The following is a 144,179-nucleotide window of genomic DNA, read 5'->3' as shown; positions in this document are numbered from 1 at the left end:
TACACTTGAAAATGTTTTCTTAACACCTTAAAAACTCTCTTACTGTTGGATTATAAATGTATAGAGAAATGAAGAAAATAGAAAAATTAATATTTATTTAGCACATAGTACTTTTAGACAATAGAAACATTGAGAATTTAAGGGTGTTCTTTTAAAAAATAAACTATCAAGGATCGTTTGAACAGTATTTGCTTTCTTGTTAAAAAAATTACAAAACTTAACACACATCTTTTCTATGACATAGTAAATTGCCTTGCTTCTTCCTAAGTTGGGATCAGCTTCTAACATTTTACTCATTGTGTATTCGACATGATGAAATGTCTCTGAGAGTTCTTTTATTGCAAAGATTTTTGTTCCTTTTACTTCCTCTGGGATATCTACATTCTTCTCATCACAAATATGTTTCTTATTTGTGTCGATAAGTCTATATTCACTAGTTTCTCTGGCTATATTAGAACAATGGTTGTGTGATATCTGTAGTCTTTTTTCTCTAAATCCATTTGTATTCTATTTAAAAGTAAATTTCAGAATTATTTTTTATTTATTTTTTGCACTTTTATCTTTGTGACCAATGCTCTCTTTGGCCCATTTTTGTAAAGTGTTATGTGGGTTTATCACGAAGAGACAAGAAGACAATACAACTACACATTTTTCTGTCTGTGAGCAAACTGAGTAACATAAAAATGTGCAATGAACAATAGCTGACAGGTTTTGAAAGAACGGACTCTCTGGTCATGATGTGCATCTGTCACTCACATGATATCTGATGGACCAAAGAGCTAGCAGAGATGTTTGCACTCCTTGTAACTACTAATAGTTAACATATGGTGGTAAGTGAAATTTGGACCATATTGTTGAGAGACTGGTGTTATTTCACTAAACTATGATAACTGAAATACATGCATATCAAAATGTGCACAGCAAGAACTGACTGTATAGTTTTATATATGAATATGCATGTATTTATGCATGAAGGATTTCTTTATATATGACAAAACTTGTTCAGAAATAATTTAAGGCAGATGGTCCCAAAAATTAGTTTTGATCTTTAAGATTTCTTTTTAATTTCTCCTGAAAATTGCCATAACAGGCATGGTTCCAATTTGAAGTTCCAGGCAATCTGGAACTTCAAAGCATATGACAGGAACTGCCTTTGCTGGCCAACTGCTCCTTGGCTACCATCAGCATCAAATAAAGATGTTTTATGTAAACTGAGGCTAGGGTATCTCTTTTCTTCTATAAATGATAGATGTCAGTGTCCTTTAAACGTACAAAATTCTATTTGGCCTGTTAAACGTATTTAATCCAAAAATGCAGTTAGTGGCTATCAATGCACGTTACACAATTGTCATTAAAATAGTAAAATTCTATTATAGGACATTGAACTGTATGTTCGTTTGACAGCAATACAACATACAATGGCATAATACAACAGCAAAATGCAACATAATAATTATAAACAATCATAATAATAATGATGGCTTGCTTTTCAGTAGTACCTTCACAACTCTTTCTAATTAATTGGAGCAACTACAGAATATTGGAGAAAACTCCAAGACAGCCTGCCAAAAAAGTAAGAGGGCTCTCCGTTCATGAATACGTAATGTTTAGCAGTCCTGAAAGTGCTGCTGTTTGTTCATGTTCATTTCATTTTTGTCCTCTTCCTTTTGATATCTCTGAAGCACCTCTGGATCACAAAGCAATTACCTGCTAGCTAAGTGTCAACAACATATTCCGATGAGCAGATCATCTGTGTCAGATAGTAGTAATATGGGCCCTTCTGGGAAAGGTATATCCAAGCTAGGAGTTTGGCAGGAAGTGAATGTTTGGAAATAAATCTAAGACCTACCCAAATTCTGCCAAGTGATTGGCATAAGATACAATGATAGATAAAATATTGTTGCCACAGGCTCAAGTCATACAAAGACTGAGGCTGAAGATACTAAGTGAAGACTTCTAACATCAACAAAAGTGGTCTAATGGAGAAGGAAGGCAAATCGCAGGTTTTAAGAACAGGTTAAGAGAGAGAGAGACAGAGAGAGAGAGTGTGTGTATGTGTGTGTGTGTGTGTGGGTGTGGGTGTGTAATCAACAGCAGATTCAAAATGGGAGATGACTTTAGCACCAGTAATATGTAGCAATAGGAGAATTCAGAGACCCCCAAAAATGTAATTTGAAACTACCTACGATCTTCAGTTGCCAGCACTGTTGACAATAGCAAAGACTTGGAACCAACCCAAATACCCATCAATGATAGACTGAATTTAAAAAATGTGGCACACCATGGAATACTATGCAGCCATAAAAAAGGATGAGTTCATGTCCTTTGCAGACATGGATGAAGCTGGAAACCATCATTTTCAGCAAACTAACACAAGAACAGAAAACCAAACACCACATGTTCTCACTCATAAGTGGGAGTTGAACAATGAGAACACATGGACACAGGAAGGGCAACATCACACACCGGGGCCTGTTGCAGGGAGGTTGGGGGGCTGGTGGCTAGGGGAGGAATAGCATTAGGAGAAATACCTAATGTAGATGACAGGTTGATGGGTGCAGCAAACCACCATGGCATTTATATACCTATGTAACAAACCTGCACGATCTGCCCATGTACCTCAGAACTTAGAAGTATAATAATAATAAAATTCAATTAAAATTAAAACTTAAACACAAAAGCTATCTTTGAAATAGACAGAAAAACAAAGTTACCTTACAACAGACATAAAAGTAGGTTTTACCTGAGAACAACTGACACGTAGTTTCCCATTCCCTAAAGTTGTGGATCCATGTTAGTTATGAAGGTGGAAGGACACCTACTAAGGAAAATAGGCTACATCTGTTATGGGAATTATGAGAAAATGGTAATAGCTGTCTAGTTTGCTGTAATAAAAATTGTGAGGCTGCACTCCACTTCAGTGGAAAATTGAACTGTGATAGATTCTGAAAGAAACTGCACTTTGATTGATTTGGAATATTCGTCATAGGCATAACAAGCATGAGTTGTAGCACATGTAGAGTGTCTTTCTCAATCCAACCCTGTAGTGGGGGTTGGAAAGAAAGCCTGTCTGGCTTCTGACCCTCAACGTCTGGAAGTGCAGAAGTCAGACAGGCTTTTATAATTAATCTTGCTCAGGGGATCTCGCCCTCTGCCTTTTGTTGCTTATGTCCTTTCTCTTTTACTGTCTAGTGGATATCATTACAAGTACTTTAGCCATAAGTAGAGAACTTCAGAAATGCTTACGTCTGGGGTGAGTTAGAAGCTTTTCATAGGCTATGGCCAGATTATAGAAAAATCAGCATTTCTTTATAATAAGATCCTATTTTCTTTTCTCTGTGCATGTAGAAAAACACGGTTCCATTGCCCTGGATATATTTAATTATTTATAAGGGGTTGCTAATGTGTAGTTAGTGACTTCTTAATGAAAGTTATAGATGCCAGCAACCTGCAGTGAAGCTATGTAAGTGTTTTCGCTAAATTATTAAGATATAAAATGAGTAATGAAGGGCATCGTAATGGAAACTTATCTAAAAAAATTCGCTATTTAAGGTAGGAAAAGAAAAGTAAGAGAGTAGAGGTAATGAGTCATTCTGTTCCTTAAAGGAAAGCAAAGGCATCTATCTTATAAATTAGTGTATGATGGATGTATATCCAAGCAGATGACACAAAAAGCAGCAATATTTAGACAATGTATCCTGAATCTTTAAAAATGGCATTGTGGAGGGCACTGATATTCTTCTTCAAAGTACTCCAATGTGTTATTGAACTATAGTGTAATTTTGCCTCTCTTCCATACCTATCACCTTACCTCCATTCAGATGTATCTACTGACTTAGCCTTGTCCTGTCCACAAAAAGGAAAAATGTAGGCAGTTCTTACCACAAATATATGGACAGGCCATTTTCTATTGATTTTTCCTTGGACTTACTGTCCCAACCCTGTACCTATATCATTATCTTCTTATTATCTCTATGGTAGATGTGTGAATTATTTATTTTAATAGATTTTTTTAATGTTATTGATATAATTATACATATGTTGGGGATACATGCAATATTTTGATACATGTATACTATGTGTAATGATCAAATCAGGGTAATTGTTATATCTATTACCTCAAAAATTGATATTTTCTTGGTGTTTGGAATATTACAATTCTTTTCTAGCTGTTTTGAAATATACAGTTATTCTTAACTATAATTTTCCTACGTTACTATTGAATACTATAACTTATTATTTTTATCTAACTATATATTTTTACCCACTAACCAACTCCTTCTCACCTCCCCCTACCTTCCTGTTCCTGCCTCTTGTAACCATAACTCTACTCTCTATTTCCATGAGGTTCCATTTTTTTAGCTTCCACATATATAGTGAGACATACAACATTTATCTTTCTCTACCTGACTTATTTCACTTAACATAGTTCCATCCATGTTGCTGCAGAAGACAGGATTTCAGTCATTTTTAATGGCTGAATAATATTCCATTGTGTATATATATACATTTTCTTTATTCATCCATTGGTAGACACTGATTTCATATCTTGCCTATTTCAAATAGTGCTGCAATAAACATCATTGTGCGGGTATCTTTTAAAAATATTAATTTCCTTTATTTTGATTATATCCCCAGCAGCAAATTTCTGGATCATATGGTATTTTTGAGTTTTTTTGAGCAACATTTATACTGTTTTTCATAACAGCTGCAGTGATTTACATTCCCACTACCAGGGTATGTGAATTTTAACTTTTAAGTTGCCTTTCCTTGCCTGTGTTTCTAACTTGTGCCATCCCATTCCTATTGTATTTGTTCCTCATTTTTGCTATAATAAATTACCACAAACTCGGTATGGTAAAGCAACACAAGTTTGTGATCTTGCTATTGTAAAGATCACACATTTAAAATAGTTTGGTAGGGCTAAGTTGCTTCTGGAAGTGCTAGGGAAAAGCTGTTTACTTGTCTCTTCCAGCTTCTAGAGGCTTCCATATTCCTCAACTGTGGCCCTGCATCATTCTAACTCCTGCTTCTGTCATCACGTATCCTTCTGTCTCTCTTATTCCATAGTCACATCACTTTCTCTGACTCTGACCTGTATGCCTCTTTCTTATAAGGACCCTAGTGACTACATTGAATTCACTCAGATAACCCAGAATAATCTCCCTACCTCTTGAGCCTTGATTTAGTCACATCTTGAAAGACCCATTGGCCCTGTAAGGTAACAGATAGACAGATTCTGGGAATTAGGACTGGGACATTTTGCAGGGCCATTGTTCAACCTACTATACCTATATGAACCTATCTGTTTTATCTTGTCATTTAACATATTTTAGTCTATGTGTTGGACCTTGTTACTTCAAGTAGCTCTTACGCCTGAATTTCCTGGCTCTGTAATTTGATACCTCATGTTGCCCTCACTTGAGTTTGGTTTACCAGATTGGATCCTCTCCACCTGCATTGTTTCAATTGGGATTCTTAAATCCAATCATTCAGTTGAAAACTGACATTTCCTTCTTTCTTGCATTGAACTTGGAGCCCTTAGATTCAGCCAGTCTAGTAACTTGGTAGGATAACCAAGCATCCTTCTAATAGGGAAATGTAGAAATCCTTCATCAACTTGGAGTTTCTAAGTCCATGTTCTCCCCCAGCCTCCCCATTTACAGCCCTCCGTATTCCTACAGAAAGAACATATTTTTGTCCCATAATCATTAACTTAGTCCAAGATTAGTACCCCTGGGTCCAACACTTGTATTGATGACCTGTCCCATAGCTGAAAGCCTGTCTGAGACACTTTGGGTTAGCATCTTAGACAAGCTGAATTTCTCAGATGCTTTCGTTGTCATGTAAACCAGACAACCAGGAAAGAGGAGGTAGCGAGGGAGCGGGGGGAATGGGAGAGGGGACGGGGAAACAAACAAACAAACAAACTCTGCCTTACTTGAGTTTATTGTTGACACTGTTTGGCTGTGTCCCCACCCAAATCTCAACTTCAATTATATATTCTAGAATTCCCATGTGTTTTGGAAAGGACCCGGGGGGGTGGTAATTGAATCATGGAGGCTGGTCTTTCCCATGCTATTCTCATGATAGTGAATCAGTCTCACGAGATCTGATGTGTTTATCAGGGGTTTCCGCTTTTGCTTCTTCCTCATTTTCTCTTGCTGCCATCATGTAAGAAGTGCCTTTCACCTCCACCATGATTCTGAGGCTCCCCAGCCATGTGAAACTGTGTAAGATCAATTAAAAGTCTTTTTCTTCCCAGTCTCAGGTGTTTATCAGCAGCATGAAAATGGACTAATACAATTGTTTTTGAGTTTATTTCACATTTTTATCCTTACCTATTCTTTTTGCACTTGCAAAGCAGCAGAGTCACAGGCACTACAGTGAGTTCCTAGTCAATAAAGTTCCCAGCCCATAAATTATGGTTTGCTATTTGTCCCTACGGATTTCAAAGGATTAATATGAGCTTGTGATTATTAATCTACTTGGTTACAGATATGGCTTCAGTTTGCACAATTTAAAGAAATCCTCCTACGGATCTAATGTTTTCATTGACAGCATTTAGATTTCCCTTTCAAATGTTTGTCCCATATTTTCACAAGGGGATTTCTAAACTGTAATGCAGAGACCTAAATATGGAAAAAGAATTCTTTGTTCAATTGCTTGTAAAATTTGGTAAAGTGCTTGTCTAGTGGGGGAAAGCATCAAGAATAACAAATCATATTGAGGAAAAATTTGAAGGAGGGTTTGGATAGTTAGAAAAAAACCTATTCAATATAAAAATTTGTTTCATTTAAACCACATGAAATGTACCTTGAAATTTTAAATAACACTAAAGAAAGGCTTATGGTTTTATGCATATTTAAAAGGGCACATGAATTTTTTTTTTTTTTTCGAGATGAAGTCTCACTCTGTTGCACAGGCTGGAGTGTAGTGGTGCGATCTCAGCTCACTGCAACCTCTGCCTCCTGGCTTCAAGTGATTCTTCTGCCTCAGCCTCCCTAGTAGCTGGGATTATAGGCACCTGCCACCATGCCTGGCTAAATTTTGTATTTTTAGTAGAGATGGTATCCACCATGTTGGTCAGGCTGGTCTTAAACTCCTAACCTCAAGCGATCCACCTGCCTTGACCTCTCAAAGTGCTGGTATTACAGGCTTGAGGCACCACGCCTGCCTGGGCACGTGAATTAAAGAGGCTAAGACATACTGTTCTTTCTAAAATTTTGAATTTTTAACTTATTTTATTTACCTGTATTGTCTCGATTTTTAATGGTTTCCATGTTAGAGGATGTGGGCAGAGTTAGAAAGTCACAAAAAGAAAGACAGTAAAAATAATATTGTAGAAGACATATGGAAACTTGGGACAGAGAGATTTGAGAAAGATGTAACAGCCATTGGAAGGAAGAAGTAGATTTTGGCAATCTCAAAATAGAGAATAGCATACTCAGAGGGGAGATTTGTTCTTTTACATTTAAATGTAGAGAAATTTCCCTATTTTAAAGTGAGTAGTTCAGCATGAATCAAATATACCTTAAATTCTCACGTTTCTGTTGTCCTCCGCTGCCAGACTTCCTGTACTTTGTATGATTCAAAATCATCAGATGGCAATTAGACAATAAAAGTATTAGAAAATATTATTTTCCTAAAATACATTAAATATGAAAACTCAACAATTTAATTTTGTTCTGTTTTTAAAAATTACTATATTCAAATTAGTTCAGATTCATGACAAGAAAAAGTTGAGAAGAGAAAACTGATTTACTGGTATTTAATTTTGTTCTGTTTTCCTATTGACGTAGATGTACAAAAATTTATACCTCTGGGACTAATTCACTTTTCAGGAGTCTAGGTGTTGAGTATTATTTAGACAGGTAGTATTATTAAATAATCATTATAATTTTCATTTAAAAACATATTTCTAGCTGCACATGATGACTCATGCCTGTAATCCCAGCAATCTGGGATGCCAAGGCGGGCAGATCATTTGAGTTCAGGAGTTTGAGACCAGCCTGACCAACATAGTGAAACCCTGTCCCTACTAAAAAATACAAAAATTAGCTATATGTGGTGGCACATGCCTCTAATCTTAGCTACCTGGGAGGCTGAGGAAGGGAAATTGCTTGAACCCATGAGGCAGAGGTTGCAGTGAGCCCAGATCCTACCGCTGGGTAATAGAGTGAGACTCTGTTTCAAAAAAAAAAAAATTCTATGAGTATTCATTGCATTTCTGAATGGTCTCATATAGAATATTAAATAGAAAATCATGAAGAATGGCTATTTCGTCTAGAATTTTAATCAAATATATTAGAGATGAAATTGTTATGGTTTAGTCTATCTCAGCAAGGGGTTCCTCAACATTCTCTAGAATAGGCGGTCATCTGGAGCCAAATCATATTTTCTCCATGGAAGCCAGCACTTTCCCACCAACCCAGAGCTCTTTTCAATCTTTTCCGGAAGTTACACATCTGACAAGAGGTTACAAAGCTGTGACTTTACAGAGAAGCCATTTGAAATAACTAGCTTTCCCTCAGACAAGTCCTCCTAGACATTTTCCACCGATTGTATAGAATACACAGACATTTTAGATTACTTCCCCACTGGCATTTGCCTCTTTTGTCACTAAAATTAATTATCTGAATGGTGGTAGAGTCTGATCTGTCATCAGTCAGTGACTGTCAACTACATATAGCTCATATTTAAATATTTGCTTATTAAATTGCTTTCTACAATTAAAAAGAATTTAAAAAAAGACAATGAAACAATTGAAGGTTATTCTAATGTGTTTGATTTACTAAAGTATACTGAAAAAGTGCCAGAATCTGGTTAAGAAAACTTAATTTACTATAATTAACTGATCTTAGGCATCAATCAACAAATACGTACAGTGATTACTTTTAGTTCTAGCAACTAATGTTCCTTTTCATTCTATTTTTGCTGTCATCAATAATGTTTGTTATCTTCATCCTTTAAAATGTATAAGCTTTTATTCAAACTTAGGTATTATCTCTAATCCCAATCTAATGAATACAGTGAAAAAGACCAAAGACTAATTATAATGATTCCAGTGTCTATGGTATTTATGATTGACTTACTGCAGTATTGAGAGTAGTGCTATCACCCTGAAACAGAGTCAAAGCCATTATTCCATAAAATAATGAACCTTAGATAACAACATCTCCCCATTTAAGTTGAATTGAGTAGTCATACTGTATTCTTTCATTTGTTGATTCAGCAAATATATAACAATTGCCAAACTTGTGCCAGATATACTATACTCTGGGAGTTGTGTGTATGGGGGATTAGGATGAATTTGAGCATCTCCTTTCCAACCCATGAATCATTAATTTGGAATGTGGAATTTAATTTGTACCAAACATCATTAATGAGTTAGTTACTTAAACATACTTCTTCAAATTTAGTAAAGTAAGGCAAGGTACAATGTAATAGGCAAGAAAATGAGCTCTAAAAGCCTATAGTTGAGATTCAAAGATCATCCCTATCCTTTACTAACTGTGTGGCCTTAGCAAGTTATTCTATGCCTCAGTTTTTTCACGGATCAAATATTTTTAAATTGTGTTGTTATGAAAGAAGATAACATTTTAAAAGCATTGAGCAAAACTCCTGACATATGGCATAGTTTTACATATGTAAAAAGAAAGATTATAATAAAAGGAAATAAATTCTTGGCGAGGTATTTACTGACATAATTGTTTAAATGGTTTCCTCAAACAGATGATAAAGTGATGGAGAGCTTTATCTTTTTGTGACCCTGCCTTTATATCTCAGAACTTACTGTTTATGCCTTCAGAAGTTTATGACTTTTGAAATTAGAATTTTTATAATAAAGTGCACATGTTGTAGATAGGGATCTATATGTTTACTTGGTTTGGAAAATCTTAGGGTACCAAAGTTTACTTAGGCCATGACTTGAAAGAGATCAGAATGATCGTCCCACAAAAATAAACATAGTATTGCATTTATTTAATTGGAATAAAATTATGTCTCTTCAACATAATGGATTCAATTTACCACAGTCATCCATCATAGAGATTTTTATATGAGAGGATATTAAGAAAGTGTATGTCATTCTGAATAAACATATATGGAATTAATGTCTCTGTGGGAGTGTGTGCCTGTGTGTGTTTGTGCATGCATGCATCTGTGTATAATTTCAATATTAATAAAAATATTATCTTCTTTGGAAACACCAATGCTGACTCCATCCAGCCTCTCTCCACAAGGTATAAGGGTATGGAATTTACTCTTGCTCACATGTTGCACATCTAGTTGCTATTTCCATTATGGAGAACTAGAACTATATAATTTAGTTTAATTGCCCCCGTTTCCCCAAAGTTCATGTGTATTTGTTGTCTGCTTGGCCTTGTTTATTTTGTTATTACAGATAACATAGGAGTTAAAATCTGAATTAATGTGCCTATATGTTCCATGGTGATAAAATATAATTGCTTATATACATATATATATATATATATATATATATATATATATATATATGCAGGTATTTAGTTTATAGCGCACGTGCATGTGTGTGTGTCTGTGTATGTTTGTGTGTGTTTGTGTGTGTGTAACTTAAACTTATGGCCCTGTGGACATTGTTCTGTGGTTATTTTTTGGAATGTATAATTGAATTGGACAGACATACAGGTTCACAGCTTATGATTCACTTAGACCTTATGTATATTGTTCTTAGACATTTAAAAGTTTTTTAGTGATATGTCAATTTTTCTGTAAGCTTGCACTCGACCTTCTGACCTATGATGCTTTCCTTATGGCTCCCCATAAGCTTAATGTGCTCCTGAGTTACATCCAGTTAAGTAAAGTTACACATCTTTTTCCAGGTGATGTATTGTGGAGTAAATAAGCAAACAAGGTGAATAAATTGTTTACATCCATTGTGTTTGAGCTAGAATGGATATTAATAGAAGTCATTTTCTCCTGCCCTAAATAAAACAAGTCTATGTCTTCCTAGGGAGAAACAAATTTATGTTACTTCTAAAATGTGGTTTTCCTGTGCTTCATTTAATTGAATGCAATATCAATATAGTGTTTTAAAATGGCTCAAATAATGCCAAAATATAAATCATTATTTTCTATCCAACTATTATTTTCTTACATTTTTATGCACTTTGATTTACCTATTTTTGGCTTGATATTTTAACATGCATCCATGAACATCAGAAAATTTGTGGGTAGTCACAATCATCAATATGAGATTGAACAGCCTAGAAATTAAATACAAATAGATGTAGAGATTTGCTGAAGACTACTGTAAAAGAATTGCTGAAGCTTCCCTTTTTAAAATGACCATTCTATATGGCTTATATTATTTCCTATACAATAGATAGGCAATTATTTCTTTTCTAATTTCATTTCCTTCAAGAGATGTTTTCTCCACCATTGTTTTTTCTTGACTTTCCTCACTTTGTATTCATAGGGTAGTATATTTCCATTACCCTCACGGTCTTCTTTCATTCCCCTTAAAATTGAGTTAAACATAGTCTGCTGTTATAGACGTGTTGACCCAACTGAGTTATTTAAGCTAAAAAGAAGTATAAGATTATTATTATTCCAATTGAAACTTTATATAAGTTTGTCAAAGATGGAAAGTTTTTAAAAAGGATATAATCTTCTTGTTCTTGTGACTTTGAAAATGTACGTAGTGAAAGTGATAACCACCTTGATCCTGGCCTCTGAATTTTTAGACCACCTTTCAGCTGATATCAATTGATTTTGATATCAACGGTATAAGAAATTTAATGTCCATATTTTCTCTTGTCTTAACCTTGCATTGAATGTTCTCTGCAATTGTACATATTGGAATTATTAAAATAAGCAGTATTAAAATTTTGATGATACATAAGCTATTTTAGCACAGAAAGGATGGTTTTTGCCTCCATACATGTAACCAACATGATTCTCTACTCCAACCTCGGCAGCCAAATTGGTTAGTAGTTTATAGTTTGGTTGTAAGTGAGTTGTAACATTCTTATCAGGTTTAGCTTTGCTATCTAGGAAATTCAGAGTTGGATCAGTGTTGATTGAAATTTTGACTTAAAAAAATAAATTATAATAAAATACTATCTGCAAAGTGAATCCAGTAAGTTCAAATTTCTGTGACCTTGGACTTACTCACTGGAGTATTAAAAGACACAAGAGAACCAGCAATTGTCATTCAGAAGTTAGAAAAATACTGTTGTTATATTTTATAGGTATTAACTAAATTTTATTTATTTTTATGTAATTGTAAACATAAAATTTATTTTTAGCATAGTTTGAATACGTGTCCATAATTCTAAAAATATAAAATACTTAAAATTAGAGTAAAAAGAGAATGGAAAGTTTGACAATACTCAGATAAAGTCATGTAAATGTTTAATTTATTTAATACTAACCCCCTTTTAATGCATATTTTGCTTAATTATAACATACTTACACATGAAAGATAATTCCAATTCCTGAATGCTTTACTTTCAGAGCAAAGACATTTCTCATGACATAAACTTAGAGAAAATATTATTTTATTGGCTGCATCAATGCCTGGTCATTGCCTAACTATTACATTGTTTGCTTCCTGAGTTTTTATGTTTGCCACCACAACACTAATTTGAAGATCACTTGTGTAAATCTATTTATTTTAATATACTCCAGGTGCTTTCCTTAGGAAAACCTCCAAAAGTGAAATTACTCATTCAATAGTTAGGACCAGATCTTGTAACTCCTAATTATTCTGACTTTAAAGTGTATTAATTTGCAGATAATCTATTAGAAACTATTTCATTACATTTATTTATTGTTATAAGAAATTTCATGTCACTTTAACAATATAATATTTTCTATTATAAAGTGGCTATTTGTTATCTACAGTACTTAAAGCAATCCTTGAGTATTACAAACCAAATACTAGAACTTGTCTAATAACCAAGTTTTCATAAGACTCAGAAATAAAAATTGAGTACAGGTGTTCCTGAGTGAACAATATACCTAAAGACCAGATACTTCGACATTTAGCTTATTTTAGTCTGTGTCTGCATATCTTCCCTTCCTCTGCCCCACACCCCTAAAAATGTCAAAATTCTTTAGTACAGAATTCATGCCTTACAATTTTGGTGCTTCCTCCAGTTCTCTCTCTCTCTGCCTGTATGTGTATATATATATATATATATATATATATATATACACACACATACACACACACACACACATATATACATACACACACACATATATAATGTCCAAATATATGTATATATGAACATTGGCACATCTTTCCAGAAATTTGCAATTAGATTTGTAAATTAACAAAATAATGTTGGTGAATTAATATAACATTCACAAATGAACTTTACAGATTTCAGAGAGCATTGGTAAAACTAGTAATAATCATAACTCCAGAAAGGACTATTGCCTTTCACCAAAAAGAAAGTCTAAATGGTATCATAGCTATTTCCATGAGCTGCACAATATAAAAGAAAAAAAATAATAGAAAGAAGATGCTCAGAGCACCTCTTAGAAAAGTGACAGTAGCTTTCTATCCTCCTAATGAGGCTGTATGCAACTCGTTTTCTAATTCCCCTGTTGCAAAAGTAGGAAACATATTCTCTTCTAGAAATTGTAATCCGTATGAATGTTCTTAACTTTATTCCCCTGGGAACCTAGCTGTGTCCTGAGCTATTTAAATGAATGCCTCCTGAGAAGGTCTAACTCGACAGATGTTCTTCAAGAAATTATGTAATTTTAAATATCTAGCTATTCAGAGAATTAAAGACTACTCTTAAAAAATATTATTATTTTTTAGGGATAAGTCTTGCTTTATAAGAAAAATTGGAAATAGGTGATAGTAGAAATGGGAAGGGGATAATAAAAAGTAATCACCTCTCCCAAGAAAGATAAAATAGAAATTTTTTCTGTGTATTTCTTGTAATTATATCTTTACTTAATAAATATTTGTTTAACACTTAAAATTTACTAGACTCAGTAATAAATTCTAGGGATTTAAAATTAAATAAAGCAGGGCTCCTGCCCTCAAAGAGCTTACACCATAAAGGGAACAGACAAGTGAATTATTGAGCACATTGAAGTGTGATAACCATTATGTAAGAAGAGTATGCAGAATCCTCTGAAAGCACAGATTAAGGGCTGTGGACATTTGGCTGTGGCTTAAGAAATATTTTTGAAGGCTATGTTTGATCAATTTTTAATAAAAATGAAAGATGAAAAAGATGAGGAAGAGAGAATCACATTTCTCTGTATATGTATATGTATAATGCACAGACATAAGACATGAGAAGGAAGCTGTGGCAGTTGGCAGGTTCCAGATCTTGAATGGATATCATAAAAATTCTATGCTGAAGAAAATCATGAAGGAGTTTTAAAATTATTTTAATGGAAATGATATGATCAGATTTGCAGCAGTGTGGAACGTGGGCAACTTTTATGTCTGTTTGGCAAAGGATGTGAGGATAAGATCACAGCCAGGGAAAATAAGAGATTCCTTATTTTGTATGAAAAAATTACAGGAGTCTGAACTAAGTGGATGGCAAAAGAATTCTAGAAAACAGACGTGATAAGATGTCAAAGCTGTAGAATCAATAAAATTTGATGGCCATCAGACGGGGCAAGGTAGGGGACAGTGATGTTAAAAAACAAAAGTGAATTTGTCTTAGGTGACTTGGTGGCTAATGATGTCATTTTACAAACTGACAAATGTGAAAATGTGAAGGTTCTTGCTTTATTTTGTTAGTTTGTTTTAATTATTTCCATTTTAGCATGAATTGTTTCATTTTAACATGAAAGCAAAGATGTCCGACAGAACACTGGAGACAGGTCTGGATTATATGAGAAATAGGTCAGTTGTTATTTGATTAGCAAACATACAGTAGTTGAAGACTGAATAAAGGTGTTTTGAAGAAATTGTGAACTCAAAAGAGAGGAGAAATTGAAAAATATCGATAAATGTTAAATTTTAAAAAATGAAAGGTAAAGGAAATCAGGCAAGGGACAAAAAGGTAAGGGAAAAGTAAGGTCCCGCAAAAACTAAAGAAAGAAAGAAACATAAAGCAAGCTCTACAGAAGAAAGGCGGAATTGGATTAAAGAGTTTAGTAGTAACTTCTTTGTGATTAAGTTGATAGAATTGCCATAACCTAATCTGCAACAGTATCTTAATCTAGTGAGAATGGAATGAAATCACTAAGGAGGGCCAGATGATACTTTTGGATATGTTTAAGCTACGTGGATAGTCTTTAAAATCTTTAGAAATGAAGCCAGAGGAAAGTAGTATGTGTCATAGCCAAAGGAAAAAAAAAAAAAAAGGAAAAATATTCTATGTTTATGGATTGGAAGAAGCAATACAGTTAAAATATCCATACTGCACAAAGTAATCTAGAGATTCAAATCAATATCTATTAAAATACAAATGATTATTCACAGAAATAGAAAAAATAATTATAAAATTTACATGGGACCACAAAAGCACAGAATAGCCAAAGCCATCCTGAGCAAAAAGAATAAAACTAGAAGAATTACATTATCTGACTTCAAATTATCCTACAGAGCTACACTAAACCAAACAGCATTACGCTGGCATAAAAGCAGACTTACAGACCAATGGATCAGAATAGAAAACCCAGAATAAATCCATGCATCTACAGTGAACTCATTTTTTACAAAGGTGCCAAGAACACACTTTGAGGAAAGGACAGTCTTCAGTAAATAGGGCTGAAATAACTGGATATTCATATGCAAAATAATGACACTAGACCACTACCTCTTGCCATAGACAAAAATCAAATCAAAATGGATTAAATAATCAAATCTGAGAGTTCAAGCCATGAAACCACTACAAAAAATGTTGGAGAATCTTTCCAGAACGTTAGACTGGGCAGATTTTTTTTTTAGTAATACCCCATAAGCATAAGAAACCAAAGCAAAAATGGACAAATGGGATCACCTCAAGTTAAAAAGCTTATGCACAGCAAATAAAGCAATTAACAAAGTGGAGAGACAACCGACAGAATGGGAGAGAAATATTTACAAACTATCCATCTAACAAGGAATTAACCAGAATATATAAGAAGCTCAGACAACTCAGTAAGAAAAAAATCTTATATTCTCATTTTAAATAGGGCAAAATTTCTGACTAGGTATTTCTAAAAAGAAGGTATACAAATGGCAAGCATGTTTATAATAAGGTGCTCAACATCATCGATCATTAGAGAAATTCAAATAAAAACTGATGAGATATCAATTTATCCCAGTTAAAATGGCTTATATCCAAAAGACAGGCAACAACAAATGCTGTGAGGATGTGGAGAAAAGAGTACCTTCCTGTACTGTTTGTAGGAATGCAAATTAGTACAACCACTATTGAAAACAGTTTGGAGGTTCTTCAAGAAACTAAAATTAGAACTACCACTATGATGCAGCAATCCCACTGCTAGTTATATAGAAAGGAAATCAGTAATCTGGAAATCAAAGAAATATTTGCACCCCCATGTTTACTGCAGCACTATTCAGATTAGCTGAGATTTGGAAGCAACCTAATTATTCATAAAAAGACTCATGGATAATAAAAATTTGGTACATATACACAATGGAGTATTATTCAGCCATAAGAATGAGAGCCAATGGTTTGCAACAACATGGATAAAACTGGAGATAATGACATTAAATGAAATAAGCCAGGCACAGAAAGACAAACTTTGCATGTTGTCACTTATTTGTGGGAGTTAAAGTTTTAAACAATTGAACTCATGGGGATAAAGAGTAGAATGATGATTACCAGAGGCTGGGAAAGCTAGTGAAGATGGGAGAATAGAGATGGTTGATATAAAAATATAATTAGAATGAATAAAAACTAGTATGTGATAGAGTAACAGGGTAACTACAGTCAGTTGTTCATTGTACATTTTAAAATAACTAAAAGTATAATCAGATTGTTGGTAACACAAAAAAGGATAAATGATTGAGGTGATGGATATCCCATTTACCCTGATGTAATTATTATGCGTTCTGTGCCTATAGCAAAATATGTCATGTACCCCATGAATATGTACACCTACTATGTGCCCAGAAAAATAAAAATAAAGTGTTTAATATTATATATATATGTGTGTGTGTGTGTGTATGTGTGTGTATGAATTTTCTGCCTGTGTGTGTATGTGTACACACATATATATATTTGTGTGTGTCTGTATATGTGTATAAATAATAGGTATATATATGCATGTGTAGATATGCACATACATAATAAGTGTATATGTTTATGGGATACATTAGATATACACATATATATATATGTATGTGCATACATACACACACATGCAGGCAGAAAATTCACACTTTCTATGTAAGAGAGGGTTATAGTAGCAATCCAGTTGAAACACAAAGTTAAATAACATTTTGGGGGTTGTATTTCTATTAATATAAGCATTTGATTTTTATTTGGAGACTGTGTTTTATCAGAAGTAACAAACAGAGGCTTGGCTAATGGAGTTTTGAATGTGATATTTATCTTACCTCATTTCTAGCTCTTGGTACCTATTACACATGTGAAATCATGTTACTTTACATGTTTTTCCTGAATAAATTGACACTGACTTTAATAAGGGACCCAAAACAGGTAATTGTGTATTTCTATTTGTTACAGGTACAATTACCCATTTAAATGAAGTCTTCCTTAGAAGGTGAATACTAGTATGATAGTCTTTCGAAATGTCTTACAATACTGCCTGCTGTAGTTTCTATAATCAAAGCTCCAATGTATATATATATTTTAAAAAGATGATTTAAAAAAAATCAAAAAACAACAGATGCTAGTGAGGCTACAGAGAAAAGGAAATGCTTATACCTTTAGCGGGAATGTAAATTAGCTGAGCCACTGTGGAAAGGAGTTTGGAGGTTTCTCAAACAACTTAAAACAGAGCTACCATTTGACGCAGAAAACCCATTACTGAATACATAAAAACGTTGTTCAACTAAAAGAAATCATTCAACCAAAAAGACACATGCACTTATATATTCATCACAGCATTATTCAAAATCTCAAAGGCATGGAATCAACCTAGGTTCCCATCAATAGTAGATTGAATAAAGAAACTATGGTACATAAATACCATGGAATACTACACAGCCATAAAAAATAACAAATCATGTCCTTGGCAGCAACATGGATGCAGCTGAAGGCTATTATCTTAAGTGAATTAGCACAGAAGAGAAACCCAAATACCACTTGTTATCACTTGCAAGTGGGAGCTAGACGTTGCATACTCATGGACATAAAGATAACAAAAATCAACACTGGGGACAACCAGAGGATGGAAGGAGAGAGAGGGGCAAAGGTTGAAAACTAACTACTGGGGACTATTCTTACTACCAGGGCAATAGGATCAACCTACCCTACACTTCACAATCAGGCAATGTAGCTGTGTAGCAAACCTGCATATATACCCCCAGAATCTAAAATAAAAATTGAAATTTCAGAACTCTTTCAATTAAACAATGTTATTTATTCCACTCATTCCTCAGATCCTAACATAGTTGATGATGTTGGAGGTATTTCAAAGTTGGCATAGCTAGTATAATTTCTGTGAAAGTTTCAGTGAATGATTAAAACATGAGGATCCTTAGAAAAGCCATTCTCCCTTCTCTTAAAAAAATTGTTTATATCCACAAAGGACTTCTCAAAAGAAGACTTCTCAAACATTACCGTTTTATGAGTAAAGATAAGTAAAATCACTACATTCAAGTGTAAGTAACATGCATAAGAAAATTCTCATTAAAAATTTTCTAGGGCCTTTTCATTTAGTTCAATAACACTCAAAAGGCAATAGCGATAAACTTGAAAGTTGGCAGTAGTGGAATATTCCTCCATATAACATGCAGCCAATACTGAAGAAAACTGCTGCCATATTTCTAAGTTGTTAACCTTTACAATGAGATATATATTTTTATGCATAAATAAAAATGTTCTCTACTTTAATGTGAACTTAAGTCGGAAATGCTAATCAAATAAAGAAATCCAAATTAAGTTATATTGGTCAAAGCTGCTTCATTTTAGCCTTTGTGCATTTGCCTTTAAGTTACATTCTGGAAAAATAATCATAGGAAATGTTTGAATCTCTTGTATTGATCGTAATAATGGAATTCTATTACATGAAAACAGGTGAAGGTATTAGTTAAGGCAGAAACCTTTTTCTTAGAAGCGTGCTATAGAACCCTAATGCTCTTAAACACCTTCAAAAATCTCAATCTATATCTGGATTCCTTCATTAAAGTTTCCCATTTTTCACTGTGGTTCTAGAAAATTCCTTTATCCAAAGTAATCCCCATTTTTTTTTTAAGTTGTGGAATACATGTGCTGAATGTGCAGGTTTATTACATAGGTATACATGTGCCATGGTGATTTGCTGCACCCACTGACCCATCATCTAGGTTTTATGCTCTGCATGCATTAGGTATTTGTCCTAATGCTCTCCTTCCCCTTTCCCCTCACCCCCCAGTAGGCCCTGGTGTGTGATGTTCCCCTCCCTGTGTCCATGTGTTCTCATTGCTCAGTTCCCACTTATGAGTGAGAACATGCAGTGTTTGGTTTTCTGTTTCTGTGTTATTTTGCTTAGGATGATGGATTCCAGCTTCATCCATGTCTCTGCAAACAACATGAACTCATTATTTTTATGGCTGCATAGTATTCTATGGTGTATATGTGCCACATTTGCCTTATATAGTCTATCATTAATGGGCATTTAGGTTGGTTTCATGTGTTTGCTATTGTAAATAGTACTACAATAAACATATATGTGCATATGTCTTTGTAGTAGAATGATTTATAATCCTTTGGGTATATACCCAGTAATGAGATTGCTGGGTCAAATGGTATTTGTGGTTCTAGATCCTTGAAGAATTGCCACACTGTCTTCTGCAATGGTTGAACTAATTTACATTCCCACCAACAGTGTAAAAGCAATTCTATTTCTTGCATCCTTGCCCAGCATCTGTTGTTTCCAGACTTCTTAATGATTGCCATTCTATCTGGCGTGAGACGGTATCTCATTGTGGTTTTGATTTGCATTTCTTTAATGATCAGTGATGATGAGCTTTTTTCATATGTTTGTTGGCCACATACATGTTTTCTTATGAAAAGTGCCTGTTCATTTCCTTTGCCCACTTTTTGATGGGATTGTTTGTTTTTCTCTTTTAAATTCATTTAAGTTCCTTGTAGATTCTACAACCATCTGATCTTCAACAAATTTTACAAAAACAAGTAACAGGAAAATGATTCCTTATTTAACAAATGGTGCTGGAAAAACTGGCTAGTCATATGCAGAAAACAGAAATTAAACCCCTTCCTTACACCATATACAAAAATTAATTCAAGATGAATTAAAGACTTAAATGTAAACCTAAATATATAAAAAACCTGGAAGAAAGCCTAGGCAATACCATTCAGGACCTAGGCATGGGCAAAGACTTCATGACTAAAACACCAAAAGTAATTGCAACAAAAGCCAAAATTGACAAATCAGATCTAGTTAAACTAAAGAGCTTCTGCACAGCAAAAGAAACTAGCATCAGAGTGAATAGGCAACCTACAGAATGGGAGGAAATTTTTACAATTTATCTATCTGACAAAGGTCAAATATCCCAAATGCTTTTATCCACTCATTTCTGTGTAAGAGCATTTACATATAATTGGTTACATAAGTTGACCCAATTCCCTCCCAAGAGTTAGATTTTCATAAATGATTTCAAAATGTAATCTCCCCTTAAGAAAACCTCTCCCATATTTATCAAGATAGGATGGAGTACTTCTCATCATATATAGATACAGCACATTTGTAGCTAAACTCTATGAACTTTCTCAGTTTATGTACTTACCTTGATTAAAATCTTCCCTTGTAAATAATTCATCTCCAGTTTTATTTTGATAGTCTTTTGTCCCATTCATATTACCCCTATGGTTAAACATGTGAGTTTGAGGGCAGCCAGGGGATATAATTTAGTTTTGTCACTAATGTTTTCTGAGCATATGACTTGATTCTTTGAGGCTTAACTTATGCATGTGTATTAAATAAACAATAATAATATTAATTACAAGGTATTCTTATAAATATTATATAACATAAATAATGTAAAACAGATACATTAGAATAATACATTGAAAGAATTTAATATGTGTTAACTATTCTCATTCTCAATAATGTTATTATTCTGCTGTTTTTGCATCTCTTTAAGCAACGTAAAATGAAATGAAATAGAGCAAAATAAGCATGGGGTTTTAAGTTAAACAGTCCTGAAATATTGACCTGCCTCATACCTTATTCGCTGTGTGACTTTAGGTTAGTGTTCTAACCTCTTTAAGTCACATAGTAGTGATTCAATGACATGATGTGTATATAGCAGCTGACATGAATTGTGTCCTTATCAAATGCCTGTTGAATAAATATATGACTTATATGATGATGTACATTTCAATGTTGGCCTTAACAGTTTCGAAATGATCTTTATTAAATAGCATAGGTTTATTTATTACATACAAACAGTATACTATGGAAGGCACTAAGAATGATTTCAAACAGGGCTGGTAAAGAACATTATCTACCCATGTGGTATGTAATATAACACTGCATGCTATTGAGTTGGTTAATAATTCTCTGGAAACAGTAACATGTGTCTTTGCTCAGGTCTAAATTATAATTCATATATATATGAGTATTCCTAGAAAACTGATGGGGCAGGCTCTCTCAAAATCAATCTCCATAATGTCTTGTCTTTTCCTCTATAAGCCTATCAAGACACTGAGAGCAGGGATGGTGTGGCCACAAGAGCAAAAAGTCAAGACTAAGATACTAAGAGAAAGCATTCAGGGTCAGCAATGAGAATACACGCAAGGTGGACTTTGAAATAAGCACTATGGAAACTGAGACTTTGTAAGTGGCAAGGCTAAAAAGGATCCATGTGTCCAGGTTGAGGGCCAGGATATAGTCACTGGACAAAGATTTGCAGTGTCATCTGAAGAAAACTTAATTTGGTGTTTACATATTAGTTACTCAACCGCAATAATCAAAACAATGATAGTTAATTCTAATGTTTACCAGATAAAATACACGTTTCTATAATCAAGTTCTCATTACTTATTGGCTTCTCAGGGGCTGGTCTTTAAGTTAATTTTATAAAGGCATTAGAATATGCATTATGACACTAAATGCATTAATAAATTATTTCTGTTTTTAGGCATATGATTTCTCCAGTGGTTTCTATTATTTTCCAAAATCATGTAGTAATAAAAATAACCCATAAATAAAAAGTGAAACAACACTTTTGATTGTACATGTGTGATTTTGAAACTCGATTATAAGAGTTAATGGTCCATAGATCTTTTTTTTTAGTTCATAAAATGTGCTTATTTAACCCAGTCTTGGAATCTCTGACAATTGCAAGCATGAAGTTATTATATTGGATTAAAATCCAATTAAACTACATCTCTTCCTCCAGAAACTCTCAGAGAAACAAGAAACAGCTCTTGAATAGAGGTTATTTCCAGATTTGATTTTAAACAATATATTTGCAATAGAATTATGTAGAGAATATGATGGAAAATAATTAATTGATAAACAAAATTTAAACACAGTAGTGTTATTTCCAGAAATAGATAAGATGATTCACACATGCCCAACAGCTTTTCAAATGAAAGTAGATGGAATTCTCTTGCCACTTGACATTAACATTTCAATAGCAAATGTATCTGGCTATATTCCAAACTGATGCCTCAAAATACTCCAATCTAACTTTGTGGCAGGCAGGGGGATCAAAAACCTAGGTCCAGGACATTCTAGCATACTTTTGGTTCTTGGAATTGGTTATCAGGTATGAAGCTTAATAACTCCAGAAGCTCCTTTAGATATCTTGCTAATTCAGCATCAAGGGAAAGTATGTCTGAATTGTTTTCAATCACTCAATCAATTTTGGCATGTTTACTTGTTTAATATACAGTATTGAAGAAAGATTAATAGAATTGGGGGCTAAGATTAAGAAATGAGAATTAGAAAAAATAAACCTCTAAAAGGATGTGCCAGAGAAAGTGAAGAAGTAATTCATCCACCTCAAGCCTTGGTCACATACTCAATTAAGAGAAAATGGCCACCATTTTCTATTATACATACAGCAGCTATCATTGCTACAGCTTGCCGTATTATAAGCTGGACAGAGGGTGGCTAAGGAGCAAATTCTGCCTGAGTTGCTCTGCACAGAGTGGCAGCCCACTAACAAGCTCTTTCGGAAAGCTCAGTGAGCAGGGAAAAGGCAGGCTCCTGGGTCCTATTGTATTATTGTGAGTTCATTACACATTCTGGAAGTATGAGGGAACAATGTAATTTGTGAGGTGATGCCCCTTTGCCCTCATATATGTGGGTTCCTGCACTAAGCCTCCACTGCAGAAGATAATCTATGTAACTCCTAGAAACATTAATGTGCTTGATCTCTTATAAGAGACCAGCACAGCAATATAAGCATCCAGATTCAGAAACTGTTGTATTATGAAACGCCATTGTAAAATCAGGCTGAATTTAAAACAGAGTTTTTAAAATTAAGGACTGTTTCAGTAAAAATATAGTTCAGTTTTGAAGAGAAATTTACACTTTATAGAACACTACATATAGATGTTATCTTATTTAAACTTCAAAATAGCCCCAATAAAAAATAGATATTATATTTAATTTAAAGACAAAGAAATTTAACCCCATAAAGACTGAGAGGTAGGTGGTTTTTTTCTATTTATTAGAAGGGAAGAGTTAGATTGGCAAACAGGTGTATTGACTTTGATTCCAGTTGTATGCACATGGGCATACCATATACTCTTCTTTGAAACAGGCCTCATTATGTGGTGTTATTCAATTGAATGTCTACTACTCATAAATGATTCACCATTACAATAAACATTGTTATGTAATTGATAAGGGTTAGAAGCCCAGGTAAAATTATTTTAGCTTAAAGAGATTTTGTATTTTAATTTTTGGATCAAATCTGCAAGGCTATTATGGGAAGACTGAAATTCCATTTGATTTGCAGAATTCCATTTAAAACAAGAACTGGACTACTTTGTGAACAGTAGTAAAAAGACATATTTGATGCAATCAAACCATGTCTATATATGAGGTGATTTTAATCTCATGGCTCTCTTTTAAAAAAAAAAACATTTTTATATATTTAGAGGGTACAAGTGCAGGTTTCTTATAGGCATATATAGCCTAGCGGTGAAGTCTAGACTTTTAGTGTACCCATCACCTGAATAGTGAACATTGTCACCAATTGGACTCTCTTTTTCAAATAAGAATAAAGTTAAGAATAATACTAGTGAATAACACTGAAGGAATGCTTTTATATCAGGCATTATTATAAGCAACTTATGTATATTAATTTTCTGAAACCTTACAATAACCGTATGAAGAAGAAACAATTATTTTCCTTTTATACCATAAAACTGAGAAACTGAGACACAGGGCCTAGACTAGAATAACTTCTTAAGGATTGCATAGCAAGACAGGCTTTCTCCAGGCAGGCTGTCTCCAGAATACATGCATTTAAGGAAGAAACTATACTATCTCCTACAAGAGTAGGATTATATCATGAAGAGGAGCTGGAGTCACACAGTCAGGTGGATTCCTGGCTCCATTGCTGCCCAGCTGTGTTACCCTGAACAAGATGTTTACCTCATTTCTGCCATGGTTTATTCATCTGTAAAATGAAGATGCTGGTAAAGCCTTTTCCCTAGGATCATTAGAAGGCTCAAGTGAGACGGTGCAAGTAAAGTCTACTTTCTTGCATATTAAGTAATGAACAAGTAATAACTGTAGAAGAACAGCATAAATTGTACTTTAAAAGTAATCTACTCTAAGCCCTTAATTTTAAAAGGAAGATGAGAAAACTGAATTCTAAAAGGGCTAAGTGACTGATTTTATATCATTTTGTCAGTGTCAGAATGGCGAGTGGAAGCCAGGCCTCTCAATCCTTCTAGGGTTCTTAGAACCAAAAAGTAGTAAAAAATTTTATCTCATGTGTCATTTCTTCCATTAAAAAGAAATTATTATCAAAATATTTTAATCATTTTCCTCTGTTTAAAGATGCGTTTACTGATGGTGACTGTCACTGGAATATCTTTTTCGTCTTGTCTGTATAACTATTTGCAAGTAAACTGTAATAATGTTTCTTCTATCAAATGTTGATAATAAATAAATTGCCTTGAAAAAAATAAATAGCAAGCAAAATACCAAATTTTGTGTTTTTGAGGCAATAAATTCAAGGAGGAATCATTTTTCTTGCTTTGCAGAGTTAAGATGTCTGCTTATTTATATGTTTGACAGCAGTCATGGCTTGAAGTAAATTCAAGAACTACTAACAGGTCAGGAGATCCACGAAATGTTATAAAATATAAAAACAAGCCCAAGCAAATACAAAGTAAACTCTGAAAGCAAGAAAACCTTCAACTTTGGCTTACTTGTCCATCAGAAAAATCCCTAAGCCAATCACATGGCCCATTTGACCAAGACAATGAGCATACAAGCTGTCAAACTGATCGTGCTGTCTTAACTTATGGCTTTCGAATAAAGCAGTCCCTGATGCCAGAGCTGCTACTGGTAGGGCAAGGATTGTAATGAACTTTGTCATATTTGATAGTTTTATATGGGTACCATAAGTAATCCAAAAAATACAAGTTATCTAAAGGCAGGAGTCTTAAAAATCATAAAAATCTTCTCATATTCTCTAGCATAGAATTAAGTAAAGAGATTTTTTAAAAAGAAGAAAAATAACATAGCTTAATTGAATTGAAATATGGTTCCTAAGACTATTAACATCAAGCAAGTGTAAATGTATTTGTTCATTTGATATTATAGCATCACTACCTTTCAGTAGTAAAATCTACAGATAGACTAACAAAAGGTACAAGCATAAATGAAGATTAAATGCAATGATGAGCCAGCTTTATGCAAAATGACAGCCAAATTCTCCCTGCACTCAGCCTATGATGGAGGTACTTTAAGTTTTCATTCTTTCATTTTTTTAAATCTGAATAATAGATGCCACTTAAAAATGAGCCTCAACCATATTTTTAATCTTTTTCAAGCTGACTCAGTTGTAAAGTTGCAGCAGCAGAAACTCTGAACTTTAGCCTAGAAAGAAAAGAATCAGTTTAGCAGTCTAAGATACCAGCAGTGTTTTGATGAGGTTTTTCTTAATAGCACATTATTTTAAACTCATGGTAGTATAACAAATTGACAAGTAGAAGAAATCTAGTAAAAAGTTTAAGGAGATACTTTAGATTTTACTTGGGCAAATACAAAATAGGCAAAATTCTAACAGTGAAGAGACTACGTACAGATGCTCCCTTTATTTTCCTAGTTATTAAGTATCTATACACTGAGCTGAAGAAAAGAAAGACTTAATAATACATACAAAAAAAGACAAAAGCTGGTAAAAAAATGCAAATAATATATAAAAACCAGTAATAGCTATGATCAATATGGTTCTATTTTCTATCTCTCCTTTTCTTTATTTTCATCTATCTTGCTATAATTTTGTTTATCCACTGAAATGCACCAGTCTCTTCCAGAATACAGTATATTACACAATTAAAATAAGAAAACAAAAAAAAACACATATAATCAAATTGAAAAACACACTTAATATGTGTTGGTTTCTTAAGCTTAATGTAATTCAGAAAACTTTTACAAAGCATCTATTAGCATCTACTGGTAATACTTTCATTGATGTAAGTATATATGCAGACACATATACCTAAGTGTATAGCTCAATAACTTTTTATGAAATAGACATCTCTGTAACATCATCAATATCAAGAGAAAAAGACATTACCAGCACCATGGAAAGCACTTCTGTTCTGTCTTCAGTTTCTATCCTACCAACAGAGCGAGCTGCCTTGACTTCTATCATAGTACATCAAGTTAGCCTGTTTTCATACATTATAAAGTGAAATCATAACATATGTATTCTTTTGTGACTTATTTCATTCAAATGTTTATTTATGTGACTATATTTAAACCTCCTTCAGTATGTAAACTGATAATAATATTCATAAATTCCTTGAAAAAAATTACTATGTAGCTAATTTGTCTATTTTTAAATTGGGTTATTTGTCTTTTTGGTTTTGGATTTTTTTTTTGAATTCTTTGTATATTCTAGATATAATTTTCTAAAAAGCAGTAAAGAATTTTCTCATGTGTCATTTTTTCCATTAAAAAGATTTGGAAATATTATCTCCCATAATGTAAGTTGTCTTTTAACTTTTTTGATGGTATTCTTTGGATAAAAAATTTAAATTTTGATGACGTCAATTTATGTATTTTAATTTTCTGTCTTTTTTGTTGTTGCTCAAGTTTTTGGAGTCATATTTCAGAGCCTTTTGCTAAATCCAAGGACACAATGATTTACTCCTATATTTTATTATCATATTTTTATAATTTTGGTTCCTACATTTATGTCTTTGACTATTTTCAGTTAATATGTATATATGGTGTGAGGTAAGGTCCAACTTCATTTATTTGCATATGGCTACCCAGTTGTATTAGTACTATTTGTTGAAAATACTATTTTTCTCTCCAATGAATTGTCTTGGCACAGCTGTTAAAAATTATTTGAATAGATGCATGTATGGGTTTATATCTGGACTCAATTTTATTCCATTAATCTATATGTCTATTCTTCATCAAGTACTCCACTCTCTTGCCTACCATGGCTTTGTAGTGAAATCAATAAGTTTAAGTCCTTCTAACTTTTTCTTTTTCAAGTTTATTTTGACAATTTTGGATTTTTTGTAATTCCATATGAAATTTACAATCATCTTATCAATTGGCACAAAGAAGTCATCTAGAATTCTGACAGGGATTATACTGACTTTATAGATTAATTTGGTGAGTATTATCTCAACAATGTTTAAGTCTTCAAATTCATGCACATAGATTATTTTCCATTTATTTAGATCTTCTTTCATGTAGTTCAACAATGGCTTGTAATCTTCAGAGTATAAGCTTTGTACTTCTTTTGTTATATTTATTTCTATGTTATTTTTAAATTGCTATAGTAAATAGAATTGTTTTCTCATTTTATTTTTAGATTGTTTCTTGTAAGTATGAAAGTACAACTGAATTTTGTATAATAATTTTGTATTCTGATACCATGCAAAACCTATTTATTAGTTTAATAGCTACTTACTGGATCTTTCAGGATTTTGTATATACAAATTTATGTTATTTGCAAATAGAATTTTTTTTCTTTTCAATCCAGATACCTTTTATTTATTTCTCTTGTCTATTTGCTCAAGCTAAAATTTCCTGTACTAATAGAAGCATTTAGAGTGCACATTCTTGTCTTGTTCTTAATCTTAGGAGGAAAGCATAAAATCTCTCACCATTAAATATGTTAGCTGTGGAATGTTAGTTTTAGGCACCTTTTATGAAATCGAGAATGTTTCCTTCTCTTCCTAGTTTATTCAGTATGCATTATCATGAAAGCATTGTAGATTTGTTAAATTCTCTATTTAGATGATCATGTAAATGCTGTCTTTTATTCTATAGAGATAACGTATTATGTTAATTGATTTTCAGATGTTAAACCAATATTACCTTCCTGGAATAAATAACAATTGGTCATGATGTGTAATTATTATATGTTGCTGGTTTGGGTTTGTAGTATTTTGTTGAGTATTTTTACATGTATATTCATAAAAAAAGTATCAGTCTATAGTCTTCCTATCTTGTGATACCTTTGTCTGGTTTTCAAATCAAGGTAACACTGGCCCTATAAAATGAGTTAGAAAGTGCCTCCACTCATATATTTTGCAGGAGTTTGTGAAGAATCATTATTAATTTATAATTAATTGAGAATCAATATTTTATGAAATAGAGTTTGGGAAATTGTTTTTGACAAGCTTCTCTCTCAATAGAATAAAAATACCAACATTTTAATTTTTTATCTTGGTCTCTTTTTTGATTTCTTTTTAACAGTTTTAGAAAGTAGTTTTGAAGACTATAACTAGAATTACTTTTTGCTTTCAACTTCAATTTTCTGGTCCCCAAATATATAGAATGCTGAAGTATGCTAGAAACAATTCACGGATTGAGACTCAAGATAATAGCTAGGTATGAGCTCTTGATAAATTTATTAAGAGATATAATCATTTCTTGATAGACATTATATCTTGATATGTAATTGGTAAATAATTATATCTTGATAGATTTTATTAAGTTATTTTTCTGTGTGTGTGTGTGTGTGTGTGTGCACATGTGTGTGCTTTATGAACATAAACCAAAGTTACAGTGAATGGGTCAGAATATCTTCTAGAAAGCGATAAGCAGAAACACGTCAGTAAAACAAATTAAACTTATTGGGCACTACAGGGAAAGAGAATGTACACCATGGGGGATAATGGGGTGTGTTGGTAAAAGGGTATCAGAAATGACTTACACATTCTGCCTTTTGTTAGGTGATTTGGGGGAGGGTTCAAACATGTAAGGCTTTTGTATGCATTGAATGTTATCAGGAAATGTACATGATTTTAAGATCAAGTAACAATAAACCTTATTGGAAGAAGAGAAGATTAGAGCAACTTTAAAGCTGTAATTGGTAAAGAGCAGTCACTCATTTTAGTTGGAAAGGGACGATGTTTGATATTTTAGGGTTTGTACAATAATGTGGTCTTTCACTTTCCTTAGTCAACATCATGGATTGCTGTTGGGTTTTGTCCCACTTCGTCACAGTCACAGAGTGACGTTGTCTGAAACAGACATTTTGTGAAATTGCTCATGTTTAACAGGGGCAAACCATGACTTACTGAAGGTGCTGGCAGAGCTCTTAAAAATACCAAAAAAGGCCTCTCTATTAAAGTCAAGCAAGTGGATTTTATCAGATGATTTTTTTCTTTCTTGTCAATGAACTATATTTTAAAAAAGCACATTTGACATAAAATCTAGAGAGGGTAATTAAAATGGAAACAAAAAGCCATGATAATGTAATTAAACTTAAAATGTTACATTCTGTATATCAAAACAAAGAAACTCTATGTGACTGTTTTTCCCTTGCAATTGTCAAAAATAAAAGATATGTAAAGCACCATAGAATCTAGCAGAAGAGGTTGGGAAAAAAATGTATAATAAAACTCTGACTAGATCTCATGTTTACACAACCAATCAATACAATAAAACATGTGGTCTAATGATTACAATCCCACATGACAAATAATTTGTCATCGAAAAAGCAATCACTTTCTAATAATATGACAAATATTTCCAAATCTCAAAGTCAGCAGTAAAGTTTGAGGACCTCTATTTATATTCAAATCATTCACTAGGTTCTACACTATCAATTTACCAAGTTTCATGTTAACCTCAGAGATTTAAAGGACACTCTTTGGAGTAAATCAGCTGTTTGTCCTTCAGAGCAGTGAATTCAACTTAAATGCACACTCAGGGTGAGATCCACTTTTATAACAGAGCCAGTGTTTTATAAGTTGCATGTTCCTTTACTCACAAAGATTCCCTTTTTTAAAGGTATTTTATTATTTCTATTCATCTTATACTATTAAAATAACCTGGCACTGGCATCGCTGATTAAATGGAAATATAATAAATTCATTGAGGTTCCTTGTGCTGTTTCTGAATTTTATTATATCCGTAAAATTGTCAGTGAATTTTTGTTTATCTATTATTTTAACTTATTAATGTAAACCAATGTTTTTAGAGTTATTTGGCATACAAAAAATAATGTTGTCTACTGCAACTTTAACCAGAGCAAAAAGGGCCAGATTATTCTCACACCATTTCAAAAACATGGGTCTGCCTCATAAAACACACTGATCAATAACTTGTGAGTAGAATTTCTCCATCCAGTGAACATGAACAGACAAACCTAAAATAAGGTTAATTGGGGCAAAATATATTGTGAAGTTTCTGGTGAGCAGGATTCATATGAAAAAGGATGAAGCTCAGAGGGAAGTAAATTACTCATTCTCTTCTCCGTGTTAAATTCGATTTCTGAAATGACAAAAATCAGTCAAGTATCTAAGACCCATCTCAGAATCCTAAAACAGAGATGATCCTAAAACTGAGTCTGGCTAGAGGATTTTTTGCACCAATTAAAGCTTTCATCATTTCAGATTTAGAACTAAAATTACAATCTTGCTCACACACATGAGCTTAGGTAGGTAAGATAGATGCGCGACTTTATACAAGAATGTATGAAGTGGTAGGGTTGTTGTGAACATTCTCTCTCTAATGAAATTCCCCTTCACAAGTTTCTTAAATTCTGGACCAGACAAATTATATAGATATAATTCAACTCATGGAAGACTAGTTTGCCACTCATGTTTAGACAGACCAGTGGACACTAAAATACAATATGAAAAATGATTATTACAAATTTATAAAGTTTAGCATAGGCACAGCAATTTGAAAGTTAACTGTGTTTACCTCAATTGTGTTCAGACTGATTCATAGGCTTCCCTTTGTCAGTCCTTGAAAGTTTTCCACAATACCTTTCTACCTAGCTTAAGCTATTAAACCTTAAGCCTGCTTTATCAACTCTGGATTGGGAAACACTCCAATCAAAAATAAATCCAAGAGCACTTCTGTTAAATTTTGCTTTAAGTTTAATCTGCTGGGAAAATTTTGAATGTTTTAGATAAAACTTATGATCTAATGTTTTACAGGAACACTAAACTTCAATTTTTAGGATGAGATTATATCTCTGAGTATTCTATTCTGCTCCATAGAATATACATAGGTATTATATCATATATATATTTGCCAACATGTTTGAGTTAATGTTATTAAGTCAATATCACACAGTATGTATATTTTCTTATATTTCTTAGTTCTATTAGGCCAAATACCTCTGCTTTACTCCTATTATTTAAAATGAGTTTATTCATGAATTGTTCTTCCATATAAGTTGTAGATTAAGTTTTTAAACTTTTCTAAATATAAAATTTGAAATGTCATTGGATTGCATCAAGGTTATAGATTAATTTAAGAACAACTGATTCATTTATAATAGTAAATCATTCCTTCTAAAAACATGAAATGCCTCTTAAAAATTAAGATCTTCTTTTATACTCTTAATTTTATAGCTTTTCCCCCATAATGTATGTATGATAAGCTAAGTTATTGTAAGAGTTAAAGTTTTAGTTGCTAGTGCGGTAGTGTCCTATTTTGTATTATATTTTCTAGGTGATGTCAAGAACTGTGCAGGGTCTGAGATTCTTACCTGACATGCAAGCTAATAAGTTAGCCTATCACAGTTTCATGGATGCTTGCAGAAGACACATGACTCTCAGTTCAGAGACAAAAAACAATTCATTACACACAGGGATAACATTAGCCAGAATAACAGTTTTTTTCACTCATTTTTTGAAGCCTAGTTTCCGTGAGGAAATGTGAAGAAGGCTAGATGCTCCCTGCACATGCAGTGGGGGAAAAGGGAGCTTTCAGGAGATAAAACCTCAGCTTAGAGACATCGAACCTTTTATAATCAAAAGCTGGCAAATCATTTTCTTATTCTGAACACCAACATCCTCGATAAGTGTATGAAAGTGTTGTAGGCAATGATATCCCTTCAGTTGGTAATTGTTTGGAAAAAGTGTACAGAAATGCTGTTGCCTTTTATAGTCATGTCTTGTGTCCAGACAACTCACAGGACTCTCATTTATTCTTTTTGTTTGAATGTTTCTTTTTGTTTTGTTTTCCTTAGGTAGATAAATAAATATCTGCATATAATGATATTTATATATTTTCATTTCTAATCCTTGCACTTGTTAATTATTTTTCTTTCTGTGACGATTAGGCAGGACTTCCAGTACTATGTTAAATATTTCTTTGTTCCCAATATTAAAAGAAGTATGTCTAAAATTTCCTTGTCAAGTATACTGTTTACTATTGGCTTTAGTGTACAATTTTTATCAAGTTAAAGAAGTTTTCTTCTAGTCTTCATTTATGAAGAGTGGTTTTTTAGAGATAACTAAAATATATTTTTTATAGAGATAACTAGAAAATATTTATTTCTTTTAACGGGTTGACTGTCATGGATGAATTTTTCTGATACTGAATCAGTCTTATATTTACATCTAACTTAAGATTTGGTAAGTTTATATATTAAGATTTAATGCTACATGTATATATTTTGAGATCTAATCCTATATATATTTTAATATTTAATGTTACACATATATTCCTAAATGTTTGTGTGTGTGTGTGTGTGTGTGTGTGTGTGTGTATCCATATGTAATATAAGTCTATACTTTCCTTATATTGTCATTATCTTTATGGTAATCAAAAGCACACTATATTCATAAAATGAACTAGGCATCTCTGTCTTTTATTGCATTTTGTCAGACAATTTGTATAAAATAGGAATTTAATATTATTTGAAAACTTGCATCAACTAACTTCAAAATCTTTTGTCCCTGGCTTTTTTTGTTGTTGTTGTTGTTAAATTCTGGCTATAATTTTAATTTTGTTTATAACATAGTTACTGAAGAAACATTGGCATTATCTATTTTTAGGAAATTACAATTTTTCTTTAGGTTTTCAAATTTGTTAGTTTGTATGGGAACCTACATATGATAATGGGAGAGTCAAAAGTAATGGGAAAAGAACAAATTAGTTTATGGGCATAGGTAAATTATTCAAAAAATAAAATAAAAGTGGATGCCTACTTAACAGCACATTCAAATGTAGCTTGATGAGTTACAGATTTAAATGTGAAAGATAAACTATAAGATAATAGGCGAAAAAGAAATCAAGTGTCATATATAGGCAGAAAGCTGCTTGTAAAACAAAAACTTCAAAATCAAAGACAAAAAATTAATGAATGCAATTACATGAAAATAGTGACTGCTTGTCAATAAAAGACACAGAAGACAATGTAGATATGGAGGGCTGACAGAGTGAGAGAAGGTATATTAAAGAAAGAAACGCTTAATATGTAAAAAACAAGACCTGAATCCCAATATAAACAAAGGAAAGCTTCTAGAAACCTCCAGCAAACATGAAGTGTACTGTGAAGATTTAGAAGCGTCCTCTTTTTGAAGTGAGAGATAAGCAATGATGCCCCAAGGTTCTGTTTGGGACGGTAGGCATACAACATAGAAACCAACAGACTAAAACAGTAGTCCCCATGGGGGTTTTGTCATGGTGGAACGTTTGAGATAATCAGTCTCATCTCTTGAATCTGTAAGTATTGTTTTTTAAGTTTGTTTAGTCTGGATGTGGTGGCTCATTCCTGTAATAGCAGCATTTTGGGAGGCCAAGGCAGAAGAATCATTTGAGGCCAAGCATTACCAGCCTGGGCGACATAGCAAGACCCTGTCTCTGCAAATAATAATAATAATTGGCCAGATATGGTGGTACACTCTTTTGGTCCCAGCTACTTGGGAAGCTGAAGTGGAAGGATTGCTTGAGCTATGAATTTGAGGCTGCAGTGGACAATGATCACGCCATTGCACTCCAGCCTGGATGAGAGAGCAAGACCCTGTCTCTAAATAAATAAAAAGTTTATTTAGATTAAATACTTCTAGAAACCCTACAATATTATTCTTTTTTTTTTTTTTTTTTTTTTTTGAGACAGAGTTTCACTCTTGTTACCCAGGCTGGAGTGCAATGGCGTGATCTCGGCTCACCACAACCTCAGCCTCCTAGGTTCAGGCAATTCTCCTGCCTCAGCCTCCTAAGTAGCTGGGATTACAGGCACGCGCCACCATGCCCAGCTAATTTTTTGTATTTTTAGTAGAGACGGGGTTTCACCATGTTGACCAGGATGGTCTCAATCTCTTGACCTCGTGATCCACCCGCCTCGGCCTCCCAAAGTGCTGGGATTACAGGCTTGAGCCACCGCGCCCGGCCTATTCTTTTTATCTAGAAAGCTTCAGGGAGTTTTTAATTCAAAATTAATCATGATTCTAATAAACTGTCATACAAGAAGATAATTAAACAAGCACACATGATGGAACCTAAAGGTAAAGAATCCACTTAACTAATTTATATTTAATACCTAGAGACTTGAAAGCAAAGTAATATTATGGAACTTATTACAACTATTTTCTTTTTCTTTACTATTATTTTAGGTTCAGAGATACCTGTGCATGTTTTTGCATAGGTAAACAGCATGTTGCAGTGGTTTAGCATACAGATTTTGTCACCCAGGTAGTCCGTACCTGATACACAGTTTTTGTTCCTCACCCATATCCCACCCTTCACCTTCAAGTAGGCCTGGATGTCTGTTGTTCACTTCTTTGTGTTCATATGTACTCATTGTTTAGCTCCTACTTACAAGTAAGAAGTATTATATACAGTATTTAGTTTTCTGTCCCTGCATTAGTTTGTGTACAATAACAGCCTCCAGCTTCATCCATGTTTCCACAAAGGACGTGATCTTATTTTCTCATTTTTTATGGCTGTATAGTATTCCATGGTATATATGTACCACATTATTTTCTTTGTCCAGTCTATTATTGATAGACATTTAGGTTAATTCCATGATTTTGTTATCATGAATAGTGCTATGATGAATGTATACATGCATGTGACTTTATGGTAGAAAGATTTATATGTCTCTATAATGGGATTGCTGGGTCAAATGGTAATTCTGTTTTAGTTTTTTGAGAAATTGCTAACCTGCTTTCCAAAGTGACTGAACTAATTTACATTTCAATCTATTTTTGTGTCAGTTAGAAGTCACAGTTTTTTATTACTCATTCCTTTTTAATTTTTTAAATTTTTTTAAAAAGCAGTATGTAAAGCATTCCCTTGTCTCCCAACCTCTCCAGCATCTGTTCTTTTGTGACTTTTTAATAATAGCCATTGTGACTAGTATGAGACAGTATCTCCTTGTGGTTTTGATTTGCATTTCTCTAATGAAAAGTGATATTGAGCTCCTCTTTTCATATGTTTGTTGGCTACTTTTAAAAAGTTCCTATGCAACAATTTTGAATGTTCTTCACATGTACCCCAAAACCTAAAATGCAATAAAATAAATAAACGGGGGGGAAAAAAAAAGTCTTCATTTGAAAAGTGTCTTCTTTTGAAAAGTGTCTTCTTTTGAAAAGTGTCTGTTCATGTCCTTGCTCACTTTTTATGGAGGTTGTTTTTGCTTGCAGATTTAAGTTCCTTATAGATCCTGTATATTAGTCATTTGTTAAATGCATAGTTTGAAAATATTTTTTCCCATTCTGTAGGTTGCCTGTTTACTCTCTTAATAGTTACCTTTATGGTGCAGAAGCTCTCTAATTAGGTCCCATTTGTCAATTTTTTGTTTCTGTTGCAGCTGCTTTTGGCACCTTCATCATGAAATGTTTGCCAGGTCCTACGTCCAGAATATCCTAGGTTATCATCCAGGGTTTTTACAGCTTAGGCTGTACATTTAAGTCTTAAATCCATCTTGAGTTGATTTTTGTATATGATGTAAGAAACAATTACATTTTTGGACTTTTTATCATTGAATTTATCATCTCTTATTACTTTTGAGTTTTAGGCTTACAATAATGAAGATGAGGCCAAAGTAAAAAAAAAAAAAATTAAAAAGGAATGAGTCATCAAAAATGGTGACTTCTAACTGACACAAAACCAGAAAACCAAACACTTCATGTTCTCACTCATAAGTGGGTGTTGAACAGTGAGAACACATGGACACAGGAAGGGGAACATCACACACCACCAGGGCCTGCTGAGAGTTGGGAGAGCTAGGGGAGGGATAGTAGGGGGTGGAGGAATTGGGGAGGGATAACATTAGGAGAAATACCTAATGTAAATGGTGGGGTGATGGATGCAGCAAATCACCATGGCATGTGTATACCTACGGAACAATCCTGCACGATCTGCACATGTACCTCAGAACTTAAAGTATAATTTTAAAAGATTTTAAAAATAAATAAAAATTAAAATAATAACAAATTTTTAAAAATTGTGACTTCATAGACTAATTAATGTGCCATGTTACTTTTAGTATACTTATAACAAGCTCAGGTGCAAATATTCTGTTATTGTGGGAAAACATTGTTTTGAGCTTCGTTTGGTTTTGGCTTAGTTTTGATCCTTAAAAAGCAAGACTGCATCAACTGAATCACTGTTCACAGGTGGCGTTTCTGTTGTCTATTTATGGAAAGAAAATAATGTATTCTACTTAAGAGAAAATAATCCAATAGGTTTCTGATTCAGTTGCTTAGATATTTTTGACAAGTCTTCCTACAAATCTGGTTTTTATGCTACACTAAATTTTTAAGGAATTTCAAGTCTAAATAGTGGTAAGTCTCAACAACTTAAGAGCTTTAATTTAGTATTCCCAATGTTCATGCTAGTTTTGTACCACAATCTTGTACAGATTCACCTGCCTATTTTTTAGTGGAAGATTTCTGGTATGTATTCTCTGGTAAATAGATATACAGAACTTTTCCTGTATATCTATTTACCAGAGATATACAGATATACAGAACTTTTTCTGTATATCTATTTCTTTATAGTTCATTGGAATGGTTGGCAATGATTTCTCCTACCACAGTTACGAAAGAATAGGAAGTAATATGAACATAGATTATATAAGGTGCTACTATATATCAAATTGTCACTTAAAGATCAACTATAAAATGGGATCTAGAGAAACAGAGTGCAATTTTAAACCTAGAATCAATACCAGAAATTCATTGTATCGGGATTTGAAAACTAGTTGTTATCTTTTGTAAGTTCTGTGATTTAATACAAGAAGAGAAATTTGAATGATTAAGGACTCAGATAACACTTTCTAGACTCAATAAGGGGACATTAACAAGCAAGGTCAAGCTGAGGTGTGGTGATAGTTTCTGGTAGTCCAAAATAGATTATTTTATGATTCTATGCAGAAACTGACAGTTCTAATTGGGAAGAGAGGGTGTGGAAGTGAGACATTGTATAATACATGACAAACTGCAAAAAGATTCCTTTCCCCTGTACATTCATCTGGCTCCTATTGGAGATATTGTGATCTTATATGATCACATTATCTTAGCTAAAACTGATAGGCCCAAGGGACCAGACCAAATTTTTCCCTAGAATAATATTTTTTTCTTTAGGATTGTGGGCTCAGAAGATTAAAAGATCCAAGGTTGTCTCAGGCGATAGAACCTGGCTATCATATCTCTAAGTTCAGAGCTATTAGAGGCTATGTGGAGAAAGTAGGTCTGTATTGACAGAGAAATAATGCCAACAGGCATGGTGGAAAAGCCTTTACTCCCTGGGAGCAATTTTCTTGGCAAAAGGAGCATAGATCAACTTCTGCTCCCAGAGAATAGAAGTTATACTGTTCCTCTACTGGTATACAAAATTACCAATGACAAAGGCTTTTAATGAGTCATATCTTTTTCCATGAAGCCAACAGGAGTGCCTCTGAATATACCTTTAGTTTAATAAAAAATAAAATTCTATCCCTTTCATTTTCCTCCACCAAAGGTTTTTGAACAATTCAGGATAAGCTAAGGTATAAGAATAAATGTGGAAAGTCTCATGTGGTCCTTTCTTTTTTTGTTAAGCAATATTGCTATTACTTGAATTAGAGTCAGCAGGGAGTTAGTGCTGATTTGGAGCTAAAAATCATCATCCTTACTGGATAATCAGTGGGTATTGGATCAAGTCATGGTCCTGAGCTGTTTCACTGGCTGGAACTGCTGTCAGGAAAAAGAAATACAGGACAGCCCAGTTATGAATTGCACTTTATATAATACACAGATAAAGAAAAGTCTTGTAAGGAGACTTCAGAAATGGCTGGCTTTTCCCAGTGCAATTCTCAAAGACGCTTAGAAGCCATGTCGACAATCAAAAAGATGCCACTGAAATGAACTCAATGCTTAAGGTTTCAAATTAAACTGTATCAAATCTAGTCAGTACTTTGATTAAAACAGTATGCTAATAAAAAGAAGGGATAGTTTAGGTGACTTTCAGATTAAAATCTAGAAAACATATAAACAATTGGTAGGAAGTAAAACAATTTCTTACCAGGCAATTTTATCCCCATATGCAGAACTGCATTTGGCACTTCCATCTAAATTTCCACTGTATTTAAGGAAGGAAAAGTCAAAAGAGGGAAAAAAATGTGTCCTGGAATTAAACGTCTTTCTCACTTAATTTAGGTTTCCAAGATTTACCTGTATTGAATCTAACCATTCAACCTATAAAAATGCTAACCTAACACTCTGTCATACTTATCCAGTTATTAAAAAAACAATTATATTCTGGCTGGGCACAGTGGCTCACACCTGTAATCCCAGCACCTTGGGAGGCCGAGGCAGGCAAATCACAAGGGCAGGAGTTGGAGACCAGCCTGGCAAATATAGTGAAACTCCCTCTTTGGGGAAACCAAAAAATATAAAAATTAGCTAGACATGGTGGCAGGTGTGCTACTCAGGAGGCTGAGGCAGGAGAATGGCTTGAACCTGAGAGGTGGAGGTTGCAGTGAGTTGAGATCGCACCACTGCACTCCCACCTGTGCAAGAGAGTGAGACTCCATCTCAAAAAATATATGTATGTATTTTCCTAATGGATATCAAAATAATTGACAAATATGTTTATAAATAAAATAGTAAATTATATTAATTAATGTCAGTCCTGATGTTTAAAGCAGTAATAGTTCTCTCAGTATAAAAACAAAAATCTTGTCATATAGTTGAATATTTTTATTATTATTTTAATTTTTAACAGTTTTTTTAATACTTTTTACGGGATACAATATGAAGAACGTGCAGGTTTATTACATAGATATACATGTGCCATGGTGGTTTCCTGCACTCATCAACCCGTCATCTACATTTGGTATTTCTCCTAATACTATCCCTCCCCCTACCTCCCACCCCCGCCAACAGGCCTGGGTGTGTGATGTTCCCCTCCCTGTTTCCATCAGTTCTCATTGTTCAACTCCCAGTTGTGATTGACAACATGCATGTGTCATGTGTAGGAATTAAACCTGTTTGTCTATAATGTGTATTCTTGATCTCTGTGAATGTTACAGCATGCTTCTCCCACTCCCCCTACTAAAAACAAAATTAAAACACAATATGCTATATAGAATAATTAAAAACAGTTCTACCTGGGAAAGACGTTTTCTCATTTTGCAATACCAACATGTAGGATTCTTTAGTTTCAATGGAATGAAAAGTCAGGAGTAAGGCCAATAAATTGAAAATCTTCTTTCCGATTAGACAAGCAATGTGAACTAAGACCTCTGATAGTATAGGAACAAATAGAAGCACTAGATCACTTGTTGTCTGCATATTCCAAAACATCTTTCTCATAAGTTGTTAACCTGGTGTTTCCAATTCGAAAGACATAATGATCTTACCGACCTTCTCCAATTATAGATTTCACTTTTAGTCCCTGAATCATAAAAGCATCCCTTTTTATTTCCCAGCTGACTCTTCTCCATCTCCAAACTCCCTGTAAGGTGCTATGTCATCTAAAAGTCTATATCCTTTTTGAAGTGAATTTTCTTTGAGGTCTCCTGTTAATTTTCTTCCCTTAGCCAAAACCCCATTTATTAAAAGTGCTCCAACAGTGCAAAAGCTTTCCTGAAAGATCTCGAAGAGGATAAACTTCATAGACAAACTGCTAAAGAAAAGAGAAACAGACGACTAGTTCCCCTGCCTCTTTGATTAGATTAGTACATTCTACTTAGTTGTAATCTATTTAACAGCTTGCAAAGCTGTTATAAACCCAAACACCATAAAATGAAACAAAAAGTTACATAATTGTGTTCTGCATCTAAAAATATCTTTAATGGGGGCTATATCAAAAATGTCAAAGCACAGGTAACAATTTAAAATGTACTAGTTTCCATTTATTGAAAGCTTTAGTCTGTGTCAGTGTTCTATCTTATATATTATTTGATTCAATCTTTAACAAAATACTAGATGAGTATTGTCATTATCTTTATTTCATAAGTGAGGAAAATGAGATGAAAGAAAGGTGTAATAGATAACTTGCCTACTTCTCAAAAAGTTATACAATTAATATTTAGTCTGCACAAATATTCATCATGTGATAATAACGTTTTGAATAAAAATAATATGGTAAGCTTTGTGACTCAGTATATGACCACAAAAATAAAGTCTTTGGGGGTCATTTCTGAATTTCCATCTGCTTTGATTACTTTAGTTGAAATCACTGCCAGACTCTGATATACTAGACCACCAAGATATTTCCTTTCCCAGTTCAGAAAATGGACTAATTTTAATTAAACTACTCTTTCAGCCACTTATTTCCTAATTTATTCATGCTATAAATATGATTTATTCTACAAGTTTGGTATTTCAGAAAGCATTGCCTTGTATTATTAAATTAAATGTAATAGTGCTAAATCTGTCTCCTGTATATTAGATTTTTAATCGACTGAATACTATTTTTTAAATTTTATTTCATCAAAAATAAAATCATTCCTTTGAACATAAAAAATCAGCTCATAATTTGTTATCTCTGCCTGCAAGTGCTTTGATTTATGGCATTAGTTTGTTACCTAAGTGGATCTGGATCACTTGATTCCATTTTTTTATTTTAGTGTTTAGACAATATCTTAAAATACAGAAATTTCTTACAAATTTTATTTTCTAGATTTAGAAAATACCATCACAGCTCTCTTTAAAAAACTACCGATATCAAGAGAGATAAGATTTTTATGGCTAACTATTCTACAGACAATAGCTTTTTAAATAATAATGTGAAAGTTTACTCTGGTGACTGCCTTAGTCTAAAGGTGTATTATTGGTGTAATATATTTTTCAGAAGAGTCATTCAAATAGTTTTTAGATTAAAAAATGTTAAGGGAAATAATAAATGGCCACGCCAATCCTTTCTATTTTCAAATAGCTGTATTGTGATTTGGGACAGTTTTGTTGACTCATAGTTAAAAGTTCCTATTTCTTTATTTCTAGCTATACCTACATGCGCGCGCACACACACACACACACACATATGCAAAGACACACATAAACACACACAAATGCAACAATATATATTCAGAGATAGCTTTTTCCCACTCTATGTATGCCTGTATATATACAAGCATATATACATATATGTAAAAAACTAAAACTAAATTTAAAAGAAGCATGAATATACATTATTGAACAAAGGAGTCAGGATGGTGGAATTAAAAAGGGTTTCATCTCAGTGCTTTCCTAAGCATAAAATGCATATATTTACAATGTTTACTTATTGCAGGGTAAATATAAAACTGATTCATTAAAAAGTTATCTTTTTTAAGAATTCAAAGGAGATAGAATTTGGTGAAATGTAGTAGTTTTACTTAAGTGCCTTCTTTCTTTCTAATTCCACCTCCCAATCTGTTATTTTATAAACCAGTTGATACTTAAGTAGTTACTTGGGAGATGATAGATCACTTATATATTTTCTATGTAGTAAACATTCATATATATTATATATAAATATATAAATATAAATTCATCCAACTTCTTTGTTGGAACGATTCCTATGGATTGAAACTACCAGGCCAAAGAATACACAAAATCTACATTTTGAATAAATTTCTCATGACAGGAGTAAGTTTTCCCAGTATATGAGAATTCTTCATTTCCTAAATCTGTACAAGCATTAGATATCAACATTTGTGAGCACTGATAATATAATTTATAATGAAACTGCCTTTTTATCTATTAATATTAAGCTATATCATTTTTATGTAGCCTTACAAGTCATTTGTGCTATTTTATCTTCTTCTTTCCTTTTTATTTTCACTTCCCTTGTAATGTTAATCTCTTTGTTACTGATTTCTAAGAGTTCATTTATGATTAAAGATGTTAACATTTTGTCAAGCATTTTAAATACGATGTTTTCCCCATTTATCTTACTGTGGTGTTTTATTTCTTGGCAGTACAGAAATCATATATTGAAGTATGATCTTGTTCTGTTTTTAAAAAACATGAATATACTTCAAATGGTAATCAATGGATTAAAAAAAATCTCACAATTTGAATATTATAAGCCATATCCAATTACTCAGGCAATGTTTCTTGGGTTTATTTCTTCCCTTTCTCTAGCTCTGCAAATCGTGTTTTTTCTATATTTGAACTTCCTCTGAAGATATCAGTCGTAAAGTTACATTCCAACTCTGCAGGCACATAGAATGAGAGAAGTAGAGCCTACACAACTGCAATCACTGTAATTTTATAATTTTGGCTGTCATGATCCTGTCTTGGAACCATAATTAATGCAATACATTTGTTAGCTTCTCTCAGGGGTAAAAAGAAAGATCTAATTGAAACCTTGCAAAGCAACTTCACAAGTGAAATGGAAAGGGTATTGCCTTTTATCTCCCAGCCCCACCTTGACATAGTCACAGATTATTAATGTTTCATAAAAATGTTGTAAATCTTTATGCTAATATCACTACAACTGGTGAATTGAGGTCAATAACGACAACTGCATCTTTAATTGCTAATGTTTAATAGCATTTCATTTCTGGAATTGGAAGCTATAGGTTCTGCAAATGACACTACTATTGGTCATAGTCATTTTATAACTCTGAAGAAGTTTTGTACCAGCAGATATAAATTTAAGACAAAAGAAATATTTCATATTCTAATAAAGTAGAGAGTTGAGTCATAAAAAATAGCAATTACATCTAGATAAAATAATAAGCACACTCTTCCTTCTCCCACACTTACTGTGTTTGGTAACACCCTTTGAACACTGTGAATAAGGTATGTTGAAATCTTAGTTTTAGGTAAGAAAAATAGTATCGTCTCCTCTTCCTCTTTCTCCTTTTTCTATTCTTCCTCCTTTCCTTCTCTTAATCTGGTGCTGCTGCAAAATAGGACAGCCTGAATTCTGAGGTATGCTTATATTGTCTAAATGAAAAATTATTACCTGTTATTGACTGACTTATGGTACTGATTTAAACCTCTGATTATCAAAGGAATTCAATGAAGTTATTCTAGGATGTATCTACTCAATAAACATTTACTGAACACATACTATGTGCCTAACTTTAATATTCATGACGACCAGGCTTAGTGTATGAGACAGACTTAGCCTTTCTCTTTATGGAGCTTATCTTCATAATCACAGTTTTAAAAAAATTGACGGGAAGTATTTGGTTATCTCACAGCTTTCAACAAGCCTGATGATAGAAAATTCCCAGAAACAGCACTACATACTATGGTGTATAGTTGGGAGTACATTTATTTTTTATTTTTCCTAAATATTTACCCTACTATAATATTTTTTATGGCTAAAGACAACAGCGTATTGCAGCAGATGCTGCTGTTGCCCAGCTCTTATCCTCTCTTCTTCATCATGTTGGTGCATTTTTTCAGACTTCCAACAGCTAACATCTCAGTCTCTTTGCCTGAGAGTGAGTCTCTGACTCTTGAAGATCAAATAACATTTGTGCATGGCAGACTGGGTGTCACAGAGAATTAATGACTCACCAAACCAATATTTTACCAGTAATTGATCTTAATTGATGTATGAATACCCCAACTCTCTTACCCCTTGGGAAAATGACTTTGAAATTTCTTTAGGTAGTTTAAGCTCCAATTGCCCACAAAGATAACTTGCTTGATAATGCACCCTTCATTAGTCCTTTCCTCTCCCTGTCTCAATGTGCTACTTCATTACTCATATTTCCTTAAATAACTTACAAATCAACTATTGGCATTTGAATTATTTTCTCAGTAGTGGCTTATGAAAGAATCTAAATTAAATCAGTTAGTACTAGAAGAAATTTTAAAAAGCATATACTTAGGATAAAATTCTAAAATTATATTACTCAATAGCCAGATAATTCTTAGTTTCCATTATTGCTAATAAGTAGGATAATTATTATTCTTAAAATTCCATAAAAACACAATAAACAATATTCTTATTTGTGGTGAATTAAAATACAAATGGAATGAAATGCAGTCACTTATGCAATATCTCTAGTGATATGGAGATAATAATTATTATATGAGCTGTGGAATTGCATGGTCATTAAGTACTAAAGAAAAAAAAACTGCATATCAAGTCAATTTATGACATTCTTAACTTAGAGTATGACCATGTAAGCCACAAGTCTCTACGGCAGTATTAAAGGTACACTTATTTCTTGCAACCAGAGAGCACAATGTGTTGAATATCAGACCTAGAATCTGAGTGTGAAAATAATAAGGTTATAAAGAAGGCTAAATTCATATCCTGGCAAGTCTTCTCGACAAAAGTCAGAGTACTGAAAAGAAAAGAGGGGACTTTAAGACCTTAGATGAAATATCTGGGTAAAGTGTTTGAGAACCTTGAACCCCAGGAGCTCCCAGAACTCTCTGTGATAGCAAAAGTGGCAGGGAAGTTCACAGCAGCTGGGCAGAGCCCATGGCGGCTCAGCAATGACTCTGCTGGCAGACTGTGAATAGGCTACCTCCTTGCTGGGCAGGGCATCTCTGAAAAAAGGCAGCAGCACATCAGGAACTTATAAATAAAGTCCCACCTTCCCAGGACAGAGCACCTGGGAAAGAAGGTGGTTATGAGTTCTGCTGCAGCAGACTTAAACGTAGCTGACCAGCAGCTCTGAAGGGAACAACAGAGCTCACAGGTCAGCACTTGAGCTCCTGTAAGGGACAGACTGTCTCCTCAAGCAGCTCCCCCACCCCCATATATCAAAAGGGACACCTCATAAAGGAGAGCTCAGGCTGATATCTGGCAGGTATCCTTCTGGGATGAAGATAACAGAAGAAGAAACTGGCAGAAACTCTTACTGTTTTGCAGCCACCACAGGTGATCCCCAGGCAAGCAGGGTATGGAGTGGACCTCCAGCAGTCCTACAGCAGAAGGGCCTGACTGTTAGAAGGAAAACTAAAAAACAGAAAGAAACAACTTCATCTTCAGCAAAAAGGACATCAACTCAAGAGACCCCATCCAAAAGTCACCAACTACAAAGACCACAGTTAGATAAATCCACAAAAATGGGAGGAAACCAGCACAAAAAGGACAAAAACACCCCAAACCAGAATGCCTCTCCTCCTCCAAGGGATCACAGCTTCTCACCAGCAAGGGAACAAAGCTGGATGGAGAATTAGTCTGATGAATTGACAGAAACAGGCTTCAGAAGGTAGGTAATAACAAACTTCTCTGAGCTAAAAGAACATGTTCTAACCCAATACAAAGAAACTAAGAACCTGAAAGAAAGGGTTGATGAAATGCTAACGTGAATAACCAGCTTAGAGAAAAATATAAATGACCTGATGGAGCTGAAAAACACAACACAAGAACTTCACAATGCATATACAAGTTTCAATAACCAAATCAACCAAACAGAAGAAAGGATAACAGAGACTGAAGATCAACTCAATGAAATAAAATGAGAAGGCAAGATCAGATAAAAAAGAGTGAAAAGAAATGAACAAAGCCTCCATGAAATATGGGATTATGTCAAAAGACCTAACCTAAGTTTGATAGGTGTACCTGAATGTGACAGAGAGAATGAATCCAAGTTGCAAAACACTCTTCATGATATTATCCAGGAGAACTTCCCCAACCTAGCAAGGCAGGCCAGTATTCAAGTCCAGGAAATACAGAGAATACCACAAAGGTATTCCTTAAGAAGAGCAACCCAAGGTACATAATCATCAGATTTACCATGGTTGAAATGAAGGAAGAAATGCTAAGGGCAGCCAGAGAGAAAGGTCTGGGTTACCCACAAAGGGAAGACCATCAGACTCACAGCAGATCTCCTGGCATAAACCCTACAAGCCAGAAGAGAGTGGGGACCAATATTCAACATCCTTAAAGAAAATAACTTTAAACCCAGAATTTTATATCCAGCCAAACAAGGCTTCATAAGCAAAGGAGAAATAAACTCCCTTACGAACATGCAATTGCTGAGAGATTTTGTAACCACCAGGCCTGCCTTACAAGAGCTCCTAAAAGAAGCACTAAACATAGAAAGAAACAACCAGTACCAGCCACTCCAAAAACATACTAACTGGTAAAGAGCATCAACACAATGAAGAAACCGCATCAACTAATGAGCAAAACAGCCAGCTAGCATCAAAATGGCAGGATCAAATTCACACCTAACAATATTAACTTTAAATGTAAATGGGCTAAATGGCCCAATCAAAAGACACAGACTGGCAAGTTGGAAAAAAAAGTAAAACCCATCGATGTGCTGTATCCAGGAAACCCATCTCACCTCCAAGGACACACATAGGCTCAAAATAAAGGGATGGAGGCAGATTTACCAAGCAAATGGAGAGTAAAAAAAAAGCGAGAGTTACAATCCTAGTCTCTGATAAAATAGACCTTAAACCAACAAAGATCAAAAGAGATAAAGAAGGGCATAGCATAATGGTAAAAGAATCAATACAAGAACAGCTAACGATCCTAAATATATATGGACCCAATACAGGAGTACCCAGATACATAAAGCAAGTTCTTAATGACCTACAAAGAGACTTAGACTCCCATATAATAATAGTGGGAAACTTTAACACTCTACTGTCAATAGTCAATATTAGACAGATCAACAAGACAAAAAATTAACAAGTATATCCAGGACTTGAACTCAGATCTGGACCAAGCAAAACTAGTAGACATCTACAGAACACTCCTCCCCAAATCCACATAATATAGGTTCTTCTCAGCACCACATCGCACCTACTCTAAAACTGACCATATGACTGGAAGTAAATCACTCCTCAGCAAATGCAAAAGGACGTAATCATAACAAACAGTTTCTCAGACCACAGTGCAATCAAATTAGAACTCAGGATTAAGAAGCTAACTCAGAACCGCACAACTTCATGGAAACTGAACAACTGGCTCTTGAATGCAGACTGGATAAACAATGAAACGAAAGCAGAAATAAAGACGTTCTTTGAAATTAACAAGTACAAAGACACACGTACCAGAATCTCTGGGACACATTTAAAGCAATGTCTAGAAGGAAATTTATAGCAATAAATGCCCATATGAAAAGCAAGGAAAGATCTAAAATCAACACCCTATCATCAATATTGAAAGAGCTAGAGGAACAAGATCAAAAAAACTCAAAACTAGCAGAAGACAAGAAATAACTAAGATCAGAGCAGAACTGAAGGAGATAGAGACAGAAGAAACCATTCAAAAAATCCAGGAGCTGGTTTTTTGAAAAGATCAGCAAAATAGACCACTAGTCAGATTAATAAAAAAGAAAAGAGAGAAGAATCAAATAGATGCAATAAAGAACAATAAAGGGGATATTACCCCAGATTCCACAGAAATTACCATCAGAGATTACTACAAACAACTCTTTGCATATAAACCAGTAAACCTGGAAGAAATGAATACATTCCTGGACACTTGCATCCTCCCAAGCCTAAACCAGGAAGAAGTCAAAACCTCGAATAGACCAATAACAAGGGCTGAAGCTGAGGCAGCAATTAATAGCCTATAAACTAAAAAAAGGCCAGGTCCAGATGAGTTCATAGCCAAATTCTACCAGACATACAAAGAGGAGCTGATACCTCTCCTTCTGAAACTATTCCAAACAATCCAAAAAGAAGGAATCCTTCCCAAATCATTTTACAAGACCAACATCATCCTTATACCAAAACCCTGCAGAGGCTCACAAAAAAAGAAAACTTCAGGCCAATATTCATGATGAACATAGATGCAAAAATCTTCAATAAAATACTGGAAAACCCATTACAACAGCAATGGGTTATCCAGTGGATAAAAAGCTTATCCACCATGATCAAGTAGGATTCATCCCGGGGATGCAAGGCTGGTTCAGCATACACAAGTCTATAAACGTAATCCACCACATAAACAGAACCAAAGACAAAAACCACATGATTATCTCAATAGATGCAGAGAAGGCCTTCAACAAAATTTAACAGCATTTATGCTAAAAACGTTCAATAAACTAAGTATTGACGGAACGTATCTCAAAATAATAAAAGCTATTTATGACAAACCCACAGCCAATATCATACTGAATGGGCAAAAACTGCAAGCATTCCCTTTGAAATCTGGCACTAGACAAGGATACCCTCTTCTCACCACTCCTATTCAATATAGTATTGGAAGTTCTAGCCAGAGCAACCAGGGAAGAAAAAGAAATAAAGGGTATTCAATTAGGAAGGGAGGAAGTCAAATTGTCTCTATTTGCAGAAGACATGATTGTATACTTAGAAGACCCTATCATCTCAGCCCATAGTCTCCTGAAACTGATAAGCAACTTCAGCAAAGTCTCAGGATACAAAATCAATATGCAGAAATCACAAGCATTCCTAAACACCAATAACAGACCTAAAGAGAGCCAAATCAAGAACGAACTGCCATTCACAATTGCTACTGACTGTGTGACCAGTCATAAATTTAGACCAACACTGACCCCTTGATATCACACTGGTTATTAATTTATTGTCTATAAGCTCCTAGTTCACCTTTCTTTACCCTGATCTATGATACTGGACCTTAAACCCAGGAACATTTCTCCTTTGTCAGCTGTGTAACGTGAAGCTTTGGCAATAGGGGGAATGGAAGGACATGGCAAGGTTATAGTAAGAGGAAGGGGCTTCTCTCTTTGGTACTGGTGTACTTTTGCTTTTCTGTAATGTAGCTGGCACACCAGGAAATCAGTGTGCCAGATACCTAGTGGCAAATACTCTGTAGTAAGTTTTTTGACCACCAACAGCCATTTTCTACCCAAAAATCCAAGCCCACATTTTCCAGCAAATTTCTTCTCCACTGATCTTTTGTATATTTTTGTGGTAGCCACACTTTTTCTAATAAGACCTGAATCTCAGTCTGGGAGATGGTATCTTTTTTAAGTTCTTATTCCTTCCTTGTTCTTTCTTTCTCGGTCTTACATGTACAACCCTCTTTCACTCCTGTTAGTAGTTAATAATACCTTAATTTTTCTTGTTTAAATTGCTGGTATGATTTCTACATCCCAACTGGATTCTGATTAATACACATACCATCCCCTCAAGGAAACCAACCAGGTACTTTTTGGCTAATTGACTACATTAGTTGCCTTCCATGGTGACAGAACAATGATTTATCTTTACGAGAATTCTTACATTTCCTAGCTGAAGATTTATGTTTCCATTTTTCAGTGCCTTGAACAATAACACTCTCTGAAGGCTGTCAGAGAAAAATTTCACATGACAAGTTAGGTAAGGAAGACTTTATTCAACACTTTTGCAGTAGATGAAAGAGATTGGACTCAATTCTACTAAAACAAAAGACAGGAGGGTTTTTAAGCACTGTGATGAGCTGGTGAAAAGTACTAGACAATATAGTGGGAAAGTGGGGTAATGTGATCAGGCCTTCTGTGTTGGCTAATTTGTACTTCGTTTATTGAAGGTAGGTTCCCACCCTCCCACTGAGACTAGGAGATTGGAACACTATTTTCTTTAATGATTGCATTTCAATGAGATGACTCCCAGGACCTCAAAGTCCTAGACTGTAAAACTTGGACAAGGCTGGAGAAAATCTTCATCTGTTTTCTAAGGTAAATTTTCTAAGAAAAGAAAGGTGAGGGGTGTGTCATCAAGAAGAAACCTAACTATCAAAAATTTAGTCAAGTTTTGATTAGGGTTCACAGAATAACTGATTTATTGTTATTGGATCCCATATCACATCACCTTGGATCAAGGAACTCATTTTACAGAAAAGGAAGTGAGCACAGGATCCTCCAGCCCCCCATATACCTCATTGCTCTAGGCTGCCAGACTAACAGAATATTAAAATGGTCTCTTAAATGTATAGCAGGATGCCAGCTTGTACTTGATGCCATTCCTTGAGTTCTGTGATTCAAGGTGTGGAGTCTAGTTGAACACATGGCCATTACATTATTTTATAGGCCTGATAAATAGAATAAATAGATCTTGGAAACAGTGGTTCTTCTTACCACACTTCCAGGGTTCACACAGGGAATTTGTACTTCTTGTGACTATAACTTTAAGCTCTGCTGGAGGCGGTCCTGGTTTTCAGGGGGAATTCCGATAATACATGACACAGTAAAACTTCCACAAAACCTAATTGTTGGACTTCTGTCTAATTATCTGAGACTTCTGCCAGAAGATCAATAAGCACAACAAATAAAAAAAAGTGACTGTATTAACAAGAATAATAGAACTTGATTATCATGAAGAGCTAGGAATGCTGTTATGTGATGGGGTTAGGGAGAATTATGTCTAAACTTTAAGATAGTCCTTGGGGAATCTCCTGGTGTTACCATGTTGACTAATATCTGTTAATAAGTAATAATAGCAAGCACGGTCTTATAAGGACATGCTATCCTTACCCTATCCATGGCACAGACATCTGAATGATTAAATTCTATATTTATCGACTGGGCAAGCAATCCATAACAGTGAGAGTGAAGGGAATGTAAAATTGAAGATAGAAGTAGAGAAATAATAAATTTCAGCTTCAGAATCAATGAAGCGGTGCTGACTATTATCCCACTTCCTCTAATGTGTTTTTTCAATGAAACAGTGACCCACTGCCACATGAAGAAACAGTGACAGTATAGATCAAACTTAACAGCAGACAAGTGAGGATCTGGTTAGGACAAGGGGTAAACTGTAGCAGAAGCTCTTGGTGCTCCTTCCATTGTCCATTTCTCTACATCCCTTATCATTTAAGTTCATAATAATTAGTAATTACTTTGGAGGGCAGGTAGAGTTAAGAAAAAGGAATAATGAGGGCCTTTGGTAGGTTGACAATGTTTCTTTTTAGATCTGAGTATTGGTTGCACAGGGATATTTAGTTTGTGAAAATTTAATAAACTTTACACTTATGTGCACGTGTGTGTGTGTGTGTGTGTGTGTATGTGTGTGTGTGTGTATAAAATGAACAAAAGCAGAATGGAGTTAAAATCAGAAATATGGTTATAGAAGTTATCGGGCATAACCAGGTTTTACAAACAGCAGATTTTGTTATTTAAATGTGTCAGAATATTTCCTTTAACATTTCTCGTTATTTCAACTGAAATACTTTATTACAGCCAGGAAACTGATTTCTATTGTGTCATTACTTCTTAGGTAGTTCTGTTGTATTTAAAACTCTAATATCCATACAATAAGCATCAGAATACTTTTTTTAAAAACTCAGTTAAAATGCATGCCAGGCTTGACACATTCTGATTCAAAACATTAAATGTGTCCTTCAAATTAATTTCTGTGATATTACTTTGAAATGCTTTAAAATTGACTTTCAACTTTTTAATTTCGTTACATAAATCAAAACAGACAGTCAATATTTCTTGGATACTTATATACTCATTATATTCCCTTTCTTCTTTCTCCTTTTGACTATTTCTTTTAATTCAGGGGGAAAAAAATCTTACCTTTATACCTTAACATCACCTGGTAAACCCTCTTATTTAATATTCTGCCTGGTTAGAGACATGAATGGCTAGAATAGTGAGGGAGAGGTGGTAATAGTAGAGATTAAAAGATGACTTTTTTCAGTTTAATATCAAGGTTATGTTGGTATTATCAAACTTGGTTGCTTAAGGCAATTTTTTATGTTCACAAACTATTTTGATAATTCACTCATTCAACATTTATAGAATTAAAAAAAAACTACCTTATTACAGCCAAATAGGTGGATCCTGCTCTCAGGGAACTCATTGTCTAGCTATATTCTGGGACAGTGTGTCCTGAACCCCATCAGGCTGTAGCATAAGCTTGACAAAGGTAATCTAACAAGCTTTTTTTTTATATTATCAGTCAATACTCTGTCAATATACACAGACAAAGATAAGTATGGAATGAGAGCTCCTACATATAGGTTATATGGTAAAATTTGTAGAATATCCAAAGAGATAAATAAGATGTATTTGCTTTACAGCATTCACTAGGGCTTAGAAGACTCCTGTGGCACCTGAAAGTGAATGTGCAATTGGATTGGAGTCATACTACAACAATTAGCTGTTCAATTGTGTGTTTATTACAAATACCATGATCACTTAAATAACATTACAGGTAAGACTTGAAGATTTAACCTTAAATACTTTCTCTCACAGCAATTTGTAAACTGACTAGTTAAGAAAGGGTAGAAGTCAAGAGAGTTGGAAACAAATTTCATTCTTCCATTTCAATATCCTAAATAAGTGTTTCTCAATTGCTGGTGAATGCCCCAGTGTGAATGCTTCCAGGAGAATTACCTTCAGACTGCCAAACTGAGTCATTATTGTGAAAAGCTTTAGCTTCCTAAAATGTTTAAATTTGCATCTAGAATTTTCCTACTACTGAAGTTGCCCCAAGGCTAGTCAGAACAGGGGCTGTAAGAGTTTCAGAAGCAAAGTGTTTTTCAAAAACATCACAAGCCCAAACTTGAAAACTATAGAAAATATATAATGCCTTTTTACGCAAAATTCATCTCAGAGAATTTTTACAGGATTGAAATTCACCAGAAAATTGTTTCTTTTTCAACAATGAATGAAAACAGAATTGAAATGGCTAAAGAATAACTAAGCTATATCACTGCTGTTTTTTATTGTGTTCTCCCCCAAATTTATGTCAAAACACTAAGAAATTATAGAATTATTGATCCAATTTGATCTATCAAGATAACTTGTTGACTCCTTGGTAACTAAATTGGCTCAAGCGTACCAAAAACATATTAGTTTCTCTGTCATTATGAAACCTAAAACCACTGAATTAGCCCAGAGTCTTATTCAGCATAGACTTGCCTAAAGCCCATATTGATTAACAGTTACATAACATGTAAACAATTTTGCCCTGTGGATGGTCAATTACTCTAAGGAGGACTGTGATGTTTTATCAAAAGTTAAGAGCATACAATAGACTATTTGCAATATATGCTCAATGGTTCTCAACTGGTACTTTACCCCTTCTATGCCCTCACTCATGGACATCTGACAATATCTGGAGACATTTTTGGTTGTTCCAACTGGGTAGCATCTAGTGAATAGAAGCCAGGAGTCTTCCTAAATATCTTGCAGTATAAGGACAGTCCACAACAAAGAATTATCTGATACTATCTGATACAAAAGGCAATAATGCTAAGGTTTTAAAAAACTCTGTTATAAACTTCTTGTTAAAAATGTTTTATTTGGATGATAAACATACAAGTAATAGTTTATATATTTGCTCCAATGCTTTCAATTTTTAGATGACATATTTTATTTTATTTAAGGAAATGCAGAATATGTAATGCATTTGTATAAAATTGTTTCTTAAAATAGAGAATATTAAATCACTGAAGATCAAACAGGCAATTAAAAAACATAGCAGTTTAGGCAAATAGAAATGAGTGATATTTATGTCTGAAGCTTTCTTTGAAAAGCAACCAGGCATAAGCTTACTGAAAGGATATTGAGAAGATTAATTTGATATGCTTTGTAAAACAGTTTTTAACTCCTCTTGGAAAAGCTACCCCATGTAAGGAGATATAAAGGTGATGATCTCCAGTACTATTCCATAGAAGCAGAGAGTGTAGCTTAGGTGAAAGCAAGTGCTTCGCCTCCACTTTTATCATTTCAACCAGTGAATTAAGAATCTACTCGAAAAACAATCTAAAGATTTGGAACAGAACAGAGGCCTCAGAGGCAATGCCACACATCTACAACCACCTGATCTTTGACAAACCTGACAAAAACAAGCAATGGGGAAAGGATTCCCTGTTTAATTAATGGTGTTGGGAAAACTGGCTAGCCATGTGCAGAAAGCAGAAACTGGACCCCTTCCAGACATCTTACACTAAAATTAACTCCAGATGGATTAAAGACTTAAACATAAGACCTAACACCATAAAGACCCTAGAAGAAAATCTAGGCAAAACCATTCAGGGCATAGGCATAGGAAAGGACTTCATGACTAAAACACCAAAAGCATTGGCAACAAAAGCCAAAATGGACAAATGGGACCTAATCAAACTCCACAGCTTCTTTATGGCAAAAGAAACAATCATTGGAGTGAATCGGCAACCAACAGAATGGGGAAAAATTTTTGCAATCTACCCATCTGACAAAGGGCTAATATCCAGAATCTACAAAGAACTAAAACAGATTTACAAGGAAAAAACAACAAGCCCATTCAAAAGTGGGCAAAAGATATGAACAGACACTTTACAAAAAAAGACACATATGAGGCCAACAAACATGAAAAATGCTCATCATCACTGGTCACTAGAGAAATGTAAATCAAAACTACATTGAGATACCATCTCACGCCAGTTAGAATGGCAATCATTAAACAATCTGGAGACAGATGCTGGAGAGGATATGGAGATAGGAACACTTTTACACCATTGTTGGGAGTGTAAATTAGTTCAACCATTGTGGAAGACAGTGTGACGATTCCTCAAGGACCTAGAAATAGAAATTCCATTTGACCCAGCAATCCCATTACTGGGTATATATCCCAAGGATTATAAATCGTTCTATTATAAGGACACATGTACATGAATGTTCATTGCAGCACTTTTTACAATAGCAAAGACTTGGAACCAACCCAAATGCCCATCAATGATAGACTGGACAGGAAAAATGTGGCACATATACACCATGGAATACTATGCAGCCATAAAAAACGATGAGTTTGTGTCCTTTGTAGGGATATGGATAAACCTGGAAACCATCATTTTCAGCAAACTGACACAAGAACAGAAAATCAAACACCATATGTTCTCACTCATGGGTGGGTGTTGAACAATGAGAACACATGGACACCACGAAGGGAGCATCTCACACTGGGGTCTGTACGGGGGAAATAGGGGAGGAAAAGCAGGGGGTGGGGGGTTAGGGAGGAATATCATGGGGAGAAATGCCAGATATAGGTGATAGGGAGGAAGGCAGCAAACCACACTGCCATCTGTGTACCTATGCAACAATCTTACATGTTCTTTACATGTACCCCAAAATCTAAAATGCAATAAAAAAAATGCAATTCTATTTAAAATAAAAGCAGCTGTCTGTTAAATACCATGACATCAAAATTAGGCTATCACTGCATGTAATTACTTTTAAAATGAAAATTAAAGTTTCAATTATTTTCTTTAAAAAAAAAAAGAAAAAACAGAAGGAGGAAGGAAGGGAGAGAAGGAGGGAGGGAGGGAAAATTTTTTTTAAAAAAAAAGGAAAGGAAAAGAGCGAGAGAAACCAGGAAGACCCAACTGTTAATGTTAAGTCTCTGTTAGGGACAGTACTTGAGAAATCTGCATTATGGCTGTGGCTCTGTGTTATATTTTGTACTTGCTTCTCTCTCCCTTATGACTTAAATGAACTAACCTTAAGACAGATGAGTCTTTTGTTTAGAAGACTAGAAAATGGGTTGGAAGAGAAAGTTGTAAATACATTCCTAATTGTAAAAGAGCAGTTAGTTTACCTTTTTACAATAATGCAAAAATGATTCTTTTTAAATTCCAAGAATTTTGAATTTGGAGAAAGCTCATTTTATAATTTCAGGTAAACAATATAGCTCTATATTTTAAATGTAATTTTAATAGTATTGATAAATCCTATATAATTATTCCATTAACCTCTGTAAATATTTTGACTTTCTCCTGTAACTCAGTAGCTGAATAGAAACATACCCTCAGGACCTCATTTACTTACTATACCTGTCTCATTTACAAGCCAATTAATTTACATTTTCAGCATTTCAATTACAAGGTTCCATTAATGACCCAAATAATCTACAGTAATAGCTTTCTAAATTCAAATTATTAGGAAACTCTAAAATTCTGTAAGTTGATATAAACCAAAAGTACATGTTAATAAAACATATGACATGAGCCCAAATAGGTACTATTGTATATTTTTATGATCCAAATGGAACAACTTATTGTTATAAAAACTATATAATTAGTCTTCTATTTTTGGATTCTCAAAAAAACATAATACTCAAATGTGTATGTTTTACTTTCTGGATCACTGCCTTGCCCACAGTAAAGCTCAATGAACATGCTCTATGCTAACGGGGCAAATTGCTATCTGTTCTCAAAATCATACTTTTCTTCTTCCTGGGCACATGGCTATATTACGAGTTGCCAAATAATGGAGGTCTACTTACTGGAATGTGAGGAAAAGAGAAACACGCATTTCCAGTCCTGGCCCGTGAAAACCTCCCCAGGCATGCCTGTCTCTGTAGTTTCCTTTTCAGTTGGAAGGAATGGAGATGATACCTGGGTAACTAGATTCTTTAAACTCTTCCTGCAGGATGGCTGTGACTGTGATCACCTACTTGGGTCTATTACATTGAATGAGAAATCAATTTGCTAGAATGCAAGTCATGAAGAGTAAGGGCTTTTCTGCTTTTATCTGTAAAAGCAGCCAGTATTATCCTAGGACCTTCTGACATACAGGGAAATCATCAAAATAAGCTTTTTGGGGAATATATTTGTATGTGTTCACACATACATATATATATACATGCACATATAACAAAACACACTCATATGCACACACATATATTTTGATAACTTTCTTCAACAGATATTCTATTCACATAATTTTTTATTGCTCACTGTGAGAAGTTTAACAAATTTCAAAACAAATCTAAAATCAATGAGCTAAGGCTTAAAATCCTTTTCAAACTTTTTCTCCTTTCCATCATGAGTTCTCAAGAACTCTTGTTCACATAAATCTTGGACTGACATAGGAAGCAAAGATTCCTATTAAATCATTATACTGTTTGGTTCTTCCGCTCTGATTTTCCTTCATTCCTAATATCCCAAATCCTAGCAATTTCACTTGGTTTCACTTTTTATTTCAACTTTATCTTTGCAGTGCTTGACTTTTCTGCCATTAGTATTCAAGAATCAGAAAACTTTAACCACAAAAGTACTAAGCATTTGGCTTGTTCTAAATATTACATAAACCTGGACTATATTCATGTTGAATGTTCTCTTTTGATTAGATAAATAGGCAATATTTCAGACTACTAATCTGATATTCACTTTTATAGAGCCTTTTTTTTTTTTTTACATTTCAAGCAACTGAACTACACATAATGATTGTGTTTTTCTTTTATTGTCTCAGAACTGTTAACCCAAGTAGTGTGTTTAAAAATACAGGTAGGAATTTCAAAATTATATGCATCTGGTGACATTTCTCTTCATGATGTGAACATTGCTGCATGTTCTTTTCCACTATGATAGCTTTTACAAGGTACGCCATGCCATTGGCCTTTTATTTCACTGAGAGGCTTGCCTTGTTCACAAAAGGCTGACAGCTCCACTCCAACCAGTGAGATTTTAAAGGAGCTTGTGACAGTGTGGCTACGCCAGGCTTCACAATGGATAGTCTTTGCAGTGTTAACATGAAAAGTCAGAGAGTGAAAGGAAGACTGAATAGAGTCCCAGATAAAAGGAAAATAAAGGCCTAAGGACCTGTCACATAATACTCATTTTTCTGAGTAAAAATAACTGAGATATAATAAAAAAAAATAATAGCTTTGAAGTCAGAAAGACCTAGATTCACATATTTTACCCTCTATCTGTTTCAGTATCCTCATCTTAAAACAGGGGGATACAGATATCTGCATAATAAAGCTATTAGGAAGATAAAGTGAAAAAAATATGTGTAAATAGTTCAATACTACATCTGTCTCCCAGAAGTACTAATATTTATGGAATCTTCCTATGTGCCAAGCACTGCTCTAGACACATAGGCAAAAATCCCTGACCCATAGGACATTCATTCTAGTGGGAGAAATTGAGATCAATAAAAAAGATAAATAAATAAAATGTATAGTAAATTAGATAATGAGAGTGGAAAGGGGAGAAAGAATGAAAGGAAGAGGGAAAGGAAGGATCATATTTAGAATAATAGATGGGATGGCCCAAAGAATCAGCACAATTTCATGAAAAGGTGACATTCCATAAAGTGAATGAGTGAGCCAGGGAGACTCTTGAAGGCAAGCATTCTAAAGATAAGAAAAAAGCAAATTCATGAAAACTAAGGCAGACACAAATGACTCATTCCTGGAACAACAAGGAAATGCTAGCTCATGCACAGTGAGTGAAGGTAAAACTAGTGAAAAATGAATGTTAGAAATATCATATATGGCCCTGTAGGTCTTCGTCAGTGGTGATTTTTATTCTGATGGTGAAGACAAGCCTGAAGTGTATTGAGCAGAGAAGAGACAAGATCTGTCTAACTGTTAAGATTACTCTGGCTGTTGTTTTGAGAATACATGGAGCAGAGATAAGAAACAAAGCTGGTAGACCAGTTTTTAAGCTTTTTATTAATCCAGCTAAGAGATGAAGGTAGTTTGACCTGTAGTGGTGGCAGTATAGATGAGAAGTGGTTAAATTTTGTTTATAACTTAAAGACAAAGTGAGCAGGATGATCTGGGTGACTAAACTGGGAGTGTGAGAGGCAGAAAGGGGTCAATGATGACTCCAGAGTTTTATATGAACAACTGGAAAAATACCACGCTCTTTTTTTCTTTTTCTCTGTTTCCTTTTTCTTTCATACATTTTGAGGCTTATTGTTTGAAATAACAAATGATCGGTTTATCTTCCAGAAAGTAGATTCTCAACAATTTAATGAAGACTCTGCTAGTCAGTGATAACCAAAGGACTCTGTGTGGGAACTGGAGGAAAAAAATACCCTCAATCATGTTCTAAGGCCAATATTTAAGAAATATTCATAAATATATTTTTCAGAATTTTCCAGGAGTCAAATGATACAATGTTAATGAAAGGTATTCATTCTTTGTTCAAAAATCCATTTTATAATACTTCTGTCTATACTCAGGCTCCATTTTTATGTAGATTAAATTATAAAATCATTTGTTGACATACTCGTTCTCCAAATACCATTCTTAGGTACAGTATTAAGCATACTAGATCACCCAGGGACTTCAGCTTGCAGACAGACCACCATGGAACTTTCTAGCCTCCATAGCTGATGTAAGCCAATTTCTCTAATTAATCTCCTCTCAAATATTTATCCAACTCTCTGTATACAACCTATTGTTTCTGTCTTGCTGAAGAACCCTAATGCATGTTCCTTGTGAATTAATATGTATTAGTATGTATTATGATAAATACATGCTCTAGGTTTAGTAGGATTTTTTATTTTAAAAAATTTGTAAGATTGACTGCTGCATTATTGATTTGCCATCTTTCCTCTTTTTAAAAATAGGCCTTTAAAAGTCTCCTTCTGAGCACTGCTTCAGAGGCATTTTATAAATTTTGATTTTTTTTTTCATTTTCATTTCTCTTTTCACTGAAAATAAAACAAAACACATCATATTAGTATAACCACACTAACTCTTTTGGGCCTTTTATGAATATTATATCTTTTTTAATCCTTTTATTTTGACTTGTGTCTTTGAAAGTAAATTTTATCTCATTTATACAATATATAGTTGGATATGTTTTTTAAGCTAATTTTCCAATCTCTGTGTTTTGATTGAAATGTTTGGTTCATTCACTCTTCAATTACTTTATTTTGTTTTAGATAGACATATTCTACTATACCATTTTTATTTCCTTGTTTACTTTCTATTTTTAGATTATTTCACAGTGATTGCCCTGGGAATTACATTTGCAGCTTAACTTAAAACAATCTACTTCATATTAATATCAACTTAGTTTCAATAGTATACAATTTTTTCCTCATTAACTCTATAACTTTCTTTCTTCCATGTGTTATTATTACAATATAAATTATATCTTTATACACTGTAAAACCTATCCTTTAAATAAAATCTATATAAGTACTTATTTATAGTAAAGTTAACTTCAGGAAATGTTTTGACCTCCAAAGCCGTGAAGAATGTAATGAACTCTCTGAAACTAATTTCGTTCTTGTCTAATATGTCCCAAAGAAGACAATGGATTTTAGTTTGACTCAAAGTACATTAAACATCACCACATAACCTAAAAGCTATCATCAAAGTCCAGAAAATTCCACAGGAGGTTAGGGAAAGGATGTTAAATTGAAACCATGCAAGAAATTTCCAGCCTTTGGTCCACTCTAATAAGTGGGCAATTCTTTCTCTGAAACAAACAACAATTTTAAGTTAAAACAATTTTACCACAAAACAGACTTGTGGTAAACTCCATAAGCCATCCATACAATAAATGTTTACTATGTGTCTACTTACTGTCTACAGGGAAGTAAGAATGGAGTTTCTCTTCTCAAAAGAAGTCACAGGTAAGTGTAGTAAATGCTGAGAAAAATCAAGTTCATAAGGATGATATATGTAGGTGCTGGGAAAAAGGATAGCACAGGACACAGGGTGTAAAAAGAATCCTTCCCTAACTCCTTGAGCTCGGTGAGGGCAGGCAGGGATCACTGCTATTAAGAAGTAACATAGAAGCCAAATCTTTAAGGATAAACAGGAAAAGGAGAAAAGCAGAAAAATGCATTATTATCATAAAGCAGTCCTATATTCAAGGAGTCATGAAATAAAATGAAATGCTTAGGGAAACGTTGAGAAAGTGAGTTTGAATGAACAGAGGAGAACTAGGACTTCTTAAAGAGCCATGACTAAGAGTCCAAACCACACAATATCCAAGGATGATCCACTATCTGACAGACTCAACTTTTTAAGTGTGTTTTTCTCTCACAATCCACAAGCAGAAGTACAAACAATAAAAATAAGGTTGCAACTGAATAATAATAGAACATTTTAAAATCCAGTCTTTTTACCATGTTTCTTAATTTAGTTCAGGATTTTAATCTGGAGTATTATATTTTCCTTTTGCCTACATATAAGCAAACAAATGTAAGAAAGCTCCAGTAAGTATTAGCGGAGTTTATGTATATTAGTGATCAAAGCCCAGTGAAATACAGAAAGTTGAGGCTCAGGGAACTAAAATAGGATTCAGTACCACATCAAAGCTATTTTGTTTGAGTCTGTGAATGACAAAATCAACAGAGAATCTCCCTTCATAGCCCATCTGCTGTTCCAATGTTATACTCCATATTATACATTAGATGAATTTTTTGAAGCACTTTGCATCCCTGTATCCAATAGGCACAGAACTTCATAAATAATTAAGTACACTCAAATATTACTACTTGCGAATGCATTTTTAACTATTGCCATTTTAGAAATGGACAAATATGCCTCCTGGTGACAAACTGCAGGTGCACTGCAATTGTAGCTTCCGCTTTACAGACATGACAAGGGTAAAGCCAATTTCAAAATTGTCCCTGAAGCATTGACTCTTCAATAACTTTCCCATAATAATGTGAATGGAAGGTTAGAACTCAAGGAAGATGTTGAACTCGACATGAGGTAAATCAGATGCCACAACCATGAAGCTATGATCATTTTTGCAAACCAACTTAAGAAACATTATAAAGCATCTACCAATAAAAAGCCTTAAAATTGTTGGGGTTTCTAAGAAGGCTTTGGAGATATTCAGTAGCTACTTACAAAATTTGAGATACAGTGTCTCTGGTTTAAGATTCTTGTTTTAAGAGACTCAAAATTGCACTATAAAGTGGATTCTTCTAAATCTGCACAATAATTTGAGAAATACTAACAATATTCTTGGTATGATTAAAAAGTGATGAAGTAAGGAAATCATTCTTGAGTAACAACACTGGAATATAGAGAATAAGCTCCTACAATTACTCCTCCATTATATGTTTTTAAATTATGTTTTTTGAAACCTCCTTTCTATGTCTGTCTTTATTTCATGTAGTTGAGCCCATTATATTCAAAATTGTAATATAAACACAAGATAAATAAAGGGACACCTCTGAACCTGGTCACACAAAAGGATGAAGAGTTTAAAATGTATTTTCTTAGCAAAATGTAAGATAATTTATATTGCAAGGTTGTAGTCTTTTTGAAATGAAACTTAAATGATTGTCAGAATGTATTTTGGAAATATGCTTGTATTAGTCCGTTCTTACACTGCTATGAAGAAATACCCAAGACTGGGTAATTTATAAAGAAAAGAAGTTCAATTGACTCACACTTCTACATGGCTGGGAAGCCTCAGGAAACTTACAATCATGACAAAAGCACCTCCCCAGAGGGTGGAAGAAGAGAGAATGAGTAACAGCAGGGGAAATGACAGATGCTTACAAATCCGTCATATGTTGTGAGAACTCACTCACTAACATGAGAACAGCAAGGGGGAAAACTGTTCCCATGATTCAGTTGCCTCCAGCTGGTCCCCGCCCCGCCTTGACATGTGGGGATTATGGGAACTATAATTCAAGATGAGACTTGGTTGAGGACATAGCCAAGCCTTATCAGTGCTCAATGCTTCTACTTTAGATAACAATTAGAATAAGTTAATCAGTTCTGTATACTCCAATCCAACTTCTGCCATAGCTCTGGAAAGATTTAAACATAATGAAGAATATATTTTAACTAATATGGGTAATTCTCCTTATTAATCTTTAAATGAATATATGCTGTCAGCTGGATTCAGTGGCACTTTGCCGTTTGTGAAAGCCAAAGATTAATAATTGCCTGCTTGAAATAATAGATTTATTCTCTGGCCTTCCTGGTAGAATAAAAATGTTAAAGTCTGAATGTTGAATTCATTGCTAACGATTAATTCCTCTGGATAATGCATGTGTTGTGGGCATGTTGTGAGTGCAAATGGTCAGCATTCATATTAGTCTGAAATATCAACTGTGTATGAGAACATACACAGTGGCTAAATTAGAGAATGCTCTAATTTAGCCACTTCTGCTATAATGTATAAGGAAAGTCAACAGTTTTAGATGGATTCTATTTAATCCCATACCTGTCAAAATTAATTTTTATCAGTTCTATACATACTTCCTAACACTTGAAATAAGACAACTTTTATAGAAAAACAATGAATAACACAGGATTTAATATGAAAATTACATGACCAAAACAATCAAGGTTTAATAAAAACTTAACAAGGCCAGTTTGTAGCAGCATGTGTTAATTCATTTTGGAGTTGTGTGACTCTCTAAAACAAATACAGTTAAGTTACTATGAACAAAGCTGATTAAACAGTCATCACTATAGGCCTCCCACACAAACTGCTGTACTCTATTAGTAATATAGTTGTAAGATGCTGTTATACTAGAGAACAGGAATAGACTAGAACATGTACAGCTGCCTGTATTCTCTGTCTGTTTTTAAAATCTCCAGTGAAGGAATTACTGTTTAGAACAAAATTTTGCAAACTATGGCTTAAGGACCAAAGCTGTTCCACTGCCTGTTTTTGAAAATAGCTTTTTTGGAACACAGCCACTCTTATTCATTTTATGTTTCCTCTATAACTGCTTTTACACTATAAATGCAGAGCTGAGTAGTTGCAGCAGAGACTGCATGGGTCAAAAAGCCTAATATATTTATTATCTGGCCTATTTTAGAAAAAGTTTGTTGACTCTAGTCTAGAAAGTGTAGATAACTTTGGCTTGTACCTACCCACCATCGCTGCATTTGTTGATAGTAATCAAGACCCAAGGAAGTTGAGGCCATAAACTGCAGTGAAACATCTCTAAACTAGAAACTTCTGTGAGAGTCTCTCTAGGATGAGATCATATCATCTCCAGCATTACTGATTGCCTACCATGGTTCTGACATCAAATGATTTATCATAATTAGAAGAGACAAGCATCCTTGTATCATAGACTTACATGCTTGTAAAGAGGACATATATTCAACACATAATTATGCAAATACTTATTCATTTTTAAAGTGGCATATTAAAATGATTCAGTGCACAATAAGAGTTATAACCTTGTCTGGGTTGGGTTACAGGGTAGTGACAAGAATGAAAATGATGCCTAAAGATGAGTAGGAGGCCAGAAGGGGAGTATGTCAAACAGAGGTTAGCATGTACAAGGCCCTGAGTTAGGGAGAAGTTTGGTATGTTCTAAGAAGAAAGGCTGTATGATATACAGTCAAACCTAAAAGAGAAAGATGTATTAAAATAAAGTCTATAGAGGTCTAAAAATTTATCTCCAGAAATGTACCCACATAGTGAGATCCCCAAAGCTTTTTAGCCTCTTTGCTGTGAAATCTTACAATGCATTCCTTTTTTGCTTTTCTTTTTTTCTCTCTTTGTGGAGAGACGGTCTCTCTCTATCTATGTTGTCCAAGCTCAAGTGCAGTGGCACCATCAGGGCTCACTGAAGCCTTGACCTTCCTGGTCTCAGGTGATCCTTCTGTCTCAGACTCCCAAGTTGAGTAGCTGAGACTACAGGCATGCACCACCACACCCAGCAGGTTTTATACATATTTTTTGTAGCGATAGGAGTCTTGCCATGAGGCTGGTCTCAAACTCCTGTGGTCAAACAATCTGCCTGCCTCAGCCTTCTAAAGTGCTGGCATTACAGGTGTGAGCCACCACTCCTGGCTACATGCATTCAGAAAGAAGGAGAAATCATGACGTCATGACCACTTACCTCTGATAACTTGACAACATCTTTAAGATAATTTATAAACAAATGGACTTAATATATATAGAACACTTTTATACAATAACTGTAGAATACACATTCTATTTAACAGCACATGGAACTTTCTCCAAGATAGACCATATGACAGGCCATAAAATGAGCCTCAATAAATTTAAGAAAACTGAAGTTATATCAAGCACTCTTTCAGATCACAGTCAAATAAAACTGGAAAGCAACTGCAAATGGAACCTTCAAAACCATGCAAATATAAGGGAATTAAATAATCTTCTCCTAAATAAATACTGAGTCAAAAACAAAATCAAAATGAAAATGAAACATTCTTCGAACCGAATGACAATAATGACAAAACCTATCAAAACCTCTTAGATACAGCAAAGGCAGTGCTAAAAGGGAAATTCATAGCCCTAAAAACCTACATCAGAAAGACTGAAAGAGCGCAAAATGACACTCTAAAGTCACACCTCAGGTAACTAGAGAAACAAGAACAAACCCAAACCAAACTCAGCAGAGGAAAGGAAATAACCAAGATCAGAGTACAAGTAAATGAAATTGAAACAAAATAATACAAAAGATAAATAAAACAAAAGTCTGGTTCTTTGAAAAGATAAATAAAATTGATAGACCATTGGCAAGATTAACCAAGAAAAGAATAAACAAAATCCAAATACCCTTACTAAGAAATGAAACAGGAGATATTATAACTGACACAACTGAAACACAAAAGATCATTTAATGGTGAACACCTTTATGCACATAAACTAGAAAACCTAGAAGAGATTAATAAATTCTTGGAAAAATACAACTCTCCTAACTTATATCAAGAAGAACTAGATAACCTGAATAGACCAATAACAAGCAGTGAGATTGTTAATGGTAATTTTAAAATTACCGATTAAAAAAGGCCAAGACTAGATGGAATCACGGCACAATTCTACCAGACATTCAAAGAAAAATTGGTAATAATCCTTTTGACACTATTCCACAAGATAAGGAAAAAAGGAACCCTCCCTAATTCATTCTGAGGCCAGCATCACCCTAAAACCAAAACCAGGAAAGGACATAACCAAAACAGAAAACTACACAGTTTTCTTGATGAACACAGATGCTAAAACCCTTAACAAAATACTAGCCACCAGAATCCAACGTTATAAAAAGATAACCCACCATGATAAAGTGAATTTCATACCAGGATGCAGGGATGATTTAACATATTTGAGTCAATAAATGTGATATACCACATAAACAAAAGTAAAAATAAAACACATGATCGTTTTAATAGATGCAGGAAAAGCATTCAACAAATCCAGCATCCCTTTATGATTAAAACTCTCAGCAAAACCGACATACAAGGGACATACTTTAATGCAATAAAAGCTAGCTATGACAAACCCACAGCCAATATAATACTGAATTAGGGAAAGCTGAGAATTGGAACAAGACAAGTATGTCCACTCTCATCACTCCTCTTTAACATAGTACTAGAAAACCTAACCAGAGCAATCAGACAAGAAAGAAATAAAGGGTGTCCAAATCAGTAAAGAGGAAGTAAAACTGTCATTATTAGCTGATGATATAATGGTCTACCTTGAAAACCCTAAGGACTCCTCCAGAAAGCTCCTAGAACTGATAAAAGAATTCAGCAAAGTTTCTGAAAACAAGATTAATGTACACAAATTAGTAGCTCTTCTATACATTAATAGCGATCAAGCAGAGAGTTAAATCAATAACCCAATGATAGTTGCAAGAAAAAGAAATAAAATACTTAGGAATATATCTAACCAAGGAGTCAAAAGGCCTCTTCAAGGAAAACTACATAGCACTGCTGAAAGAAATCATAGATGACATGAACAAATGGAAACACATCCTGAGCTCATGGATGGGTAGAATCAATATCGTGAAAATAACCATACTGCCAAAAGCAATCTACAAATTCAATGCAATCTCCATCAAAATACCATCATCATTCTTCACAGAATTAGAAAAAAACAATCCTAAAATTTCTATTGAACCAAAAAAGAGCCTGCATAGCCAAAGCAAGACTAAGCAAAAAGAACAAATATGGAGGCATCACACTGTCTGATTTCAAACTATACTATAAGGCCATAGTCACAAAAACAGCATGGTACTGGTACAAAAATAGGCATATACACCAATGAAACAGAATAGAGAACCCAGAAATAAACCCAAATACTTATAGCCAAATGATCTTTGACAAAGCAAACAAAAACATAAAGTGTAGAAAGGACACCCTTTTCAACAAATGATGCTGGGATAACTAGCTAGCCACTTAGGGGAGAATAAAACTGGATCCTCATCTCTTACCTTATAAACAAATCAACTGAAGATGGACATAGGACTTAAACCTAAGACCTAAAGCCATAAAAATTCTAGAAGATAACATTGGAAAACCCTTCTGGACTTTAGCTTAGGCAAACACTTCATGAATAAGAACTCAAAAGCAAATGCAATAAATGCAAAGATAAATAGCTGGTACCTAATTAAACTAAAGAGCTTTTGCACAACAAAAGGAACCGTCAGCAGAGTAACCAGACAACCCACAGAGTGGGAGAAAATCCTCACAATCTATACACCTGACAAAGGACTAATATCCAGGATCTATAACAAATTTAAACAAATCAGCAAGATAAAGAAACAATCCCATCAAAAAGTGGGCTAAGAATCTGAATAGGCAATTCTCTAAAGAAGATACACAAATGACCAACAAATATGAAAAATGCTCAACATCCCTAATGATCAGGGAAATGCAAATCAAAACCAAAATGCAATACCACCTCACTCCTGCAAGAATGGCCATACTCAAAATTAAAAAAACAGTAGATGTTGGCATGAATGCAGTGAACAGAGAACACTTCTCCACTTCTAGTGGGAATGTAAACTAGTACAGTCACTATGAAAAACAATGTGGATACCTTAAAGAATTAAAGTAGAACTACAGTTTGATCCAACAATCCCACTACTGGGTATCTAACCAAAGGAAAAAATGTCATTATTCAGAAAAGATACCTGCACACACATGTTTATGGCAGCACAATCCACAATTGCAAAATCATGAATCCAGCCCAAATGCCCATCAGTCAATGAGTGGATAAACAAAGTGTGGCAATGAATACTATGCAGCCATAAAAAAGAATGAATTAACAGTATTTGCAGTGACATAGATGAGACGAGAGACTATTATTCTAAGTGAAATAACTCAGGAATGGAAACCCAAATATCATATGTTCTCACTGATATATGGGAGCTAAGCTTTGAGGATACAAAGGCATAAGAATGATGCAATGGACTTTTGAGACTTGGGGGAAGAGTGGGAGCGGGGAGAGGAACAGAAGACTACAAATACGGTGCAGTGTACACTGCTCAGGTGATGGGTGCACCAAAGTCTCACAAATTACCACTAAAGAACTTACTCATGTAAGTAAATACCACCTGTGCCCCAATAATTTATGGAAAAATAAAAATAATTAATATATATCACACATATTTTTGTGACATTCAATGAAAATGGTAAGGAATGTATTCAAGGGGGGCAACTACAATGGAGTTTTTTAGTTATGGAGGAGAGATTGGGCTTAACTTTGCATATAAAGAGAAAAAGTAGAAACGTATAGCCAAGGATAAAGGTTGGGGAGGGTGAGGGTCAGTGGATGGGAAAATGACTAGTAGGAAATATCGAAGCTAAGGGAATACTTACCAGACCTACTCAAAATGAATCTTTCTGAAGCAAGTGTGTGAGATAGACAGGGAATGAGGAATTTGATTAGATAGCGAGAGTAGGGGATTTACACTAAAGTGATCCATCAAGAGTCTTGATAAACTGAACTAAACAGGCCAAGGACAGAGCTCAAAGTAGGCCCTCCTCAAAAAGAGATTTCAGAGGTGTGTGTCTGAAGTTTGATCAGAGAAAAATGTTTTTTTTCAGCAGTTTTCACGAAATGTTTTCTGGAGGCATGAAGGAACCAAGCATTCCACATATGGAAGGACCTGAAGGGCATATCTTATGTATGTGTTTCTAACTGAAGTGATAACCATTCTGGTTCCTGAAACTGGCTTCCTGGCTTAAGAAAAAGGGGAAGGGTAATACAGCAGTCAGTAAAGTCTGCTTCAGACACTGAGAACATGAAACTGCACACATGCTCACATATGGAGGTCTACACATGAGCATACATACACACACTGTTTAACATCTCCTGTACTGAACGGAGGGAGGAGCATATGAAAAGGGACTCAGCTCTGGTTATCTAATACAAAGTGATAAGGTAACATAGCAAAGGTATATAAAATCAGGCATATTTCCTGTTATTCTTAATCCCCTGCTCTAAGCCTATTTGTGAAGGCAAACACTTTTAAAAGCAATAGTCACAAATCTCATATTTTCTTTGTTTAAATTTGGGCAACTTGCTTTTTCTTCTTTATTAATTGTTAGAACCTGGAGAAGTAATTGTATTATTAATACCTGCATGAATAAACTGATGAGTAATTGGCATTGGAGGACATCTTGATTATTAGCCTCTGAAATTTGTACAACTGCCCCAGATACAAATACTTTAGGAATTGTGGGTGAGAGACGACAGGTAACATGCTATGGCATCACAGAACACCAATGTCCTGCAGTCATTCCTTGGATTCACTCTGGAGAATGATGTCAGCTTGTCAATTTTGCAGCAAAAGCAACAAGAGGAATATGGACTGATATTCTCCTTAGGCCATCAAATGATGAAAATCAGTATTTTTTCAGAATCATAAAATGTATGCTCATTGAAACAAGTGATTTAAATTAAACATCTTAAATATTCTCTTGTTGAAATAACTGAAATTGATCTTGTTACTTTAATTTGTGGCAAGCCCATAGGGGAAATTGCAAATTTCCATGATTTCGAACAAATGCCTAAAAGGCAAGACTTCCAATTGTAGATCTTTTTGTTAGTTAAATCAAAACTTACCGGGGGAAACTGTACTAATATAGTGGAGATGAGTCAAAATTATAAAAATCATATAAGCAGAGAACACAATGAGAGAAAGTGAGCAAGAGACTTATTTTGATGGATTCTTAGAGATGACAAATCTAAACAATAAACAACGAAGCTCTAGTTTAGGCTTCCGAGAATATAGTATGATTTATGAATTCACAAGTAAAAGCAGGAACACTATCACCACCCTAGAAGAAAATTTATGATAATATTTGAGGAATCTCTTCTAAAGGCTGTGGAAGTAGCTAGACACACACAGGTGTGACATAGCTACTGAAATTATTTCTAGAACAAGATAAACTGTAAATCAATGAATAGACCTGACTTATCAAATAAATGTGATATCTTTTTAGAAGAATGAGTCAACTTCTTCTAATCTATCAAAATATATCCTATTAATTATTCTTGTGCTTCTTGTGAAGAAAATTAACAAAGGTAATGTTAAAAATCCAAACTGATTTACTGAGTGCCTATACAATACTAGATAATTGTTTGGATCTGTAAGTCATAAACAAAAGTCACTGCATTTGTTCCCAGGAAACTTACAATATAGAAAAGGGACCTTCATTCAGATAAAGCAAAACAATTTAACATGTCTCCTAATGTAATGGAATAAGAACTGGAAGTAATGACAGCATAGTGGATGGAACTTCTGGATCTGGCTGAGGGCCGGTCAGGGAGGACTTCCCAGAGGAGTGAGTGCAAACACCATGGGGGGCTTTGGAAAAGAAATAAATAGAGATTCACAAGTGATATTCTTATGTAAGTACATTTCCAACTGCATCATCTGAATAAAGGATCCAGATGACAATTTTCTAAGACAAGTTGAGAACTAATTTTGAGGTCATAATATCCTTCTATTTGAAGTCAAATATTGTGAATAAATGAAATACTCATTATATTCAGAAATGAATGAAATCGAAAAATTTCAAGCAACACTGCTCAAAGACAGATCTCTCTCTCTCTTTCTCCTTTTTCCCTCTCTTTCTCTCTACACACACACACACACACACACACACACACACACACACGTATGTAAACACACACACATATATATAATCAATAGTAGACATTAAGAGAAGGTACAAAATATAAAGAATTTTGAAGTTTTAACCAAATAAAATACTGATTTAATGTCAATAAATTATAAAATGTATATGTGATTACAGTTTTCTAAAAATAAATAAGTATATGATCAAATTACCTCAAAGAAAAAATAGGAACCCTGAACTGATTAATAGGCATTAAGTAAACTAAATAGGTAGTAAAAGTTTCCCCCTTTGCCCAGTTTTCAATAGCACCATGTATAGATACTAATAAAATCAAATTTTAACAAACTTCCCCAGTTTACCTTTGACTTTCACAAACTTTTCCAGAGAATCAAAATGGAGGGAAAGTTATCCAACTTATTTTAGATTTCTATAATTAAAATGACAAAACTAAACAAGGATAGTTCAAAACAAATTGTAGATTATTTCACTTATAAACATAGTGCCAAATCCTTAGATACATTAAATTGTATTTGTGTATTGACTTCAACATTGTATAATAACATATTAAGAATGAAAAAGTTATCCACATTATTCATTAAGAGAGTGAAGAATGCATATGATCATCTCTAAAACGACAGAAAAATCTTCAAATAAATTCTGCTCACAATCATTGAAAATAAAAAAGTAAACTTTGAAAATTAGTAACAGAAAAATAATTCTTAAATTTATTTACCAAAATTCTACAGCAGACAACACACTTAATGGTGAGTACTTAGAACATTTTCCATCAATAACAGAAATAAAGGAAATATATCTCCACTTATTGCTGTTCTTGTATCTTTAAATTTTGCTTTTCCAATACTTATTCAACCTTCTGAAATTCCTACTAAACATAGGCGGCCACTTAGCATTATACAGTCATTTTCTTTAATCCTCATTTTTCACTCTTTTTTTCTCTTTAAATCTGCACTGCAGAAAGGTTTAAATCTATCTTCAGGCACAATTATTCTTTTTTTACCATTTATTAGTCTCTTTTTCACGCTCTCTATTGAATTTTTCCCCTACATATTACTTATTTGCAGAATATTTGTTTTCAAAATTATTCCTATTTTTAATCCATAATATACTGTTTCTGTCTTTTAGAGTCTATTCACCCTTTTAATCAGTTGGACATTTTACTTTTAATTCAGATCATTCTATTGTCTCAAGGACAAGGCTTCAAACAGTCTCATGGGTTTCAGGTACTGACATTCCACAGTGGTGGTTTCTTTCCCTGATTGCTTTTCAAGTGAGGCAGTTTTAAAAACTGATTCAGACTCTTGACTTGATTTCCCTCCTCATATGAGCTGTGAGACAATTTCTTTATCCATTTCTATTTTGATGACGCATTCCAAATTCTTACATTCCATTATTTCTACCATGTCTATATGTTGGAAATGGCTTTTGAATCAGCTCAGACCTCCATACTGAACAGATAACATATGCTAGACTGTTTGATGCCACATTCAAATTGACCAGCCAAAATTCAGTTACAGTTCTTTGGCTAGACTGTGAAAGGACATAGCCAGAAGTGTACTCACACTGATCCTCATAAATGTCAAGCTTCAGAAAACCCTCTTTTCCATGGGCTGCATTTACAGTCCTGTAAAATTCAAAAAAGTAAGGGGTTTTATGTGCTTTTCTTAAAAAAAAAGACACCCTTTCTCCAATTGTGTAAGTTTCAGGTCCCAGAAAATATGTAACTTCCCCCTGGGTATGACTTTTGAGAAACTGGAGATTCAAAAATATTCTAAATATGCAATCAGTGATTAGCAACTACAGAGCTATTGAAACTACCTACTATAACAGAAAATATTAGATTCACAAAATATTTTTAAGATGGAAAGAGAAATATGTAATCACAAATGAATACTAAAAGATGGCATGATTAAGAGAGAATTAGGAAAAGTATCCATAATGAGTTGAAGTCTCAAGAATATGATAATAAAAAGAATATATACACACACACACACACAAACATATATGTATATATGCATATAACATATGTATATATGTAATAGTCCATTTTAACACTCCTGACAAAGATATACCTGAGACTGGGTAATTTATAAAGAAAAAGAGGTTTAATTGACTCACAGTTCTACATGGCTGGGGAGGCCTCAATCACAGCAGAAGGCAAAAGGCACATCTCACACGGCAGCAGGCAAGAGAGAATGAGAACCAAGCAAAAGGAGTTTCTCCTTACATAACCATTAGATCTCAGATCATGTGACTTTCTCATTACCATGTGAAAGGGGGGAACTGCCCCCCGATTCAATTACAAACACTGGGTCTCTCCCACAACACATGGGACTTATGGGAGCTACAATTCAAGATGAGATTTGGGTGAGAACACAGCCAAACCATATCTATATCTATATCTATATCTATATCTATATCTATATCTAATAATCTATATGTATATCCATCTATTTATCTGTAAACACATACATATTTGTTAAAATTATATCAATGATGCAGAAGAGAAAGTCAACAGCCTAAAGGGAAGACACTCCAACTCAAATCCTATTTTAGTTCATTCTTCTAGAGTCAGAAAAATAATATTTATTATAGAAATGTATTTGAGATATCAAATAATGATAAAATTAAGATTTCCAGTGAGCATGTCAGGAAGATGCATATAAAAAGATAAGGAAGATACTGCAAATGTAGTATCATAGTCTGAACAATTTTAAAAATGAGGGAGAAAGAATGAGCTCAGAAAATGGAAGATTAAGCAAATGTTCTGATTTTTCAAAATGAGTAGAGAAAAGATGTCATTTGAGAAAATTACAGTCAGAGGATGAGAAACTATTCTAGCAAAACTCTAAATAATCAAAGAATATGAATGGATTTTTTAAGTATATGGAAAACTTTAGAATACAGCTGAACTCAACTATAGTACATAATGACAAACTTGACTCATTCATATATTGAATGAAATTGCAAAGAGGCTCTTATGTAGCAGTAGATTCACTGTATTAACACCAAGACATAGGATATCATGGGAGTTTCTATATAAGATAAAAAACAAAATAGGGTGATTTCAAGCAGTTTTCTTATTAAGTTCTGTTGAAACCTGAGTAAAGTGCTGCTGAAATACCATGTAGCTCTGTTTAAGTTTTTTTTTTTAAATGATATCTGGAGTATTTGGGGCTTTGTTTTGTTTTATTTTCTTCCAAAATACAAAAGCATTAAAGGCAGATTTTTCAAATTTGTAAGTGAAGCAGCTAGAGGAAAAGCTAATTTAGTAGGTAACAAGATCAACATTCATTTATTTAGGTCAAAACAAGAATTAGGAAAGATCATAAAAGCCTTCTCTTTGATGTCCAAGAATACACTAGTGTGGGAGATTGGCTATATACAGCACTTGTCAAAATACAGGTTCCACATAAGCCAAGAAAATAATGATAACACTGGCACAAACTAATATTTGAGAAAATGCCCTTTCACAGGGATGAAGTCTCTTTGTTGTTGCAATGGGCAGATCACACCTGTGGAGTGGATTTACATGTTGGTGGTTCACATTAATAGGAACAGTGAAGAATTGGAGAATAGCCAAACAAAGGGTATATTAGTCTGTTTTCACACTGCTCTGAAGAACTGCTCATGTCTGGGTAATTTATAAAGGAAAGAGGTTTAATTGACTCACAGTTTTGCATGGCTCAGGAGGCCTCAGGAAACTTACAATCATGTCAGAAGACAAAGGGGAAGCAAGGCACCTTCTTCACAAGGTGGCAGAAATCAGAAGTGCCAAGCAAAGCGGGAAGAGCTCCTTATAAAACTATCAGATCTCACGAGAACTCACTCACTATCACCAGAATAGCATGGTAGAAACCGCCCCCACGATCCTAATACCTCCACCTGGTCTCTCCCTTGACATATAGGGATTATTGGGATTGTGGGAATTATAATTCAAGATGAGATTTGAGTGGGGACACAAAGCCTAACAATGTCATAGGGTAAAGAAGAGAATGAATGAATTTTTTTTCCTTTTGGTCAAACGTGGATGCTACACACAATATCTAAATATTCTTTTAAGTGACTTATTTCATCCAAAAAGAAGCAGCAGCGACGTAATAGAATTTTAAAACATTTTTTAAAAATCCAGTTGATCAGCAATCAGAAAACTTCCATGCTGCTTCCCATCTGTCTGAATAATTTGCCATTCTTCACAGACCATGGCAAAAAGCGAGCACTATGTAGAACTCTCCAACAATCCCAAGAATGTGCTCTGCCAATGGTTATTTTCTAAACAGTTTATGTGAACTTCTCTGTTATAATTTTTATTGCATGTGCATTGGCATTATGTGTTTATGGCTGTATTCCTCTTTAGAGTTGAGAGCACAGACTGTATTTTATTCAAATTTTCATGGAATCAAATTTTGGTTGAACTGAGCCAGACCTTTTAAGCAATTAGAGTCCTTCAACAATGGAATGGAATGTGGTATTTTGACAGCAAGGACTCAGTTGTAAATATTGAGTAAAAATTTATCTTTCCAGTGGCTATAAAGAGAACTTTTTCAGCAGGTTGGATTGGGAAAGAGGGAGATATGAACAAAATGAAAGAAAATAAAGAGGTTTAATTCCAAAATTCAGTGGTTTTCTTTCCATGTCTCTCCCTTCTGCCCTTCTCTTCCTAAGCATTTTTGGTACCCTATTCCCTTTACCCATCAACAAAATTGCAGTAGTCCATCTGAGCTGCTAAAATAAAATTCCATAAACAAGGTAGCTTATAAACAATAGAAATTTTTTTCTTATGCTTCCAGAGGGTGAGAAGTCCAAAATCAAGGTGGTGGCAGATTCTTTGCCGTCTAAGGGCTGACTTGCTGGTTCTTAATGGTGCCTTCTTGCTGTGTTCTCACATGGCTAAAGAGACTAGAGGTCTATTTTAGCCTCTTATATAAGGACAATAATTTCATTCATGAGGGCTCTGCTAAGACCCTAATCACTTAATCACCTCCAAAAGACCACACCTCCTCATACCATCATCTTGGGGGTTAGGATTTAAACATATGAGCTATTTATGCATATGTCTTAACGTATGTTAAATATGTTTCAGGATTTAAACATATTTAACATATTTAAACATTTAAACATATAATAAAGATGGTCCTGATATAGGATTCTTCAGTATTAAGATCCTCACTGGTAACCAAAGTTTACTTCATCTACTTCAATAAAACCACATCATATGGACATATCTTCTAAGAGGCTCAACTATTTATAACAAATGGAACATATAGGTAAAAGGCGCTCTGGACATGGATTTAAAAGCCCCTTGTCTGAAGTTTATCACAACTTACTCATTTCAAGAGCTTTGATAAATCACTTAGTTTCTCTGAATCTAATGGAGTTATTGAAAACCTCAAATAGTATCATCATTGTGAGAAAATCTGTAAGGTGTTTGATAAATGTAAGTAGTACAATCAGTATTATCTTCATGGTAATTCTGTCTTCAGTGTCTTCAGTGTATGGTGGGTGGGGTTTTTTGTTTGGACAGGAATATGTTCAGGACATAGTGGTTACATATAATATGGCTTCTTTCCCTTTATTTGCCTATAAGATCATTGCGCACTCCCAGCAGAACATAAGAGAGAAGTTTAGTATCATTTAGCTCACATACTTTAAAGATACTTAACTTCTGGTATCATAGAAAATTGCATATTTCTATTAAAGATCACTTTAATCACTCTACTTTTCATTCATTGAAGAGAATTGTGACACACCACTCTGAAGAAGCCTGGTTCTACACATAATCCCCCTTTGTTTTGTCAAAATGGGCACATGTACTCAAGCACTAGAGATTTTACACTTGTGTCTCTGGGGATCACACAGACCCTTGAAGTCTTACTGTTCTTCTTAAAAGGTGACTGTACTCATTGCATCATTAGTAGGGCCTAGTACAAAACAAAAGCATGTAGTCTTTGGTTCAAAAATGACAAAAATTTCAAGATGGTGACATTAGAGCATTAAACTAAGCACTAGGACTCTCTGGGCATGGGGCCTTATGTAATTGCCTAGATTAAAACCCAAGAAACCATCCTGCTAAGTGTCAATGCAAAAATAAATGTAAAACAGCTGTAAAGCACTATAACAGGAAAATGAGCTTTACTACCAACTGTGTAAACATTTGAATTAATGCAAAGAGAAATGTCTGAATAGCCAAAAGCCTTTAAGGAACTTCAAATACAATACAAACTACATTTGGAACTAAGAAAAATTCTGTTTTAACACTCTCTCACAGCAAAATTGAATATCTAGAGTTCTGTCTTTCAGCTGCAGACCTAAACACTAAAAAAGGTTGAATTTCTACTAAATGGCTCTCTTGTTTCACCAGAGGTGGTTTCAGTTCAATGAACAAGATGACCTCATAGCAAGATGTTTATAAATGCTTTTGAGATTAGGAAAAAATCCTTCTGTTAATATAAATTACTATTTACTGTCAAATTGACTCTGTTAGAGATTCTGTTAATCACTTTTTACCTTAATGACAATAATGAGCAAAATGAGGAGCGGAGGAGGATGAAAAGGGAAGAGAAAGGAAGAAGAGGAGGAGGAAGGAGGAAGAGAAGAAGGAAAAAGAGGAGGAAGAGAAGGAGGAAGAAAAGGGGAAATTTCCAGGGAAGACTATAGTACTTGCACTACATTCATTACATTTTATCACTGATGCGAAATGCTAGAGTCACTGAACCAAATTTTTTACTTTGTCATGGGTAACTCTATCTCAATTAGAAGCTGAAGGTTTTCAAGGTATATTTTACCTCACAGCAATTTTATTTTCATTAACAGAACCAATGCTGGTGTTTTATAACTTCTCAAGAGATAAGAATTCTGAAAAAAGGCCTTGATTTTCTCATATTTTATAATAATATTTACTAATCCAATCATTCATCTGTTTTTATTCTTCAATAATAAATATGGTTTAATTCAAAGATAAATTTTAAAAAAAGAGGAAACATGTCAGTTCCTGAAATTCAGACATCTAGGCAATCTTCAAAACATTTGCTTGAATGTTTATTCAACTATCAAGCAATTATTCTCGCTACTAAATTAAAGTCTGAATTTTTATTCAGACTTTGATTTAGTAGCGAGAATAATTGTTTACAATTATTTTTCCCAAATGTTGTCTTTATTTTGGTTGTTGTTCCATGTTATATATTCAAATTATAATATTTATTATATATTCTGTATTACCTGCCAATGCTGGGCTTAGCCACACCTCATTCCTTATTTAACAGACATAGTATGCACGCATACTCACACATTCTGCCTTAAAAAGAGATTGAATAGGGATTGAAGAATTATAATATTATTGCTTTATGAAAGAGATACATTTTGGTGGCATTGCCTCTGTCACTTGTTTGTTTGGAAGATGATTTCAAATAACTTTTATGTTTTACGTTTTGAAATGAAACAATTTTCAAAACAGGTACTTAGAGAAGTTCCACATTTTACTTAAAAGCCATAAAAACTATACCTTTGATACATAGTGCTTATAGCCTATGAAAATAATATTTTATGTGACGTCTGACTTCACCTTATTTATCCAACAAACCTTTATTGAGGAAACACCATATGCAAATACTGTGCTAAGATGTTTTGATATAAATATTAAATGGGAAATTTTAGGTAAATATAAGCCCTTTTCTCTTACAGCAAACAAAATTTGCTGTGTTCTAATATCATAACTATTGGCATATTCAAATGTGCTGAATGTTTAACAGTAATATGAAACATGTCAAAATTAATTGACATCTGTCAAAATATTAATGTGAATAAGAAATAGGTTAAATAAATTTTAACAAAATAAAGCCTCACAATAATAATTCTTTACAGTTTAAGAAAAGTGATTATTTTCTTCTAGTATCAATGCAGGTGTGTCTACTTGATTTTTGGTTACAGGTTTATTTTTCCTTCTAAAATTCAGCCAAATAGTGAATGACTAGCATCTACATAAATACTAGAAAATGCTTAGTGACATCTATTGCAGATGACTGGAGACATCTGTGAACTTAGACAAATTTCTGCTTGCCTTCTAACACTTCAGGTTTAAAAGGGACAGCTGTGTCTCTGAAGCTTCTCACTTTCATTTCTGAAATAACACATAAGACTTCTATGAAACTAAAATTATTTCTGCTAACCAGTTTCAAACTACAACCGCATTCCAAAATATTTTGGAACTTTATTTATTGTTTGCAAGTACAGATATTAATTATGTATGCACACATTTATGTATACATTACAAGCTTTGTTGCTACCCAGTCTTGTAGATATTTGAAAATTCAGGATACATGTTTACAGAAGAGACAAGCCTGACTTCATTATCTAGAGCTGGAACACACAGTATCTGTATAACCACGGTGACTGGGACTAATGCCAAGATTTTAAATAATACCTCAGACAATTCAGCTTCAGAGAGCTTTTGAAAATTCTAAAATATGCCTTGTGAAGGTACATTTCTCTAAGCAAAGCGAATATGTAAACAACATGTTTTCTTATCAGGGATTTCTCCCTTTCCCCTTCAATGTTCCCTTTCTCTTTCACCAGGCTCCCAGACTCTTGACATTCCTGGGTCCTCTCGGTCCGCTTGTGTTTCCTTTAATATGTATGCCTACTTTCAAGATACCCCTTTCCCTCTCTGCCCCCTGCATACCTGGCAGTCCCCTTATAATGTCCCTTCTCCTGAAAGCCTTGTTGTTTACTTACATTTAAAAGACGGAGTATTTTAAGTGTATACCCTAACCATTCCACATGACATCATTGTAATGAGGCTTCTAAAAAGTGATGTGATATGGAGGACCATGGTCAGATCAGTGGAGGCATTTGAGAGAGGAGGAGCTTTGGAAATTACCTCAGTGAAGATTGTAAACACAATCAGCCTATTCTTTTTGTTGTTCCACGTCATTTTTTAATTCTATTTTTTTTTTTAAGAAAAAAAGAAAAGATTCCCTCAAGTAAGTATATTTGACATATACATACACATCGTACTTCTACGTAGTAAATATTCTGGTTTCTTCAGACCATCCCATTGTGTTCCATTCAGTATTCCAGTATACCTAGAAAACCTTTTGCTAGAAACCAATTTTTTTTTAAACTTCCTCTTTTTTTGAAAAGAAATTTTGTTTTCATGATGTTTTGTGGGGTTTTTTTTTCATATTTTAGTTTCATGGGCAAAAACATTTATTCTTTACCTTCTTGATAAAAAAAATGCAGATTAATTTTTTAATTATAATGTTAAGAAGGTTTGTTTGTAATTTTCAAAAGCATCAGTCAAGTGGGGGTTTGTTTTTCCAGCCTGCAGTGCCCTGTAGCAAAGAAATCTAAGGTGAGTTACTTGACCCGTCTATCATCATTAGCAAATGTGAGAAAATTCTGGAGTATGATTTATTTTTCATGTAATGTCTCATTCCACTAATGATAATTTCTTATATTGCTACAAGTATTTGTGACAAATTTCCTTCTTTCCTGGCACACAAAATATGCAGTCACACTGTGCTAAAGACATTGTCATGGGGCTTCTCTCTCCCCCTCAGGCAGTGCGTGGAAACCTCCACATGGGGATGAGAGTTGCTGCTGCCCAGTCCAGAGCCACAGAGCCAAGGAGGGCCTGTCCTGTCCCAGGGCCCATTAGAGAAGAGTTCCTCTTGTTGGCAGAGACTGGGATGAAATTCCTTGCCATGAAGGAATACAGTTAAAACCAAACTGTATTTGGTTTTAACTTAAATATTCATTGAACAGCTTCTATATCAAATTATGAATACAGAGATTCATATAATATATTGTCACTGCTTCAAAAACTCACAATCTCTTTTCTTCTACACAGATTTCTCCATCTTCTCAATTGTGATGATAAAGGATTTACTACCTCAGTCACCTCACCACTCTTGAATTTCAATCCCATGGCACCATGCAGTAAGAACTGATATGTACTAAAGACCTCACCAAACATCATTTGTGTTTCTACCAGAAACCTACAGAGTGATGAATTTGAGTTTTACCTAATTGATCTTCACAGGTTGACTTTTAAAAGTAAGTTCTGAATAATCTATAAGCTATTGGAAACTGAGAAGAATTTAATGGAAAAATATGTTTATATGGCTTGATTAGCAAAAATTCCCTCATAAAGCATAAACCTGCAGGATCCCTTAGCAATTTACTGAAGAAGGAAAATAAGCAGAACAGCTTCTTATAGGTCTGTAGTCATTAGAGATTAAATACAAATGCTAGGTATATTTTAACCTAATTCTTGGTTCCTGAAAACCACTACAGATGACAGCAACAAAAGATAATACTTGCTTTTACCATGGGAAAAAAAAAATGGATAACTGCGGGAGGTGATGGATATATTAGTTTGCTCCACATAGTAACCATTTTAACTAAATATATGTATCTGATGACATAATGTTGTAGATCTTAAAATACACACAATAAAATTTAGGTTTTTTAAAAAAAAAATCAGATTCCCACCTTATTTCTTCTTAAATATCCTTGGTGGGAAAAATGAGATGGTAAACAAATTGTTTAGTAATTCCTAAATATTTCTGCATTAATTACATATCTGATGGCAGGGTTCACTTTGTTTTTAAATTAGTATTGCACTGAAGTAATGTTCCAGATATTCTTATAATATAGTTTACCTCACACATAGGCCTAGCTGGTGTGATTTATAAGAGGCCAACGAAACTTCAGCCTAAAAATACTTCCCATGCTGATGCCTAAAGTTGCTCAGTTAGGAAATGATTTATCTTGCTTTATTTAGTTCATTGCCTATTCTCAACCCATTTTATTTTAAAATGAAAAGGCATTCTCAAACATGATCCAATTAATTGACAGCCTGAATTCAGGCTACTAAGTAACATTTTAAATCCTTTTTCCATTCTTTTTACCTCAAAGTAACAGACATGAGGAGATTACAGCCCAAGAATTTACCATTCCCTGATTGTTATCATTTTTTGTTTTTGTTTGTTTTGTTTCTTTTGAGATGGAGTTTCACTCTTGTTGCCCAAGCTAGAGTGCAATGGGGCAATCTTGGCTCACCACAACCTCTGCTTCCCAGGTTCAAGCGATTCTTCTGCCTCAGCCTCCCAGGTAGCTGGGATTACATGTATGTGCCATCATGTCCAGCTAATTTTGTATTTTTTTTTAGTAGAGATAGGGTTTTTCCATATTGGCCAGGCTGGTCTTGAACTCCTGACCTCAGGTAATCCACCCACCTCAGCCTCCCAAAGTGCTAGCACTCCAGGCATGAACCACTGTGCCCGGCCGTTCCCTGATTATTACATGATTGCATGCATTGATGCTTTAGGAAAGGGGTGGCCCCAAATGTCTTTTAAGTACAGTTTTTCTTAGAATTTAAAAGATGGGAATATTCCATGAAAATCTTTATTTACTCTCTGTTTACTTATCTTATATATCTACCTAATACTATTCTTAAAATGAAAGAATATAACCAATATTTAAAATATATTTTTACCATTAATGGAACCTAGGTTGATTCCATGTCTTTGCCATGGTGAATAACTCTGTGATGAACATACAACTGCATGTGCCTTTTTGGTAGAATGATTTATTATATTTTAGATAGATTCCCAGTAAAGAGATTGCTTGGTTGAATGGTAGCTCTGTTTTAAGTTATTTGAGAAATCTCTGAGACAGCTTTTCATAGTAGTTGGACTAATTTAGATTCCGCCCCCAACATTGTATATGCATTCCCTTTTCTCTGAAGCCTCTCCAGCATCTGTTCTTTTTTGCCTTTTTAATAATACTCATTCTGACTGGTATGAGATGGTATCTCATTGCGGTTTTGATTTGCATTTCTCTAATGATTAGTGATGCTGAGCATTTTTCATATGTTTTTGGCTATCTGTATGACTTCTCTTGAAAAGCAATCTGTTTATGTCCTTTGCTCATTTTTATTGAGCTTATTTATTTGCTTGTTGATTTAAGTTCACTTAGACTAGATAAAGAATATGTGGTAAATATACACTAGAAAATACTATGCAGCCATAAAAAAGAATTAAATCATGGCCTTTGCAGCAACATGGATGAAGATGGAGGCCATAATCCTAAGCAAATTAACTCAAGAACAAAAATCTAATACTGCATATTCCCACTTATAAGTGGGAGCTAAACAATGAGCATACATCGACTTAAATATGGGAATAATAGGCACTATGGACTACTAAAGGAGAAAGGAGGATGGGTGAGCTAAAAAAAATTACCTATAGAGTACTATGCTTACTATTTGGGTGATGGGATCCATACTCCAGACCTCAACATTACACAATATTCCCATGTAACAAATCTGCACATGTATTCCCTAGATCTAAAATAGAAGTTGAAATAAAATTTTAAAAGTTAAGAAGGCAAAAATATTTTTCCATGTCTTTCCTTTTTCATTCTTACCTTTCCCTTTTTTCTTCTGTCTTTGTCTATGTATTATGGAATAATATAAATAAGTATTTTTTTATTTCTTAAATAAAATCTTACCTATTAGCATTGCAAATACCATATTTTAGGCCATTTTATGTCTCTTAAATGTAAGTTGCTTTTTACCTGTGCAACTGTTTGCATTGTTGTGCTATTATTGACACGAAACAAGGCCTACATTTCTCTTCACGGCATACTCACAAACATTTTGTCAATACTCCACCCACAGGATTCTTCTACTTTTGTATATATTAAAAGTTCAAAAGTCTACACGCCTATCAAAGAGAGATCCTCCCTCCTCTATTTAATTTAATTGATAGAATTTTGCTATCATTTGACTATTTGTCCTCTCCAAAACTCATGTTGAAATTTAATCTCCAAAGTAGCAGAATTGAGAGGTGGAGTACCTAAGAGGTGTTTGGGTCATGAGGTCAGAGATCTCATGAACGGCTTAATGCATTCATGGATAAGTGGTTTAGTAGAGTAATGAGTTATCACAGGAGTGGGATTGGTGGCTTTATCAGAAGAGGAAGACACCTAAGCCACCAGGCTCAGACCCCTTGTCATATGATACCTTGCATAGCCTAGGTAATCTGCAGAGAGTTCTCCCAGCAAGAAGGCCCTTAACAAATGTGATTCTTTGACCATGGACTTCCCAACCTCCATAACTGTAAGAAATATTTTTTTCTTTATAAATTATCCAGTTTCAGGTATTCCATTATAAGCAATAGCAAAGGAACTGACAGATTCATTGATGACATTCAGATGTTATGTTTTTACAGGTTTATTTGTGGATGACTGACATACAATTAATAGTACAATTTGGTAAGTTTTGACCTATATGTAAACTTGTGAAAATATCATGGTAGTTAAAATAATAACCATATCCATTACTCCCCAAAGTTTTTTTGTACCCTTTTGAATCCCTCCCTTCTCCCAACCCACTTCCTGCTACTGGTCGTCCATTAATCTGCTTTCTAGCGGTATATTTGTTTGTTTTTTCTAGACTGCTTTAAGATGGAATCATATAGTATGCACTCTTTTTTGATGGTGGTGGATCTGACTTTTTCTTAGCATAGTTGTTTTAAATTTCACTCATGTTGCTGTATGTATCAATAGTTCTTTTTTTATTGCTAGTAGTCCATTATAATATAATGTTACAACTTACCCATTCATTCGTCAATGAAGGTTTGAGGTTTTTTTTTCCACAGTATTTTAACATTTTGACAAATATTCATTGGTCTGCTATCAAGACATTTCAGATGCATAATCTATTTAACAATGTGTCAGTCAGGTAAAATATTCCCTTTGTCATGTGTAAATATAATCTTTCCAAAAATAATGCAGACAAAAAATAAATTTCCATCAGAATTTCATTCTTCAAAATATGGAGGATGTCTACAAACATGGTTTTATAACAAAGCTATATATTTGATTAAATTAGCAAATGAACCATATAAAACTGCTGTTTATATGATTGATTTCTTTAAAACATTAGTAGGGTGAGAATTGATAAATCAGATGATGTTCTGGAAAAAGTAGGTGTGAAATATATCAAGGATTGATACAACAACACAAAGACTCAATAGGGACAGTGCTCTCACCTTTTAAGTCTCATTAGGTATGATTATTAAGGGCAATCTCTGTGGAAACCCAACCTTTATTTTAGTAGCCTAATTTGTTTCACTTGGATCTTAAGAAGATCAGCAGAACAAAGCCTACATGACAGTGGCTGAACAGGGCATAAAAGATCCCATTTTGGCAATAATCTGAGTCTGCTGCATCCTGCTTCTGCCTCCCCCTACTTCTCCCTTACCTAGATATGCCAGGTCAAGCAAGGCCAAGATCAGGAGAAAGAATCTAGCCATGAATTGGCATAACTATTGATTGTGAACTTGGAGAAATTGCAACAGATGAGCCTATTCATCAGAAGTGTAACCTGTCACCTCTACCTTTCATGGAATCAAATACATTCTCTCTAAGGCATCTGTGTGTGTGTGTGTATGTGTGTATCCTGAGAGCTACAGGATAAGCTGGGAAATATATTCTAGTGAGATGTAACACAAAGCTATACTCTTCTCTAAAATATGGTCTGATAGCAGAGAAGATCTATTCATCCTAAAGCAGGAAGGGTCTCACACTCTCTCTTTCTTTCCAGTAACACCTTTCCCGTACGTAGTCCCAGAAGAGGTGCTTTGGATAAAGACTGATTACTTTTACTGATGTGAATGACATACTATTTATGTCTAGCATACCCTAACAAGTATTAATATTGATTCAATATGTGTAAGCACTGCCTTTTTTGGTCCTATTAACTTCCAGATATTTTTTCTGATCCTGTATATTTAGTTTTATGTTCATAGTCTGTAGGTTACATAGCATGGTTACCTGCTTACAACTTAAGGAGAAAAGGTAAAAGAATACTGGCAGTCGGACATATGACAGCATACCAACAAAATGTTCCCCAAGAGACCACAGTTCAAATGCTGGTTTCTGACAAGTTTTTGGACTGAAAAAGAAAATAAACTCTTAAATATTTTACTGAGGAAAGACCTATTGTTTCCCCAGCAATCTGAGTGTGGTAAAAAGCACACACCTGGGTAATTAGGCGTTAATCTCAGTAATGGAACAGCCCCACCTGCCCTTGACCCCATCAGCACAGAACAAGACTTGTTACTTTTTAGCGAGACACGTTTTCTGTTTCTTTTCTTACTTTGCATTTTGTCGAAATGAAGAAACCAGTGTTTCCTTGATTGGATCTACACTGTGGGGATGCCCTGATCTGCAGTCATGGGAATAGTTGAAGATACAAAGAAACCCAGACACAAAATACTGCTACTTTCATGGAAAAGATCCTGTGGAGAAATGACATTGATTATTCCTGGGGCATTTTAAGAAGGCTTAATTATAGCTCTTGGAACATTTTTCTTTTCACTTTGTGTCATACATGAATAGAATTGAAAGATCCTTTCATACAGAAAACCCTGTGTGAGCAACAAAAGTGACTCAATTGAATAAACTTGGCTCAGTAAAGATCACTGATCTATATTACTATAGTACAACAAATACCTAATTAATGCCTACTATGTGCAAAATAATAAATATAATTAATATATCATTCCTGATAGCCTGAATTTTAAATTCAAGTAGAGAGGCAGGCGTATACTTATATAACTATAATGAAATGGTAACTCTGAAAGACACTATAACAAAATCAAAATCATTCCTGTTGACTCTCAGGTGCTAGATCCCTAAGTATCACCCAAACCACCTTCATTAAAACAACATATTGAGAAGCAAAGCTGATTTTTCCACAATTGAGAGAGAACACTGCATCCACAGAGCTTTGATAATGTCTGAAATTGGAAAAGACAAGATCAGAATTGATTAAGAATTGAAAGTTTGGCTCAGAGGGGAACTTCCAATGGAAAATGGAGAGTGGGGAGAAGATGATGTGTGCTTAATTCAGACAGGGTAAGAATCATAATAATAATAGTTTAGGATTGATGAAAAAGCCAAGGAAAAGAATTTTGAGGCAAGGAATTAATAGGAACTCAAGGTGAAAACTTTCTGTTGATGCTTTCCATTGAACAACTGGCATTTTGGGGAAAGTTCCTGCAATGAGCAATTAACCTACTTGCCTGGGAAAGGGTATCCTAGAATAGTAGTCATGCTAATAAATGGCATAATAAAGTCATGCTAATATATAGACCAGGCACCGGCAAACTGTGCCCAGGGGCTGAATTCAGAAGCTATAAAATCTTCTCGCATCTTTCAACCTTTTCCAAGATTGTTTAAAACAACAACAACAACAACAACAAAACAAAACAAACAAACAAAACAGAATATGTAACAGAAATTTTATGTGGCCTACAATATTTACTCTCTGGTCCTTTACAGAAAATCTTTTGCTAAATACTGATATAGACAGGAAATTGGGTAAATAGGAAGGTAGTTCGAGCACTCAGCCAGCAAGCATGGGATAGCTCTAGACAGTTTAGGTTCTCAGTACCCAAATGAGAGGTAGAGGAGACAGTCATTCTTACAGTTAATGGTCCATGAGAAACTTGGGTTTGGCCTGTGAATTCTGATAGGGAGATAAGGAAATGAAGTTGAAATTGGTATATTTTGAAAACATCAACACAAGAAGCAACACGCACAAAGGGAAACATAAGGAATGTAAATATTTTTCTCCTTTGTGCAAACACTACATCAAGAAGCATACATTCATTTCCTGACTTTTGACAAAAGTAGGCTAATCAGCTTTATCTCTGCTCTGTGTGAACCCATTTTCTAAGATACCAACAAGTAATAGGAACAGAACGTATAAAGATATGAATCCCCATAGAACACCATTCATACATATGACACAGGTAGCAATGTCTATTATTTCTTTTTCTTTTCTTTTTATTGTTGAAACACTGAATGCCAAGCAAACTTTTTCCTTTAGGGAATCTTTCTATGGCATTTTCTTTTCATGAATAAGTATAAAACTAACTAGAATTTAATAGCCAAATAGCCGGTTTGGAATCTATTAAAACGATTAGACCTACTTGATACAATACAAATTGCTAATTAATGGAATGTTGCAAGTAAATCCTTAACAATATAAGTAAAAATTATTATTTTGGTTTGAGTAGTAGAGTTTTTTTAATATGTTCTAGTACAGTAAATATTACATACTCTTATTTCAAAATCGTTCTATTCTTTGAAGCTCTCCCAGAGTGAATATATGTGGCCGAGAACATTTCCATTCAGTTTGCTTCTAGACCACACCAACATCACACCAATCCTAGGACTTTGAATTAATCTGTCAGAATATTCAAGTAGCCATGTATGACTATTATAAACAGATAAAGCTAATAACCAGAAAAAGCTGAAAATCATTTTTTAACATCTCTGATGGTTAATTTTATGCATTAAATTGAATGGACTAAGGGTGTCCAGATATCAACTAAAACATTATTTCTGGGTGTGTCTGTGACAGTATAGTGTTTGTGCAAGAGATTAGCATTTGAATCACTACACTGAGTAAAAAAATCTGCCTTCACCAATGTGTTCAGCCATCATCCAACTGATTGGGCCCTAATAGAACAAAAAAGGCAGAGGAAGGGCAAATTATCTCTTCTTGAGCTGGGGCAAGTATCTTTTCCTATCCCCAAACATCCAAGCCTCTATTTCTCAGACTGAGAGTCACGTCATCAGTGAAAGACATTATAACAAAATCAAAATCATTCTGTTGGTTCTCAGGCCTTCAGACCGAGACTGAATTATACCACCTACTCTCATTCGCCAGCTCACTGATGGCAGAACATGGGCTTTCTCAGCCTCCATAATTACTTGAGACCATGAAAAATCTCCTATTGTATATTTATATATTGGTTCCCTTTTTGTAGAGAACACTGAGTAATACAAGATATAATGATAAAAGTAATCTCTCCAGATGCTAGAAGCAAAATTAAAACAGAGGAAAGGTGAGATTTTCCAACAACGTTAAGAGAAAAAGAGAGAAAGCCTTTTGTCAAATAGAATTAAGAGACTTAATGAAGTCTTTGGAATTTGAGTGTTCAGCACTACTAGAATAAAAATTTGAGAATCAAATTTCTCATTTAAATAATTTTCTTGAAGACTTAGAATGAAGAATGTATACAAAGGATACCATCCAGCTTATTTCCATAAAAGATATGAGTACCCACTTTCAGGAAAATATTACAGAAGATACAGACATTCTTACAATGACTAAGTCTACTTAATGTTATAGACCATTAAGAGTTTAATTTGTTTTGTACTATTTGAAATGTAGCACTGTGCTAGAATTTTATTCTACTTATCAGATAGAGGGAAAGTAAAATTAAAAAATATTTATTTGCTTGATTATTGGTTATAAATACCTGATAAAAGAAATCAATTTGTAAATTGTTCATGTAACTGAGCAAGTTATCTTTGGGAATAACTTTTTGCTGTGATAATTACAACTAGGGGAATGAGAATGGTAATGACAGATAACCCTAGTGGGTGTGTTCTTTATAGTTACATATGGATGATCTTTTAAAAGCTCATTTATATATTCCCTTAAATTTTGATTTATGATCTTTGTACAATGATTTGGGGACTACATGATGTTACAGATTAATTCAAATACTTTAGAGAGAGAAGAAAATGAGACTCAGAAAGGTCAAGTGTGTTTTTCAGATTCCCACATTAGGTCTCTTGGGCCTCCATTTCTCTGCTTTCTACCAAATCCTAACAGCCATGATAAATGGTACAGGCTGAGCATCACAAATCCAAATATCTGAAATCCAAAAGGCTCTAAAATATGAACATTTTTGACACTCAAATAAAATGTTCATTGGAGGCTCTTGGATTTCAGATTTTCAGATTTGGAAAGCTCAACTGGTAAATGTAATGCAAATATTCTGAAATAAAAAAAAAAATCCAAACTCCCAAACACTTCTGATCCTAAGCTTTTTGAATAAGGGATACTCAATCTGTATTTCTACTGTGTCATACTTCAGTTAAAAATTATCCCAGTAATTTCAATGATAGTCTTGCCATATCAATGTGTTTACTTCAGACAAAAATGAGTGGAACAAATATTACATGCAAAGAGAAAAGGACAGGATTATTTTAATGCCCCTTCCTGTCATTAGCCCTCTCTATCTTATCCCATTTATTGAGTTCATTAACCCTTAAAGAAACATACAAAACTTCAATGCCTCCACTTTTCTTAGTTGATGTATCATACTCTGTATCTTCATTTACGTCATGGTCCTGAATGCCGTATTAACTACCTGGTTTACTCCTTCACCAGCCTCCTCAATCTCCAGGGAACTTCTGAACTTCTGCCGCATCCACTGAACCAACCAGAGGCAATTAGCATCCACTTTGAAGCAGCCAAAAATGTTGGTTCCTTCAAAATGGATATTCAGTGCCTTTGGAGAAAATAGTATTACTCTATTATGTAGCTGGGTGACAATTTAGTGCCAGAAAGGAGTCCAAGCTGCTGGACAGTTATTTAATGTGTCTTTGGTAACCGCTTTCTTATGCCCCTCAATGACTGTCCAAATACAAATAACTCTCCTCATGCTGTCACACAACCCAGCTCCTGCTCTCCCTTTTCCAATAGAAAATCTCACCTCTTGAAGTACCAAATAGCACGGTATTGTAGCACTGTATTGCCGCCCTTCGTTGCTTATCTTTCTTTACCATTTGACTGTAAATCATTTAGGAAGTAGCATTTATTTATCTTTGTATCTTCAACAGCTAGTCTATAGGAAAATCCAGCATCAGTAGATAGATATATATTGTTCATTGTTCTTTTTTTGTTCATTCTCTTCTTGCTAGAATTCCTTCTACCCTATCCTAACCCTATCTTCTTGCCATCCTTCCAACTTATTGATAAATTACTTCTGAATTTGTTTTATAATGTATCACTCATCTATCTTCTCTCAGAAGACTTTCTTGACTATTCTTATTCTGAACTACCTGTGCTGATTCTGTGCTCACAAAATGCCTTTGACTAACTCTGCTATCATTATTATATTGCCTCTCTAACTAAATTATATACATAGTTAAAAAAATCACATAGCACAGAAAGTTAGGAAATAAAAACAAAAATTTTCTGTCTCTAGTTCCTTGAAAGATAATGTCAGGGTTAAATGGTTTACTTTTTCTCAAACCACACCATTTACTCAAAATCATGGATCAGCTTTTTGCTTTGAATTTGGATTACAACTTTCAATAACTTTTTTTTGTCTTTTTGGAGATTTCAATTGCCTTTCTTTTTGCTTGCCTATATAAGAAGCATACGTCTTTGGCCTGACTCTAAAATCATTCAAGTTCTCAACCAAAACATTTGTTAAAATGAAGCATCTGACTTCATGTTTCAATTGGAGCTAGTTTTTCTCTAATTATGCAGTAGAGTTCTCATTATGGCATTCCAAATTAAGTGCATTTTAAAATTCTGTGTATATATTTTTAAATTTTGTTTTCATTTTACTTTGGAGTATAACCCTACAAATCTGGAGGAAAAAACTCCTCAGAGATTATGGATGGCTTGGAAAGAATATACAATTTTCTCTTGTCTTACAGTAGCATTTTCTAATGCCAATCTGATTCCTCTTCACTTATCCATAAACTGGCAATTTTCCCCAATCACCTTTAAGATCATCTCTGTATCTTTAATGTTCTGAAATTTAATTAATGTGTTTAGAAATAGGACTTTTTTTAATCATTCCAGGAACTTTTCAGGTTCTCCCAATTTGATATTTGTTGTGAAATAATGCCAATTAGTTTTTTGACTAGTTTCTTGTCTCTATTTTTTCTGATCTTTCCAAAGTGCTCATTAGCCACATGATAGGATTCTACCCTCTCTATCTCTATGTTTCGCTCTGATGGTTCTCTAGGCATTTGCTCATTTTTTGACTTCTTGTTCTATCTTTTGAGACCTTTTTTTTTTTGCTTTTATTTTCTAATACTTTTTAAATTTTTTTTCCAGTAACATTTTCTAATTCTCTGATAATCTTTTAAAATAGAAGCTTGATCTTGTTTTATTTACAGCTGAATCTTCTTGAATCTCTAAGGAATCTCAAAATACATTTTTCTGTTCCTTGAGTTCTGTTTTCTGTGCAATCTTTTCTATTTGTTATCATTATGCTTCTCTACATTTGTTCTTCTTGAAAATTTCTGGTGCTACTTTGTTCTCAATTCACACCTATGAATGCATATATGTTAAATATTAGTTATTGACCTTCATCTACTATGACATTGTGTAGGTATTTTTGTTGCTCTGTGTAGAAAAACTTACTGAGTTTTATATCAGAGTTAAAGATATGTCAACTGGAAGACTTCATTCTCCCTTGCATGGGTGGAAAGAATATAGGTCTCCTACAGCCACTAAACCTGCTGTCGTGTGCCAAGATAAGATATTGACCCTGAATCCTTGCCCACCACAAATTAAATTTTTCAACTTCTTTAAACAGCAGATCTCTAGTCTTCATCTTGGGGCTAGTCTCTCTAAAGGTGGAGAATGAAAGGATGTGCTCATCTGCTTTTGATATGAATAAAAGCATAAATAAATAACCTGTTTTGTAGCCTACTCCTGGTCCCTAAGCTTGAAGGCGGGTAGGGGAAGAACACTTTTTTTTTCTGCTAGAGTTTCCTCCTCTTTATGTTTCTAGATTGCTACTAGAATCATCTGCTATTCTTTATACTTCAAATATCCACGCATGTTTGAGGGTCTTTAAGCCACTGAAGAAACCTCTCTCATTATGAGAGCAGTTACTGATTCACATCTTTTTATACAACTTAGGTGTCATTTCACAAAATCTGGAGTGAGAAGTGAAAGAAATGTATAGACTTGGCCACCTTGAACAGTAGCACAACCAACACACATTGTTAATAATATCCATTTATCAAAGTTGCAGTAAGTAAGAGTTAGGACTCTTACTGATGAAGACTAGAGATTTGCTGCTGTTGCTTATGATGCATGGTTAACAAGCTGTCCAATTTCCTACCCGAAATGCATTCACCTTTTTGTCAACTGTAAATAGGTTGTAGCAATAAAAATGCCTATGTGTAAATGTTTATGTATATGTCTTTCTGCATTAAATAGTTGAAAATCCATAGGTATATAAATCATATCTTCTTAATCTTTAACTTGATAGTAGCTGCTCCCCAAATGGGGAGTTTCTTCAGCTGACCTCTAAAAATTACTATTTAGTTTTTACAGGAAAAAGAAATAGACCTAGGTCCAATGGATGAAAGTTCCAGAAAGACATATAAGGGAAGATCATCTAATAATTAAGCACTTCAGCAATGAAATAATTCATATCAGAGACAGTGAGTTCTTGGTCAACAGAATGCTCAAGTAGAGATCTGAAGACCACCTGAAAGGCAACATCTTTCATTGATAGAAAGGTTTGTTCAAAGAAACTCTAGTTCTATTTTAACTCAGATTTTAACGTCCATTCAACTGTTGCCTGCAACTGAGAAAAAACTACTCCACAAAATGAAAGCAAAACAAATGAGTCAAGTAGCTAGCCAATGTGCATACTTCTCAGGCTGGAAAAGCCATCTGGTCATCAAAATCTGTTCTCTGGTGTCTCACAGGAGATGCAGCTCCTCCATGGTAAATACATTTTATATTGAGTACAATCTTGCTGTTCACTAAAGATTTTCTTGCTTTAAATATACTTTCTTTTAATATTATCCTAATTTATTCAACACTGTTGCTAATTTTCCAATCCAGAGAGAATTTAAAGTATAACAATTATTAATAAAGTTAATTATAAGCAAAATGATTAAAATTCCTTGAGCAGTAGCAGGTCTTCTCTCATTACAAAGGGGTTCAAAGCAGCGTAGAAGCATTATAAACTGCATGTCTGATCTTTGGTTTCATAGATCTCTTCATTCATTCATCTACTTTTATGCTGGTTTTATATAAATGGTAAGACAACTTTCTAAGCCTAAGATGCAGACAATTATCTTGTGTTAATTATTATAATAAAAATATCTACACAATGTCTTCTCTGGACTAGTGTTGATTAGTGTTCATAAACTCACTAGCAGCTAAAGTAAACGAGTGTTTTAGGTTGCTATTAAAAAATAAACTGTGTTTTTGTGAAGTATTCTATCCTTTGAGACAGCCTAGTTTCATTTTTATCCATAACCCAGAACAAATGGTTTAGGTGTTTTATCTTTCCAACAACCTAGCGGGTGGCTTGAGGGGGGGAGGTGGGATGGTTAACGGGTACAAAAAATAGTTAGAAGAATAAATAAGGCCTACCATTGGATAGCACAACAGGGTGATTATAGTCAATAATAACATGGACATTTTTAAGTAACTTAAAGAGTATAATTGGATTGTTTGAAATTCAATGTTATATGCTTGAGGGGATGGACACCCCATTCCTCATGATGTGCTTATTTCACATTGTATGCCCATAATTTTTAAAAATAAATATTTGTTTCCTCTTTAGTATTACTCTAGGTAAACAAAACAGTCTAGGCTTGTTCGTTCAAACTGTGTCACAGTGGGGAATAGTGGGTCAGTGGTGAATTGGACAGTAGAAGCCTTGTGTGTGTTACTGTTGTTTTAAAATTCATTGTAAAATATTGCAGTATACTAGAAGATATAAACAATGCTACAGTAAATATCTATGTGCCCATGATTCAAATAAAATGTTACAAATGCTGCTGGAGATTCTTGAATACCTAGCCTTTGCTTCTTATGCACCCTACCTACCTACTCTCAGGCATATTCATTATATTGATTTGGTTCTTAGTAGTTTCATACGCTTCTGTAAGTAATTATATAATTGTGTATCTTTAAAATCAAATATAATCGCTTTTCATATCTTAAAATTAATGTACATGGTATCATACAATATGTATTCATTTATTAATGGTTTTTCCACTCAGAAGTACGTCTGTATGTCTCCAGAATCTGCTTTATATATGTTGAAGTAATTTAGGTACCTAAAACTTGAGATTTTAACGTCACATAACACCTAGTAAACTAAAACATTAATTTTTATGTAATTACCATAAAATCTATATTAATATATGTCCAGCAGCTTTCTTTTGGTTAGGATTTGCTGAAATATTTTTTCCTTCATTTTACTTTCAATATTTTCATGTTCTTATGTTTTAAATATGCGTCTTATCAATGGCAAGTATCTATATTTTTATATCAATTCTATTAATATTTATCTCACATTTTTTGACCAGTATGCATAATTTTGATTGATATTAGTATATTCATTTTAATATTATATTGCGGTTTTTCTGTTTTTGCACTCTCAGTCAATGCTATTTTGTCCTTCTTTACTATCCTCTTTGGAAGTGATTATGTTTCATTTCAGGTATGTGGAATTATATATACATATATATTTCAAATGTATATGTGCATACATTATATGTATTTATTTCTCTATATAGGTATTTCTATATATTTCAATATATTTATAGTTTTCTATATAATATATAGATATATCTAGTTATAAACATATCCATGTCTTTGAAACAGGCATTTCTTCTTCTTTCCTGTCTCAGTCCTCTATTTCCTCCCTTTCTTCCTCCCTTTCTTTTTTTAATTTCTCACTTCCTTTCTTGTATGCCCTGTATAAAGTAGCATTTGCATGACACTCTAGACAATTACTGCCACATGGGAATTCTGTTGCTGGAGTCTCTTGACTTGCACATAATTTTTAACTTTTTATTTTGAAATAATAACTTCTAGGAAGTTATTTTTGTAAGAAATATACAAAAATGTCTTAGGGAACTTTTACCCAGTCTCCCCAATAGTAATGGCTTGCATTACTATAGTACACTATCAAAATATTGGTACAACTACACTGATAAAGATTAACATGAGTACAATCCACAGAGCTTATTCAGACCTCGTCAATTTTATAAGCACTCATTTAAGTGTATGTTTTATGCAATTTTGTGAAACAATTGCACATGTTTATTTTTGTCAGATGCATAGCTTCATGTAACCATCACCATATTCAAACTAAAGAAGTGTTCTTTCAACACAGGGCTCCCTTGTGTAAGCCTATAGTTATCTTGTATTTTTTAATAAAGCATGTATATGTACATATTAATTTTATATAGAATATTCTGTTTTGCAAATACTCATAAATAATTTAAAATGTTTTAGCTACTACCCATCCAACACTGAAGGCCTAGAAAAACAGGTCTATTGCCTGATATCAGCCTAGAGCTGCCTGTTTGCCATCTGGTTTACATTACTACCTCGCTAAATAACACTGTATCTGATGATTTATTATATGTTTTCACCTAGTGTACAGTATTTGTTTATCTATAGATATAGGCATTTGCATTCTATTCTCACTCCTTACTATTTAGACATTTTAAAGAAAAGGGTGTGTGGGCGACGGGGAGCCCGCCGGGGAGTCTCGGCCAGCGAGAGGGTCCCAGCCTGGAAGAGGGGGTGCGCAGAAAATAAGAGAGACAGAAAGCTGGGGTCTGGAGGACTGAATAGGCAATCCTATGCAGCAAGTTTGTTTGTGTCCAGGGTTCCAATATATACCTTTAGATTATAAGGATTGACGTCAGTGCACATTATGTAAGCTATACAATAAGGGAACAGAAAGTTGCAAAAAGCAAATGTCAGCAGAGGGGGTACATAATCACGAGTCATAAAAGGTAAGCAGGTGATATACTCTATTATTGTTAACAGAACATGTGGTCACAAGAATAACAATCTAGAAATGTCACAGGCTAAGCTATAAATCTTTATCTGAGTATAGGAATGTCATCTGGTCCTCAAAAGGCTATACTTAACTTGGTAAACAGAGTCATAAAACCCACTCCTCAATAGGAACCGAAAGAGCACACACATCCATTACCCAGGGTCACTGTAGTCAGAAATAGAGGCTGACATTGTTCTTATTCTTTCTGTTCCTGCTTCCCCATAGCTCGACTGCCTCCAGCAGGAAACTGTGTCCGGGATCAAGCTCACGCACAGTGAGGCCCAACACTGAGGGGCTTCACACGGGAGCGTTCCCCACAAGGGTGATATTATTTCTATGGCTGCTAATCATTTATTATATATAATTTATTATGTAGAATATTCGGAGATGAACACAGCAAGTCAGAGGTCATTCTTTTCCTTCTTGTATTCAGCATAGGCCATCTATGAATCTCTTTCCTCAGGCTCCTGACTTTGTCAGTGTGTGGATATATACAAATTTTAATTGCTATTTCCCCACTAAGGAGGTCTAATGTGTATCATTTCCACTATGGTCAGCTCATTGCAGGCCTGAACATTTACCTTGGGTCTGGGTAGCAAGTTCAAAGGCCTGCGTGAATTGATTAGCATATAACCCTATGTTAAACATGGTTCCTGGTAAAACAATGATATACTTTATTTTCTGGTTCTAAAGCTCTGATAAACTATCTTAATCCTCTGTGTAGGAATCTCCTATCACATTTCTAAGGTAATAATAACAAAACGGACAGAAAACCTGTTCTGGGCCCTTACTGTGTGTGTAGAACTGCAATGCACTTAATGAGTCGTTCCATTTCATCCTCTACAGCAAGCCTGTGGGGTACTACTATCATTATTCCTGTTTCACTGATGATAAAATTGAGGGTTTTGGAGGTCTGCATGCATGGTAAAGGTCATGCAGGAAATAAAAAGCTGAATCTTAAGGGAGATGTGAATGCAAATAATCTCAACCTTATTATGCTTTAGAGAATTAGTTTTTCGATACCGTTTATTCAAGACTAGATAAATGATGTAATATAAGATAAAAGAACGAAATTCAAGCCACATTAGGAGATGAATACCACATTAAAAAAAAATTAAGTTCATACAGTTACCCTTTAATTAAAAGTAAGAACAAGAATCTGCAGACCAAATTGTCTTTGAAGTGTGAAGACTTGAAAAAAAATGAGTGACATGCAAAATGTTCCTTTTTCATTTAAGTAAAAGTATGGAGAATAGCCAATGTATCTCTCTGTAGCTAAACATAAGGATGTAGATGGTTTAAGATGGCTACACTACCAAATCACTGAACTGTACAAAAGTTGACAGTGATAAAGACCAGAGTCCTTTAAAAGAATACGTTAGAACAACGTAACTGATTTATTTGTAAATGTGAATTAAAGAAAGCAAATCTCATATTATGCCCCACTAAGGTGTGAGTAAGGAATAGTTAATTAACATCCTGATGGTTGGCTAATAGATCCTTTCATGAGATCAGAGATGAGGTCAGGCTCATTACGTGGTGTCTGCTTAGAGTCCATTTTTAAAGATGTGGAATTTGGCAGGCAGTTTTCTTGCTAGAAACATTCATTGTTATTCCTGGTCACGTAGGAAGAATGAAGTGTCTGACAATGATGGACAGTGCAGCAGCAGCTTGCTGCATGGAAATTAATTGGAAATCCTCTTCCGAAGAACTGCTATCTTCTGTTACTACACAGAAACTTGATTGTGCTAATAATGTGTGTCCAACTCGATAAGAGACATAGTACAAGGCAGAAGCCTAGGAATTCCAGAGAAAAACAAAAACGTTGCAGAAAATAATCAAAGAGAAACTTTTTAGGTAAATGTATACCATAGTCAGCCCTGGCTGCTATGACAAATATCCATAGACTGGGTGGCTTAAATCTCACACCAGTTAGAATGGCGATCATTAAAAAATCTGGAGACAACAGATGCTGGAGAAATAGGAACACTTTTACACTGTTGGTGGGTGTATAAATTAGTTCAACCATTATGCAAGGCAGTGTGGTGATTCCTCAAGGATTTAGAAATAGAAATACCATTTGACCCAGCAATCCCATTACTGGGTATATACCCAAAGGATTATAAATCATTCTATTATAAAGACACATGCACATGTATGTTCGTTGTGGCACTGATACAATAGCAAAGACTTGGAAGCAACCAAATGCCCATCAATGACAGACTGGATAAAGAAAATGTGGCACATATACACAATGGAATACTATGCAGCCACAAAAAAGAATGAGTTCATGTCCTTTGCAGGGACTTGGATAAATCTGAAAACCATAATTCTCAGCAAGCTTACACAAGAACAGAAAGCCAAACACTGCATGTTCCCACTCATAACTGGGTGTTGAACAATGAGAACACATGGACACAGGGAGAGGAACATCACGTACCGGGGCCTGTTGGGGGTTGAGGGACCTAGGGGAGGGACAGCAGGGGATGGAGAATTGGGGAGGGATAGCATTAGAAGAAATACCTAACACAGATGACAGGGGTATGGATGCAACAAACCACCATGGCATGTGTATACCTATGTAACAATCCTGCACAATCTTCACATGTACACCAGAACCTAATGTGTAATAATAAAAAAGAAAAAGAAAAAAATGTATATTTCTCATAGTTCTGTAAACTGGTAAGTGTGAGACCAAGGTGCTTGCAAACTCAGTGGATGATGAGGACCAGCTTCCTTCTTTACAGGTGATGAGCTTCTCATATTCTTACATGATGGAGAGCAGAAAGAAGGGAACAAACTCTCTGATCTCTTCTTATAAAGTTGCTAATCCTAATTGTGAGGGCTCCATCCTCATGATATAGCTAGCTCTCAAAGACCTCCTTCCTAATATTGTCACCTTGAGAATTAAGGCTTCATATAAATTTGTGAGAGACACAAACATTCAGTCCATTGCAATGACTGATTTCTCATTATTAGGGTATTAAAAATTATTCTATGACCATATTGAAACTTATAATAGATTCAAATCACATAAAATGTGCAATATAGGAAAGTAGATTCTACTTTAGGGACAATTCCATGTGGGCTTAATATTACAATTAAGACTAATACTAACAGGACAATTTTTATTCAATTGATGTAATAATAATGAATTAATGATTATAATAAGAATCATAATTATTGAACTTTTAGCCAATACTAGGTACTATGACCAATAGTCTCTTAAAAGGTCAAATAAATTTCCCAAGGCCATCTAACTTCAGAGTCTACACATGTACTCACTATGTAATACGTTCCCTATCTTTCCCTATCATAAGCTCATTGGCAGTCACAAAGAGTGAACAAATAATGATAGCAGGCACAAACTTAGCACTTATATGTCCTTGGTGCAAGGCATTTTAAAAGATATATGTGTGTCCATATTAAAAATACATATATCAGCATATATTAACTATAAGTGTATATAATTAATTAATATACATTTTATATAATATTAATATATATAACATATAAATTAAGTAGGTGTGTACCCCTTGGCTACTCATAGCCTCTCTATAAGGTAGAAATTTATGTATTTATTATTATTAACTACATGTTACAGATGAGGAAGCTGAGGCACAGAGAGATTGGATCACTAGGCCAAGTTAGACTAAAAACTTCTTCCTCTAGTTCACGAGCCAGTTGGTTCTTGGCTGTACTGTTATCCACAATGCTCTCCTGGCTATGTTAGGGGTAAGGATGTAAAAATTCATGAGAATGATCCCAAAGCAGCAGTGGTTTCTCAGAGATATTTAGATCAAGAATGTTTTGTACCAGGTTTTGACATCCTTTCTCACTTTTTTCTCTACATTTTCATAAATCAGTTATCAGGCTAACAGAAAAAGAAAAAACCCTTGTGCTATTGACATATAATGAAGGCTCATCCAAGGTCAAGGAAACTTAACAAGGCATGTTAGGGAGAAGACAAGCAGCAGGGCTGTCTGGATGAAGAGGACTGTCATCAGAATCTTAGATCACTGACTTTTGGTTTTTAAGCTATATGTGCTTTTTGGAGGAATAATTTTAAACAATAAGAGTAAACCTAGATCTATGGAGTATATATTAATGCATGTATATATGTCATATGTGTGTTTGTATGTGTATATTCCTTGCCATTACAACACATTTGAATTTTTGGGAGAAAAATTAGAAATTCAGCTCTTCTAGGAAAAGAAAAGATCTGAGATTTTTTTAAAAATGAAGACATCCCTGTGATTTCAAATACATTTTCCCCCTACTTATATTTCACTTATAGAAAAACTATGATAGATCAAAGAGCTTAGGGAAAAGGCCACTGTTTGAGATATTTGGAAAATTATTCATTTAAGAATACTATCAATTCTGGATTAATATCAGCAACCAGCTCTACTTTGCTGTACTAAGTGACTGTAATCAAAGTAGCAGCCAGAAGCAAAGCAAAATAGTTCACAAGGAAGTATTTTGTATTGTACTAACATGGCACCATGAATTTGTCCTTGGGATAGAAATCGATTTTTTAAAAGGGGAGGGGGAAATTCAAGTGTTGTACTATTGTGTCTGGTAGCACTTGCTGATAGAAGTCGAGTGGTTAAGAACAAGCAAACTGTCCTAACATTACCCCTTATCCCCTTTGTAAACTTCTATATGCTTGATTTATCTGTGTCTCAGCCTCATTGTTTGAGAGATGGAAATGACAGTTTCTACATCATAGAGTTGCTATGAAGCTTAAATCAGTTAATATCTGGACGATAAGCAACATTCCTCAGGAGATCAAGAGTCACAAAGAAAGTGACAAGCAAGGCCAATCTTGTTTATGGGATGCATGGATGACTGCGATCTACATTGCTCCCCTCCTCTGGTTTACCCACCTCTCCCCAAGGCTGTGATGCTGACGTCTACCCAGGGCTGCCCAGCACCATACTCCAAACCCCTTCACCAGACTCTGCTCCCCTGAGTACATGACAAATGTGTCTCTTCATCCTAAACCTTAGCAAAACATATTTTTCCTTAGAGTTTAATTTTAGCTGGCTGAAAAAATAATCTGTTTGTATGGTAAACACCACCACCAACTTAACTTAGTTCGTAAGTACCTGTATTTTTCAAAAGTACTTCTAGAGTCATCACTGCTTTTGACCAGAAAATAAATGTCTAATGTTGATTCTAGGAACAAAGAAATTAATGTCAAGGGAAGGTAGGATAAAAATGGGAAGTAAGTGGTTTTCATCAAATAACACCCCCCTTTGATTTGATGGCTGCTATAAAGGCAACAATCTGTCTTATCCTTTTCCCTGATAAGTACTGAAGCATAATAGTTACAATAATAGTTAATACTTAATTGTATTCCAGCACAATACTAACTGCTTACATGCACAACATTGTTTTGTTTGCATAACCATAGCTCTGTGAGGTAGAAAGTAGGAGTTATTACTATGTTTATATATGAGGAAACAGGTTCACATCAATTAAAAATTTTGTCAAAGGCAAACAGCTAATAAGTTGAGAGACCAGAAATCTAATTCAACCTGTTTGACTCAAAAGCTCTTATATGTAAGAAGAACATTTAGTTCTGTTATTTTCTTGGTTGGGAGAGAAAGCATTGTCAAATGACAACTAATTCTGTTTTTCAAAACATGTCCTTTACACATGGGGTTCTAACACAATGAATGAAATGAATTACATTACTACGAGCGCAATTGCTTCAGACCTTTCTGGGAAAGGAAGCAATTTTCTATCATTATGATTATTTTAATGTCAAAAAGTTATGTCTACACACAATCAAATTTATTTTTTACATGCTTAACTTCTCAAAGTGAAGAAATAATGCTATGCCTGAAGAGTCCCCCTGAGCTACTCTGCTCTGTTCCTGGGCCTCCATCTCCCTACCAGGTCTACAGACTGTTCCTTGGGTTCAAATGTGTCCCCATCTGCCTTTGCTCAACTCTCACCTATTCTCCAAGGCTTGCTTCCATGTATGTTTTCTTCATCTAGAAACAAACTAACTAGCATAAAATCTCTTTCCCTTCTCTAATCTTCTAAAGTCAGCTATCTGTTTTCTTACAGTTCTGCAGGCTGGAAGACATCAAAGTCTTGGCAGAGTGGTGTCTCCTAAGACTTTTCTTCTTGACTTGCAAATGACTGTCTTCCTGCTGTGTCCTCACATTACCTTTTCTCTGTATGTACTCATCCTGGGTGTCTCTTCCTCTTTTTGTAAGAATGCCAGTTCTATTGCATTAGGCCCCTACCCTTACCATCTCATTTAATCTTAATTACCTCCTAAAGGCTCTACCTATAGTTATATCAGGGGCTAAAACTTCACGTAAATTTAGGAGTCACAGTTCAATCCATAATTTCAGGGTTTTCTTGATATTCAGAATCATAGTTGTCTCAGCATCAGCACTAGCCTGTGAACATCTGAGGAAAGCAGGTCTACCCAATTCATCTCTGTAACACCTAACACACTTAGTACAGTTGCCTTCCAATAATACTAATCATTCACTGAACTCAGTGTATTTACACCATTAAGCACTTTATATATGTTTAATCCAATGCCAGCAATAACACTGCAAGGTAAATAGTTGTTAACTCCACATTAGACATGATGAAACTGAGGCCCAGACAGAGCAAGAATCTTGGAACGTTCTTATGGTTGGTAAAGAACAGAAATAAAGCAGACCTAAGTCTATTTAATGTAGAGTTCAGGCCCTTTTACCTCCAAATGTGTCTCTCATGACATTTATTGAAGAAATAAATGCCACTAAGGTAGCCCATTGGTGATGCCATTTTCTTTTTCACATTTTCTATGAGGAGGAGAATTTAGGAGATTTTCTTTGGTCGCTAACTTGGATGGGCAAAAGAGAAAAGGACAGAAATTTAAGTAGAGCAGAAGCAAAAGAATTCATTCCTCTCCAGACTTTTACAGGAAAGAGTATTGAAGTGATTAATAAAGATGTTAGAGGTTAGGAAGATATAAAGAGCATACCTGACATCATAATGACAGCATATTTCACCTTCAGATTAAGAATGAAAAATATAAAACACTGCTTGAATTTAACAGGATCCAGCTTTATTCATGGAATGGCAGGAGTGTGCTTAAAAGGCAATACGGATATACCTACCCCACAATGGTTCCTCATTATTCCTCCACAGTGCCTGAAATTACCACATTGTTATAACTCCAGTGGTTTAGATTTTAGAAGATATCAGTACCAGCTGAACCTTAACTCCCATTAAAATGTAAAACGTTAACCTGTAGTATAGTGAGTTAAAACTGTTATTGTATTAACATATCATATTTAATAGAAGCTACAAGATAAACATCTGGGTTTAAAAAAATAGCAGTGAATTGTGGGTCAGATAGCATAATTCATAGACTTAGATGTTCAGGAAAAACATAAAATCTTGGGAGGCCAGGGAAGGATATATTCCCTGGGTAGGATAGTGTAGAAAAGGAAAGGAACCTGGGGGAATGAACAGGGTGGAGAGGCAATTAAAGTGAGGATAAGAAGTTGCGGAAAACCACCTGACAATCATTCTCTGGGTTGCCCAAAGACTAAATTCCTAAAACTTTGGATTAGGTAATGATTGAGAGTTTTGTGGCTCTAGGCTCTCTCAGTAGAGGCCAAGAGTAATTGGGGCAAAATGTTTGAGATTGGGAGGTCTGAATCAAGCAGGATAAATAAATGGCATCTAGTGACTTCCTATCTCTGCCATTAACACTTGGGTTCATTTTTACAGCCTTCTGCAAAGCAAGTACTGAGATGTGATGTGAATTGATGCTTTCAATTTTTCATGAATTAATTTTCTATTTGGCTGATATATCCAGAAACCCTTACCTGTCTTTCCCTAAGCTGTCTGGGTAATTGCTTCTATTCTCTGCTCAGCTTTGACTGTGGAAACCTAGCCCATTTACGGCATTTTTTCTTTCAAATCACACTGCTGCCACTGAAGCAATGAGGTCTGGATGAGCAGTTAGACCAGACAATTCACATTGCCCAAGTTTCTGACTCAGTTACTGGAGGTTTGAAAAGGGGAGAGGAAAAAAAATGGCAGAGACTTTATTCTTCTTAGCAACTTTAAAGTGTAAATGGTTAGCCACAAGTCAAAGTCAGCTGCACAGGCTCCCTCTTTCTGCCACACCTTCCTTTCCAGTGAATTGCCCCAGGCACAGTTGAATGTGAGGGTGAAAATAAGTCCTGTAGACAGTATATATTATCATTCTTTCATGGTTAATCCTTTCCACAGCTGAGCAATGGCTTAGACATGACATGGATCCCATTGATCTGGTTGTCTTCTTGCCTGCCCTGTGTCGTAAAATGAGGGTCCCTTACTGCACTATAAAGGGGAAGACAAGACAGGGACATCTAGTCCGCAGGAAGACCTGCACCACTGTCGCCTTCACACAGGTTAACTCGGAGGCAAAGGCACTTTGGCTAAGCTGGTGGAAGCTATCAGGACCAATTACAGCAACAGAAATGATGAGATCCTGTCACTGGGGAGGCAATGCCCTGGATCCAAAGTCTACGACTTGCATCGCCAAGCGTGAAAAGGCTAAGGCTGAAGAACTTGCAACTAAACTGGGCTAAATGTACACTGTTGAGTTTTCTGTACATAAAAATAACTAAAATAATACAGTTTTCTTTTAAAAAAGTACATATACATCACACAAACATACATAAGGGCTAAAAGAATGTAAATGACATAACTCAAAAGGTTGTGGGATTTCTTATACTTTATAAAAATTTTACATGCATTCAAACATTTTACCGTAAACCTTTTACAGCAAGTATGAATTTATTTTTCAATAAACTAATAGCCAAACCTTTTTAGATTTTGTAGTGACCATGAAGCTTGTCTGAGAAATAGGTGATTCTTCCCTTGAAGACAGATCACCAAAATCCTTTGAAATGAAATGAGAAACAAACAAATAGACAAACAAAAAACTTGTGTTCCTTTCTTCACTAACGATTTCAATCAGAGACTTTTAGCAATTTAAAATTGTCTTCATTTCCCATCTGTAAAAAGAGGGGCTACCACTTGAGTTTTCATGTTGATCTGAAGGTTAAACATAACTTATCTATATATTATCAACTATAATTTAATTATATTAAAAATATTATTTATTTAAAAACGAGTTGGGCATCTGCTATGTAGCAAAAACTGTTACGTGAGTAATTAACAGATAAGTGCCAACATTATGCTATGCAGTTGGCTTTTGAGAGTAATTTTCATTGCTGCTTAAATTTGAAAATGAAACATTATTTATTTATTTTTTTCCCGTTTATTTATTTTATTGTATTTTAGGTTTTGGGGTACATGTGAAGAACATGCACGATTGTTGCATAGGTACACACGTGGCAGTGTGATTTGCTGCCTTCCTCCCCATCACCTACATCTGGCATATCTCCCCTTGCTATCTCTCCCCAACTCCCCACCCCACCGTCCCTCCCCTGTTTTCCCCCAACTGTCCCCAGTGTGTAGTGCTCCCCTCCCTGTGTCCATGTGTTCTGATAGACTGGATATGAAACATTATTTATATAGATACACCTCAATTTGTGTAGAAAATATTGTTGCATAAAATGGAATATAACTAGTTTTTGCAACAAATATAGAAAATAATTGCAATTAATTTACATATTTTAGGTCTAAATATAATGATTACTAAGGTTTAGAAAAAGCATACTTGTAATTATTTTAGACTTTTATTTGAAAAAGTCTAAAATATTTACATCATATATAGGGTTTTATTATTTTTATGAAAGTAATGCTCATGCATTATAATAAATTGAACAATGGTGAAAAGTGAAAATACACTCTTCTAATGATAATCACCAATTACTATTCCTATGCCAAATATTTGTATATGCATTTATAATTATTTGTAATATATGTAAATAGATTATGTATAACTAAATATAATTGGATTATACTAAACTCCCTATAGCATCTTTTTAACATCATCATAATTTTAATAACTCGTGTCCACTTACATGATTATGAAAGAACATAAAGTGATACAAAAATTAAAAAGTGAATTAAGAGATATAAATTATACCCCAACTTGGAGTGGTTCTATGCATCACTACATAAAGTTAATAAATGAATACATTGCTTACTAATTTGGACTAAAGTACAAAGGAATTAGTTTTGCTTCTGTGTTTGTCTGAGTATCTGCAGATAGCAATTTAAGTACTTTGGCTTGCCAGTACAGATAATTCATACATACTTATATATATGAATCATAGAAATATATTTAAAACATGTGTATGTCTTAGTCTGATAACCTGTAAAAGTTTTGGGGTGTTTTTAGAAATAACGAAGTACAAAGGACATAGTTTTTCTGGGAAGAAAGACCTTGATGCTCTGACAAGACAGATGCTGTCTTATTCTCAGGGCTAAAATCAAGGACTATTAGATCAGAAGGTATCTTAGAAGAGTTCATATTCATTCCAATATTATGTATCAGGAAATGGAGGACTAGAGAGATTATGTGATTTGCTTATAGTTACACAATTAGAAGTACACAGAGAGTCACAGCCAGCATATTGTGACTTGAACTACAAGGATCTTTAAATCACACCACACCATGTATTATCTTTCACATTCCTTTTGCCACATGCTTTATTTTTTGTCTTTGGTACTTCTAGCATAAATTCAAAATAAGGTTATTAAAAGATGATAACTATTTTCTCTTGACATTCTCTCTGAGAATGTTTATTTGGATAAGGACATTTATAAGAAGTAATACAGTGGTCTCTGTCCATGGCATTTATGACCATTTTCAGCATATTTGCTTTGATTTTTTTTTCTAATGCTGCTTAACATTCTCAGCTCATCAGATTGAAAGCTGTGTCTCTATCAGGAGTCAGTGAATATTGCTACCTGAATCTGTCTGCTCTGATTGAGGAGGTGATTTGTGCAACCATGGAGTCAGAAACTGTGGTTTGCTGCAGCCTGAAATCACTCATCAGAAAGCAAAATTGCTTTAGTGACTAGGACAGATATGGAGGGAGGCAGGTCTGGGTCTATGGTACTGAGTGACAAGTTATGCTGGCACCAAAGATGCAAGATGTCACTTAAGGTAATGGAAACCTCTAGTAATGTGGTTAACATGCTTGCCACAGCTTATAACAGGCAAGCAAATCTACAAGAAAGCTGTTTATGACATTGTTCTTGTTGCAAGGGAAATGAATCCATAGCTCATGACTACCTCTCATGAAGGTTGGCTTCTATGATTGCAAATCTGGAGAACAACTGCTAGTTGCAGAAAAACTGGACCTGCTTTTAGAGGAGATGCTGAACAGCATAGCAGCATGCTCTGATGCCTACAACTAACCTGAAATAAAAAGTCCTCACAGATGTAAGAATAACTAGAATACCTACCATTAGAGCATGGAGGAATGAATACTAGTTTTGAGATTTAGGTGACATATAGTTGTTACGTTTGTGTATAGGGCTGTACTGGTCCTCTAATTCTCTGGCCCTACTCTCCTTTGAGATTGTACAACTAGATAATCTGAGAGGCTTAACAAGATGATCTTAAAGTTCTGATAAAGGCTATTTCCTCCAAGTCATTGATCTGTAATTTGGAGAAATTATGGCTATGTTATTACGTATTGCTATTTGAGAAATATCTCTGTAGCCTGACCACTTGTCCACCTATGGTAATGGTCATTTGAACACTGTAGTCTTAGAATGATCTTTTTCTATTTTCAATATAATTTTTAATTAAAATATCTTTTTAAGAAACTATGTAAAATTTTCTAGTCAGCGCGTTATTAAATATAATATTAAACTGGATAAATAATCTGGAAAATTTAAGTAATTTGATGAAATTTAATGAATTCATTCATTTTTCCCTCAGTATAACTTTGAAAACAGTGATTAACTCCGAGGCTGTCCATGGTGCTGAAAATTCTTCTAGCTATCTAGAGAGCATTATAGCTGCATTATGGCAGAACTCTCTTCAAGTAATATTTATGTTGCTCTGATTTTCTCTCAAGCAAGTAAGAAAATTGTATATAATAGTGGAACAAGAAGGATAGTTTTAAGTTGTATAACTATACTCAGTTTGATATCCAGGGCTTTCTCCTTCACTCTCAGTTCTTACAATTATTTTTTAAAGATATATTTCCCAATAGACAAAAATTATCACTAATTTACAAATAATAAATTTAAAAGGCCAGACAAAAAAAATCTAAAAATAATATTAATTATGCAAAGAGATAACATATACACCTATCAAACAACTAAAACATCTGAAGAATTCTCAACATTGAGGAAGGTACAAAAAAATAGACCCATGTAATGCTACTGAAACAGTAACCTGGTACAAAAATTCTAAAGAGAAATTTAGCAATATGAAAAAATAATTAAATTAGTCACAATTAAACTAATCATCTCTCAGGAGTGTGGGCTAGTACATTCTCATCCCTAGTATAAGGATTCATACAATAGTGGACATATAACAATTGCTTGAGTTTACATATTAACCACCTTATCTAACAGCTGCTGATCATACAATCAAATTCAATCATACAATTGAATTTGATAGAAAGTAGATTTAAATATATAGTTCTCTAGTGCATACATTTAAAAAGTGCAGCAAAATGTAATACAGATAGCAAACCTTGAATTAAAGAGTTCTGTTTTTTTCTTGTATGAAATGCACAAACATGAAATAAATTACAGAATTTTATGGTTGGAAATGACTTTAAAAAAGTGCAAGACCTCCTTAACAGATTCCAATAAAAACTGATGATGTCAAATATTAATTGCCAGTTGTACCCTTACTTTTTTGTATAATAACCTCTTCATGGCAATAATACTTCTTTTTAACATGAGGCTGATTTTGGATAGGAGTCCCTGCCCTTCTCTTTCCTTCAGTATTAACAGCTCTCTAATGGTATAAGTGTATGATCCTGGGAAACCAGGTGATTTTCCACACCATCACCCAGGATAAGCTTTTTTTTCCAGTACCATTCAACACAGCCACAATGAATGTTGCCTACCTGTGTTCTGAGGATAACAAGTTTTGCTGCCCTTCCCACAGAGATATGACATCCTTATCAACATTTATTTTACCATATATGTGAGGGCTTACTTCTAGCCTTTCTATTTTATTCCATCAAATCATGTGTTTTTAAGTTAAAATGCATCTTCCCCTGAGAAGCAAAATAATTACCAACATTAGGTGAAGTATTTATTTTACTTTTCCTTAGAACAGGAAAAATTAGAAGAACTCCTGTGGGATCCAGTCCCTGAGGAATACAGAAGAAAAATTGTTGAAAAAATGAAAAAAGCCACAGAAAAGAAGAGAAAATCTCTGAAATAAGTGGCCCTAATTTGCAATCTAACCTAGGCAGGCAATAATTTGTTTATATTCTAATTTTCTTCCCATTTTAAATTCTTCCTCTTATTTCCATTGGATCATTGAGGTAAAAGTGCTGAGGTTGGTACCAGAGACATCTCCAGGCTAACATTGTGCACAATGTGGTCTTTCAGCTCTCATTTCTCATTCTAGTTGCTGTCTTCCACATTCTGTCCTTTCATGCCAAACTCATATACATAACATTCTGCAAAGAATAAAGTAAGGGAAAAACCGCCTGGTACCTATTGTTTGAAGAAAAAATGAAAGTTTGAAAGATGATATATTGGGCTTTGTGAGAGTCTTTTAGTGATATTTAGGTTGTTTTACCTCAATGTGGATAGCTTTGAAATCTGCCAAAAGCTTGGTATCTGCTGTTTGTGCAGCATTATGCATCTTCTTTCATCTGCTTGGACTAATCAAGGTGTCACTTGTGCCCTTGATCACAATAGTGAGAGTCAGTAGAAAACGAGAATAAAAAAGTGGTTGGCAGCTGAGGTGCCTTAGGTTGGAACAGTGTCCCACAGGGTGACAGTGATAGAGTTCTATCTGTCAGCGGGGTATCACCAACCTCAGGAGGGGCATGGATGGAAGTGAGGCATCCTAGGCAGAATGAATAGAGGAGCAGCAGGAAAGCATGTAAGACGGAAGAGAACAGTAAGTTCAAAAATGCACCCTGAATAATTTGTATGAGTCCTTTATAGTAAGCTGACATTTTTCTTTAGCCATGTGAATGGCCATTAAAAGATGTATGGCTTGGTTCCATTTTAAGACATCTGAAAAATTTGAAATAAGTAGTTTTGAATAAAAAGAGTATAACTAAATCCTGATTAAAATATGTATGGTTATAATTGAGGAAAATAGTTGAATCTTGCTAATGAAGACCAATTAGAGTTTAAACAGTTGAAACTTGAAGATACTCCACTTAAATGCATAAATAAAACTTGTCTTTCATTATTTTTCCCAAAAAGAACATTATATTAACAGAGGATTAACAGAGAATATAGAGATAACAGTTGATATTAACAGAGAATATAGAGATAACAGTCGTGCAGATTTTTTTTACAAGTAGTGAGCCCTATACATGACTCCTCCACCCACAATACCCATTACAATAATACTAAAGAAATGTAAATATTATAAATCCTTCTTAAAAAGAAACGAGGCATTTTGTTAATTTCTGCACACTGGGAGCAAATAGGAAAGAGAACAGAGGAGAATGCCATATAGAACATTCAGAAGGCCAGAAGGAAAAATAAGCCCAACAGGGCTCTTGAATTGTTCCAGGTCTGGGAGAGGACAAAAGCAACGAGAGAAGGTCAAATAAGGCTGAAACCAAGGAACTCATAAAGTCCACTTTGTTTTTCCTTTTGACTAAGAGAAAGAAAGGAATGCAGCCAGCAAACCTGGCTGAAAAAAAATGTCAAAGAAATTGTGGTTCAAATGTGAGTCATGCTAAAGAATATATGATTTAGAAAATGTTGGAAGGTAAGAAAACTTCATAAAGCTCCTTTCCTCTTACGGCAACAGATCACGAAAATAAAAATAACAGGATTTTGAAAGAATTAAGATAAATAAGGTCATGAAAGTAACAAAAGATACAGGAAAATAAGTTTAGGGCTCTGAGTTGAGAAAGATAATTCTAAAACACAAAATGAAAGTAAAAGTTGTTTTAATGAAGATTAGAACTGAGAGAAAAGCCTTGAAATGGAGAAAGAACATGGAGACATTAGGCAATAAGTGGGAACTTAGCTGAAAATATCTGCAAAGCCCATGAAGCAATGAATGGATATTCATAATCGTCTTGGGGTTCCTAAAAACAATAAGGTAAATAGGCAAATAAATTAAGAGCAAAGAATGTAAACAGGCAACTTGCAAAAGATGAGTATTGAAATTGCTACCAGTTTTCCCTAGTGCAAATGTTGCTGCAGTAAATAGGCTCAAACTCAACTCTGTGTTCACATGCACCAGTTCCTAGTCTTAAAATACAATGCAGTGGAACACTGGATAGTAAGCTGGGCACAAACTGCGCTACAGTGTGTGTATGCCGATTTCCATTTCTTACAAAACTGCATGTGAGTGTCCATTTTCCTGCATTCTGCTATTATAAAGGTTTTATGTTTTCTAGTCTCATGGCTGAAAATGAGATTTTGCTGATAGATTTCACATTTTCTTGATTAGTCATTGTGCTTAGAGTACTTTCCTAGGTTGATTGAACAACTGTATTTCCTCTTCTAAGGATTTTTGTCCTACTGGGTTATATGCTACATAGATTTATCTTGTTGATTTGTTACAGCATTCTGTAATTTATTCTTGGCTTTTTTTGATTCCTTGTTCAAAGAGGAATGGCTACATATGGCTTATAGAAATGGCCATTTATTGCTTATAATCCATCAACAGAGAGCAACACATACATATTACCTAGAGAAATTGAGCTAATCACCAGAGTAACTCCAAAGAGACATGATGAAGAGTGGCTGCCTTGGGAATATGAAAGGTTAGGACAGAGTACTGCCCATTTTTATTATAAAACCCATTGGATTATTGGATTTTTAAAAAATCATGTATATGCATTACTTTAGATTTATAAACTTGTCAATTACGATAAAGAGCAGTCTTTAATACTTGACAAATCTAGAATATAAATTTTATTACCTGTAAGAAATTAACACCATATAAACCTCAATTTTCTCATGAGTAAACGAAGAATGATAATGCCCACTCATAGCTGTGTTCTGTGTAAAATATCTAGCCAATTTTAGCTCATGTCATCTTCCTTCTCCTTTTAGTAACTATCTTTTTCCATTAGATTTCTATTAAAAGTATTAAATCAAGGAATGAATCAACACATTTATTCATTACCTACTATGTAATAGTCAATAATTGTAAATACTATGTGTTATTTCCCATCAAGTATATTACAGCTTGGAGATAAATGACATTGCCACATTATAGATTAAATCCAGCACTTTAAACCAGCAGTAAGAAAATTGTCATAAGAAAAATTATTATGCCCATATTTGTTAAACACTAGAACTTACAGAACTTGTGTTCAACTTTAGAGGTGACGCTGAGATGAGTAAGTCATGGCACATGTCATCAAAGCATTCACATTTCAGTTGAAGAGAGACAAAGCAGACTTTGAAAGTAAAGGGACACTCTGAAAAAAGGAAATGCTAAGGGAAAGGAGAAAGGTCAATTACCTGTCTGTAGAAATCTTGAAACTATAATAACAAAGTAGTATTTGGACAGGGCCTATACAGATAGGAAGGCTTTAGTTAGATAAAAACACAAGAGAAGCAAAGATTCCAAAAGGAGCAGTGGCCTGAAAGGCTTACTTACAACATGTGTGGAAAACGGAGAAAATTTCTGAGTTAAACAAATAGGAAGAGGCAGTTGGTGATAATACTGAAAAAGGTATTTTCAACGACGGCCTGCCGCATAACAATTCCTGCAGCTGCACTGGAGTACTTGCATATGAACACCTGTCATATATATCTATGGGTGCCTCTTCTCTAGTCCGTATGTAAATAGTAATTTTCTTACCATATGATTCAGTTAGAATTACCAACAATATGGTCCTTTTTCCTCTCTTATCACCTACACTCTGCCAAGATGTGGACATGTAACCAAAACTAGGCCAATCACTTTGTCACCTAAGAATTTGAGTCTTGATCAAGGAAGTTCATGTACCAAATGGCTGCTGGAGTTGAGTCAGTAAATTATAGCATCAACAGGCAAGTTTCATGAGTCCTCTATTAGAAGTTGCCCACTTTCTCCTCTTTCCTGAGGCCCTGCTTCTCCTTTACTAAAGTCCTTTACTTTAGTGAGCTCCTAAATATCCTGCCAATAAACTTTGTGTATGTGTGTGTAGTTTGCTTTGTTTTTTATTTTGTTTTGTTAGCTTATACCAAGTCAGTTTCTGTTGACTATAGCAAAGACCTCTATCTGATGAACCTGTCTAATGGGTTTGTATATAATTTGCAAACCATTGGGAAAAAAATTATTGAAGATATGATAAAGATGAATTTAGGAAACTTTGGAGCATCATGGAATTAGAGTCAGAGTCCAGGCAAGGGGAGGTGCACAATTATCTAAAATTAAGACTTAAAAGAGGTAGATGGATGTAAGATGGTAATAAAAGTGATATAGTTCAGTGGAATGAGCACCAGACCTTGTAGTTAAAAAAGAAAAACAATGGGTTTAAATCTCAGGTTCTTTCCAGCTTCTGACTTGCTTAGGCAAGTTACTTACACACACTAGACCCTTACTTCAATATTTTCATAATGTGGACAGTAGTAACCCACTCATTGTCATATTTTGAGGGTAAAAATAATATATGGGCTGGATATGGTGGCTCACACCTGTAAATCCCAGCAATTTAGGCTAGCAAAGGAGGATCACTAAGCACAGGAGTTCGAGACTAGCTCGAACAGAATAGTGAGACCTCATCTGTACATTTTTTTTTAAATAGCCAGGTGTGGTGGCACACACCTGTAGTATCAGCTACTTGGGAGGCTGAGGTGAAAAGATCACATGAGCCCAGGAGTTTAAGGCTGCAGTACGCTATGATCACACCATTGCACACAGCCTGGGCAACAAAGTGAGACTCCATCTCCAACAAAGTGAGACACACACACACACACACACACATATATATAAAATTATATATAACAATATATACAAAATACTAAATATAATCTGTCATATACAGTGTTTAGCACTGATATGAATTAGCACTTCATATTAGTTTATAAATTCAGTAAGACCTGGCAAGTGGCTGAATCTTACATGTAAGCTAAAAAGCAATGTCAACATTGAAAATTTTGAATCTGGGAGATACATTAAATTACAATATTTGGCTTGGAAATGGATGGATGCCATGGTCTGAATGTTCATGTTCCTCTAAAATTCATGTTAAATTCTCCAATGTGTTGGTATTAAGAGGTGGGACATTTGGGAAGTAACTAAACCTAAGAGTAGAGAATAGTGAATAGGATTAGTGACCTTATAAAAGAGGTCTAAGGGAGCTTGTTTGTAACATTTATGAGGAACAGGCCCTCACCAGACACCTAATCTGCTGGCACCTTGATCTTGGACTTACCAGCCACCAGAGCTATGGGCAGTAAATTTCTGTTGTTTATAAATTACTCAGTCTAAGGTCTTTTGTTATAGCAGCCCAGGCATACCAAGACAGAGGGTGAGAAATTGAAATAATTAAAATAAAAACTAAATTTTTTGACATGTAGATTTTAAAATAATTTCTCAAAATTTAAGAGAAAACAGGCATTAGAAGTGAACTTCATACTCACTTTTATACTGTGGAAAATTGAAAGATGTGGTAACCAACTAAAGTGACAACAGAAAAATAAAATATTGATGCCAAACTCCAATATGTGCTTATATAAAGGGTCAATGAGAAAGAAGGGTCAAGGAAGGAAACAGAAGACACAGTCAGGAGGACAAGGGAATACAACTTCACAACATCACAGAAGCCAGGGAAGACACATCCAGAGAGAAAGTTTTCTTTCTCCACTGTTTCACATGCCTAAGGTCCTACAGAAAGGACAGCAAGTATGAAGATTAAAAGGAATCCATTACATTTTCTCATTAGTGAGTATTTTCAGAGACTTGTTTCAGCAAAATCATGAAAGTAGAACTAGATGCAAAGAAGTGTAAGAATAATGCCTCATTTATGTTTCAGAATCATTCTTATTCATGTTTCAAATGTTGTTTAGGAAGTGGCATAAGATACAGTAAAAGAAAAAAAAAGAAAAATAAAGAAGAGTTGCCCACAAATGAAATAATTAGTACTGGAATAATTAGAACTTCTTTGAGAGTATAACAGCAATTATATAGTTTAATGTAGTCATGCAAATTAATATAGTTTAACATAGTCATGCAAATCAATGTATGAACATATTGTACAAAAGGCATTTAAAAGCTAGAAGCCACATTGTCCAAATGCCCGCACTGTGATTGCATAATATCTCTGTAAATAGTCCCAAGTCAGGTTCACAATATTTTTACAATAAAAACATCTTAGAAATAAACTTGAAATAAGCTACAGAGACATAGTTCTTAGTATTTACGCTATTTGATATTGATAAGCATTGAAATTTAAAGATATATTTTGGCAGAATTACCAAGACAGTTAATTTTTCCCATGTCAGCTTTCTCTAGTAATAAATGCATTTATTCTTCCAAAAGAGCCATCAGTCTCTTTTTTATCATGATAGCTCATTTTTTTCATTTTAAGCTGTTTGCATACAATCATGATAATATTTAACGATGAAAGTAATTTCCTCAGTCTCATCTTTAATAATGCACTTTATTTTTAGCTCATGGTAGTCTCTCAAATAAGCTCAAGTGTAAGGAAAGACACATTAGCAACTATTTGTTCTGAACCCTGGGAAAACCATGCCATGAACTCTTCCACAGGACGTTTTTGCATTCTTGCTGGGAGAGCTTGAGTCAAATCTTGGTAGTAGGGAAGATGATCTCTTGGCACTAGGGAAGTTGGCTTCTAGGTCTCTCTATAGATAATCATAGACTCAGTCCACAATTTGTATTATATTGCATGTATGCTTCTATTGTTTCCTCTGACAAATGTTCAAAAGAGAAAAGACCGCTAAACCCATAAAATGCAATTATTAACAACACCTAGAACATTCTCAATCCAGACTCCAGTCACATCCAATTATTTGCATGAGCAGTTACTTTTTCATTTCTGAAAGAAAAATGGGTGCTGGATCTTTGGATATACTGTAGTGAGTACTGTGAGATTTTCTAGAGAAAATCATTAATTGTTTTAGGTGAACTCCAAGTTAAGGGTTTTTATTTGCACTTTTTCCTTTTCTTTTTTATGGTTACATGCTAATACTCTTCTAAAATCTAAGTTATCTACAAAAAATCTGATGATAACTTTAGCACTAATGTCAGGTTTATGCTATCAAACAAAGGACATAATTATTAGGTGATTCAATTCAAACATAAATAAAAGTTTTTAAATTCTATCTCTGGATACTTTCAGCCAAAATAAAATGCTTGTATTAATAATATTCAATGAAATCAAATTAACAGGAATATCTGATTTGTTAAATGTCATTTTGTTGGTAACCTATTTTTTTATTCATTTATTCATTCTCTTAGCTAACATTTGCATTTAAGATATTCTAAACATCTAAGAGGTATACAGAAGAGGAATATGTGGTTCTGCTTAAAGGTTATATTGTTAGGAAAAGTCTGACAGAAAGGAGCCTTATTAAAGGAGTTTCTGAAAAAGAAAAAAAAAATCTCCTTTTACTTCAGTAATGTAGTTTCTTACATTGCCATTGGCTCTACCTCCTAAACTTTGGTGAAAAAAAAATAAAAATGTAACAAAAACTATAACAAAAATAATAATAGCTATTTCAACCTGAATATTTGTATGCCAATGTGTGATCTGGTCACTCTGATCTAATAAACTAAAAAGTTTTGTAGTAAAGTTTTGTTTATAAACAATATTTTGCACACATTACTTTGTCAAAGGTCCTTGACTATGAATTCCACCAGCTTGTGGTTACATCACACTTCCTGTTCATCAGACATTGTGACTCCCCAAAGTAACTATGAATATATATATATGCGTTTAACCCTGTTAAGCTCAGACAATTATCTTTTGATTTGGAAAAGCTTTCAGAATTTGAAAATGTAGAATTAAGAGCTCCTGAGATTCCCTATGCCCATCCCTACTTGCCTACTTTTCTGTTTGTTTCTGTTTTGTTTTTAAGAGGATTTAAAAAGTAAGTATTTACTAAGTATATAATGAATATATACTAAGTATATAATGAAAAGAGATAAAAAGGGAGGAGAAAGCATTTGGAGGGTGGAGGTATCTAAGGCAGTTGTTGGCACTGGACAACCAAAGAAGTGATCTTTGAGGCAGAAGCATGATTCACACGTCTGTCAGTTTCCTTCCCCATGGCAGCATTTAAAAAACTGCGATTTACCTATGGGACATATCCTTGGCCAGCTTCTGTGGTCTGTGAGTTGGCCTCACTCATCAGTCTCTATTCTCTATGCAATCAGATGATGGCAGGCCTTGGGAATAAATTTTTAAAATCTGAGCTCTGGGCACACATAGGCTAGGTAGTGTGGCCCCTTTGTCCCAACTTTTAGAAACACTCATGTAGTCAGTTCTCATCCAGGAGCAGCAAACGCTGTGCTGGTGGGGAAATATAGTTGAAGATGTTGCAGGTAAACCTTAGCATATACTCCTGACATATAGGTAGGAGTTCACACCTTGCATTTCTAATATGATCTTTTGTTCTGGGCAGCTGGGAGTAGACATGATACTTTTCTTTGATTTTTTTTATATTGTCTCTTGGCTTTTGATTTGTTTCCTTAATCCAAACATACATGTAGTATAGAAATATCCACGGTCTTTAAAAAGCAATTAATTAAAGAGAACTTAGGAAAAACAACTTTCTGGATTCAAATGTTTTAAACTTAGGAAATGTCTGTTTAGAAACATCTCAGCAGGAGGGATGGTGAGCCACAGTCCAGATATATCAGGACTAACAGAGTGGGTTGTGTGTATAAGACTCCATTCTATCGCGTTCCTACCGTATGTTTCAGGTTTCTTACCTGACTTGGAAATAAATCTAAAGGCAGAAAAGCCATTAAGACTATATAACTCCACAAAATGGAATTACCTATTTCAAGCATGCAAAACTTATTTCATCTTCACATGCATGGGAAGGACAAAGAAAAATATTTATTTTCTGTAGAATAGCAGAGAAAAAAATAAATAACCTGTAATATCACAGAGAAAGGTACTATGCTTTATATAGCTAAACAATAACACCCAAAAGCTATAATTTCATAAAATATAGAGTAATGTTTATATCACTTATGATGTTTAAAGAACTAATTTCTGGTAATCTGTTAAAATTCCCAGGAAAGCAGGGAACGGTGGCATGCTACTATTAAGAACAAAGCAATAGGTTGGTAATTTTTGCTTTCTTATTTTGCCTAATGCACTGAGTTCTTTAATTAATTCACCAGAGTACATGTGGAATGTTGAACAATTTCATGTAGACGCTAATGCAAGATGAGATGCTCTCATGCCTCATACACAAATATCTCAAATTATAGGATAATGACTTCCTAACTCCCCACTTTAACATTTTCATACTAGTTTGCAACCCAGTAGTAAATCTAGAAATTAATTTGGTGAAATGGAACCAAGGATTTTTTTTCATAAAATAGACAAAGCAAAATAGAAATTAGTAGAGTGCCTCACATGTGGAAAGGTAAATATAGTCTCCAAAAGCTTTTGGTTGAGAGAGAGAGAGAGAGAGAGAGAGAGATAAAGAGTATGTGTGTTTGTGTCTGTGTCTGTGTACTAAATCTTAATGTAAAATATATATGTTACAGTAGATCATTTCAAGGTGTGAGAGCTACTGCCTTGTACCACATATTGGCCTTTCAGAAAGGAGAGGTAAATTGATTAATATATCTGAGGCATTACATGGAAGAAATAAGATTCTAATCCATATGATTCTATTATGAAAGTTCAGGACCTGTATTGTTCCAAAAAAAGACATTCCTGTGGTTCTCACAAAGCAACTCCATTATTATTTTTTTGTTATTGCCTTTTAGGTTTTGGGGTACATGTGAAGAACATGCAATATTGTTGCATAGGTACATGCATGGCAGTGTGATTTGCTGCCTTCCTCCCCATCACCTATATCTGGCATTTCTCGCCATGCTCTCTCTCCCCAACTCCCCACGCCGCAATGTCCCTCCCCTATTTCCCCTCGACAGACTCCAGTGTGTGATGCTACCCTCCCTGTGTCCATGTGTTCTCCTTGTTCAACAACCACCTATGAGTCAGAACATGCAGTGTTTGATTTTCTGATCTTGTTTATCATCACTTGGAAATCAAGATTTTTTCCAAATACTTAAAAATGAATAGGAAAGTAAGTCCTTAGAGAAGTGTTCATTGTCTATATTGTAATTTTATTGCTTGATATGTATGTAATAACTCTAGTTACTTAATATGGACATAAATGATCTATGATAGATACACACATATATGAAACACCCATGTATATACTAAATATATATATATATATACACATATATATATATATATATAGCAATTAAGCAGAAAGAAGAAAGGACTATGGGATAAATCAAGACTTTGATTCTAGTGATTCTGCTTTACCTGGAGCTAGCCTCTACAGAGGTTACTATAAAAAGATATTAATTAATTATTTTGGTATTACATTATTCAATCATTGTCTAAACTGCTTCTTTTATCTGGATATCTTAGTGCTTAGCATAACACCTGGTATATAGAAACTCAATACATATGTGGATAATTGTTGGGTAAGCTTTCAGAATACCAAAAATGAACAAATAAATTCAAACTCAGTCTTCTTGCATATTATTAAGTTGTATTGAAAAGACTAACAGTCATGTTTTCAAAACAAAAGTTTCATTATGTAGACCTCTATGTTATTAGGCATGTTTCAGTCACATATATGTCAGTGTGTGTATGCTTTTGTGTGTCTATCTCTAACTATACAGGAAGCATTTGGCTTATTCATTTCTATCATATTAGCTTCTAATATTATCTTATTCATAAAATTGATGCAAACCTCTTTGTCTATTGTTTATTTCTGTATATTATAGTCAGTCTGATGAAACTTCAGAGAATCTCTTTATTACATTGATAAACTTCTTAGTATCAATTATTTACAAATTAAGAGAGCCTGTGAAAACCATCAAGTCTGATTTTTGACATTTTAGCTTTGGACCTTCTAGAAACTTGGCAAACCAGAATGACAACTATGGCTAAAGTTGGTTGTTATAAAATTAATGATTAGACATTTCTTCATTTGGGTCTTGTTGAATGCCCATGACTGCTCTTGTATTTTTGCTTACCCATTCTTAGGCACTTCTCTGCAGCCTTTCATTCATCCACTTACGCTTCCAGAAACTCTTATTAAATATTCCTCCTCGAAAGGAACTATGCCAAACAATGGACTAACCCAAATAATTAAGATCTGTTTCTTTTTTTTCTCATAACTTATTATCTAATTGACCAGAATATTAAGAGGTTTTGACAAGGAAAAACACACAGATCTACAAATAACAATTCTGTTATAATTTACCATTTCATAAAAGCGATGAATGACATTTATGCCTCACTATAATGCTAAGATAATCTGAATGTGTCCTTCACCATTGATGCTTTATTCTGAATATTAGGACAATTTACAAAAGGCACTTTATTAACTATAATTATTGTATTTTTATTAAGAAACTGCTAAGCACAATATAAATTATATTATGAAGTACAAAAAAAACAAAACTGAATAAAATACTTAACTAGAGTAAAATTAAGATCTCCCTTATAAGAAATATTTTATTATTATTTATGTATACTTCCAATCTATGACAGGTTCACCAAGGAAAGAAGGTTCAAAGATTCGTGTCATTTTATTATTACTTTATAGACGTCACTTGATAACTACAAAAATTAAAGACATTTATTTAAAATCATTCCATAATTTCATTCTCTCTTTCCACATGTATAGCTTTGCAAAGCCAAGGAAAAAAAAAACTAATTGCTAAGCAACAACTAAGCTATTAGGAATAGATCCAGAGAAATATCTCTTGAGTCAAGTAATTAATCAACAGATTTTTAAAAACAAAGAAAGTACCCATTAAGTTATATGTTTCAGGGAAAAGGTAGAAAGCTAAATGTTTGCTTAAATATAGGATGATTTTGCTATACAGAAGTTTGTTTTATTAAAATATTACAATACTTTTGTAAATAAAATAAACTCAAAGAATCCTTTGTCTTAAAAAAATGTTTTGCAAACTAGGTGAATAGTAACAAAAAGTACCTTTCAAAATGATTTTAAATCTACTCAAAGAGGAATACGCAGAATAGAGAAAAACTCCAATGAAGAATGTGGTTTACAAAGTTCTATGTATATGTTAAACATATGAATGAATATTTAAAATGCTGGCATCTCTGTAGGAACATATTCTTGGATTTTTAAGACTCATAAAATAAAATGCCAGATACACCTGAGTAAACTCTGCTTATCCATCAGGCACATGGATAGAATTTTGGATCTGCTGGGTTATATTAAGTATTGAGCCTCATATATTCTAAATGTATAGCACTAAAATCAAATGACCCAAAAGGATACGTGGATAATTTGTTACCATCTGCTAGATCCACATCAATAGGATAAAGCAGGGGAAGAGGCTTGTTGGACCCTTGAGTCCAGGATGTCTATGGTAGACTTTCAAAGATGAGAAATGCTATGGTGATAGAAACGAAGAGTACAGGAATTGGTAAGAGTGTGGCAGAGTTGCTGACACATTTTTATGTAAGGGTGTAAGTATATCAAAGGAGATAGTATATTGGTCAAGTAGTCACTGGCTTTGGAGGTCAGAGAGATTTGGGTTCAAATCCTGAAACTATCACTCTCTAGTTTCATGTATTTGAGCAAATGACTTAGTTATGATTCAAATTTTAGCTCTCTTTGGTGTGCCTATTTTATTGTTATATTGCTACTGACAGTGTATTTGAGATACCAAAAATAATTAGATATAAACAAATTAGCAAGGTTAGTGTTAGTGAAAACAGTGATGTCTCCAATTATAAAAGAAAGGCTTTCTGCTCCTGTATGTAGTTGAAGAGGAATTTTTCCATGTATGTTTGAAGTCACGAAAAGGCAAAGGCATGACAGAGACTGGTAGAAGGATGCCCATGTAACAAGTAAGTTCTGACAACTGTGGTAAAACATGCATCAACAAATCACCAAAGAGAGAAATACAAATATCTGATCACACATTGCTTTAGGACTTATGAAACAAACTGTTCTAAATATCAAGAATAAAAACTTAGCTTCAGATAGCATTGTAAACATTTGGGATAATAATTTGACTTCAATTAGAATAGAAACCAGTCAAAAAATTTCCCAGTACTCAAATCCTAAAACATTGTTAGAGATATTTAAGCTTTCTTTTCTGTGTCCACACTGCAACTGTATAACTATATTACAGGCTTTTGCCACTTAGTTCTGGTATTTCAAAAATTGCTCTATATTTACTTTTAATTATAAAAGTAAGGCAAAAATTCATTTTCCATGTAAAATTCTAATAAAACTAGATAAAGAAAATATCTTTGATGATTTGTTTTCCATTGGTAACAACATGATCTGTACATGTAAGCACAGTAGAAATCTGTTTGTTTGGGTGAGGAGGAAATGAATGCTCTTAACTGTTACTGAGCAACTGGTTTATTAAAACACTGGTATATAATTTTATGAATTTATCATTTAAAACATATCATTTTGAAGGATAGATGCATTGTGGAATAGTTAAATCTAGCTAATTAACAAATGCATTACCTAGCATAGTTATCATTTTTGTAGTGAGAACACTTACCATCCACTTTCTAAGCATTTCTCAGGACTACAATGCATCATCATTAACTGTAGTCACCATGATGTACAATAGATTACAAAATCTTCTTCCTCCTACCTAGCTATAAATACATATCTTTTGAACTACATTTTTCCACCTTTTATTTTCCATAACCACTCCAACATCTGGTAAATACCATTCTACCCTCGACTTCTGTGAGTTCAACTTTATTAGATTCCACATACGAGTGAGATAAGTCAGTATTTATCTTTCTGTCTCAGGCTTATTTCACTTAGCAAAATGTTCTCTAGGTTTATCCATGTTGTTGCAAATGACAGGAGTTCCTTCTTTTTTATAGCCAAATAGTTTTCTATTGTGCACATATAACATATTTTCTTTATCCATTCATCCATTTATAGACACTTATGTTGATCCCACATGTTGGCTATTGTGAATAATGCTACAATTAATATGGGGATGCAGATATCTTTCTCCCTTATATATTTATTTCACCTCCTTTGGATATATACCCAGTAGTGGGATTGCTGAATTACATAGCAGATCTATTTTTAATTTTTTGTGGAGCATCTAATACTATTTTCAATAACAACTATACCAACATACATTCTTACCAACAATGTTTGAGCTTTCCCTTTCTTCAACTTTCCAACACTTGTTACCTTTTTAAAATAATAGTTATTCCAACAACAGTATGGTGATATCTCATTGTGGCTTTGATGTGCATGTACCTGATGAATAGTGATGATGAGCATTTTTTAAAAATATGCCTGTGAGCCATTTATATGTATTCTTTTTTTTTTTCCTCTGTCTCTGTAGTTTTATTTCCAGAATGTTATAAATATAGAATCAATTCAGTACATTAACTTTTGAGACTGGCATTTTTCACTAAGAATAATTCCCTAGTCTCAACTACATTGTTGCATGTATTGTTCCTTTTATTTCTTTTTTTCCCCTCATTTATTTATTTTATTGCATTTTAGGTTTTGGGGTACATGCGAAGAACATGCAAGATTGTTGCATAGGTACACATGTGGCAGTGTGATTTGCTGCCTTCCTCCCCATCACCTACATCTGGCATCTCTCCCCTTGCAATCTCTCCCCAGCTCCCCACCCCCCACCGTCCCTCCCCTATTTCCCCCCAACTGACCCCAGTGTGTAGTGCTCCCCTCCCTGTGTCTATATGTTCTCATTGTTCAACACCCGCCTATGAGTGAGAACATGCAGTGTTTGATCTTCTGTTCTTCTGCCAGTTTGCTGAGAATGATGGTTTCCAGGTTCATCCATGTCCCAACAAAGGACACAAACTCATCATTTTTGATGGCTGCATAATATTCCATGGTGTATATGTGCCACATTTTCCCTGTCCAGTCAATCATCGATGGGCATTTGGGTTGGTTCCAGGTCTTTGCTATTGTAAACAGTGCTGCAATGAACATTCGTGTGCACGTGTCCTTATAGTAGAACAATTTATAATCCTTATATGTATTCTTTTGAGAAATACCTGTTCAAGTCTTTTGCCCATTTTTTAAAATTGGGTTCTTCGTTTTCTTGCTATTGTTTGAGCTCCTTATATATTTTGGCTATTAGTTTCTTATAAGATGTAAATATTTTCTTCCATTCTGTAGGTTGTCTGCTCATTTTGTTAATTGTTTGAAGTACAGAAGATTTTAAGTTTTAAATAATTTTATTGTCTATTTTTGCTTTTGTGCTTTTGAGAAAACCACTATATATCTAGAAAAAACATTGCTGAGACCAATGTCACAGAACTTTTCCCCTATGTTTTTTCTAACGGTTTTAGGTCTTACATTTAAGTTATTATCCATTTCAGTTGTTTTTATACATGGTGAGAGATAAAGGTTTAATTTCATCCTTCTGCCTGTGGATATCCATTTTTCCTAACACTATTTATAGAACAGATTATCTTTCCCCTATTGTATGTACTTGATTCTTTTGTCGAAAATCAATTGGCCATGAATGCAGTAAATTTCTATCTGGGATCTTTTCTGTTGCACTGGGCAATGGTTCTGTTTTTATGCCAGGACCATATTGTTTGGCTATGATAGCATTGTAGTATGTTTTGAAGTTAGTAGTATGATACATCTAGCTTTGTCCTTTTTGCTTAAAATTGCTTTGGCTATTTGGGGTTTTTGGAGTTCCATGTGAATATTAGGATTATTGTTTACTATTTCTGTTAAGAATTTCACTGGTATTTTACTATGAATTCTATTGAGTCTATAGATCACTTTGGGTAGTATAGACATTTTAACAATGTTAACTCCTCTTCTATAAACACAGAATATCTTTCTATTGATTTGTGTCTTCTTCATTGGCATTCATCAGTGTTTTATAGTTTTCAGTGTAAAGCTCTTTCACCTCACTGCTTAAATGTATTCTTAAGGTTTTTTATAGCTATTGTAAATGGAATTGTTTTCTTTGCTTATTTTTCAGATTGTTTGATGTTGGTGAATCAAAATGCTACTAATTTTTGTATGTTGATTATTTATCCTGCAGATTTATTAGATTTATTAGTTCTAAAAGTTCTTTGGTGGAGCGTTTAGGACCTTCCATACATAAAATCATGTCATCTGAAAACAGGAACAATTTAATTTCTTTCTTTCTGATGTGGATACCTTTTATTTCTTTCTCCTACCTACGTACTCAGGTTGTGACTTCCAGTACTACAGTGAATATACATGGAAAGAGTGTGCATTCTTATTCCAGATCTTACAGGAAAAGCTTTTGTTTAGTATGATATTAGTTGTGTTTGTCACATATGGCCTTTATGGTATTTAAATACATTCATTCTATATCTAGCTTATTGAGAACTTTTATCATGAACAGTTGTTAAGTGTTTCAAATGATTTTTCTGTGTCTGTTAAATGATCATATGTATTTTGTCTTTCATTCTATTAAGGCGATACATCACATTTATTGATGTGTATATTTGGAGTCATCCATGTATTCCTGGGATGAATGTCCCCTCACTGTCCCATCGCCATGTCCATCAGTGATACTGTCCTGTGGGTTTTTTTGGCTGTTGTTGTTATTGTGTCATTGTCTGGTTTTGATACAGGGTAAGGGTGGCCTTGTAAAATAAGTTTGGAAGTAATCCCTTCTTTTCAATTTTTTTAAAGAGTTTGTAAAGAATTGGTATTAGTTCTTTTTAAATGTTTGCTATAATTAAGCAATGAAATCATCAAAACTGTGACTTAATTTGATGGAAGACATTTTACTACTTATTCATTCCCCTTACTCATTATTGACATGTTTATATTTTCTCTGTTTTCAAAATCAATTTTGGTAGGTTTCATGTGTCCAGAAATTAATCCATTTCATATTGATTATTCAATTTGTTGCAATATAATTGTTCATACTAGTCTCTTCTCATCACTTTTATTTCTGTGGTATGTTTTGTGATGTCTTCTTTAATTGAGTCTTTCTCTTTTTAAATTCATCTATCTAAAGGTTTATTGAATTTTCTCTTTTCAAAAACACATTGTCCATTTTGGTGATCTTTTTCATTTTTTTTTTCTATTCTGTTTCATTTATTTCTACTCTGGTTTTTATTATTTCCTTCCTTCTACTAATTTTGGAATTAATTTATTCATATTTTTTCTAGTTTCTTGAGCTGTAGCATTAGTTTGAGATTTTTCTGTTTTGATATAGGCATTTATTGCTATAAACTTCCTTCTTAGGATTACTTATGTTGTATATCATATGTTTTATTATGTTGTGTTCCCATTTTCATTTTTTCTCAATATGTTTTTTAAAATTTCCCTTTTAATTTCTTCATTGATCCATTGATTGCTCAGAAGCATGTTGCTTAGTTTCCACATATTTGTGAATTTGAAGTGTATCCTGCTTTTGATTTCTAGTTTTATACCATATGGTTAGGAAAGATATTTGATATGAATTCAATCTTCTTATATTTGTTAAGACTTTTTGGTGGCGTAAACTGGATAATATTTTATGTGAAATTGAGAAAAATGTGGATTCTGATGAATGGAATTTTCTGTATATGTCTGTTTGGACCATCTGGTCTAGAATGTAGTTTAGGTCTAATATTTCCTTGTCGATTTTCTATCTGGATAATCTGCTTGTTGCTGAAAGTAGGGTGTTGAAGTTCCCTACCATTATTGTCTATATCTCCCATAAAGTCTATTAATACTCGCTTTATGCTTTAGGTGCTTTGATGCTGGGTGCATACATGTTTTAAATTTTTATATTATCTTTTTCAATTGACTGCTTATCATCATATAATGACTTTTTTCAGCTCTTTTTTACATGTTTTGACTTAAAGTTATTTTATTTGATAGTTATTCCTGCTCGCTTTTAATTTTCATTTGCATGAAATACCTTTCTATCTCTTCACCTTCAGTCAACATGTATCCTTACAGATGAAATTAGTCACTTGCATGCAGTGTATAGTTAGGTCTTATTTTTATCCATTCAGCCACTATATGTCTTTTGATGGCAGAATTTATATTCAAGGTAATTACTGATAGGTAAGGACTTACTAGTTCCATTTTGCTAATTGTTTTATAGGTATTTTGTAGATGTTTTTTTCTTCCTTTTCTCTTCCCTTTTTGTCTTTCTTTGTGGGTAACTGATTTTTTATAGTAGTATGATTTGATTCCTTCCTTTTTATTTATTGTGTAACTACTATAGGCTTTTGCTTTGTGCTTACCATGAGGCTTACAAAATAATTTTATATTTATAACAAATTATTTTAAGTTGATAACAATTTAACTTTGTTATTAAAAAACTCTACCCTTTTATTTCACTGTCTCATTTTTTGAATTTTTCGATGTTATAATTTACATATATTGATATTACCTCTTTCTTATCATTTTAAAAGTTTTGCCTTTTAACCTTGATACCAAAGATATAAGTGATTTTTACACTATCATTACGGTGTTAGAGTTACCTAAATTTGACTCTTTACTTTTACCAATAAGTTTTTTACTTTCAGATGTTTCTGTGTTGCTCACTTTTGTCCTTTTCTTTCAGGCTGAAGAATTTCCTTTAGCATTTTCTGTAAAAAAGATCTGGTGTTGATGAATTTCTTCAGCTTTTGTTCGGCTAGGAGTTTTTAATCTCTCCATTTCTGAAGCAGAGCTTTTCTGGGTACAGTATTCTTGGTTGACAGGTTGTTTATATTTTTCCCTTCAGTGCTTTAAATATATCATCTCAATGCCTGCTGGTTGTAAGTTTTCTACTAAGAAATATACTGCTAATCATATTAGAATTTCCTTGCAGGCCATTTGTTTCTTTTACCTTGCTGCTTTTAGAATCCTCTCTTTGATCTTTTACAGTTTGATTATAACACATTGTAGGGTAGTATTATATGAATTGAATTTAATTGTTGACATTTGACCTCTTTTAACTGGTCATTTGTATCTTTTTCCAGTTTTGGAAAGTTTCTACTATTTTTTTGTATACATTCCACAAACTTGAGTATTTTCTTTTTTGAGATCCTGGGGATACAATCACTGGAGAATCCTATTCTGTTACCTCACTCTGCCCTCTCTGCAATTGGTTTTATCATTTATGCCTTCAAAATCTGTACAAGTGTACATTAATCACACCCACATTGCACACATCACACAAACAAGCATATACATTTAAAAACTAATTACTAAGCTATACAATATTACATACTGTAGTGTAATTATTTTTTATGTAACGAAACTGTACATTGTAGTCTTACTGTCTAATATTATCTAACAAACTACCCTAAACTAAGTGGCTTAACTCAACAACAATCATTTTGTGAGCTTACAAATATGTAATTTGGATTGGACTTGGTGGCAAGGGTTGCCTATATGCCATCTGTCATCAGCTGAAAACAATTCTTCTCTATGTGGGTCTCTCTCTGCTATCTAGAATTCCTCATGGCATGATGGTAATATTCCAAGGACAATTGTTCCAAGAAAGAACATTAGCCAGAAACTATTTCACCTTTTGTTACCAAGTCTGGGAAATCAAATAACTTCACGCCCCACCAATTTGTCAACCATGTGGTTGAGACACCTTGGAAGCAGATTAACAGCCATTAGTCAAGCCATCCTACCTGATTCATGTAGAGTCCACAGGACTCCATTATTTGAAGCCACAAACTCCAGTACAAGTTTAAGGGGAAGGGACATAGATTATATATTTAGAGAAAGAGTAGTCTGTAAAATCATGTGGAATGAGAAATACTGTTACTGACATCTTAAAAATTACAGCATACCACAGCTTGCCTCCCAATCTTTTAGTCTTATGAATAAAATTACAATACAAACAATTACATGCCTCTTAGAGAAAGTGTTTAACTATATTTCTGTATGAATTAGAATGCCCTAACCTCCCAATGTTTATACATATATATCTATCTACCTATGTATTATCTAGTAACTCTAATATTTTATCAAAAGGAAGTATGCATTGACTTACAGTATGTGGAAGTTTCAATTTCCAACATAAATTACTCATAGTATAATTTTCGTCTTTTGCACATTTATGAAAAAATATTACATTGTCATAGTTTGCATTTTCTTAGTTAATATTTACATTAGGCAATTTTAATAATTATTACTTTAATTTTTCTTTGTGTCATGTTTAGTATCTTTCAAAGTTTTCTCCAGGTTTTGAAATATATATGTTTTTATAGCATTTTTTATTTGCTACTATGTAATCTAATTTTCAGATTGCAATAATTCTCTAGTGTTTTGTCTTTTCATTAAATTTTTGTACAAAGTTTTAAATTTTGAAGCTTTCAACTTTTTACATTTATTATGCCTTTTTTATTTTATCCCTGGCATAAGAAAGCCTTACTCTTTCTTGCTATAGAAGCTTATTTACATTTATATTTTTCTAATGAGTTAAAGGTTGTTTTAGAATGTTTATCTTTTGATCTAGTATGAACTTTTACTTGTTCATGAGGAGAGGTAAACAAGCAGTTTTTTTCTTTTTTCCTGAATCAAATATCACAACATAATTTTCTGATAGTTCACATTTGCCCTCATGGATTGAAATTACGAATACAATTGTTTATATCCCTTTTTCTCTACATATAATTCCCATAGAATAAAAATATGGTATATGAAATTTGTGTGATATAAAACAAACATAATATATTCATATTTATTAGATTATTGGATATATTTGATCATCAATTTGTCTATTTCTGGGTCAATTTCATATTTTTTGAAATTTTATTGCAATATGATTTATATATCATAAAATTCAGCCCTTTAATTTATGCAATTCAGTAGTTTCCAGTGTATTTACATGGCTGTGTAACCATCATCCTATCTAATACTAGAACACTATAGTCACTCTGAAAAGAAGCATATTAGCAATCATTCCCAATTTCCTCCTACCTTCAGACCATGTCTACCATTAATATATTTTATGTCTCTATCAGTATGCTATACTGGACTTTTCATATAAATAAAATTTTATGGTACGTGGCCTTTTGTATTTGTATTTTTCACTTAGCGTGTTTTCAAAATTTATTGATGTTGCAACATGAATTGTGAGGCCAAGTCTATGTTGATGTATTTAATAGTTTTATAGAGTATTCTGATATCCAGTAGGGTAAATTCTCCACTACTGTTGTTGCTAAAAATGTTCTCAGCTATAACTTATATATTTATTTTATGCGTATGTCAATATAAGATTTGCTTTGATTTTATAAATTAATTGAGTGAAACTGTTATCTGTATAATATCAACTTTTCTTATTCATGTACATCAACTTTTCTTCTGCTCAATCAGAAACTTTTTGTGCTAAAGGTTTGTAATTTTTATCCTAGCAAAAATTTTTTCTAAAGTAAATTTTTAAGCATTTTATGGTTTTGGTCAGGATAATAATTTTTTCTGTCTTTTATTTTGTTATATCAGTCATATTAAATGAAAATAGCTTTTGTTCTTTTCTGATATGTGTATTTTGTATTTTTTATTCCTTATCTTTTCTCATTAGTTAAAGCAGAAGTTATAAGCTGGGCACAGTTTCCACTACTTACACGACATTTGGCAATATCAGACAGTCTCCCACAACAAATAACTATCTGGTCTAAAATATTAGTAGTTACAAAATTAAAAAAGAAAAACCTTGATTTTGAGCATCCAATATAATTCAAATAGGGCTAATGATAGCAGGTATCCTTATATTGCTCCTAGATTTAACAAAAAATATGTATAAATTCAGTAATATTTGTCTTGGGTTTCTTATAAGTAAGTACAATGAAATTTTAAGTTTTAAGTTTATATAATTTTGATTATATAACCTTGCTTCTGTTTTTGTTAAGAATAGATATTAAATTATGTACATACCTGATGAGATGGCCATATAATTTTTTTCACCTTAATTTCTTATCACAATATCTTAGGAGATTTTGTAATTTTTGCCTAGACTTATATCCCTATGATTGATCTTATTCACTCATCTAAAAACATTCATGCATTCTACTTACTTTTTTTAAAATTAGGTTTACAGGCAAAAGTGTCTTAGGTATATGTGTGTGCATGAATATGTATGTGTACACCCTCACCCATCCATGTGTTCATATTCTTCTATTACAGTTTTGATTTAAAGATTATTTGAAGTTTGTTAAGTGTCTTGTTAAACGTGCTATTATATTCTGTGTGCTAAAAGATTTCATAAAAGGTAGATGACAAGTTCCTTAAGGATTGTTAGAATTTATTTATACAACTGGTAAAGGTGGCTTTTGTTTTGTTTTTCAGACAGAGTCTTACTCTATCACCCAGGCTGGAGTGCAGTGGCATGATCTTAGCTCTCTGCAACCTCCACCTCACTGGTTCAAGTGGTTCTCCTGTCTCAGCCTCCTGAGTATCTGGGATTACGGGTGTGTGCCACCACGACAGGCTGATTTTTGTATTTTTAGTAGAGACAGAGTTTTGCCATGTTGGCCAGGCTGATCTTGAACTTCTGATCTCAAGTGATCTGCTCTCCTCAGCCTCCATAAGTGCTGGGATTACGGGCATGAGCCACGACACCCAGCCTATGGTGCCATTTTTAAGAATAGATTTTTAAATAAAAATAATAGAAAATATATTTTAAGAGTTCCTCAAGTATTATAATTAAACACTTTACATACATACAAGTCATTTAATCCTCAAAATAATCCTATTAGACATTCACCTTATTCTCATTATACACATGAGAAACTGCCATAGCTAGAACTTAAGTAACTGTTTTTATGAATCTTTGTCATTATTATCAACCAGCCTAAGTATTCAAATTCTTGTTTATTAAATCCCAATGCCAATCAACTATAGAGATTTACTCTCTGCATTTTTAAGGTATAAAATTGTGGGCAGAACTAGATTTTAGTGAAATAAATTCTTCACATGTTCTAGGTTCTAGAATTTGGCTATGCCATGCGTTAGTTGTATAATTTCGGTAAATATCTCACTACATGCTTTCGAAATTTCTCATGCATAATATAAGGCAGCATAAAGAGATAATGTCTTGGGGTCTTTTAGCTCTGGATATCTAAAATTCAATGGATTTTTTAGCCAGTGCCTAGTAATAATCATTTTACAGCAAATACTAAATGAACAAATAAATGAGCCAGGCATACAATGGATTCAACTAAAGATGGCCCATGCATTATTACTTGGGCAGGGATTTCACCCTCAGCCAGAATTACCATGTGGCTTAGAAAGTACATATATTATATTATTAGAGCAAGAATGCATATTTGATTCCTGAACTAACTTTCATTGTTTGACAGTGTTTTGCCAGAGAACTGTCTTCTGAAGAAATCTGAGGCTATTTCTGAGCTTGGTGGGAAATACTACAATTAATAATATCTGCCATTAAGCATGGAATGTGAGAGCAGTAGCATATTGTCATTTATTTGTCACTGCTATACTAGAGTATCAGAAATTCATATGTATATATAATGCTTTAGTGATATAAATTGCTTATTATATATTGTGATTAAAAACAAAGGATCCTCCTTCTATACCCCTGAAAAAAAAATGAGCCAATCATTGAGACAAATTAGCTTTAATGTTGACATGTGAGCTGAGAGTCATGATGATTTATTATACCTATACTTTTCAGCAGAAATAACATTTTTTTTTTTTTTTTTTTTTTTTTGGAAATAAGCTTCAGAGCAACTTACTTTGTGACGGAGTGGAAAAGTAATTCTCTTTATCTAACTGCTTGGTCAGATATAAATATTTTTAAAATGCCATTTGATTTCTGAACAGAGAAATGTTCAAAGGGTCCTCCAGAGCTCATTCCCTTAATCAAATGTTTAGTGAAGAGAATTTATTTTTTTTACTTGGAAATTATGGCTCTTCCTAGAGGAGTAGAAGAACTTCCATGGCTTAAAATATGAGTTTAAGTACTATACTAAGGATATATTGATTGCTAGGGTTTTAACAAAAATTATTCTTTCTTAATACCTGTGATTAACCACCTTCTAAATATAATACTATAAAGTATAAAATGTTCTTCACAGTTGATGAGGTCAACTTTTTTTTCTTTCGTTTTTATTCTGTAGTGAATAGATGAGCCTGGTTAACTATAGGCTTGTGAGAACCATTTTGAAATGAAAGGCATTTCAAAAGATAATTTATATGATACACCAAAATCTAAAATGATAAACACATGCCAGCAGGTTGCAACATTGAACTTTAATAGCAGGGTCTATATTTAACTATTTTGGGAATGTGTAAGAGCAGGAAAAATTGAACACATTTCCAATACATCATATAAATAGCTTTCTCATAGGAAAAACAAAAATAGTTTATTTTTGTAAATCCAACTCAGTAATGAACTACACTTCATTACAGCTAAAATTAATGTAGAGATCTCTGTCGTATTTATTTCCAAAAGGTAACGAAATGTTTCTCTCACCTGAATATTGGTAGTAAATTAATGGTAGGAGTCACTACTTAGGCATTGCAATCATATATAGTTTTAATTACGTGTGAATAATAATGTCTATAAAAGTTCGAAAATGAGATTATTGTTGTGTATATATACAGATAGATTGTGCATATTGTGAGAAAGTTCTCTCTAAAGCAGGTAGGTAAAATCAAGGTACCAGATATGGCCTTTGAAGAGAGATCATAGACAGAAAAAGAGAGAATCCCTTTGCTCTGAAACTTTGGATGGCTATCTTAGTTAGTTCAAGATGCTTTAATGAATTACCACCGACTGAGTGCATTTTAAACAGTCAACTGTGAGTTTTCCTGTTCACAGTTCATGGGTCTGGGTGTCCATGATCAGGGTGCCAGCATAGGCCCATTTTGGTGAGGAGCCCTTCGGGGCTGATGAGTTTTGTCCTCACATTGCAGATATCAGAGTAGGAGAGCTCTTTGAAGTCTTTTTTATAGGGCACTACACCCATCCATGAGGTTTCTACTCTAATGGCTTAATTATATCCCAAAGGCCCGACTTCCTAAATTATCACATTGGAGGTTAGGATTTGAACGTATAAATTTGGGGAAACATAAGCATTCAATCTTTACCAATGGCTCTTCAGATTCTCCTAAATTCCAAACCACTTATCACTCCAAGTCCCGTAACATCTAATATAAGCCCAACTTTTCTTTCCAGTCTTTGTTTCCATTAGTTTCATTCTCAAATATTTAAGTCCAATCAAATGGATCTGTCCTTTGTTCCTGAATCAATTCACATATTTTTGTTTTAGTTTGAGATGCCTTTCCACATCTTTCTGATTTTCTGTTTTATCCCTTCTTTACCCATTGTAAAGTATCTGAGAATTTTCCCTACTTGAAAGCTGTTAGCCTATCACAATTTTATGGTTGTTGGCAGAAGACACAAGACTCTTGTATCAGAGACAAAATACTTTCTTACGGATTGTATGCAGATATTATGAGCTTCAGGGTTATTCTGGTTTTCCTTTCCCCAAAGTCCAATGGATGCAGCAAGAAGCAATGCAGTTGGATATTATATATACAGAGGGCTTGTGTCACAGCCAAAGTATGTCATATTAGGATACCTGAATCTTTTATATTGGACACAAACAAACCTTCCCAAACATTACCCCAGAGAGAAGCATTATCTTTGTCACATTGGACAGACTTTTGTCCTCCAGGAAAGGATACATTATTTCAATCTTCCATGACTGTTGAATACGTAAACATCCTTGTAAAGTCCTAAACAAAACTTGTGTGTATAAACAGGGCATCTGCTCATAGAACAGGAGAAATGAATGAAACTCATGAAGAATTATCTTCTGGCATGCATTGTCTTCATGAATCCCGCCATTAGTGCCCAAGTTCTGTGCTCACTATCTTTTCTGCACTATTGCCAAACACTTAGTGAATACTTGTCATGTGTGTAACTTACCATCAATTCGAGTATGCTTAATATAATGCCTACCACATATTAAGCATGCAATACATTTCAGCTGTATTACATTCCTAAGTATATGATTATCTCACAAAAAAGTGAATAAATACATACCATTTTAGTATTAATACCATTTTAGTATTCTCAGTGAATAACATAGGCAGAGTGAGTACACATCTGTGTGCTTCAGACTCTCCCTCTGTAAGAGAATAAGTAGAAATTGCTCCAAGATTCTCAAGATGTTTTTCTAAAAGTACGTAAGTATAAAATGTGAATACCACCTGATCAAGAATTAGGCTACCTTAATGGCTGGTGTCAATATTAGGTGACTGAATGCCTTCAATTCACCTAACCATCTTGGACAGTGAATATATGTCAGTTCTGGCCTTTGCTATCTGCCAAATCCTTTCAGACTGCCAAGATTTCCTGGATTTCTGACCTTTGATACCTCAGTATTTCACAAGTGGCTCTGAATTTGTCTAAAATTCCTACCTTCCCACTGCCCTTCTAGATTATGTTAACATTTTTCTGGTTGCAGTTTGACCTCATCAGATTTATATAAACTCTGGTTCAAACTCACCATTTAGTAAATTGAGTCAAATTTTCTATGTCCTATCAACAGCTGATGATCTTGTTATCCTACACTCTCCAGTTACTCCTTTCCAGCAGCAACAGAAAATGGTGCCTAAGAGTTCAAGCTGTGGGTATTATGCTTCAAATCATATCTTATTTCTTCTTTATGTAGATCTCGGAAAAGTAATCATCCTATACTGTTTCCTCATGTGTAAAATATAGATATTTTCCACTTCATGGAGCAATTGTGCAATAATATATATAAAACTTTTAAAAGAATATCAACAAAATGTAATTACTCAATAAATATTAAACATTGCTGTTAAGTTTAATATTGTTACCCCTATTATTATTATTCCCTGAAGAACTTGGATTATAACTCATATAAGTGGGTGGGTTACTGTTCACTGATTAATTGAATAAAACAAGTCATAATTCTGCCATAATATCAAAGTCCGGAAACTCTTTTCAAGCCAAAAAGATTGACTGATCCATGCAAGTAAAACTCGGCTGCAAAGATGGTTGGAATCACCTTTTCCTGACTGGATTCTATTCTTCAGCCTGGACCTGCAGAACATTTGGGACACATGTGTTCTCCTGCTTCACTATCTGTCTTTCAGTCATTGATAATAAATGCTGAATCTGTCAGTATTCATGTCTTTATCTTTAGAAAATGTTCTTTAATTGATGAGAAATACCTTTTGCAGCTAAAATGTTAGATTTGATCTATGAAGACAACATTTTAAAAAATAAATCTATTGATACAATGGGATTTTGGCATATATGGTAATGTTACCATTGAAGCTTTTCTAAATATTATAAAAATACATTTTTACGTGATAAGTTCTTTACATTCTCAAGTGGCATTAAGAAGAAATTTCTGACTTTTGAAGAAAGTTGTTGAATTTAGTTTATTATCTTTAATCCCTTCTTTATTCTGGACCAATTGGGAACAGTTGCAAAATACTAGCTAAGTATTAGCTTTGTTACCACAAAATACAGGGCATTTACCACAAAATAAGTGAGTTGGAGGGTTCAATACCGATTTTCAACCAACTAAATCTTAGGGTCTTCCTGGAAGAAAAACTGAGATGATACAACAAATGCTGGGTACGCTTACATAGCCATGTGGAGAGGGTAGCACAGTCTGTTTCATATCTGGTCAAGAGCAAGGGAGAAAGAGTAAGACAAAGAGAAGGTCCTTAAAGGGACAGGTTCTATGCCCTGAGACAGTTGGACTTACCACAGAGGAGCAGCAGGAGAGATGGAAAAGTGCTTCTCTTGAAAGCAAGCAGGACCAAAAGAGTTAGATCAAGAGTTGGGCCAAATATAAGCACAGAACTTTTCTGAAACTGTACCAATCAGACAACATTCAGTATTCCATGGAATGAGAGTGAGACAGCAAAGTATCCTCCAGGAGGTTTCTCTATAGAAACTGGAGCAAAAGTCTCCTTTGCTCAATAAAATCATGAGGCCTTATGCAGTAAGTTCAATGAACAAGACTTGTGAAATAGACTCTCAACATATTAATTAGTGAAGACTTACAGATCTAAGGCCCCCACTTTTTTTTTTTTTTTTTTGCAGGAACACATACTTTCTTGAGAAATTACCGCTAGGAGAAACTGGAAAGGGACTGGAAGCAATGATGGCTAAACAATCTCAAGAAGGAAGACAGATATTATACATATTTTTCTCAGAAATTAAAAGTGAAGATAATTTCATAATTATTGCCAATGTTGTAAATAGTAATCTCCGTCTCTCCATCGGATAGAAGAAAATGGGATGAAAATGTAGTAAGAGAAATTTAGATTGTTTATAATGTAGTTTGAAGGGATTCTTGACTTAAATTTTATAGTGTAGAGGCAGAAGCCTATGAGAGGATAAAGATATACTGGTAATGTTTATAAATTCTATACATTATCCACTCCTTACCTCTCGAAAGCCTCTTTGGTAAAGGTAGGTATCATTATGTATGCAAATAAGGAAAGCTATGCCATGAAAAGTAATCCTTATGCTGCTCATAGTCTTAAGTACTTTTAATAATTGAATCACTTGAAGTATTTATGTAGACCTACATACAAGAAAAAATATGAAAATAATGTAAATAAAACTGTTACACACTTTATAAATTCTTTTTATATTTCCCTTCATTGAAATTAAATAATTATTCAAGAATAAGAAAGTATCATTATGAGTTAAATTTTTGAGATGCAAAATTGTATGTTCTGCCCATTTTCTCTACTTGTTTTGTGTGAAAGATAATACGATTGAATGCATGCATTGTTTGTGCACAAATACATGTCTGAAACACAGCCTATTCTTTATATCCTATTGAGAGAATTGTGGCCTTTTTTCTTTCACATTTTTTCTTTCACATTACTTAATATTTGGCTATAGCGGCTCTTTGGCAGTACATAGGGTATTTGATAATTCTGTTGTACTGCATAAACATTTTTACTTCAAAGTGATTGCTTGCCCATGTCTCACTGGAATTATTTCAAGCCAGATGTCTAATTTTGTCCAACACCTTTAATGTTTTCAAAATCATCTTGGGTGTTGTTAATGGAGTATCATTAGGTACAATTTGAAACATTTCAGTGGGCAGTACACGGATTCAGAATATTTGTGCAATATGTGATCTCGCTTCTGAAGTCTTTGGGGGATTTTTCTTTTATATACCATTCTCCTGACACTTTGTTTTCTTCACCAGTTGACTTAGTTATATAGTTATAGTAAACATAATTTTTCCATTTGGCCAATATGTATTAAAACTACAGTAGGATCCAAACATTCCAAAAGAGCACTGGGATAAGATACGGTGCCTACACCATACCTACAGCTAGGAGGAAACAGGATACATAGAAATAAACTCAAGTATAAATGTGGCCAGTCATAATAGGCATGAAAGCTCAGATCTAGGAGTTCTTAATATTTTTGGGTGAAGAAAGGAAGTTTTTTATGTTCCTCAGAAGCACAAGGAAAATAACCCTAAGAAAGAGCATTGGCTTAAGAAAAAGTATATAGGGATACGATTTACTCCAAAAGCAGAAAGCACTGCATCAATTGAAGGAAGTTTTGGAGAGAGAAATGTGAATTATGCTGAGATAGCTTGCTTGATAAAGATCAATACTTCCCTTCCGATCAAGGGAAGTATTAAAAATTCAAAACAGGGCATAGCATGGTCAGATTTGTGTTTAATAAAAATATATCTGAAGGTCACATGTTTGACAGATTGTATGAAAAATGAACTTGAGTAGTCCTGTTTGTGAAGAAGCACTTGAGTCACTACTCAGGTGACATTGAACTGGCATTAGAAATGAAGAGAAATAATTCAAGGCTAGAATATTCAGAAACCATCAGTGCATCTAACACCTAGAATAAAGGCTCAATAAATGCCTCTTGATGAAAAACAAAAAATTGACACACGAATTGGGTTTCAAATGTTATATTGCTAGAATGTTTACAATTTTGGAGTCATATTTTATGTTTGTGTGTATGTATGTGTGTGTGTGCCTGTGTATATATATATATATATATATATATATATATGAATGAAATCTTTTTTCATCCTTAATGAAGACAGAGATTTCAAACTACATAGGAAGCATTCATATCTGTAGATTTATAGCAGATTGGTATGTTTTCTGTTTTAGATTGCCTGTTTTGTAGTAGAGAGATGCTTCTCAGGACATCGTGAGATCACACTGTTCAGATTGATTTCCAACAGGCACAGCCTGGTAACCAAAGTTTCCCCTTTTGCTGATGAGCATAAACAGTCCAATTGAGTGAACTTTCAAAAATATTTTTACATTGCAGGTTTGGGTAATGTGGGAGCAGAAAACCGTCAGTTTACTAAGCAGGAAGTTACCAAGAAACTGAAGTAAACTAAAACACCTGCAAATTCGTAGAGCATAAATTAAAAGAGTGAGAATTAACTCACCTCCACATTATAAATCACTTTTACCTTGCACTTGTTTTACTGTTTCTTGTCTCTTTTTTCTTTAAAGATACAGCCATTAAAAAAAAAGAAAAAAGATAAGTTCATGTCCTTTGCAGGGACATGGATGAAGCTGGAAACCATCATTCTCAGCAAACTGACACAAGAACAGAAAACCAAATACTGCATGTTCTCACTCATAAATGGGTGTTAAACAATGAGAACACATGGACACAGGGAGGGGAACATTACACAATGGAGCATGCCACGGGGTGGGGAGCTAGGGGAGGGATAGCAGGGAGTCGGGGGATTGGGGAGGGAAAGCATTAGGAGAAATACTTAATGTAGGTGACGGGGGGGGTGGATGAGGAACCACCATGATATGTGTATACCTATGTAACAACCCTGCACGATCTGTACATGTACGCCAGAACTTAAATATAATTTTTAAAAAAGATACAGTATAACTAACTTATTTTTCTTTATATCCTTTTGTCTTTAAAGATAACTAAATTATTTTTCAATTTCAGAACATTTAACTCGGATACAATTCTTCTATCTAACTTACAGGCCATTTTCTAGTTTGTTAATTATCCTAGTAATATCCTTTATGGAATTTGTTTTCTAGTGAGGAGGAATCCAGGATCTCTTATTACATTTGGTTGATGCATCTTTTTAGACTCCTATAGTTTGTTACATTTTTTCGCTTTTATCTTTCATAACATTGATATATTTGAATATGGGAAACTTATTTTATAGTGTCCCTCATTCAAGATCTGTCTGATGTTTTCTCAAAATTACAATCAGGTTATGTATTTTTGCCTGAAATATGACATAAGACACACCATATTCTTAAGGTATTACATTCGATGGCACACAATTTACTTCACTTTTACTTTACTGGTAATGTTGGTTTTAATTACATGGTTAGGGGATTATCCAGATTCTGTATGATATAGTTTGTACATATTAAAATAATTTTACGTTTAGAATCAGCATATAATTTATATATCACATAAATATCCTGCCCCAATCAAATTTTATTATCTCCTGAGATGCTAAATTTAATGAATAATTCTCTTTTTTTAAACTTTTAAGTTCAGGAGTACATGTGCGGGATGTACAGATTTGTTACATTGGTAAATGTATGCCATGGGAATTTGTTGTACAGCTTATCTCACTCAGTTTTTACTATGATAATTCTAAAATAGTGATTTTCTACATTTATTACTTCTTTTATTTGCCCAATCCACTATGTAAGGACACAGTGAGAAAGTGCCATCTATGAGAAAGCAATCCCTTACCAGGAATTAAATCTACTGATGTCTTGATCTTGGACTTACCGCTCTTCAGAACGGACAGACAAATTTCTGTTGTATATAAGCTACCTAGTTTATACTATTTTGTTATAATAGCCCAAGCTGGCTAAGACAATGAGACAATTTGAAAATCCTTAACTGGTGAGTTAAGTCTATTCATAATAATTGATATGGCTGATATGCTTCATCTCAGCTCTTCTTTATCATTTCATGTCTAATTACTGTGTGTAGTATCTTATGCTATATTTGTGCTCTTTCCCCTAAATGTTATCTATTTACTTTACTTGGATATTAGGAAGATTTATACTTTTAAAAATAGTAATTGCCTTTGTATTTATAGCATTAGTAGTATCTTTAATTCCCCCCTTTTAAGCTTCATCTCTTCTATCTGCATTATTAATTTTAAGTTGCATTCTTTTTTACTTCTTATTCATATAACAATATTTATACTCCATTTTTGCTTCTTTTCTCTTCCCCAATTTCTGGTTGCATTCTTTCTACTTGTCAGAAACATGTTTATATATTATTCATCTACCATGTCTCTGCTCCTGTTTTAGTCTTAGATTTAAAATTAAATATATTAAGTATTCATTGTTACTGATGTTTTCCAGGATGGAGTACAACCACTAATATATTTTGTGTGAGGATTTCTCTACTTCTGATACTTGAAGAACATATTGCCTATGACATAAAATCCTTGGTCAATGTTTTATTTTTCTGAGTTTCTTGAAAATCTCTGTCCCCTCTTGCCTTTCTGTGGCTGATGTGCTGTTAAAATATCTGGTCCCTGTATTACTTTCTTAACCTATACATAATTCGGTCATTTTACCTGTAAGCCCTGAGAATTTTTCATTTGACCTTAAAGTCTAATAATTTTACCATAATATGGATTAGGGTGATTGCCCTGGCTCAGTTTTTCCAGGTATATGATAGGTTCTTTCAATATATTGACATAAGGATTTAATTTTTACTAGAAAATTACTTCTGGATTTTTAAAATAAATATAGCTTCATTCCATTGTATTATTATTCTTCTTAAGAGATCCCAGCTGCATATATGTAGGACTCATTTGCATGTCCTTCATTTCTACCACTTTTTCTCCAGCTATTACTACTTTTCCTCCTTTTTTTTTTTTTGGTCATGTTCATATTCATGGTTACTTTATTTAAATTCTTAAGTTCAGGGGTACAAGTGCAGGTTTGTTACGTAGGTAAGCTTGTGTCATGGGAGTCTGTAGTATAGATTATTTCATCATTCAGGTATTAAGCTTAGTACCCATTAGTTATTCTTCCTGATCTTCTCCCTCCTCACAACCTCCACTCTCCAAAAGGCGCCAGTGCATGTATGTTCCTCTATGTGTCCACGTGTTCTCATCATCTAGCTCCCACTTAGAAGTGAGAACATGTGGTATTTGGCTTCCTGTTTCTGTGTTAGTTTGCCAAAGATAATGGCCTCCAGTTGTATCCATGTCCCTGCAAGCAACATGATCTCATTCTTTTTATGGCTGCATAGTATTCCATGGTGTATATTTACCACATTTTCTTTACCCAGTCTATCACTGATGGGCATTCATACACATTCATGTGTCTTTATAACAAAATGATTTGTACTCGCTCGAGTGTATACCCAGTAATATATTGCTGGAATACTCATGGTTTCTTTCTTCCTTTCAATTCGTCTTATTAAAATTTCATTCAATTTTACTCTCCCTTTGACATCTTGAAGTATATCCTTCAGTTCTGTTTTTGTTATTTTTTTCTTTACTTTTTTAAATGAAAGTTTACTTCCTGAGCTCTGTCAACTCTCATTGAAATTCAACTCTTGTGTTTATTTACTATTTGTGTTTTTAATTTTTGAATTTCAGATCTTTAAAATATATATATGAGTGACTATATAAGACTAATTAGGTTAATTTGAGATTGTTTTATGATACTTTTGTTCTCCTTCATACTGGATGTTAAGGAAAATTTTTAATAACTGAAATGCTTTCTTTTGTGTGTGTGTCTAGCTTGGTATGATACTGCTCCGATTTTTCTGTTTCTAGGCATTTTGTGGACAGGGCTTCTTTCTCAAGAGTGCTATCTGCTGCCAATATAAGTGACATGTACT

Source organism: Sapajus apella, unplaced genomic scaffold (assembly GCF_009761245.1).
Source record: "Sapajus apella isolate SASKATOON/1434 unplaced genomic scaffold, GSC_monkey_1.0 scaffold44, whole genome shotgun sequence".
Taxonomy (NCBI): Eukaryota; Metazoa; Chordata; class Mammalia; order Primates; family Cebidae; genus Sapajus; species Sapajus apella.
This window is presented reverse-complemented; position numbering follows the sequence as displayed.